Source organism: Festucalex cinctus, chromosome 3, assembly GCF_051991245.1.
Source record: "Festucalex cinctus isolate MCC-2025b chromosome 3, RoL_Fcin_1.0, whole genome shotgun sequence".
Lineage (NCBI taxonomy): Eukaryota > Metazoa > Chordata > Actinopteri > Syngnathiformes > Syngnathidae > Festucalex > Festucalex cinctus.
In genome coordinates, this window is record NC_135413.1 from 31,048,586 (window position 1) to 31,172,597 (window position 124,012).

The following is a 124,012-nucleotide window of genomic DNA, read 5'->3' on the forward strand; positions in this document are numbered from 1 at the left end:
ATAAAATAACTTTTTTTTTTTTGTTCCCTTAATGCTTACAACAAGATATATTTAATAAGTTTAATTCAAAAGATAAAAAAAAAAAAAACATATAATACAAATATTCTCCCATGTAAAAAGAAAAGGACCAGAAAGAAGACAATTAAGTCCTATTTTGTCTGCCCCGTTTTCCCACCAGAATTCAGTTACAAAACAATTCATAATTTAAAAACAACAATATAAGCAACAATAAAAATAAATAAATATTTTTTTATTTAACAGCTGGTCACACACAGTCACATGTACGGAGCCCCTAAAGTGACATGGGAGAAGAAAAAAAAAACATTTAAATGTTTCTCGTCCGGACGAGAAACTTTTCTCGTCCGGACGAGAAAAGTTTCTCGTCCGGACGAGAAACCAGCATACTCGCGTGGGAGACCTTATACTAACTACATTTCAGTTTGTGTTCATGTGTGAAAATGATAGCACAGGACCTCGTCAGGTTCTATTTTTACCTGGGACTTTGCTGCGTTACTTGCAAGTCGGCACCATTATGTTGTGTCTGAGAGACATTTAAAACGAATTGAAAGCAAGTTGAACAGTGGTCTACCGTCCGCCGCCACAAGCTAGCTCTCCTAGTTCCCGCTCGCAGGTGATGTTTCTCGTCCGGACAAGAAACTTTCTCGTCCGGACGAGAAACATTTTATTTATTTTTTTCTCCCATGTCACTTTAGGGGCTCCGTACTTTAGGGGCTCCGTACAATATAAATATTAACTGAGTGTATCTTTTGCAGGCATTTCCCCATACTGCAAATGAATTCTGATGATTTCCACTGGGAGTGTTCGAGGTATTGCACAAGATTGTTAAAATGTCCGACACGAATGAGGGGGGTGAAAAAAAACAAAAAACAGCTGTTGGTGTTTGTCTGAGCATGTGCTCACCTCCGTGCACGTGTTCAGTGTACTCGAACGTTGATTTTTTTTTTTTTTAAGGCGTGTCCAAGCTCCATTCACGGGCATCAATGCGGGCCCTTGTGTGCGCCGGCCGCCCTGATGACACGCACGCACGTAACCCGCAACGTTCAAAGCAAAACGGGTCAACAGACGTTTTCAAACGCTCGTTTGCAGACGACACACTTGGCGTTTGTGCACGACGTTTGGAAAAACGCAATTACGCCAGTTGGAATTTCTTGTTACGCTGAAAATTGTGATGGATTTTCCTGTCTTTAGAAGTACAAGTATTACTTCATTTGTCAGTTGCTCAACACGTAATTTCGTAACCAGGGCGGCAAACTTATTTTCAGCGTAGTTATGCGTTCACTCAGACGGTTGTTACGAGTTCAAAACATGTAAATGAAACCATCATAATCATAACTTGTACCCCGTGGCCCTTGCATTTCATTATCATCGTGGATATAAAAAGTCTACACACCCCTGTTTGCAACTCGTATCAGAGCAGCTGAACTTTAATTGTGGTTAATCAGAGGCACTTTTATGACGGCTGGTTGCAAAAGTAAAATACATTTGAGTTGAGTTGAGATCTTTTTTTTTTTCATTTTCAATTGAGTTAAACAGCTACAGGTCACTAATGATGAAGTTTTGGAATAATTTATCTTGATCTCATTTTTTTTATATCACAAAAAAAAATAAACATTTGGATGAGGGTGTGTAAACTTTATGTCCACTGTAAATGTATTTTGATTGTGTATTATGACAGTATGAATGTGATCGGCGAATTCTGCACATCCCCAGTTATGAGGGGGTGTGCACACTTGTGCAACCATATTGTTCTAGTTTAGTTGTTTATTTTTACTTCCACTCGCTGGTATTTGAACAGGATGTGTAGACTTATAAACTTAAAAAAAAATAATAATAATTAAATAAATAAAAAAATAAATAAATATTGATATCGTAGTTCAGTACCCGTGGGTTCATCTAATCGTGGATCTTTTTCTTCTTCAATTTAAAAAAATAACAGTTTAAATATATATTTTTGTGTTTTTTTTAGGGGGGGGGGGCACAGTAATTAATTAATTCATTCATTCATTCATTAATTTATTTTTTTATATCGATAGAGACAACCTGTGTTTTTTTTTTTCATTGAAAATGTTTATTCACAATTTTTGGGGTTAAAAATGTTTCTTCATTATGATTTCTTTTCAATGCATTTATAATGTCTGTCAATTATTAGCATATTTTTGCTATTCACTGCCAGCCTAATCAAAATTACTTTTTGATTTATGTAGCTGACATTGGCACCCAGTAAAAATGACTCTTTGACGTCTATAGCCGTCAATGGCAGTAAATGAGTTTTAATAAGGTCTTTAGATTTAAAAAAAAAAAAAAAAAAAGTATAGTATCGTATAGTATACATCAATTTGTTTTATTTCTAGCCCACTAGACTAGAGGATTTCTAGGGATACGGCCTGTAACGTGACTACATTTATGTTTGATGATCTGACTCACAAAATCAACCGTAGCTTCCAAATGAGTCGTTTTATCCATGACTCTTTTTTTTCTTACATGACTCTCTGCAAACAGACGTACTTGCATGAGTCACGTTTTCACGCCACTTTTTACAACCTGCAAACATGACCGGCAACTGGCAAGGTGACTCGGAACAGAGTTCGTCTCACAGCGGAGCGGGGCGCGCGCACGCACGCGTCCAAACGTGGCACGTGCCTCCAACCTGATGACCTCGTTCAGATGACACGCTTGATATTTTCATGCTAGCGACATGTTTCAGGTGATGGCTACCATCTTGCTGTTGAATCTCAACTTTTTCCAAACAATTTATTCCACCTCTTTTGGTTGATTCCCTCTCCCCGATTCTTTGAGTCATTCAGTTCATATGCAATATTGTTTTATTCAATGGGATTACGTCAGATATGACACATTTGTGGGTCCAGAAATAGAAAGACACACAATATATATTTGCACACACAAATATAGACTTGAATATTACTGCCTCGGCTGTGTGCGCCCGACCCATGCTTAGAATATATAGTCCAGTTTTGAAGAAGAAGAAAAAAACAAACAAAAAAAACTGTTTGCTTTGTAAATACTCTACACAACTTTTGTGCATTTGAGTTTTGAAATGGACAGGTAAGCCAGGTTGTAGATGAAGTACAATTTATTTAAATTAAAAAATATATATTAATTTGTAGTTTTCAAATTTTTATCATTAATTTAACTATAATTAAGTAACCAATTATTTTAAAAAACAAAACAAAACAAAACTGGTAAATGTGCAGGTATTTTTTTTTAAATTGGGTAATATTTTATTTAATTATTATTTACAATGAATAATGTAATACATTATGCGATACTGTGGTTATAAGTCTACACACCCCTTTTCAAATGTCTTTTTTTAGATGAAAAAAATAGACACAAAATTTTTTTAAAAAATGTCTTCACTATTATTGTCACCTACAAAATAAAAAAATAATTAATTTGTACTTTTCAAATGTTTATAATTTAATTTAACTATAATTAACTAACAAATGATTAAAAAAATAAACAAAACTGGTAAATGTGCAGGTATTTTTATAATTATATAATATTTAATTTAATTATTATATACAATGAATAATGTAATACAATATGAGATACTGTGGTTATAAGTCTACACACCCACCTACACACAAATGGCTTTTTTTTTTTTAGATGAAAAAAAAATAGACCAGCAAAAAAATTTCAAAAATGTCTCGACCATTATTGTGACCTACAACATGTACAACTCAATTGATTTAAAAATAATCATAATAATAATCATTTCAAGGGGCAAAGTAAAAAAAATCTAAGCAAGTAAAACAAGTGTCCCACTCTGCCCCACTCTCGTATGGCGTTCCACAGGGTTCACTTGTGGGGCCCCTGCAGTTTTCAATGTATTTGCTGCTCTTAGATTGCATCTTAAGAAAGCAGGGAAAGAAAATAGAAGTTGTTGTTGTTGTTTTTTTGTAAAATGTGCTGATATAATACACTAAAATATGCATTTCATTAGCATTATGAGTGGTAACCCTGAAGACCTTCTTTCACTCAGTGCTGGCCGTGCATCTCCTTCCTGACATCCGCGCGTGTGCGTGCGTGCGCGCGCCGGTGTGTGTGTGTATTGACACAGTCTCTCGCAGTCCGACGAGTGGGAGGGCCGCGGCCCTTCTTTTCAGCGGATGTGAATGGCGGCTTTTATGGCTGTGGGCTGATACCGCTCCGCTCACTAAATTTAAATGTGCGTACATGTGGATGTGTGAGACACGCTGACAGCTCCGGTGACCATGTCTGCCGAGGAATTTCAATGAAGGAGGGCCTCGCCTTACCCCCCCCCCCCCCCCCCCCCCCCCAAAAAAAAAATGTCTGGATCGGCCAACCAAATATATTCCAGTGCCTTTAAAAGGACTGTTTTATTCTCCATGAAATCGTTAATTTGGGGCAGCATGGTGCACTAGTGGTTGGTGGGTCTGCCTCGCAGTTCTGAGGTTCTGGGTTTGAATCTCAGCATTGCTGTTTGTGACTTTACATCAGGGGTGTCCAAACTTTTTCATTTGAGGGCCACTTACAGAAAATCAGAAGGACGCAAGGGCCACATAATGTTATGAAGAGAAATTGTGTTTAGTCCTAAAAATTGTACAAATAATTTATTTGTGCTTTTTGCGTATTTTCGAAAATACTACAGTATATTAAACAATTTATTGTAATATGGCAGTAGGGTTATTTTGTTTTGGAATTTTTCATTTTAGTTTTTATTTCGTTTTGATTTTTTTTAATTTTGTTAGTTTTAATTAGTTTTGAGGGTTGTTCTGTTAGTTTTTTTATTAGTTTTATTTAATAAATGCTTAGTTTTAGTTTAGTTTTAGTTGGTTTCAGTATTAGTTTTAGTTTAAAAAAAAAGTGTATTACTTGTGCGCAATATTTCAAAAACACCATGTGAGCGACGTCATCTGAAGGTGCTTTTCTATTGGCTGTTGCTAGATGACGTCATCTATTCTGTGTGACATACTTTCAAATGTCATTATTCCGGTTGATATCAAAATAAATCGACTAAAAATTACACCAAAGACTAAAAGGACATTTTTGCTATAATTATAGTTAGCATTAGTTAGTTTTGTAAATATAAAATGTAGTTTCAGTTAGTTTTCATTTTTTTTAAAAGCATTTTCGTTTTTATTTTGTGAATAAATTTTAGTTTTAGTAATTTTGTTAGTTTTAGTTAACTAAAATAATAACTGTGGTTTTTTTTCAACACCCTCCCTTCTTACTTTGACCATCTCCAAATATTTTTGTTTTTGTTAATTTATTTGAACTGAGTCAAATGCCATTATTGGCATATGGCCCGGCCACTGAAAAATGGACGGCGGGCCACAAATGGCCCCCGGGCCGTAGTTTGGACACCCCTGCTTTACACGTTCTCACTGTGCTTGAGAGTTTTTTTTTTTTTTTTTTTTTTTTTTTTTAAAGCTTTCTCCCACATTCCAAAAACATGTTTCATTGAAAAGCGTGAATTGTTCAAACTGGAGCTTGGAATGTGGCCTTGGTGGAGAACTGTTTATTGTACTAATATGAATTTATATGAATTAATTTAATTAATGAATTTATACATTAATTTATATTTGTAGTTAGTAGGGGTGTGAATTGCCTCGTACCTGACGATTCGATTCGTATCACGATTCACAGGTCACGATTCGATTCGATACCGATTAATCCCGATACGAATTTATAAGTCGATTGTTGCGATTTTTTTTCATTCAAATTTAGAAAATACTAATCAGTAAGCTTGTAGAGTGTAAGATTTATATGAAAATGTATTATTTATTTATCTGAAATTTCAGTCTTACAGAGGTTGTAATTTGTTTCATGTTTGAACAGCATTGAAATAAAATATTAAGGCTTAATGTTACATTCATATAACATTCTTCCATGCTTAAGGTGTGAATCCTAAAAAAAAAAAAAAAAAAAAAAAAAAATCGATTTTGCCTATTATTGAATCGATTCGAGAATCGCGCGATGTAGTATCGCGATATATCGCCGAATCGATTTTTTTTTTTAACACCCCTAGTAGTTAGTATTAATTTGACTCATATTTTCAAAAAGACCTGTCGACCTTTGGAAGACGACAAAGACTTGATTATCTGAAGGTGCGATGACCCCCAATGAATGCGATATTCATTCAGAATATTAAATTTTTTTTACATGTTACATAATATTTAGTAAAACACATTTGGATGCAGCATAGGCGGTGATAGAGTACGAAGACGGAAGGAAGGAGGGAGAATTTACGTTACCGGCTTGTTGAGAACACTCACTTCCTTATGTGGCGGCACAGACCGGCTCCTCATGCCCCATTGCATGATGGGATCGCTGGCCGTTCCGCACTTTCCTTGACGGCGTGCCAGGCTCGCATCGAGCATACCAGCTCGTCTGGCTGGCATGCGGCTATGTGTCACTCAGGGAGAAAGCGGAAAAGTGAAATTATGGGCAGCAAATTTGATGAGGCTTGTGATGGCCTTCTGAAAGGCTAAGCTAAGAGAACGTTAATCACGATGATATTCATAATAACAATTGGCGTGGATTCAGTTCCCACACGGTGATGGTATAAATGTGAGTGTTCTGACCAATCCAGTGTGCATGGACATTTTCGTTAATCGTCACTTCCTGATCCCGTCGATGACAGTGGCTAACTTTTGGCGAGTGCACAATGGCACGACGCCTCAAAAAAATAAATACATAAAATAAAAAATAAAATAAATAAATAAATACACTGACTGAAGCACCTTTTCGTTTGTCGATCGGAGTAAATCCCTTTCATTCGGTTTATTTTTGGGTTTATAATTTTAGGCTTTGTGTCATAATGTATGGAGGGCCAAAACTGCCAAAATTCAAATTAAATAAATGACTAATTAATAATTAAATGACTAAAAGTGGAAATAAAAATGGATATAAAAAAATATAATTAAAAAATTAAATATTAATGTATATATATATATATATATATATATATTGCTCTTTTTATTTCCATTTATATATATATATATATATTTTTATTTTTTTATCATTTTCTAATTCTATTTTTTATATCCATTTATATTTTCACTTTTAGTAAATTATTTATTTATTTATTTAGTCATTTATTTATTTTGAATTTTGGCAGTTTTGGTCCTCCATTAATAATGCCTTCGCCGAATGTGCGGAAGCACTCGGCGAAAAGTGGGCATTGTCATTGATGTGATTTGACGATTAATGGAAGAGTCCATCTCTGGTATCGAAAAAAAAAATAGATGACGATACAACAATAATGAAACGACAATAATGATTACAAAATAATAACTGAAACCCACAAAAGAAATATATTACATGTTTAACAATTAAAACATAATGTTAATGAACATATGTTAATAATAAAAATAATAATAATAATAATAATTTTATTTAAAAAAAACTTTTTGAATATCATGAATAGGTAGAGAGCGTCGGCCGTTTATTGCCCACGGCAGGTATTTTGCCCACCCCTCACTGATTGTCGCGTGTGCCGCGTGTGTTGCAGTGCACCGGCACGGGACGCTAGGTGGCAGCACCGTCGCGGGGACAGCCCAGCTCTCTCCCCCGTTAGCAGGGAGTGAGGACTGGGTCTGAGTAGAGAGTGGTTACCGAGCGGGAGGGGGCTGGAGGAGGTCGGCGGAGGTTAAGGATTGGGATTGGGAGGCGGAGGTTGAGGATGTCTCCGTCAGTTTAGGGTTGTGTTAGGGCAGTGCAGCGGTGCTTTGGCGGCGGTGCTTTGGCGGCGGTGCTTTGGCGGCGGTTTGCCGTTGACCGGACGTGAACTTCTCGCCAGCTTCCCCTCGCGTCCACTTGACTCGGGGAAGGGGCGGGGGGAGAAACAAGGAAGTGGACGCAGCGTAGCCGGGGACAATTTTTTTTTTTTTTTTTTTTTTTTTTTTTTTTTTTTTTTTTTAAACGACCAGTTCGCGGGTAAGTGGCGCTTATTTGAACTAAAAGTCCTGTTTGGCCAAATGTTGGAGACGAGTTTGATCTAATTGTGGTTGCATGGCCGCCGTGTGCGTGGGAAAGCTCCACAAAAGAACACGATGCCCGCTGAAGAGACCCACATACGTAAAGTTGGAGCCAGGAAGTTGTGCTGTGAACGCTCTCTTTTCCCACGCTCATTCATTTGCAACACTACACAGCAACACGAGCTACTACAATCGAGTTTGGCTCCGTTTAATGTGATTTGCCCAAAATGTCCGCCTTTACTAATGCCCACTTTAACCACAGCTGGGGTTACAATGTGCTTTACTACCACATTTATCCGTATTAAGATTGTGAAATGTTTATAACATGCATGACTACAAGTCCTTACGTTCGAGTATTCACAAGAACAGATAACACTTGTACGCAAAATTAAATAACTAAACAAAACAAAAGAGCTTCTACACCACCTGCCCGAAATCTATACAGTTGTATGTGATGTTTGTGTTGTGCACACATTGGCCTCCAGTGGGCAGTGTGTTGCACGCTTGAAGTTCTTAGATTTAAAGAAAAGACACAAAGAAGACTTATTGGTAGTAAAAAAAAAACAACAAAACAAAAAACAAACAGTAAATAAATAATACAAATACTAAATGGTACATTTAATTTTGTTGGACCGGGCTGATTACTCCAGTGGCAATTATTTTGTATAGTATAATTTAATTGGAAAATAATATTTTATATAAAATAAAGTAGATTTGAGACTAGGGGTGTGAATTGCAGAGTATCTGACGATTCAATCCGTATTGCGATTCATAAGTCACAATTCGATTTGATACCGATTAATCCCGATACAAATCTGTAAGTCGATTATTGCGATTTTTTTTTTTGAAACTCAAATTTAGAAAATACTAATCAGTTACACTTGTACATTTACACTGTAAGATTTGTATGATTATGTATTTAACTGAAACTTCAACACTGTATTTAAAAAACAGGTTTCATGTTTGAACAGCATTAAAATAAAACATGAATAGAACATTCTGCCATGCTTAAAGTGTGAACCCTAACCCTAAATACTTTTTGTTTAATATTCCCAATAAAAATTGACATTTAAGTAACTTCTATTTGAGACTAAATGTGCTTTTGTGCTTATAAAATGTGTGAAAGATTTTTGTATCTCTATAATATTTGCTTTGTGACCTTCAAGTTTATGGAATGCAGTAGTGAGCAATGTTGTTCGTAAATCAACCACCAAACATTTCTAAACTGATAGCATCTTTTCCGTTGTGCAGCATACTTTGCGTAGATAAGAAAATAGTTCCCTTTTGAGAGCAAAAGTGAGCCTGCGCAGGGTAACTGGCATCGCTAACGGGCGGACAAATCATTAGCATTCTTTCCTTCTTTAGTTGATGTCGATTAGAAGCGAGCTGCGTTGACATCTTTAAGAGTCAGTTGTCATGAGGCTTGTTGCTGTCATCTAATCAACAGTCCCATAAATTCAAGGCGGCCTTCCTTCGACTGACTGTCTCAAAGGTTAAAAAGACACACGTACGGGTTTTATTGCTCCCTTTTACACTGCTTGTAAAAAGCTGCCATTTTTCTGTGTTGGCGTCGTGTGAAGTTGAACACCTGACACTCACTTCTCCCGCTCTGTGGTGTCGAAAGCAATTGCCGCTGGCCAACAAGGTTTTTATACTTCGTGACAGACTCTGTGGCTGATGGCATCTCATTATCTTATTGTGAGATGCAGCGCTGATGGGTGACAGCACTTTGCTGGATTCTGTGTTAAAGGTAAAGGCCGATGGTGTGGTGGGCGGAGCTCTAAATGTGTTCTCTTGGTGGCATTTTAATTCTCAGATGTGAGTCGTTTTGTTTTTTGTTTTTTAAGGTTGCGTTTTATCTTCTTGTTTTATTGCATCTTTCTCACCTCTTTTTTTTTTTTTTTTAATTGGCTTTTATTCTGAGAATTCTATAATGATGCAAGTCCTTTTTTTTCTTTCAGACGTGAGGTCATCAGCATCAGACGGCTTACCTTTGCACTTTTTGTAAGTAAGTACTGTATATCATTCCTTTGCACATAGTTTGCTAATTGACTTTTGAACACTATTGCAAAATTGCCGCCAGGCATAAAAAAAAAAAAAAAAAAGTTTAATGGCCGTCACACTGACTGCTCCAACGTGTTGTACAATTTACGCTGCCCAAGGCAAATTTCCGGATCTGTTCGACTCAAAAGCTTTCGAGTGGAAGATGGTGACGCAGCCTTAAGTCGGGGTAGTAGGTATAGATTTATCGTTCTCCTAGGGCTGGGCAATAAATCAAATTAATTCGATACATCGTCATTTTAAAAAATCGAATCGTTGCAAATTTGCTAAATCGTGAAATCGAATTTTGTCTTCTGGATGATTAAAAGCTGTTTTTCTTATGTTCTGTTCCATCCAAATGCTTTTATGTGATGTAATTTTGTGTTAAAACTGATCTAGAATCAGTACATGTTACTGGTGTCTGAACATTTTGCACAGGAATTATTTGTGAATAAATGAAACCTTTAAGTAAACGTTTGTTGGATTGATTTATTAGGTTAAAATCGATTAAAATCGTAATCGTCCTTATTTTTTGTCCATATCGCCCAGCCCTACGTTCTCCAAAGCATCGCTGAATCGAGCTTTTCTCTGATGCTGAGTAAAGTTCAAGTGCAGTCCGCCAGCTAGACTTTACCTGGCTTTGCGCTAGCGAACTGCTCTTGGAGTTCGGCGTTTTCATCAGTGGTCCTAGGAAAAGGCTCTCCGCTGCGTGTTTTGGTGATTACGTAACAGCAGCATGGGGACCGAGTGGTTCACACGTCTGGCTTACGATTCTGAGGTTCGGGATTCAAACCTCAGCTTCAAGCAGCCTCCCAGCGTGCCGTTTGCATGTTGTTTACGTGAGGTTTGTCCGCTACTCAAATTCTAATAGAAAGCTAGCACTAGCTAGGACTAAGAAGCCTGTATACTCGGGTCAATTATTCGATCCCAGAGTTCAAAGTAAACACGGTGAAGGAGCTTTTCGCTGTTATGCTGCATGCACATAGAATACGCTGGCAATTGAGGTGAAATTAGCCAGATGTAAATGCTTGTAAATTCAGGTTCAAAACGATGCTCTTCAATGAAACCAATCGATCAATCCGATTTGATTTTTTTTTTTTTTTTTTTTTTACGGCAAATGCAGACCCGAAAAGACAGCGACGGTGACACTAAGGGAACATTTGTGGTCATCCAACTGGTTTAGTCATTGATTTTCGGGGAAGCGCGGCAGACAGGAAGTTCTCTTCTATTTGCGGCTCAGGACACAACAGGGAAAATATAACAACACTCCAAACTTTTTTTTGTTCGAACTCGTGATGGTTTGTAAAGGCCACAAACACGGTATCGTTAATGTGGCGCCTTCCTACAGGTATTTATGTGCACGTTTTATCTCTGCGAGGCGCAGCCAGGAGGGTCTCCTCTTAGTTTTAGTACCACTGGTCGTCACCTCCAAGCTAAATCTGGATGACTTATCTTGCGGTTAGCATAGCCCGCCTGTATACATTTCCCCCACCAACCCCCCGCGCCCGGGTCCCGTCTCACGGGTATTTATAGGCGCCAAGGTCAGCGGGAGATTATTTGAGATATGGCGCAACACGGGCAGACCTCCACCAAGGTTGAATTGTTCACAAAAGTGTGGGGGGTGGGGCATTTGGGTGAGGAATAGATTGCACAATCAGCACCGCAACCCCCCCCCCGGCTCTGTGATTGGCTGGAGGGGTGTAAACACTGTCTTTCTACAGAAACGTCCCGCTGTTTACAAAACAAACACAAAATGGCAAAATACAGGCTGAGTTTAGGACAAAATCACCCCCACACGTTAAGAAAAGCCCAGATCTGTAAATTGCGAAGTAGTTTGTTTGTTTAAATCCTGTATTTCAAAAGTGCATTTTCCTGACTGAAACCGGCAGACAGGGCCTTTAACAAAATAAAATGAAAATAAAGTCAAACAGTCGTTTAGGAACTTTATTACACAACACTTAGTAACCTTTTTTTAAAATTTTTATTTATTTATTTATTTTTTAAATCTTCCACTTGACAAAAACACCACATTAAAAAAAGCTAAAACTAATACAAACTAATCTAGAATGAAACCTTTTTGGAAAACAAATAAATAAATAGCTAAATAGATTTTTTGGGACTATTTTCCAGTGACCCATATCAACTTATCACTCTTAATTTAATGCACAGTGTTCCCTTGCTAGAACACAGTTCATCTTTCATCGGGATCGTGCAATTTTCTTTAGTGCAATTTTGCATGCTTTTTTTTTTTTTTTTTTTTTTTTTTTTTTTTTTTTTTTTTTAACTGTGGTGAGGAGTTTTACAGCCTTAAAAAAAATTAATAAATGTAAAAAAAATAAAAATGACGACTATGCAGATTTCACCTATTGCAGGTATTTTTTTATCCACGTCTAGCTGTAGGAGTTTTGTCGATACGCTTGTTTTCAGCAAATATTTGTACGTAGCAGAAATTCTTTCGCATTGTCACGTTGTCAGTGGCGCGTAACGTTTGCGCACTTGCTCCTTCTTGTTGCATTGTTGGATGTGGCAACGCTGCCACCTCGCACGTTAGGCTTGCTCAACTGTTTGCCATCACCCTTTTTTGCTCTTGTGTCACCACTAGGAAAGAAAATAAAACAATGGAGTGCAGCCGTGCAAAGTGACCCGGTGAGGAACTGCGACAGGCTCGGAAAGCACGGCCGATATCTTCCGCAGTGTCTGGAAATCCCAATTTAAACCCCCGACCGGCCCGGAACATGTCGCGCACGTGATGATGTCGGAATCCTGCGACGGACGGCGGCCGGACGCCGGGGACGCTCCGAGGCGGGGCAGCGCAGGCTTGGCCGCCGTCGACCACGAAGATGACGAGCCCGATTTGCAGCCAATGGAGGTGGACGTCAAGATCGACATGTTCCGAGAAGAGGACATGGAGGACGAAGACGACGAGTCGGTAAGTCAAAATCGAAGGTCTGTTAAGGGGACCCGAGACTAAATTGTGCACGTGTGGCTGTAATGTGATACTGGTGCTGCGGGCAAAATTATGGGATCATTTTCCATGCCTAGTCACCATTAGTTGTAGCCGTCAACCATTTTGTTGCCTCTAAGTTGTCTATGTCAAAGCCAGATATATAAAAATTGGCCAAATCTCATCAATGCACCAAAAATGAGATGTGCACTAATCATTTATCAAATTAATCAACAACTATCCATTTGAAGATCTTGTTTCACTTAAAATTTCAGCCTATCAACAGTAAATGCTGTCAGATTTCTGATCTTTGTGTGTTTTTTTAAATAAGGCATTTGCCGACATCTGATTTTACTTTGGAAAACAACGATCTAGAGCTGTCAAAATTCATCGATTATCAAATGAATCGACAAATATTTTAATAATCAAGTAATCGCTTGGAGCCATTTTTAAAATTTAAATTTAAAATTAAATTAATTTTATTTATTATTAAATAATTATTAATATATATTTTATTTATTTAATTAATTAATACATTAATTAATTAAAATTAAAAATTTTAAGTGCTCCAAATCCTCTGATTTCAGCATATCAACAGTAAATTGTTTTCTGATTTCAGTAGTCCTTAATGAAAGAAGACTGATTATCTTCTGTGTTTAATCAAAATAAGACATTTGCAAACTTCTATTTTTACTTTGGAAAACAATGACCGAACTGGTAACATAGTAAAACATCAACCCCCCCCCCCCCCCCCCCCCCCTTTTTTTTTTAAAATCATTATACAAATACAAAGTACGAAATAAACACCATGGGTTAATCAAAAGTAATCAGGGGAAAAAATGTTCTTGTAATACTCTTTAAAATTAAAATGAATCCGATTAATCAATTGAATCATCGATAGATTGAACAATTCTAAAAATATTCGATAGTGGCGCAACGACAGTGATTTATTTATTTATTTATGTCTTTATTTATTTATTTATTTATTTATTTATTGATGAACTGTGGAAATGTTGCAGACCAAACCAATAACTGAATCAATTTGTTTGTGCATTTTCTGCATTGTCACTTGTAAATAATGTTCTGCATTTTAATAATAAAATGGGGGGGGGGGGGGGGGGTTGTACTCATGAATTAATCGAAAAATAGACTATTTACACAAGCTTCTATGGCCACAAGCTGACGCCCAATCACTCGACCCAACACGCATACTGGCTAAAAGTTAGCAAGTTAATTAACAGCCTAGTTATGAATCTGAGCTAATTTGCTGCCTCCCACGTCACTCACCGACCAGGCCCTGCCTTTAAAAGCTAGCTACACACCCTGTAATGCCGATTACTGAATGGCCACCAGAAATGGAAAAAAATATCATTGTACCTCATGTGTGCATTGTTTATTTTGCTGTAATATGTGTTGATATTATTGTTGTCATTTTTAATAAAATAGCTTGATTAATTGATGGGGTTATTGTTGAAATGATTGATTTAAAAAGAGAATACATAGCCGCAGCTGGAATTATTACTGTTGATGCAAGATGGCCAAGTTGGCGAGGAGTCTAAATTGAAATTTACGACCAATAATCCGTCGTCATGTCAGCTTGCTGCTCCTCGCTCCGTTCCGCGCGAGTCGTCATTCACGAGTGGTCACGTTTCCTTCCCGGCCAGCCGCCCGAGCGACAGATTGTGGTCGGCATCTGCTGCATGATGAAGAAGTCCAAGTCCAAGCCCATGACGCACATCCTGGAGCGCCTCTGCAAGTTCGACTACATCGAGGTGGTCATCTTTCCCGAGGACGTCATCCTGGAGGAGCCCGTGGACAAATGGCCGCTGTGCGACTGCCTCATCTCCTTTCACTCCAAAGGTAGCATTTTGCAGGAATCAGGTACAGTTTTCAAGGGGATAGATACAAAGTATTTTCTACGTTTTTTAAGGTTACAACTAGGGGTGTGAATTGCCTAGTACCTGACGATTCGATTCGTATCACGATTCACAGGTCACGATTCGATTCGATACCGATTAATCCCGATACGGATTTATAAGTCGATTGTTGCGATTTTTTTTCATTCAAATTTAGAAAATACTAATCGGTAAGCTTGTAGAGTGTAAGATTTATATGAAAATGTATTTATTTATTTATCTGAAATTTCAGTCTTATAGAGGTTGTAATCTGTTTCATGTTTGAACAGCATTAAAATAAAATATTAAGGCTTAATGTTCCGTTCATATAACATTCTTCCATGCTCAAGGTGTGAATCCTAACCCGAAGTCAGACGTTTTGTTAAATATTTTTCCATTAAAAATGGAAGTTTAAAAATCGATTCACACACAAAAAAAAAAAAAAAAAAAAAAAGGCAATGATGATAAGACGTTGAATCGGTAAGACTACCGAATGAACAATTCTGAGCTCTTAAAAAAAAAAAAAAAAAAAAAAAAATCGATTTTTTTTTTTTTATTGAATCGATTCGAGAATCACGCGATGTAGTATCGCGATTAACACCCCTATTTACAACGGTAGTTAACGACAGCACGGATAACCATAAAGTAATGGATCGTTTAAACATTCAGACGATTGTATTAATTTGCACTTGCCACATAAATCATCATTCCGCGCGTTTTGAGTCATAATTCATCCTACGAGGGTGATGAGAAGTTTTCTATTCCTTGAATAAAAATGTATTTTTAATACACTTAGTCATTACACACGTACCAGTAACATGCTTTTAACTCTATCTTAATTTAAAATACTCGGACAACAAAATATTAAAGATGTCACTAGATAAAATGTTGATCATTTTCAATTTGTTGTTTATTTTTTTGTTTGTAACATTTGTGCAGGTTTCCCACTGGACAAAGCTGTGGAATATGCGAAACTCAGGAATCCGCTGCTCATCAATGACCTCAACATGCAGTATTTCATTCAGGACAGGTACACACGCATGCACACGCACACAAATGCAATTTGTGTGCTCGTCACGATGTCAGTTTCCTTTTTAGCGAGCATAGTTTTGTATTATAGGCCGTTTTTTTTCAATGTTTAAAGGTTATCAAGTGAACTGTCAGGTTTACCTGTTTAACATTTATTAAACACAACAAAAAGGAGAGAAGAAGCTCGAGAGGAGAGCAACAGACTGATACAATTCACTACCTCACCCTCTCTCTCTCTTTTTATTTGTTTTGCACGCCCCTAGTTCCACAGGTGTTCCAACCCTATTAATGCAAATTCAAAATATAGTTGGAACACAGTGTACTTGTTTGTTTATGTTTGTGTGCATGTGAGTGGAAGATTGCTGAGTACATGTGTGGTCAATTTTGAAGTCAGTTCTTAATAGAAAACAGGCGACCTCGGCAGACTGGCTCTAACCATTCTGCTGCGTTAGATGTTCTGGTTCTTGTGCTTCTTCTGATAAGATAACATATAGCTAGGCTACATGAAATGTGAGCGTGGAGCAGAGCAAAGCATCCTTCATTGCAGCACATGTATGATAACTTATATTTACAATTATTCCTACATCATAAGCCACCATCCAACTGCAGTGGTTCCGGTACCTTATTAAGGGCGGAGCTACACATATTGCGGTGGATTGGTGGGCAGGGAGTGGTGAGCTTCTCTCGACTCTGCTTCAAAACCTGCCTGGCATCCACGTTTCATCAGTCGAAAGCCTTGGGAGACCCCATCAGAGTTTGAGCAGCCACCCCGAGAAAACTTACAGTAGCTTGACTCGACTACGACGAAAAAAAACAAGTAAGACCTTGTTGGTGCCGCAGGAGGGAAGTGTACCGCATCCTTCAAGAAGAGGGCATCGACCTACCTCGATACGGCGTGCTCAACCGAGACCCGGACAATCCTGAGGGTAAACTTTTTTTGGGGAAAAATTCCACTCGTCTGTCAGAAGTTGTTAAAATGAAGGCTCGCACACCCAAACTGGTTTTCAGAGTGCAGCCTGGTGGAGGGCGAGGACCACGTGGAGGTGAACGGGGAGGCGTTCCCCAAACCTTTTGTGGAGAAGCCCGTGTGCGCCGAGGACCACAACGTCTACATCTACTACCCGACGTCGGCGGGCGGCGGCAGCCAAAGACTTTTTAGGAAGGTAAAGCAAAATCGGGCATGAGGCAGGTTCAGGTTGGCAAAAAAAAGATTTGGAAGAAGTACAGACGCTGCCGTAAATATTCACAATGAATCGGTGTGGTTTGTTGTTGCACTTGATTGGCTGGTGATCAGTCCAGCGTAGTCTTGCTAAGACTTTAGAAGCCTTCAATATCACAACAGCATTGACCAGTTGAATATTGAATTTTATAAAGGAAACATTCTGTCATCATATCAGAACCAGGGTTACAATAATTTTGAATTTTTTATTATAGTTTTTATTTTGTTTTGGATTTTTTTTTTATATTGATTTGGTTTTAATTCATTTATAGAGCAATTTTTTTTTTTTTTTTAGAAAAATGCATTGTTCAAGTTGAAACTTTCTTAGTTTTAGTATAGTTTTAGTATTAATTCTATTTTTTGAAAACAGTACATTTAACTAATTCAAACCCCAAAACATATAAATACGTTTTTTAATACTTTGTCCTTCACTCCCCAAAACGTATTTATACATTTTTATTTATTTTTTTATTATTATTTTTTTTATGCTAGAGCATACAGAAGGCTTTGATGCAGCTTCTGACCTGAAGAGGTCGCTTAAAGCAATGGTAGTTATTAGAAAAAACAGCCAGCAGGTGGCAGCAGAATATAAGCGATTAGCCAGGGCCATGTTGCAACAAGAGCTTTTTGCCAGTGTTTTCAAAAGGAATGTGAATAACTATGAAACTTGGCTCATGGGCTATATAGAATATAGCCCATGCTATATGCTAATTGCTGCAAAAGTTAAACAGATACAAATAATTTTTTTTTTCCTGATGAAAGATGGGACTCTAATCTTTCTTTTGGTAGGTTCCATGTTTTTGTAGCAATGGAACAGAATATTCTGTGGGCCTTCATTGGCTGGGAATGAATATTAAAGTAACTCCAAAAAGATTAAAAAAAAAAAGATAGAAATGAAATAATTATATAATTATAGTTTGTTTTAGTTAGTTTTAAAAATGCTAAAAGTACTTTCAGTTGATTCCGTTTTTTGTTGTTGTTGTTTTAATCCTGTCAGTTGAAAAGTTGTATGTAGGCTGAAAACGGAAAGTTGATTTGATTTTTTTATTTTGATTTTTTTATTTTGAGTGTAGGTCTAGAACATGATTAACACAAATCAGGATGACAGGAAGTAATTTAATTTAAAATTGTTTTTTTTGTGTCTCCGCATCCCCGCCGCTCGAAGATCGGCAGTCGCAGCAGCGTATACTCACCCGAGAGCAACATTCGCAAGACGGGCTCGTACATCTACGAGGAGTTCATGCCCACGGACGGGACAGACGTGAAGGTACCGTGGCCGATCATGTGCAATGTGTGGTTTTTTTTTTTGGTTTTCTTTGCAATTTCGCATCTCAAGTGAATTATGCTTGTCAGGTGTACACGGTGGGTCCGGACTACGCCCACGCAGAGGCCCGCAAGTCTCCTGCGCTGGACGGGAAGGTGGAGCGCGACAGCGAAGGGAAGGAGATCCGATACCCCGTCATGCTGACCGCCATGGAGAAGCTGGTCGCCCGGAAAGTCTGCCTGGCCTTCAAGGTAAGCAGCTGGATTCGTGTCGGGTTCCATTGTCATGATTTGGATCAAAGGATCTGATCCATGACGATTGGATGACTATTTATCGCCATCTCGGCACCTAAAACCGGCTACAAAACCAAACAAAATGAAATTGCTTGATTTCTGCCATTTTGTCAGGTTCTGTAACCTTGTTTTGTCGTGTGCTTGTGATGCCAGCAAACCGTGTGCGGCTTTGACCTGCTCCGAGCCAACGGCCACTCGTTCGTCTGCGACGTCAACGGCTTCAGCTTTGTCAAAAACTCCATGAAGTATTACGACGACTGTGCCAAGGTGCTCGGGTAAGTCTCTCCCTTCAGTGCTGTCAATGCCACACGTCGTTTTACAGTCAAATCTCCAGCTGGTTAACCAGCACAAATGCAATGTAAGATGCAATAAATAATCCACCAACATTCTCTCTCTTGATTTTCATTGATGTATGTCACAACATGGTGTGGAATTAACTTTATTGAACCTACTGTATTTTCTCAAAATTTCTTGAAATGTCCCTTATTGTAATGACATCAGTTGATAGCAGTGATAAATTCGTCGATGAAAGATTTCCGTCAAAACAATTAACTCATTTACTCCCAATAACGTATAAATATGTTTTTTAATGTTCTAAGTGTCCCAAAGACGTATTTATACGTTTTTTTTGTTATTTTTATGCTAGAGCATACAGAAGGCTTTGACGCAGCCTCTCAACTGCAAAGAACGGTTGCAGAAATGGTAGTTATTACACAAACGGCCAGCAGGTGGCAGCAGAGCAAAGGAGATCAACCAGGGCCATCTAGAAAAAAAGTTCAAAATCAGACGACTAAATTGTGACTAAAACTTTTAATTAATTTTAGTCAGAAGACTAAAACTAAATTAAAATTTCTTGTCAAAATTGACACTGGTCTATAGACACTTTTGATCACAAATGGACGTTGAAGAAGTTAACTGCTGAGCTCATTTGAAGTCTGTTGCTAACCAAAACAGCAGCACCAGGCGAAACATGTCAATGAGGGATTCACATCAATTTTAGTTTTATCAATTAAGTTGTTACTTTTTATTTTATTTTGAGCTCTGGTTTGAGTTTCCTGATTTTGAGATCAGAAATTTTCTAATTAATTTTATATTTTGTCTCACTCCCAACTTTTCTGCCTGGGCCTCCCGCACCTGATATCAAAGGTGCTGACCACCATTTTCTTTTTTTTTTTTTTTAGCCTTGCGGCAAGTGTGTCATAATTCATTGACGGACCCCCTGACAGCTTTGTGGCTTAATTGCCTTCTGATTTATTACGCCGCTCCCCCCCGAGCGCACTTGCAAACGTGCCGACAACATCCACGATCATGCAAACGGAAAACCGCCACGTGTTAATGGAAATCTCTTAGATGCTTCACAGCAAATGAAACAAGTTGTGTAGCAAATTCAATTAAAGCTCAATTGGCTCACAAACGCCATTCAGTAAGTTTACTTTTTTTTTTTTTCTTCTTCTTCTCCCTTTGCCTCGGCAGGAACATGGTGATGAGAGAGTTGGCCCCCCAGTTCCACATTCCCTGGTCCATCCCGATGGAGGCCGAAGACATCCCCATTGTGCCGACAACCTCGGGAACCATGTAAGGACAGTACATCCTGCGTAGTAACAATTTTACCTGAAATGTTGGCGCTTTCTCCAACTTTACTGAAATAGATTTAGTAGTTCAGATTTGAAAAGAAGTTAAAGGTGTGACATGAATACTTTTTTTTTTTTTTTTACAAGTAACATTTCTGTGGTTCTGACATATTAAAAACAGGCCAGACGATAATGGTGATGTGTTGTCTGTTTGTGCCGCTTCTCTCTTATTGCCTCATTTAACCTCATTTCCTCGTGACGCAGGATGGAGCTGCGCTGTGTTATCGCCATTATTCGCCATGGAGACCGCACACCAAAGCAGAAGATGAAGATGGAGGTTCGACATCCTCTGTACGTACTGAACAACACTGACACGCTTTTTTTTTGTTTTGTTTTTTTAAACCACATACATCGTATGCTTAATATTTATTATGTACAAATTTTTGTATGTCTCATCACAGATTCTTTGAATTGTTTGACAAGTGCGGTGGTTACAAGTCAGGAAAGCTAAAGCTGAAAAAACCAAAACAGCTTCAGGTGAGCTGGAACTTTGAAAACCTACTCAGTAGGTAGGTCCTTTTTTTTTTTAGGTTTTTGAGTTTTTACAGGTCGTCATTTGGCCGATTTGGTTTCTCTTTTTGGTCTTCAGTCTCTTCTTTCATCAGGAAAAAAAACACTTTTCTATCCGTTTCCGTTTTGCAGCAATTAGCATTAGAATATAGCTAAGTCATCAAAATTCACAAATCTATTTAGAATTGTGAGTAATTGAGCTTTCCCCCCCCCCCCAACATGGCCCTGGTTGATCGCCTCTGCTCTGCTACCACCTGCTGGCCGTTTGTGTTATAACTACCATTTGTTTCAACCCTTCTTTGCAGTTAAGAGGCTGCATCAAAGCCTTCTGTATGCTCTAGTATAAAAAAAAAAAAAAAAAAAAAAAAACGTCTTTGGGACACTTAAAATATTTAAAATAGAACGTATTTATACGTTTTTGGGAGCAAATGAGCTCATGGCAATTCCACTCATTTCAGTGGTGAAAATGATTTGAGATACAAGTGTTTTGATTTAGGAGCATACAAGAACAAATTGAACTCATAAATCAAGGCACCCTGTGTATGAACTCCCGCAGGCAATGTTTTTGAAGGAACATTTTCAAACCGTTTGCTTTTTCCAGGAGGTGCTGGACATCGCTCGCCTGCTGCTGCTTGAACTTGGCCAACATAACGACTGTGAGATTGAGGAGAAGAAGTCCAAACTGGAGCAACTCAAGACCGTCCTGGAGATGTGAGAACGCACAAACATACACACACACACCAGGGTTATAGTAGTTTCGGATTTTTCATTATCGGTAATTCATTTGGTTTTAATTCATTTTTAGGGGAGCTTTGTTAGTTTTTATTTACAGCAAGACTGAAATCAATATATTTAATATGAACCCCGAACGCTCATGTATGATATTGACAATAGGGACGTAACGATAACAGCAATATTGTGATATTAAAACTGCCACAATATCGTCGTCGTCATGTTCACGATATTTAGAAGCTACACAGATGTAAAAAAAAAAAAAAAAAAAAAAAAGTCAGGTTGATTTCCATTTGTGCAGTTCCAGCACCCTCTGGTGGCTAGTTTTTTAGTGCAGTTTAATTTTCATTCGGCATGTTTTGGCCCTTCTATGTTTAAAATCGACACTAATTGTCAGATGAAGGGGATTGTTAATATCTTGTGAAGCGAGTCAATATGTGGAGGAACTCAATGTGTGCGTGCATTAGCGAATAACTGACTCAATATTACGTGTTATTAGAGATTGGAGGTAGTTTATATGTATTGCTGTTATGTACAAAAGCACAATACTGTGTTTTTTTTATTTTTTTTTATTTTTTTAGTATGAGCTTTTTTTTTTTTTTTTTTTTTTTTTTTTTACAATATTGTGTTTTTTAAATATCGCCAACCTCCCCACAATATCCTGATAATTATCATATTGTGAGCTTCATATCGTGATATCGAATCGTGATATTTGTATATTGTTACATCCCTAATTGACAAAGATGAAAACGAAGGACAATTTTCCTATAATTTATCGTTAGTCTTAGTTTATAAAACACCGTTTCACTTAGTCTTTTCTTTTTTTACAGAATTTTTGTTATTTTAACAATTTTTTTCCCAATTTTTGTTTAATTATTTTGTAAGTTTTCATTCAAAACAGCTTTGACCGAGATAAATACGCAAGTCTCCGCCTCCCTTCTCTCTCACGTCATCATCCATTCATCTCCAAATCGTCGTCGCGCTCGAGTCTGTCCGTCATTCTCCAGCTTTCATCCTCACTTGACTCATTTTGTGTCTCATGTTCATCTTCTCTTCCCTCCTCTTGCCCATCCCTCCTTCTTTCTCCTTTCCAAAAGGGAATCCAGCTTGCTTGACACTCAGTACGCACTCTCTCTCTCTCTCTCCCCCTTTTCATTGTCCCCCACCCCAAACGGATGCAAATTTAATAATTCCCTCCTCTCGTCCACCGGATGTGCAAAACATTAGGAACGGCGTTGCCTTGATGCTGGGCCGCCTCCTCCTTGAACGCCATAAGCATCCTCATGACTGTTCCTAATATTTTGCACACCAATTTGTGCATCACCTCCCCAATTAATTCCATCTCAAGTTTTCGCCTTTTAACAGGACACACATTGAGACACCCGCAGTCAAAGGCGGATGTGTGCAAATCAACAACGTGTGCGGTGTTGCTGCGTGTGCATGCGGATCCTCATCACGCGTCACGCGGACTCCAAATCGGCCCATGTCCATCTTTTCATCTCCTTCTCGTCTACGACACCGTTATCTGCATCTGCGTTATCGACATGGCGGAGGGCAAAGGTCGAACACTGACTGCAGAATGGAAACAGATTTATTTATTTTTTTATGCCACCCAATGACTTAGTGTAAAGGTCGTACGAGTTAACTCATTTGCTCCCAATAACGTGTAAATAAGTTTGTTTTTATGTTTTAAGTGTCCCAAAGACGTATTTATACGTTTTTTTAATTTATTTTATTTTTTTTTAAATTTTTTATGCTAGAGCATACAGACGGCTTTGATTCAGCCTCTCAACTGCAAAGAACAGTTGCAGAAATGGTAGTTATTACACAAACGGCCAGCAGGTGGCAGCAGAGCAAAGGAGATCAACCAGAGCCATGTAGGAAAAAAAGCTAAATTACTTACAATTTTGAATAGATTTTTGAAAACTGATGAAACTTAACTCTCTTCTAATGCTAATTGCTGCAAAACGGAAACAGATAGAAACATACTTTTTATTTCCTGATGAAAGAAGAGACTTTAATCTTTCTTTTGATAGGTTCCATGCTTTTATAGCAATAGAACACAAGATTCTGTGGGCCTTGCAAAATCTGTCAAAATTCAGTAAAACAGCCGGGAGCGAACGGGATTGCGAAATGTGAAAATGGCTGGGAGTGAAAGAGTTAAACATGTGCGCCACCTTAGCCCAATTACAATGCAAAGCAAGACCTCAATACAGTTTTACGTTATGTCTGACTCAAAATTAGGAATGCAACAATACAACTTTTTACCAAACCGATTAGCAGTACAAGGTTTAGGTTTGACAACTTGCTAGATTTTATTTTCAATTTTTTTTTTTTTTTTAATGCATATTGAATGTGAATGTTCAGTTGATTTATTTTTTTAGGGGGATTTTTTTAGCCTTTATAGAATTTTTTTTTTTTCCTTTTTATCTTATCTGTTTTCATATCTTCACATAGCAGGCATGGCTCCTATTTACATCAGCCCAGAAAGTTTAAGTCAGGCTGGCAAATGACATCGGCGTCATAGTATGGGATCGTCTATTTTTGAATAAGAGTACAGATGTACTGTTTCCGCATATCTACCCAAGGACAAAACAAATATTTGGAAATGACCGTGCGCTTTGTTTTGACACAAGGCGTCACAAATGACATTGTAGCACTCACAACAGCCTCACATGTACCGCACTGGCCGGCTGCCAGAGGTTTTTGTTTTAAGCCCCCCGCGTCCGTCATCATGTGACCAGCAAGGCAGCTGCCTGCTCTTTCATCAAAGAGAACTCAGGACTCATTAGTCCGCAGCCGACTTTGATTGTTTAACACAACACAACAGCACTATTGAACGTCACTGGAATGCTTTTTTGTGTGTTTGTTTGCTCCAATCAGTTTAGCTTTGCGAGCTAATTTTATTTTTGTGTGTGTGTGAGATTACTTGCGTGTCTGCCATATGCGCGTATTACACCGTTTTGCCTGCTCTCCCTCTCTCTGTGTGTGTGTTTGTGCGTGTGTTTATTCCCACCAGGTACGGTCACTTCTCAGGTATCAACAGGAAAGTCCAGTTGACGTACTTGCGTAACGGACAACCGAAAGCCTCCAGCGAAGAGGAAGGTAAACGCGCTAATAATAGCAATAATAATTTGGGGTGTCAATGTTAATCGCTTTAATTTTGGGTTAATTTGAAGTTCCTTTAATACCACTTTCAGTCAGTCGCAACACAGCAGACGCGTCCACGTCAAAATTTAGCAGTAATAAAATTAATAATAATGCATGCATTTGTGGAGACTGGAGTCAAGTTGTGTTTTGCAATTTTAAAAATGTTCATTCATGTTAAAGATGAGATAGTTCTTAATATGAAGGTAAGGTATATAAAGGTTCTTTTAAAAAAAAAAAAAAAAAGAAAAAAAGATAAATAGAAATGGCCACATCTTTTACTCATTGATACAGTAATTTCATAATCACTCATAAATTGACTTAAAATTAAAAAGATGTAAAAAAAAAAAAACGAGTGTGATATTTATTTGTTATGAGGTCATTTTTCTGCCACTAGATGGCACGATTGCATTTGTAAGACGGTGACAGATCAGTGCATTGTTCTTTCATATTATGAGCTATATCTCATCTTGTGAAATTTTGCACATTTTAAAAATTGTAAAATACCCCAGTCTCCACAAATATATGCATTATTATTACAGTTATTACTGCTATTAAAGTCATGCGATTAATTATGATTAAAAAAAAATGTAATCACCTGACACCGCTGATAATAATACTGTGCAGCTTCTCATACAGAATCTAAATCTTCTCATGTCAGATTAATTAGTTTGTAGAAAGCGAAGGCACGGCGTGTTTATTGATATTGTCAGTCATGCGCCGTTCACATCAGTTTACAAGTCGAGTGAAATGTAAACGCAAACACGACATAAAAGGCAACCTTACAAGGTTCCTGTTGCTTCTCAAAAAGGGACTCCAGATAGACACTTACTACATCAACAGTGGCTCTTTTTATGAGGCTTTGCCGACTATTTTTGTCTTGCGCACCGACAGCTCAGCTTACTGTTATTTTGCAAATACACGAGGGCGAACACATCACACACTGTATGCCGGCAAATATTTGCACAAGCATAAATACGAATGTGCCAGAAATGGAATCTCCCAAATCCTTGAATGGCGTTTGTTGTTCAGACTCCAAGAGGGAGGGTCCGTCCCTGCTGCTGGTCCTCAAGTGGGGCGGCGAGCTGACGCCCGCTGGCCGGGTTCAGGCCGAGGAGCTGGGCCGGGCCTTTCGCTGCATGTACCCTGGAGGCCAAGGTACGTGCCAAACACGCACACTTTAAGCCCCTTCCACACCGACGGCAAAAAAAAGAAAGTGTTTTCCCAGCTTTCCCGACATGGACTGGACCAGGAGGGTGGGGGCGGGGGGGGATAAAGTTGACCTGGCAATTTTTTTTACGAATTCTCCACCCATTTTACTGGATCTCTTTGTGAACGAGGCTTTAAAATTTACTTCATGTCACGTTACATTCTCGTGAACGTTACAGAAATTACGTTTTGGCACACTTCAGCTAGGCAACCAACCCACTGAAAGCATTTGTCACTGTCTAACAAACCTAGTCTTTGGATATAAAAAGTCTACACACCCCTTTTCTAATATCAGGTTTTTGTGATATAAAAACATGAGAAAAAGATGAATCATTTTTATTTTTTTAACTCATTCACTCCCAGCCATTTTTACAGAAGCAATCCCGTTCGCTCCCGGCTGTTTTACTGAATTTTGGCTGATTTTGCAAGGCCCACAGAATATTGTTTTCAATTGCTATAAAACCATGGAACCTATCAAAAGAAAGATTAAAGTCTCTTCTTTCATCAGGAAAAAAAAAGTATGTTTCTGTTTTGCAGCAATTAGCATAAGAAGAGAGCAAATTTTCATCAGTTTTCACAAATCTATTCATATATAAGGCGCTACAGTAGAGGCTGGGGTTACGTTATGCATCCATTAGATGGTGCTGCGCTAAAAGGAATGTCAACAAAAGTCAGATAGGTCAGTCAAACTTTATTAAAATATTCCAAACTAGCTTTCTGACAGCTCCATTCACTCCCAAAATGAATAAACAGCTGTTTTATTATTTTCTCTGAGGTAAAATATTAGTATTAGCTAGCGATCCAAGATGGCGGGATCTCCTTCACCGATAGCGTCTTGACAGCGAGACCTGTTGCGGCTCAATATTGATCGCACTGGATTATTAGGCGCATGGTCAGCTTTTGAAAAAAATTAAGTCTTTTAGGTGCGCCGTATAGTCGTGAAAATACGGTACAAAAAAAAACAAAAACTGTAATTTGAACAGAGGTTTGCATGTACCAGTGTGTATTTTTGTTTTTATTAAAATTCCATTTCAACATTCGATGAAAACTAGTTTGGAAGAAAATCTTGGACCAAGAACAGAATACGAGCAAACCAATTGGCTTATTACAGCGTAGTTGGGAGATAACCAAATACTTGAAATAAGATGAACTAATGGCAACTTTGAGAACTTTCACCGAGGTGTGTCCATCCCATTCTTGTCATTATCCAAGTGATGTTAAAACAATAACTGGGAAAGGGCTTGCTGATTTTCCAAACACTTTCTACTCATCACCATCTGGTATGACAAGTTAACATTCACTTTTCACCTTCCACTACTTGAAAAACAATTCCTCCTTCTAATTTTGACCACGACTGCCTTTTTCTTGGGCGCCCTCTACTGTAAAGCTTTGTGGCATTAATGCGCGCGAACCTGGAAGCACACAACAAGCGCACACGATCTCACTAGCTCTTCTTTTCCCCTTTCTGCCGTCCCAAAGCGTTGCCTATTATTAACTCTGCTCTTCTTTTCTCACCCGTCTTTGCTCCGTGTAAACCACTAGCCGGTAGCCACCGGGCCCTTGGCTGCGAGTCCCCTATTGGTTTTGGTAAGCGACGGCGGGTGACCACCGGCCGCACCGCTCTTCTCCTCTCCTCGCCTCGTCTCGCTCCTCATCTGTCCACTAATCGATTTGCTGTCGTGATTTGAACGCACCTCACTAATCGACAGATTGCTGTGGATTGTTGTGATGCAAAAATTATTTAGTGCTGTTTTTTTTAGGTCACGAAAAAAGGACAAAACAATAATTCTGTACAGTATTGGGTGTTTTTTTTTTTTTTTTTAGACCACAAAAAGAAAGTGATTCAATTGAATCTGTTTAGTCCGTTCAGTGGAGGTTCCAGTGTACTCCATACTGCATACTGTACGTACACGACATCCCCCATTACAAGTCCAATGTATCTCTCCAGTAACCCGTACTTGCACTTGCGCCCACTCAACAGCAACTGCTGCCGTTCTTCACCCGAATGACATTGCACTTCCGCTGAACCTTGGAATGTGCAGTGACTGCACCCACACAGTTTCTGCGGCTATTGAATCTTTTTAGAATTGATTATTATTAGCGATGGGCGAGTACCGATACCAGGTATCGGTATTGGGCCGATACTAGCCTTTTTTCAAGTACTCGAGTACTCGTGACGCAGACGAGTACAAGCGAGCGATGGCAGAGGGGGAAGACGTTAAGTGAGTCCTCCTTGCCTGTAAGTGGCGCTAGCTTGCAGCAGTTTTTCACCAAAACTTCACCGGTTTGGAAATACTTCAAAATTGTGAATCTTAAACTAAAAGAGCATTTTTGTGTTTTATTTTGAGCGTTAAGACTATTGAAGAGTGACTGTGCTGTTTTTTTGTCAAAATTAAAGGAAATATATTTGTTTAAAAATATCTTTTAGTGATTTTTTTTTTTATTTGTCAAAATGTACTACTGGTATCGGCAGTTGGTATCGGCGAGTACTTGAGGGTCTGAGTATCGGTATCGGTCTGAAAAAAAGTGGTATCGAACATCCCTAATTATTATGCCATTGACTGATTGGATAAATAATGATTTTTGCTTGATTATCAAACAAAATCTGCATGTGAGGTTTTGGTGTTTTTAATTGTCCACTTGGGGTCACCATCTTCACGTTCAAGACTATGTATGTTTCTTATCTGTGACTTTTTAATTTTTGGCTTTAAAAAGTGCTGCCTGGGCCGGTGAGTGACGTGGGTGTCAGTTAGAGGGATACTTGACTCATTGAGCCATTCTCAGCAGCGAAAGGTTAATATTTTGTCCAGAATGAATTTGACAACCTAATTATTGTTCTAATCCTAACCCTACAATTAATACCTTTAAAATATTAATTTTTCCACCTGCTGTCGACTAAAGATGACATCACGTGTCCTGAGGAAGAAGTTAGCGACCAATCATGGCTCAGCTTACTGACCAAACCCAGAAGACAAGTGAGCCATGTTTGGTTGTTGCCTACTTCCGCGGCACACGTGACGTCATCTTCAGTGGACAGCAAGTGGAAAATTAGTTTTGAAAGTTATTAATTGTAAAAGAAAAATCATGACTTTCTCAATTTCATTCTGGAGAAAATGGCTGAAAATGGCTCAATGAATCAAGTATCCATTGTGTGAAACTAAAGTTGACGGTTGTGAGTTCTCGTTAGTCTGTTTAATTTTCTCACTGTTAGCATTGGCTCCATTCTTGGACCCCCCCATTTTTTATTTTTATTTTTTTTTAATTATTACAGTTTCATTAATTGTAGCAGCCCTACAATACACCTTAAAGGGAATTCAACCCCCCAAAAAATTTATTTACAATAATTTGTTCTACATAGCCCTAATAGTGTGAATATGGTATTCTGTTTAATATTGCGTTAGTTAAGGAGCAAAATCCAGTGTGCGGCCATTTTGCCACTTGCCGTCGACTGAAGATGACATCGATGTTGCTCTCTCGGGAAACAACCAATCGCAGCGCAGCTTCATAAAACAGGTGATCTGTGATTGGGTCGTTGCTTGCTTGCGCCTGAGCAACCGTGATGTCATCTTCAGTCGACGGCACGTGGCAAAATGGCCGCCCCTTAACGTGGATAAAAACGGCTGGATTTTGCTGCACAATTCATATTCCATAAATGTAATATTAATCAGAATGTCATTTTTAGACGAGTGAGGTCACATGCAACGTATTATTGTCAAGAAATGTGTAAGTTTGACTTCCACTTTAAACTAAAGTCCATGCAGCATACTATGCCCAACAATTGCTTGCTCTACTTGCACCCGTTCCCCTGCATGGCATATTACACCGAGTCCCCACTGCACCCACGTTGCAAGTCTGTTTGAGTCTGGAGCATTGAGCCGATTCCGGCGTAGCGTCAACAGTACATCATCATCAGGCTAAAAGAAAATGCATGACTCAGCAGTGTGATTTGATCTTTAGCATTAGGAGGCTTTCATCACCTCGAGCAGCATTAACGCAAACAATTTAGCACCTTGTATTGGCCGACTCTCACTGTCATTGATATAATCCAAGCGGTTGGCTGCCTTCTTTGATTTGAGAGTTTAATTGATTCGCTTTCATTTCATTGTGTTGATGCGTTAAATCACACAATTCAGCCACGATGGCAAATATTGTCAAATTCTAACGACAGATCGATCACAAGACATTTGAACTGAAAGTGATGTTGCCTCAGGCGCCCCCTTTTTTTTAAAATTTATTTATGGGTGCAATCACTTTTGTTATTTCCCTCTCAGCATGTTTGAAATGTCACCACGTTTAAACGCGAGGCTTCACGCTATGCACGCACCCCCCCAGGCGACTACGCCGGCTTCCCGGGATGCGGCCTCCTCCGCCTGCACAGCACTTACCGCCACGACCTGAAGATCTACGCCTCGGACGAAGGCCGGGTGCAGATGACGGCGGCGGCGTTCGCCAAGGTCGCCGCCGATCGATCGCGTCAAGAACGGCACACGTCAACGAACCGCCGCGCGACCACTCAATCCGCTTTCCCTCCCCCCTCCCGCAGGGCCTCCTGGCCCTGGAAGGCGAGCTGACGCCGATCCTGGTGCAGATGGTGAAGAGCGCCAACATGAACGGGCTGCTGGACAGCGACAGCGACTCGTTGACCGACTGCCAGCAGAAGGTGAAAGCCAGGCTGCACGAGATCATGCAGAAGGACCAGGAGTTCTCCCAAGACGACTATCAGAAGGTCACCGAGGTTTTCATTTGGCTGGCTTGTTGTTGTTGTTGTTGTTGTTGCACGTGAAGCTAATCTGTCCCCTTTTTTTTTCTTTTGGATCACAGCTCGCGCCGACCGGCAGCCCATCGTTGGTGAACTCCATGAAAGTCATACAGAACCCGGTCAAAACCTGCGACAAAGTGTACGCTCTCATCCAAAGCCTCACCTCGCAAATTAGAAAGCGACTGGAGGATCCCAAGTCATCAGGTCAGCTAACACTGCTATAGCAGCAGGTAGTTTCTCCTTTGAAATCAGTAGGAACTGTCACGTGAGGTGCCGAATTAGGACCCAAACGCAGAAAAGACATGATTATTACTACTTGTACTTTTAAAAAGTTTTTTTTTTTTTTTTAAGCCTGCCTATGGCATTTCTAATTATGTGTTAGCATTAAGCTAGCAGACTGTCTGCAAGGTTATGAACTTTGGTTGAGTACATATTATACATATAATTTGTGATTCTCCTTGTGTAATGTTTAATTTTACAGAAAACTTTAACTGGCATCTTTTTTGAAGAATTGTTCACTATCTGTTGTTTGATGTTGCCATCCAGTGCTCGTAGCAAACATTAGCTTAAAAGAAAAGTGGTTGTGACTCGTGTGCTCAATTGACCCAATTTTATACAGCACAATTATTTAGTAAGTTATCAAAGTTAAACATAATAATAAACATAACTACATCTCTGGTGTAATAACCTTATTTATTGATTGATTGAATTATTTTTTATTTTATTATCTGTTCTCATTGCTGCTGGACATGTAAATTTCCCAGAGGGAGCCATCCCAAAGGGATCAATAAAGTCAAGTCTAAGTCCCAAGTCTACATGCATTAAAGTAAAGCATTTAATAAATGTACGACATTCGGAATATTTGTTCATGTAAAACTACTGGGGTCATTTTTTTCCCCATTTTAAATTATGCAAGTCATGAACTGATTAGAAAAGGAGGAGGATGAGTGTACAGTGGATCAAAAAATGTTGAAGACGTCCTCATAACATTAAATGTCAATTTGGCGGAGAAAAAATATTGATGAAAAGCCTTTTTTTAATTAAATGATTGTGAATAATCAAAATTCTAAAATGCGATGAACTGATTAAATAAAAATAATCATTAAAAATAATTAAAAAAAAATCTTTTTAATTAGTGACTAATCGTGATTAATCAAAATTCTTGAATGTGATTAACTGATTTTAAAAAAATAATCATTAAAAATTGTTTAAAAATCCTTTTCAATTAAGTGATTAATCAAAATTCGCGAATGTGATTAATCTAGTTAAAAAATGTAACCATTTGACAGCTCTACCACAAATAGAAGATGATATAAAAATACACAAAATACTCGTTGATTAATCATGTGACTAGATTTTATTTTTTATTTTTCTCTCCTCCCAAGATCTGCAACTGTACCACAGCGAGACGTTGGAGCTGATGCTGCAGCGCTGGTCCAAACTGGAGCGCGATTTCCGCATGAAGAGCGGACGCTACGACATCAGCAAGATCCCGGACATCTACGACTGCATCAAGTACGACACGCAGCACAACTCCTCGCTGGACCTGGACGACACCCTGGAGCTCTTCCGGCTCTCGCGGGCGCTGGCCGACATCGTCATACCGCAGGTCGACAAATCAATTGAAAACACGTTGAAATGGAATTCAATTTTCCATGCTCGCATTTCTAAATCCATTTTCCCCTTCCTCCCACCTTTTAGGAATATGGCATCAGCAAAGCCGAGAAGCTGGACATCGCTCAGGCGTACTGCGTCCCGCTGATGAAGAAGATCCAGCTGGACCTGCAGAGGACGCACGAGGACGAGGCCGTCAACAAGCTGCACCCTCTGTGAGGATTTACGCTGGCGATCGGCTCAGTCGCAGTTTGAGGAAGGAATAGCGTCACGTGTCACGTGATTGTTGGTGTTGGTCAGGTACTCGCGGGGGGTGATGTCTCCCGGTCGCCACGTCCGCACGCGCCTCTACTTCACCAGCGAGAGCCACGTCCACTCCCTGCTCAGCGTCTTCCGCTACGGAAGACTCTTGGATGTAAGGCACGCTTTCCCATGCTCTTTTTAATGCAATTGGGAAAAAAAAAAAAAAAACTTACAATACGACAATGCAGATGTAGAGATGGAATTTGGCTCTATAATAATTCTTAATTTATACTTTATAATTTGCCTAAATAATACTGTATCTACCAAAGGTCAAATAATGGTAATTTAGATCATCAGATCGCCATTCGAGAAGATGAATTTAGTCCTTATGATTCATGCGATATTAAATATTAAGGAAAGTATTACATTTTTTTTTCTTATCAGATGCCTTTTTTTTTTTTTTATTTAGTCCTTATGATTCATGCAATATTAGATATTAAGGAAAGTATTTCATTTTTTTTAATTAAAGAAGCATTTTAAAAAGTTTTTTTTTTTTTAAATCTGTCTTTTTTTTGTCACTTAGACAAAAATAAGGGATGTTTGATACAAATTTTTTCCAGACAGATTGCATTATGAATACTCACTTCTTAGTTACTGATACCACATTTGATACATAAAATCACAAAAAAAAAAAAAAAAAATCACTAATAATTTTAAAGAAAGACCTATATATTTTATATCAGGCACCTTTTTGGGCAGCAACAGGTCCTTGGGGAAATGGCACTGAATTCATGGTATTTTTTTTTTTTTTAAATACATAGAAGCCTGTCTGCGTTTGTGATGATGATATCAGACAAAAACTATCGTAAAGTGGCCGAACGCAGTCAAAATGAGTCATTTCTGCATTTGTTTGTTTTTTAAATCAGGCACCTTGTTGGGCAGCAACAAGTCCTTGGGGAAGCGTTTGTATTTTACATCAGGCAGAAAAAAACAAAACAAAAAAAAAACTTTTTTTTTTTCTTTTCTTTTTTTGGGGGGGGGAATGAGTGCTTTTCTATCATTCCCAGGATGAAAAAGACCAGCAATGGAAGCAGGCCATGGACTACCTGAGTGCTGTGACTGAGCTCAACTACATGACCCAGATCGTCATCATGTTGTATGAAGACAACAACAAGGTGATTGGCAATATTATGATTATTTTTTCATATCACTTGCTACAATGCTGACGAGGTCCGGTTACTCTCCGATCGTCTGCGTGTCTGCCAGGACCCTTCTTCAGAGGAGCGTTTCCACGTGGAGCTGCACTTCAGCCCGGGGGTCAAAGGCTGCGAGGACGAGGAAAACGTTCCACTAGGCTTCGGCTTCCGGCCGGCCTCTTCAGAAGTGCGTTCATCTCACAATTATTATTTTTTGTTTAATAACGCAAAATACATTTTGACTTGGTTAACCAATGGGATAATAACTCCAATACTGAATTCTACAATTATTCTATAGCTGCAGCTCTAGTTACGGCCATTTTTTTTTTTTTTTAGATGGAGCAAAGTTTCACATAAAATTAATTGCTTTGACGCTAGAGCGGAATATGGGAAAAAGAAATTAAATTAATTAAAATTAATTGATTAAATTAATTTAAATAATTAATTTTAATTCAAGTTTTCCAGCTGCCTGTAATGTAATTCTTAGTGGTGTGTGATTAGCTCTGTTTTTGTTATAGAAATGTAATACAATTAAGTACTTTATGGTGATGGCAATAGATTTTATGTATCTTTTATGTAGTATTCTTTTACTTTTTCTTTTATTTTTTTAATTGCTTTTACTCGATCCTCTCCTCACTTTGGGCAGCTTCCTGCCAATGGGACAAGGGATGCAAATTAGTCAAACGGCTTTAATCCCATAAATATTTATATTTGTAAATGTTCATTAATATGTTCTGTCCCATTTTTAAAAATAAATACATAAATAGAATGAAATTAAGTAATAATCATGTTTATTTGGGCAATAATTGAAATCAAGAAAATGTTCAAGCATTTAAAATTATTAAGACTAGTTTAAAAAAATAATAATAATAGAAACACTATAATTATGTAAATTCCTTTTGGACCAAACAGAATGTATAATAATGTATATTTATAATATTAAACAAATTTATTAATTTATTTAATTATTTATGTTAGATTATTCCTTTTTTCTTTTGGTACAAAACAAGAAAATGTTTAAATGTTAAAAACAAATAAAAAAATATTAAGACAAATAAAATTCCTAGAAACACTATAATTATGTAAGTTCCTTTTGGACCAAACAGAATGTATAATAATATATATTTATAATATTAAACAAATGTATTTATATATTATTATGACACTATAATTATGCATGTTCCTTTTAGATTAAACAAAATGTATTAAATTCGATGTTTTAAAATTTAAAAATGTGCAAATGTATAAATGTAAACAACTCAAAAATTAGCATTAATAATCTTTTTTTCTATTCTTTTTTTCTTTTTTCTTTTTTTTTTTTTCTTTAAGCCCTACTTTGATGCATTTTGTTTTCTGCCAAAACAGAATCAGGACAAAAAGCCCAACCAGGGCAGCCTGGAGGATCTCTCTCAGGACCAAACGGACGAGGCTCTTCCTGTTTCCGAGCCCATCAGCATCCAGAGACGATCCCCCATGATTCGCAACCGCAAGACGGGCTCCATGGAGGTACCCTCATTTCTCCTTTTTTTTTGTTTTTGTTTTTGTTTTGTTTTTTTCCCCCCCTCCCTTCCATGTTACCCGCATGGCACTTTGTAGTACATGTCTGTCAAGAGGGTCCGTGGAGTCATGTGTGGGTATTAACGCCGCTCAGGTCCTCTCTGAGACCTCGCCCGCCCAGGCGTCCAAAAGCGGCACGTCGCACCGACTCTTCCCTTCGGGCTCGCGCCAGTCGCCCGAGATCAAACCAGCCAGCGGCCTAGGTGGGCGCCTCCTTCCTGTCGTGTGTGTGCGTGCGTGTGTTGCCTTTTGCACATGTGCGTGTGTGCTTTAACAGGGTGCAAAACATCATTTAACAACAACTTCCTCTTCAGCTGTCACCTGTCTGCCCCTTTTTCCCACCTTTCCTCTTTCTCGCCACTCTCATGTTTGGTTTTCGTGGCAAAAGTTCCAAAGTATGTAGGCCAGGGGTGTCAAACTCATGCAAGCTCAGGGACCACATGGAGGAAAATATATTATCAAGTGGGCCGTATCGGGAACATAACGGTATATAACTTAAAAACAATTGCCGTCATTTAAGCGCAGATTTTCGTGGACCGGCCCTAAATTACGGAGCTCAACTGCAATCATAATGTTCCGAAAAATAACAAAAATGCAAATGGAACGCGGCAACGCTTTGCCGGTATACCTTCTGGACAACCTGTTTTGCATATAAATTGTTCCCAGAATGCATTGCGCGGCGCAGTTAAAGGTTTATAAGGACGTTAGTCCTTGTCATATCAATTTGTGTTACCAGCAATTGAATTTGAGTCATATTTAATAGTGTTGTTCCGATACCGTTTTTTGGGCCCCGATACTGATTCCGATACCCAGCTTTGCAGTATCGGCCGATGCCGATACCATACCGATAACTAAGGTGCAGTGAACATGTCACATATCAGTGAATGTCGTGCACGAGCAAGACACAAGATGCTGCAGCCAAAGTCCTATATTACGTTAGAATGAATGGTATGACCGAAAATAATTGAGAAGCACTGCCTTAGGCTCACATGTGCGTGCGCGTCAGCGCGTACACGCCAGCCTGCAGGTTTGCATGTCCAGGAACAAACAAGCAGCTTATTTGTTTACACACTTTCATGCTTTCTTAATGCAGTTATTCATAGCAGCAGTCTGTTATGAATAACAGCAGCATTTGTGTGTGTGTGCGTGCGTGCGTGCGTGTGTGTATGATGAACTAATGCTCACCCTAACACCCCTTCCAACAACCCCCCTCCCCCCACCCGGCTTATATGTCACACAGGCCTCTTCAGCGCCTCCATGCTGGGGGTGTCGTGTAGCGCCCCCAACCTGCGGGACTACGTCCGCACGCACCACCATCACCACCGCAAACCCCCCCTGTCCCCCGGCAGCCTGCCCTGCCAGATTGGCATGTTCGGTACGTTGGCGCCGCTCAGTCCAAAAGTCCACTCATTTTTTTTTTTACAAATTTATTTCATTTATTGATTCCTCTCCGCAAAACTGTTTCCATTTTTTTATTTTTTTATTTACACAGTCCTGCAATCAAAGTCCTTTCCCCAAATGCAAATCCTGAGCGTTGCAATCTGTTGAGGAATTTGTTTGGCGGTCGTCATGGTGATGATGGTGCTGACCCGACGCCAGACGCGATTTGCATGAGCCCTTCTTGGCTTTCTCGACTTTTGTGTTGTGTGACCGAAATGCAAAAATAATCCTCACTAAGGCCTCAATTGTGGTGGTGGTTTTGTTGTTGTTGTTGTTGTTGTTGTTGTTTTTCCCCCATTCTGGGAGTTAACGTACGTAATTGTTACTTCAGGACGATGGGCCTATTCAATCACATTCTTCTCTTGTGCACTTCCAATTTCCACATCTCACTGTTGGTTGTCTTTGGCGGGCCAAGTTGTGGAGAGATGTTGTCATTTCTCAACTTCCTCCCTGATGTTTTCTCAGATTTATTTTTTATTTTTTTTCTGCAGCAAACGCATGCGCTGCATTTCGGGTGGTGTACTTTTCACTCTGTCCACTAGGGAGCACTCTTGCTACACCGCTCTGTCGCGTCTTGACAGGGCTGGCAGGTGAGCGTTGGGATGACGTCACTTTTTGGATCAGAAGTACAAATGGCGTGTGAAGAAGAAAAAACTAAATAAAAAATAGCTGGACGGAGCACATTTCAAATTATTTCTACCTTTCCGAGCATCACTCAGTCCTGTTTGCGGTTATTACTGGCATGTTGTGAGGTAACAAGCGCATCTTCTTTTGGGTAAAATCACCAAGTTTATATGAACAAAACTTAACAGTAATGTAAAAATGTGCTGATACACTTAAATGGAAATAGTCTGTCAAATGTCGCCGTCATCAAACGTAAGGTTTTGTCCTTATGGCCTTAAAATAAAAATTAAATAACAATTGTTTTGTTTTGTTTGGGTTTTTTATTTTTATTTTTTTTTACACAAAATTTTGATTTCCAATTTTAGTTTGGTTGATTTCTTTTCGCTTTTAGAAAGCATAAATCAGCAATAACATTATTCAAGACAAATTTTTGCAACTCTCCTAATGAACTTTGAAACTGTTTTCTTCCCAAGCATTAAATTGCATTAACTTAAAAAAAAAAAAAAAAGTAACAGAAATCATTTTTATTTACAGGTTATGTAAAAAAACAAAAACAAAAAAACGCTTGCTCTTGGCAAAATGTCTACTTTGTAATTCAAAAAACAAACAAACAAAACAAAAAACAAAAAAACTGTTGTACTATTTAACGTCATAAAGAGCATCCTTCTGACAGCCACCAAATCTGAGAAAAACTGAAATCCGCAACCAAAAATCTGTTAAAAACAGCTGTTAGACCTAACGCAACAAACATTGTTTTTCCCAGTGTTATAGTAAAAATATCTTTTGATTTCCTCTTCGCCAATTCTTAAAATAATCACCTAAGTCATTTTTTTTTTCTGATTTGACCTGAGGAAACAGAAAAAAATTAAACATTTGCATAGTGAGATGATTTAGACAGAAATAATAATTTTTGCAAAAAAAAAAAAAAAAAAAAAAAAAAGCTTTTAGGATTTTTGTATGTATTTATTTTGTATTTATTTTGGTATTGCTGTACATTTGTACAGAAGAAAGAGTTGCTTGAGAATAGCAGTTTATTTTATTACACAATTTAGTAACCTTTTTTTTTTTTTATCTTGCACTCACCAAATACTTCATATATTGAAAAAAAAAGCTCAAACTAATCCTAAAATTAATGAAAACGTAACTAAAATAATCAAAGTAACAAACCTGTTACAAAAAGTAATTAAAACTTTAAAAAAAAAAAATCTCAAACCAAAAAAAAAAAAAAGAAACCTATGATGAAAAATGGCATTTGATGCTCACTCTTTCACGCTGTGACTTGAGGGTGGTTTGGGCTTTTAAGCTACCTCTGGCGCACTTGAGAGCGCCCTCTACTGTCTCATTGTATGAAGTGGCGATTGACTGTCCTCTTGTTGCTCCTGGCGTTCTTCTTCCGATGTGTCCAACGTCCTCCTGGTTTGTGACAGATCACCGTGGTGAGGTGACGTCCTCTTGTGTCGCCCCTCTTTTGTCCAAAAAGGGGCGGAGCCAGGCCGTAACTCCACGTTACCTCTCTTATCTCCTCAGAGCTGTTGTCTATGCCGCCGGTAAAGAGATTTTCTGTGTCGTTTGCCAGACATCCGACTAACGGTATGTCTGCTTTTATTGCTTGTGTTCTTTTCCCACACTTTTTTTTTTTTTTTTTTTGGGCTGGTCTTGCATGTTTTTTTTGTTAGTTTTTTTTTGGTGTGGGTGTGAGACTAAGTGGTGTTATTTGAGACTTTTCTCACTCTCAGGATTGATTCACTTTTCCCGGCTAACGTCACCTCTTAATTAAAAAAAAAAAAAAAAAAAAAATTCATGTCAGCACATAAATCTTTTTCTTTCTTTCTTTTTTTTTTTCTTAAAGAAAAATTTGTTGATTTTCCTTTTCTGCTGCACACGAGCCACACTCTTGAAAATTGTGAAACTCCTTCGCAAAATCAAGCCGCTTTCCATCAAGGACTTCTGGAAGCTTCTTTTGTTTTTGTTTTTTGTTTTTTGGGGGGGGTTTTGTTAACATCAGGACAAGATGACGGCGATGTGGTGAGTGTCGGGGCATCGCTCTTGAAGAATCATCTCTTTATTTGCAATTTTGTGTCATCATGTCAAACGTAAGCCAAAAATAGTTTCAGGAAGGGAACTGGTGGTGATGGCAGCCATGTTTGTAGTCCAAAAAAAAAAGAATTATACACGTGTTTTCACTATTTGCAAGTATGCCCCGGAAAATAGTGGTGTTCAACTGTATAGTTTTAAGTTGTAATATCTCCATTCACCACTAGATGGCAGACATGAATTAGTTGCACTTGCACCGGGTTGTAATCGTGACCGATACTATGATGTGAGAAGGCTTAATATATATATATTTTTTGTGGATCTGGAATGACATGCAGGACAAACATAGAACTTAAATGTGTAAAAAATTTGTGAGAGTTGATTTGAATTTGAATTTGGTTTGTTGTTTACTAGTTTCACGTCGTCCTTGAATGGTCGATAATGTGCAGGCATATTTCAATCGATTTTCGATTTTAGAGGTCCGCTTGTATTTAGAAGCTGCTCTACTCTTATTTTTTTTTTGTATTATTATTATTTTTTTATCAACCTTTTAGGTTTCGAGGGCTGCTCGATGGTGCCCTCTATCTACCCGCTGGAGACGTTGCACAACTTGCTGTCGCTGAAGCAGGTGGACGAGTTCCTCAACGCCGTGTGCGAGAGCAGCAGCGAGGCCCACGCCAAAACCATGAAGGGTAACCGACACAACGCCAGAACCGTGCGCGGAAATCACGATTGGCTGGCCAGGAAGCTCATTTCTTAACTCACTGGCAGCCATTTTCACAGAAGCACTCCCGGCTGTTTTACTGAATTTTGACTCATTTTGCAAGGACCACAGAATATTGTGTTCTATTTACCAAAAGAAAGATTAAAGTCTCTTCTTTCATCAGGAAAAAAACAACAAAACATTTCTACCTGTTTCCGTTTTGCTGCATTTGGCGTTACAATACAATTTAGAATTGTGAGTAATTGAGCTTTTTTTTTCCCCAACATGACCCTGGTTGATCTCTTATACTCTGGTTGATCTCTTATACTCTGCTGCCACCTTCTGGCCGTTTTTGTAATAACTGCCATTTCTTCAACCGTTATTTGGAGTTGAGGGGCTGCATCAAAGCCTTCTGTATGCTCTAGCATTAAAAAAAAACAAAAAAAACGTATGAATACGTCTTTGGGACACTTAAAACTTTTAAACTAGAACGTATTTATACGTTTTTGGGAGCAAATGAGTTAAAGGTCCGTTATTGTCAGTCAAACACTCAAGTAATCATTATGTCACCCTCCATCAATCTTTTCTCTTCCTGTCCTGCTATTAGTCCCAAATTGAACTCAAGTAACCCCCGTCAGGTGGTTTCATGCTGACTGCTTTTGTCTGCCTCAGCGCTGTCCGGACTGTTCGACTCTCAGAGCCAGACGTCGCTCTACGGCATCCAGCAGCCGCTCTCCTCGTCGGACTCCGAGGCGTCGCTGCGACCGCCCGGCCGGCCTCTTTGGCGTGAGTTTTTTTCTTCTTTTTTTTTTTCAAACACACCAATATTATACCGCCTGATTGAGACTGGGCCGACCTATGAATATTAAAAATCTACATATAATTGACTCACATGAAAAAAAAAAAAACATTGGAAAAAAACAAAATGAAAGCCAAAAAATTGTTTCAGAACAATGCTGATTAATAATCCATATACTGGTGGGAAAATAATCAATTAAAAAATGAATTAATTAGAAAAAAAAATGCGGTGGCCCGCTGTACTCTGAATTACCAGCTTCAAATATCGGTTATTAACCTCCTTGACCACTAATAATCTATCAGCAAAATCAGTTTATCACGAATGAATCAATTGATCCGAATTTGGTGAGATGTCATTTTTTCCTCTTGTGCTAATTGAACACGTTTTCATCACGCACGCCTGATGATGTCATCTTTTAGATGCTCATCGGGACCTTCGTGAAGGTTCTGCTGAAGGTCATTATTGTGACCTTCAGGATCAACTGACAGTGGCAGGGGAGGAAAAAAATAAAAACCCTTCAAGAGTATCTATTTTTGTCTATTTAATAAAATGATTGATGAGCTCCCCACCCGGGAGAGGTCAGCTGATCCCTCTCCAAGACGATAAAAGACGGAAAAGTCTTATCAGGTCGCATATAAAAACCGTACAAGGACGACTGCTGCCCTCGACGACCTCAGCAGCTTTCGCAAGATTTCCCTTCGCGATTCTTTTTTTTTTTTTTTTTTTCCTGCGCTTTAATTGGATTTTCCTCCACTTGCGTTTTGACCTTTTCATCTCAACATCTCACATACGTTTGAAGGTGTGAAGTGTCAGTCAAAAACATGTTACCTGATGGGAATTGCTTGGGAGGAAGATCAAACGGCGGCCATAATTGACATATCTATAGAAGGGGAAAAAAAACAGTCAAAATAGTTTGCGGTGGAACACCAGAAATGCTTAATAGGATCCTTTTGACTCTGAGATGGAAAACGTCCTCATTATTTCAGCTTTATGTAACGTTTAGCTTTTTCTTTTCTTTTTTTCCAACATCCTGTTGTGCTGCAAGTTGTTCTATTAATCAGCCAATATTTTTGTATTAGCCCCCCAAACATGCAATACCTCAATCACGCTAGCTGAACTCATTTTGCATTTGCGCTAAACTAAATTTGTCTGATTTGGTTGTTCATCTTTGGGCCCTGGTGGTACCGCGGTGTGGACAACGGGTCGCTCCTGACGCTACTTAGCATCACATGATGCTCTGACGGCCACTTGTTCTTTGTTGCTGTGCGGATGTGTGGCTCCCTTTGTTCCGTTTGGGGGGAAAAAACAAGTACATAGTCGGAAGCATCAGGGATTCATCACGTTCTTTTTCCATTCTCTAAGTGTAGTTAACTCTCATCTCTGTTGTTTTTGTTGTCGAATGTCAAATTTTGCCTTAAATTAAGTAATATAGTAATAGCATGGTTATAACACAGTAATAACACAGTAATAGAGGCACGACATGGTAATTAGCCAGTTTTCACAGCAGAGGCTACTGGGACAGCAATTTTTCCTTGTGGATGAATAAATGATCAAATAATATTGTGATAACAGCCAATATGCTAATAAACTATCAGGCGGTAATACCATGGAACTAGGAAGAAAAAACAGGTAATACATATTATTTACATGTAGAAACACGCTATAACATGTAACAACATTGGAATAGCAATTCATATGGTAACCTGTTAACATGTTAATAACATGTTAATAACATGTCAACATGTTAATAACATGTTAATAACATGTCAACATGTTAATAACATGTTAATAACATGTCAACGTGTTATTAACATGTTAATAACATGAACATGTTAATAACATGTTAATAACATGTCAACACGTTAATAACATGCCAACATGTTTTAATAACATGTTACTGACATGTTAATAACATGTTTGAAGTTTGAAGTTTTGAACATGTTAATAACACTAACATGTTATTAACACAATGACATGTTTTTGGTAATAGGGTAGGTATTTAAAGTATTTTAATAATGCAGTCATAACATTGTAATAACAGATGATTTGTATTAATGCAGTAATAGTGGGCTATCACACATTACCATGTGCAATTGCATGTACTAATAATTGTGATAATACAACAGAGTAAAAGTGAGTATTAAGGTAATGCTATAGCATGTTAATAACGTAGTAAGTGTGATATTGTAATAACATAGTAATAATATGGTAATAACGCTTTCACTCTTTTGTGTTTCTGATCCAAAAGATGGTAGCGTCCCCTCCAGTGCTGTGTCCAGCGCTGGCCCTTCGTCCCCCATCACGGAGAACTCTGCCCTCAACTTCAACTTCAACGAGTAGACGCACACACACACACACACACACACACACACACACACACACACACGCCTTCTTGTGTAACGCACTTTATGGTCCCTCCCTACTCGTTTCTGTTGACTTGCCTGGACGAAACACTTTTGACTGAGAACAAAGCTGTAGTATTTGAACACCAGGTGTGCCTTTAGCCTCCAGACCGCTGTTTGATATTTTATGAATTAGTGGCAACATTTTAAAATGTTCATAATCTCACAAATGTTCATATTGGATGAAGCAGGGTCAAAGTTTATTTGAAATATCGCTACAGGGAATAATTTGCTGAAGAATGTCTAGTTGAGATCAATGTTTGGTTTTCCGTGAATTAAATGTGATTAGACTTTATTTTTTTTGTTAGCAATCTTGTGGTAAATCTTTTGATCAGCACTCGATGAATAGTTTGTACGCACTGATGATGTCACAAAAAAATTCCACATTTTCCATAATCTTTGCATCAAATGAGAGCAACCTTTGACAGAAGCGCTTTTCACACAACGATTTTGTCTGGCGGCGGATCACCTGTAACTCGTTTTGTCATCGTTTCCTGTTTTTATTTAATTGCATCCAAAGAAAAAGTCAGCCAAAAGTGTTATTTGAACCAAAACGAGGAAATAAAAAAAAAAACGTACTTCCAAGTTCCGTCATTTGTCGTCTTTTGTTCGAGTGAGTTACCAAAAAAAAAAAAAACATCGGACTTGAGGCGATCGTGGTGAGTTCTGCCTAGCAACAGATGACAAACTGTGACGTAAATCAACACTTCCTCGTCCTCTCACATCTCGTTTTCTCTCCTTCCTTCGTTGTCTTCATACCTCCTCACCTCTTTTTTTTTTTTTTTTAACAAATCTTCATCTTCCTCACTTCCTCGTCTTCTGCCTTAAAAAAAATAAATAAAATCCTTTTCATCTTTTCACCTTGTTCTCGTCCACCTCTCAGCCTTCCGCAAAATCTTTTAAGAAAAGTGATGAGTCATGCCTGGTCGTATTGCCGCTGTGCGTTGCCATGGTGACGCCCTCAGATGTAATTGACTCTCTGAGAGTGCCGCCGACTCACCGGAAGCCAAAAAAAAAAAAAAGTCTTGATCTCGATTTTATTTGCACACACATACGCAAACGCAATCAGTTTAGTTTTTAGTTTTGATGTCCTTTGAGATATTTAAATGCAATATTTCAATGCGCCCTCTGAAATGGTTCTTTTACAAATAGTTTGGGGAAATTATTTTTATTTTATATTTTCTTGTTTCTGTCAACATTTTGTTGTGCTATACTGTATTAACGTTTAAAAAATTTAGATTTTGAAATAAATTTCATCATTTGTACACAAGCTTAGAAAACATTTATTTTATTTTATTTTATTATTTTATTTTTTAAATTGTGCCTTAAAGAGATACTTGACTCATTGAGCCATTTTCAGCAGTAAAAAGTGAATATTTTGTCTATAATTGATGTGGTAACGTCATTATTTTTCATGTACAATTAATACCTTTAAAAAGTAGTTTTTCTACTTCCTGTTGACTGATGATGACATCACCTGTGCTGAGGTTAACGACCAATCATGGCTCAGGTTGCTGACCGAACCCAGAAAACAGGTGAGCCATGATTGGCTTTTACCTACTTCCTCAGCACAGGTGATGTCATCATCAGTCGACAGCAAGAGGAAAAATTACTTTTTAAAGGGATACTTGACTCATTGAAAAAGTTAATATTTTGTCTAGAATGATCATTGATCATTTGATTATTTTTCATGTACAATTAATACCTTTAAAAGGTTTTGCACTTGCTGTCAACTGATGATGACATCACCTGTGCTGAGGAAGTAGGTAACGGCCAATCATGACTCACCTGTTTTCTGGGTTTGGTCAGAAAACTGAGCCATGATTGGTCGTTACCTACTTCCTTGGACCACCGGTGATGTCATCATCAGTCGACAGCAAGTAGAAAAATCTTAGCCTTTATCGTCCCCTATTGTATTGTTGGTGATTTTGGTTCTACCTAGACTTAATAAAAAATAAATAAATAAATAAATAAAAGGTGGCATTATTTACATAGTAAACAACACGCAAGGAAAAAAACAAAACAAAACAAAACAGACACACATGTTGTCATTGAGTGTACTTTATTATTTGATGATGACCGGGCTGTTTCCCTTTTACGATGAATGCGTGTGCAGCACTTCTACTTGACCAGAGAGAGACAGCGATAGTTGAAAGAGTTGACACGTTTGCGCCAGAGAAGAAGAAGAAGACGAAGAAGAAGACGAAGAAGAAAGTTGCTATACGTTTCCGGAGAGAGGGCACGTCAAACGTAAGTTAGCGCTGTACAGCATTCTTGATAACGACAGAAACAAACAAGAAGCAACAGCTGAAGTCGTCGTTAGCGTTAGCGGCTACTTCCGGTTAAACAATTACATTCAGGATTAGAACCGAAGAAGTCACATGCAAGAGGATTAGATGATCATCTCTTGGTGGGTTGGAATCACTGTCGTCGCCAAATGTTACCGTTTATGTACAAAGAAGCGTGTCTGTGTGTGTTGGTGTTTGTTTGTGTGTGCGTGCGGTACATTCGTGTTGTGTTTGACCGTTTGGAGCTTTTTTTTTCTTTTTTCCTTTCTTTTTTTCAAGTCGTATTCAGGAAGAAGGTGGCAGCCGAGGCCGGTCGCCACTGGTTCTGTTCTGGCGTTTATTGGAGGAGTTTGTGTGTCTTGAGTTCCCGTGATAATCCACTTTTGAGTTTTTGTTTTGTCTTGTGCGTTTACATTCACAAAAATACTTTTGACATCTCACAGCGTTCTACCGTCGCCGAGGGAAAAAAAACATCCGGCGGACGCGTCGTTCGCAGCTTTGACCAATTGTCAAGAAAGTCGTTTTCATCTGTTGTGTAAGTGTAATACTTTATAAAACCGATTTTTCCCCAGCTCGCTCAAACGCGCCGCGAGCACGTGATGCTGATGCTGCATTCCAGAAAACCGGGAAATTGGAAATTTCTTACTGATGGTGAACGTGAACGCATGTGAAATTGTTGACGTCTTAAAAAAAAACACTTTTGCATTCATTCAAAGCCTTTTAAAAGCCAGTTATCAACATTTCAAACATTGCTAAATTGATGTCTCAATATTATTGAGTTGAGTTATTTAATGTGAAATAAAGTACGATGAAAGGCTGCCAAAATTGGAGAGGGAAAAAAATGTAATTGAGTTTAGTTGTAACATGATGAAAAACGATGTAATGACAAGAAAGTATTGCTAAGAGGATAAAGTTGTCATTTTTTTATGAGAAGACGCATCACGAGAAAATATTAAGTCGTATTGTTTGATTTAATGAATATGGCTCACTAAACATTACGGCATAAAAGTCAGAATGTTTTGAGAATATTGGGAGAAAGAAGTGAAAGAAGTAAAATGGTCACATTTATGCCAAAAAAAAAGTCATCGGAATATTGTTACAAATATTGTTTGCGAGAATATAATGTTACACGAGAAGAGTTGTATTGTTGCAAGGACGACAAAATGTTTCGAAGGGAAAAACAAAAACAGCAGACTAACTTATTGCGAGAAATTATTTTGCAAAAAATTAAATAAAAATTGCATGCTGCAACAATACAATTTTTATGCAAGGATCGGAGAAAAACAACTTAGTATTGAGAAAATGTTATATTGTTACATATGATGCAATTTTATGAGAAAAAAAAAGTCACAAGGTAGTTAGAATAAGGTCTTAACAATATTTGCAACATTTGACAGAAAAGTTAGAATTTTACAAGAATATCGTTTGGAATATCACAAGTTTAAAAAGTCACAAAATAATTATATTACCAGAACAAAATGGATATTAAGTGGAAATTTTACTAAAACAAGGTTGGGATGTTGCGAGAAAAATTTGTATGCTTGTGACCCAAAAAAAAAAATCTATATTGTTACAATGTAATTTACCGAAAAGAAAATGTAAACATAACATTATTCAAATTGACAGAATATAAAAATTTCCATTTTATCGTGTTCATTTCTTGCGTTGCGTTTTGAATTTAGCTTGTTAGCCTATTAGCATAATTGCCCAAATTATTTTGAATGTCATGTTAACAAATCAATATAAAGTACCCATGTGCTAGTTAAAAATTCACATTTTTTTTCTATGCCAAAAACATTCAAAAATGACTTGGGCAACTGCGCTAGTAGGCAAACAATTAGCCGTTTTTCTGGAATGCATCGTTATGTGTTGGTGGGCACAAAAAAAAAAAAAAAAAAAAAAAAAATGGCGTTAAATGAGCCCAAAACAACAAACAAAATTTTTGTTTAGAAGACTGCAAGCAGAATTATTTGCAATTTTAGCGCAGGGAAAAAGTTGGACGACATTCTCAGCTACCCGCCTCAAGCATGCAGTATTTAAAAAAAAATAAAATAAAATAAAATCCTAACACATTCCAGCAAGTGTCGCCCCCCCAACATTCATTCATGCTCATTTATAAATATTATTAGGATTACTATTTACATATTACAATGTATGTTTTCGGTCGTTGAGGTCATCTCTGTGCTTCAATACAAACAACTAAGCCCCTCCCACTTCCATCTGGGGGTAAAAAAAAAAAAAAAAGAAGTGCAATTCTGGTTTGGTGCAAAAAACGTTCCTGTTCTTTTGAGTCTGACGCGAGTCGTCACACTTTTCGAAGCTCCTGTTTGGTGTCGTCCATTTTGCTTTTTTGCTTGAAAACAAGCTTCCGTTTGCTACATTAGTGTCGTCATCTTTATATTGACGTCATAACCAGAAACATTCATCGATGTTATTCGTAGTCGGCGGAAACATCGTCACACAACTGTTAGCAATAATCCGCGGATTAGGAATGAAAAAAAAATCTCATAAATAAGAGGAAACTTTTATCAAGTAGCAGTGAGATAATTACGACTGAAATTATTTTTTTTAAAAATCTAAAAATAATCGAAAAAAATATTTGTAAACGAATATGCTATACTATTAAAATACAAATAAAATAGAAATAAATTATTTAAGCAGCATAGGGATAACAAGTACCGAAGGACAATAAAAAAATAAAATAAAAATTAATGAAATAAATGATTATAAAGCAGCAGCGAAACGGGCTGAAACGTCCCTCACAAGACACTTCATTAGGGACACCTGCAAAATTATTGCGGCCTACGTACACAGAAAAATGAAATCTGGGTTCGGAATTTATATTTCATAAGGGTTGACTGCATTTTACCGATTTATCCTATTTTTTATTTTTTACCAGTTTCCACCTTTTTAACTGCAGTGCACAAACGTAATGACTGTCCCGAGTTGCGTTTTGCTACGAGGCAAATAGTTGATGCAGAGGAACGTGCAGGGAAAGTTAGAACTCGATCTTGCAGGCGGGGAAGGACTCGTCCTGCATGACCACGGTGCTGCTGGAGGCCAGGACCATGATGTTGAGGTCCTGCTGCCTCTCGTGAGTGCGCTGGTACCACTCGCGGGTCACCTCCGTGTCGTGGGTCGGGATCAGGGTCACCTTCACGGTGACAAAACATCAGTACGGCATGTCAGGAATAATAAGCAATCAGCAGGCAGTTCGTTGACTTCATTCACTGGCAGCCCAGTAAAAATGGATCTTTGACGTCTATAGTCGTCAATGGCAGTGAATGATTTAATAATAACAACACTCAAAATTTCTCAATAAAGTACAAATACTGAGTTGGAACGGGGTTTCGTGAGTACCTGCAGGTTGGAGCCCCACTGAGATTTGCCCTCCAGCAGGGCGTCCAGGACCCCGCGGCTCGGCTCCCCGCCACTCGGGTCGTTCCCGCTCACCACGTAGTATGCCGCTCGCACGCGCTTGAAGAACTCCTGGTCCACGTTTTTGGCACTGCAGTGGTTGGGCACGTAGGCCAGGTCCACATAGACCGGCGGTCCGGGCGGGACGGCCGAAGGGGCTTTCTGAGTGTTGTTTCCTAAATACATGCAGGTGGTCAACTTAAAAACAACCATTCGTCCTCGTTACATTTTCAGATGAAGGCAGAAATCGTGGCTGCGCTGAAAAACTGAACAACCAGCATCGGATTGATGAAAAGATGAAACGCACCTGAACTGCTCTTCACTCCATTGACCAAGCCCTTAAGGATGTCACTCCGTGAACCTTGATTCTCTGACATCTTCACCAGCTTAGAGCTCCTCTCCGGGTCCTTCCTCCTGAGTAATGTTGATCGGGGTGAGCCCGAGTCCTTATGGGCCAACTTCACCGGCGTGGTGGACCTCTTCTTGACGTCCCCCTTCCGAGCAGGAGAAGCCGATTTGGGTTTGGCTTTCCTGAGGCCCTTGGTGGTTTTCTGGTCCTTCTTGAGAAGTTTTCCTGTGCCGCTGACGTCCTGAAGGACAGCCTCTGGATCCACCATGCACGCATCTGGATGGGGAGCTTTCGGAGGAGGGTCTTTGACCGAGGTAGGGAGGGGATCATGCGTCTGCTGAGCTGCCCTCGGTGACAAAGGACGTTGGCCAGCGGCAGCACCCGAGGCAGACAATTTGTCCGCAGGCAAATGTTCAGCGTCTTCATCTGAGTCCAGGTTGCCTTCCGCGGTAATGGATGGACACTCTTCAGTTCCTGGAGGCACATCAGAATCGGACTGCGAAGGCAATGACTCGCTCACCGATGTGGGAGGTGTTTCCTCTCCGGCTAAAGTCGCAGTCAGTCCAGCTGAGACGGCACCGGACAACTGATGACGGGTATCTCCATGGTGACGCCTTTGCTTGTGCGACTTTCTCTTCGCAGATTTTTGCTCGTGGCCGACATCGCCGCCCTCCTGGGAGTGGTCACTTCGGTCGTCCTCTTCACCCTCATCACCGGAGAACTGATGCGGGCTCGGGTTGAGGAAGGAAGGAGAGAGTTCTCCTTTACGCTGTTTGTATTCATAGGAGGAATCGGCTGGAGAGGAGGCTCCCGTGTTCAAGTCCGCCGGCCGATCAGTTTTTGCTTTGCTTGTTGCTGCTGTGAGTGAGGTTGCTTTCGAGGAGGCACCGTGGATGCTCGCCATCCATTCGAAGGCGTCCTCTTCTTGGTCACCGTAACCTGGAGGAGGGGCACTTGGGAAATCATCAGGCTTCTGCAACAGCTCCCAATCAGAGATACTACTCTTTCGCCTTGCCTCGAATCTTTCTGGTGGCTTGTCCAAAACACTTTCCTTTGCCTCTGGGAGGTCAGCTTCTCTTTCTGTCTTGACATCTACTTTATCACTCTGCTCAACTGCAGCTTTCATCTCTTCAGCGCCGTCTTTGCACATCTTCTCCTCCAGAGACTTTGCTTCCATTTGTCCTTTGGCAGTGTCTGTTTTTCTCGTTTCCCGCTCTACTTCAGTGTGGCGCATCGCCTCCTTTTCGTCTTCGTGTGGTGTCTTCACACTTGGCTGCTTTCCCTCCTCTGCTCTGGGAGGGTCTGCGACGGCACATGAGGTTTTCGTAGCACCACTTGCACTTGCTGAAGTGACTGAGGCAGCGTGATGAGCTGTTGGCGTCAACACTTCCGGTAATGACTCAACAGTCGTGGTAGTCTTTGTGTCTGTTGTATTTAAAGAACTGTCTGTCAAATGTGCCGCAGTTAGTAATGAAAAAGTGTCTTTCCCTTCAGACATTTTTTGCCATTCAAAGTCGCATACGAGATCTTCTGCTGTCCTTTGAGGACTCGTGTCAGTGGGTTCGGACCTTTGTGGTGAGATCTCCAAACTAGTTTCTGATGTGGAGAAAATGTCTGTTACTTTTGAGGGCTCAATATTTGGTACAACAGATGATGACAATTTACTCTCCTGAGCCTGGGAATACTCTTTTGTAGGTTTCGTCATCACCTCCATGTACTCGTCTCTCTGAAGGCCACCAGAGGCTGAGCTTACAGACCCGCTACTGAACAATGGCACTTGCTGGGCTAAATTGCTCGTTGCGCTTACAGACTTTTGAGCACTGTCTTCTAAATGCTGGCCAAAACTTGAGAAGGGTGATGCATAACTGGCTGATGAGGTGGTGAAGGTGCAAGGTAACGAGGAGAGCTGGTTCACCAGATCTGAGCTTTGCCTTTGAGTCACACTTTCCTCTTTGATATCTCCTTGGTAATACTGATCTTCACTTAAGGTTACTCGTCGGCCTACATCTGACTGACTTTCATGCTGCTGATCTTTCGGACCTCCTTGACTCACTTCAGAGTATCCTCCGGATCCACTCAGTCCGATATCAGCATAGCTTCCAGTGTGCGGAGCAAAGAGACCAAAGCCAGGCATAGATATGGAAGTTGGTTGGTCAGATGGTGCTGCTGCGGTTGAGCTGCTGAGGTCGCTTGTGGGTGATGACCGTTTTTCCGATTGTGCCGATAGAAATTCTTTGTCTCCATCCTTTTTCTCGGACTGCTGGACCTCAGATGAAGCAATATCCTCAACAATTGATAGCCTCCTTGGTGCTCTTGGCTCAGGGGATAAACACGTTTTGTCTTCCTTTGTTTCTCGAGGTTTTGGTTCATTTGTTGTAGCCAAGCAGACATTGTCTAGTTTGACAGCACTTGTGCCTGGTGATGTCGTAGCTTTACCTTCACTCTTGGTCTCTGGAGGTTTGATCGTACCAGCAGCTGTTGTGCCATAGACATCTTTCTCAAGAAGGTTTGTGTCGCCAGATTGTAATGTTTTACTTGGGATTTGCTTGGCTGTCACAAATGTATCATCAGGTGTCGCTTTAGAGGCCATCTCCTCTTTGTGGAAGCTCAATTCAGGAGAGGTTTTGTTCGAGTCTTCAGAGGGTGTTGTATTCTCATCAGGACTACGCCCATACGTTTCTTTTTCAGACTGCTCCCTAGCTCCTTTTTCCATGTCAACATCACTTGAGTCCTCCTCTTCTTCATCATCTTCATCATCATCATCATCATCATCAACATCGAAATCTTCACCTGCTACAAGTAAGCGTATGTCCACCAGGTGTTCTTTTTCTTTGGGGAAGTCCAGCATGGACTGACTGTTGTCTGATGCAAGAATGTTGTCATCTATTGTCTGTTCTAAACATGAGGAGCCGAAGCCTGATCTCAGTTTACTTGCTTGCTCTTCCCTTACAGAGGATGAAGCACCTTGGAGTGAAATATCTTTCTCTGCTGTTGAGTGCCGACCAGATGCAGAGCCTTCATCATCCGAGAACTCCGTGTTGTCTTTCAATGGTTTTCCCATCTCAATATTTGCAGTTTCTTTTTGTGTGAATGGAGTGCTGAGATCTGATTGATTCCTGGTTTCTTGACTTGATGGTTGCCCTGCAGAATGAAGAGCAGCAGCAGTCTTGGATGTCTGATCCTTTTCTCCTGTCTGAAACGTTCCTGAAGTTCCTTCCTCCATATCCTCCTTCTCCTTCTCTGATTTTTCTGGTTTGTCCTCTTTGGGACTGTAAGACTCCTGTGCAATTTTATTGTCCTGCATATTCAAGGCTGGAATACTGTTGTCAGCAGGAGGCATGCCTGTTCTTTCTTCTCGTTCCCTCTCTTCTACTTGCCCTTTCTCTCTGTTTTCACGTTCTGGTGAGGCACTTTGGTGACTGTCAATCTGTGGGCTGTAGTCAACTGCACTTGCGGACATTGGTTCTTCTTTAAGTTGATCGTCGTGTTGGAACATGGCTGACCCTGTTTGGCTGGTTCTCCTGTTATCGTCCATGCTAATGTCAAAAGTGGGACCTTCAAACACACCTGCCCCCTCTTGGGTAGTGGAATCTTTTGGGATAGGCTTCTCATACGGTTCATACTTGGATGCAGCAACAGTTTTGTTTTCATCTTGTAGTCCATTATCAGTGGTCTCCTTTGCACCATCTAATTTCAAATCATCTGTCGGACTGTGGTCATCAGAGTCTTTGTCTAATAGGAAGTATGAGCAAGGCTGTGAAAATCCTGGAGAAGCCACCTCGCGTTCTCCTTCCCTCTCTCGCTCTGCCTCCTTGCCAGGCATCCCCTTTTGCTCCGTCTTATCAGTGGACCCAGGACTTATTTGAGATTGGACTTTGGACTGGCTGTCACTGCTCGAGCTGGACTCTGGTTCTGTCTTATCTGAGTATGATACATCTGTGGATGTCTCTTGTTTTTGAATAGAAGTTGTCTGCCCCTTTCCCGTGTCAGTAGCTGAGGATGCCTGTGCGTCGGTGATGACCAGTGAAGGAGTGGTTCCAGGTTTTTCAGCATCACTAGAAAGACTGCATTCTTCTGTCACAAAGTCTTTGATGTCTTCATCCACTGAAGGCTCTTGCATTGTAAGAGTTGGTATTACTATTACGTTCTGTCTAGGTGTGGCCTCTTTAGTTTGAAAGCCTAATGGAGATGTTTGATCTGTAGAACTGGAATGAGGCTCTGTTTTTTTCAGCTCAACCGATAATGGTCTGGAGCCCATACATATATATTCTTCCTCTTCTTCATCTTCCTGGCCTTCATCAGAGGACTGAGCCAGGAAGGCAGGTTTCTGGTCCAACTTGGAGCCCGACACGGCTTCGCCGAATGTTGCCTCTGCAGATTGTTTCAAGGTTTTTTCAAGGTCTTTCTCTTGCAATTCCTCTCGCTCCCATTTTTCCTCTTTGACGTGTTCTGGGTCAGCGCGCTCTTTTCCTGTTATGTCTTCCACCTTCTTATCAGGCATGTTTTTTATCTCTTCTGATTTGGTCTTCTTCTCACTCAGATCTTTTGTCTCACAGGTTGCCTCTTTCTCCTGTTCCTTCTCCATCTTCTTTTCCTTGCTCAATTCGGCAACATGGGCATCATCCTTTTCTTTCTCCAGCTTCTCACCGGAACTAGTAAGGACTGTTGCAACTCCGTCATGTTCTTTTTCCTTATCTTTTGGAGCTGAAGTTAGTGTGTCAAAGGTTTCCTCTCCAGGTATCTTTTCCTTAGCCTTCTCTTCCATGCCCTGGGCTAGGCTGTGGTCCACCTCTTTTACATCACCTTTCGTACCATCGGCGTCAACAGTCTTTTGAACCTCTTGTGTGGTGTATGATTCAGTCTTTGTCTCTTGTTTGTCTCTATTTGGACCCATTGTGGGCTCTTCTTTGTTGTCCTTAATGGCTTCATCCTCACTAATAAGCTGGATAACTGCATCTTTGACGGATTCCTCACTGATACCTTCAGATTTGACTTCTTTCTGTTTTTGAGCCTCTGTGCACTTCACTAGAACATCTTTGAGATCTTTTATCATATCTTTAGCCTCCTCTACCACCGCAATTTCTTTCAGCTCTTCAGCTTGTTTGTCACTAACCGGGCTCTTTTCATCTTTCATAGTTTGAGTCAAGGCATCATTAGCATCTTCTATTTCCTCTTTCTTTGGAACATCATCAGAGCATTTATTCTTATCATAAGCTTCTTCCTTTTGTGTATCTTTTGTGTCCACCTCTTTGAGTTTTTCTTCTGAATCAACCTTATCCATTTCTTTTATTGGTTTTACTTCAATTGAATCTTTGTATTCCTCTTTAGTGGATTTGACAGGCACCTCATCGTTACTTGTTCCTCTACAGGTTTCTTCTTCCATAGATTTGATATCCACACTTTGATCCACAATTGTCACTTCCTTCTTGGACGGTTTGTCAGTGACGGTGTCCACTTTGTCATCAGCCTTTTCGTCTACTTTACCAGTATAAACGTCGTCTTGTTCAGCATGCTCAGCTTCTTTATTCTTGCTTGTCATCTCCACGTCGGTGGGTATGCCAGCAGCAAATGCATCTAGCACCTTTTCTGCTTCTTTGACAGATTTGTCTTCAAATGGTTGTACAGAATTTGCTGGTACGGCAGATTTCACCTCCTGATCCTTCTCTTCGACCAGAATCTGTGCAGCAGCCATACAAATGTCATCTTTGGTGATTTCAGTCAACATACCATTGGCCTTGTCTTTTTCCGTCTGCTCACCTGTGATGGCCGTGGTTTCTACTTTAACGCCTTTGATTATCTTATCCAATGTTTCATCCTCAACAACCGTCTCCATCTTCTCATCCTCACAGGGCTTTTGAATTGAAATATCCTTTACGTCTGTGCTGTGAACAATTTCAATCTCCTTTTCTTTAGGTTTTGTAGCAAGAATGTCAGAACTTCTCTCATCGTCTCTCTCCTCCCGTTTCATTTCTTTACTCTCAACCACAGCATCTGTCTTTTTGACTTCTTCCATGGTTTTGAGGTCATGGATCTCATCCTTATCCCCGAAAGCAACACTTTGTTTAGGAGATTCAGCTAAAGGACTGGTCTCTTTTTCAAACTCTGTAACACATGATTCTTTTTCTCGAGGTTTGTTGTTAATGTTGACATCTTTCACGACCTTCTCATCCTTAACGGTTGAAACATCACAAACAGCTTCCAGGAGATCAGATTTGAATTTCTGCTCATCCTTCAGTTCTTGTAATTTGGAAACACCGTCTTCTTGTTCTACAGTGCCAATTCTTTTCACTTCAGATTTATCATCATCTAATTTGCCTTCTTTGTTAATTTTTTCATCATCATCAAGGAAAGGGCTGCATCTGTCTGGAGATTTAGAATGTTCTTCATCGCTTTGTCCATGGGAGGTGGCAGAATCACGTCCTAACACAGGTGGTTGAACTTCCATTGAAGGTTCATCTTGAATAATTGTTTGCTTTTCTGTGTCTTGTTCTGGCTCCTTGAGAGGCACATCATCTGTCAAGTCCTTGTCAAGAGGTTTGTCCTCAGTTTTTTTGTCTTTTTGCTCCTCTTCCTTTTTCTTTCCTGTTTTGTCTTCAGTTGAGGGGGCAAGCTTGGGGAGCTCCAAATCAGGAAATGCTCCCACTGGCGAATGTCGAAGTGGTGAATGAGATGCGCTCGGTGGTCCTGATTGTGTCGGGGAGGCCAGTTTTACAGTGATGTCATCTGGACTGAAACACCGCTCCTCGCTCTCTGAAGTAACAGAGTCTGAGCCAAAAGGCCTTGTAGGCACAACTGATGAAACACCTTTGGAGGCCACTGCATCAATATTCTCCTCTTCAACCGGAAAGTGGACTGGTTTGTCCTCTTCTATGGACTTGGAAAAAAAAGATGCAGATCCAGACTGCCTTTCAACTTCCTTGTCTTTGCACTTTATTGTTTGGGATAAGGCATAACCCTCATGGAGTTTTTCTAGTGAGATTTCAACATTGGGAGTCTGATCTTCCTCTTCTTCCTCTTCATCATCGTCATGGGAATCAGGATGCTTAGCGGCCGTCTTTGCATCCTCAAGAGGAAGCTGTAAGTCAGCCGACGGAGACTTGTCTTCAAGAGATGATGGTGAAAGTGTTCCCGACGAGAGAAGTTGGTCATTTGTCACTCTGGTTCTTGCTGGCTCTTCAGGAGCTACAGTGGATGCAACAGACTGGTCTTCAGCAAGGGAAGTGGGGAGCGAGGACAGTTTGTCATACTCTGTGATGGACGTTGCAGAGGACACGTGTTCTTCCTCTGCCAGAGGAGCAGTGAAGATGTTAGTAAACAATGATATTTGCTCCTGCACGCCAGGCATAAAACCTTTTCCAGGGACGGCTGAAGCCTGCATTTCCTTCATTCCGTGAATGTTTACAAAGGATCCAGTCTGATCTGGAACCGAAACATCGTGGGAACCAACGTCATATTGAAGGTGTGGTATCCTCTCCTCGGCCTCCTCATGAATCTCCTCATCAGAGATGGTTTGCTCTGTCTCAGAATACCCTGGAATGGTCTCGTCTTGGATGTAAGAGATGGGTTCTACTACAGCAGTTCCAGGAGTTACTGCACTTATGGGCGCTGTAGTCCCTCCCACATGTGAAAGGTAGCCCTCTTCCTCTTCTTCCTCCTCAAATTCAGCTTGGGTCAAGGTGTCGGTTTTGCTCTCGCTGACTATCGGCTCTTCAGCCACATCTTCACTGGTGATCTCTTCATCTGCTATCACGTCTAAATCTTCCACCTCCTCCAGTTCAGCCTTCTCCAATGGCTCTTCGTCTTCCTCCTCTTCTTCCTCTTTTGTGTCAACTTTTGCTGAAGTGAGCGTTTCAGCTTTCTCCATTTCTTTAGTTTTGTGCTTTCCGTCCATCTCATCAGACTCCCTCAACTGGAATTCGTCTTCCTCTTCACCAATTCCCATATCCTCCTCCTCCTCTTCATCCTCTTCCTCTGTTCTTGCTTCAGCCGTTGGAGCGTCTTCTTCATCCTCCTCTTCATCCTGAGATGCAGCCCCCTCATCCTCATACATCTGGGTCTCTTCCAATTCTTTCTGGGTGTCATGTTTTGCCTCAGCAGCTGCTTTCACTGGCAGTGGTTCCTCCTGTCGAGGAGACTCTGCTGTTGGTAGGAGTACACTTTCTTGTGCTTCTGGCCTCTCTTGGCTTAAGCTTTGAGCTGTCAACTTGAGATCACCCTCATCATGGCATGCTGGTGCTGTTGCATCATCTACAGCTTCCTCTTTGACAACTTCAATATCCTTGGTGAAATCTTCAGTGAGAGAAACCATATTCTGTGTCGGCTCACCTTGAATGCTTTCTTTACGTTGATCTGTTTCTTCTCGGGTCTTTGGTTCTTCTGGCTTCGCTGTAGTCTTTGCCGGTTTTGTTTTTCCAGTCTTTGTTTTACTCGACACTTTAGCTTTGTGTAATGTCTTTCGGACTTCTGGCGTGAGAGGTTTGAGGTCAGGCTTTGCTATTTTTCTCAGCTCTGGTTTGGATGTGTCTTTCTTCTTGTCCTCTTTGGACTTAACATCTCTCTTCTCATCTTTTCTGGCCGACTCGTCTTTCTTGACCTTCTTGATCTCTTTCTTCTCTTTGTCCTTTTTCTCATCCAACTTTGACACCCTTTCCTTGGAGTGCTTTCTCAAGGATTTTTCCTTCAACAGTTTCTTCTTTTCTGGCATTTCAGGTTTAGATTTGATGGTTTTAGTTTGCTTTTTTGGTTCCTTTTTCACAGGCATGTTTTCCTTCACAGTGTCACTCTTTGTCTCTGTGCCGGCATCATCTTGCCCTTCTGTTTTTTCCTTGGTGACCTTTGCGGTTGTCTTCGGGGAAGACCTAAGGCTCTCTTTGCTCTCTGTTCTTTGTTTTAACTTGGTCTGCTTTACCACGGGAGGAGCTCCTGAAGCAATATCTTTTTGTGTTGCTACTGGATAACGCAAGTAGTCAAGGTGCTTTAACTTTTCCAGCCCTTCCAGGATCTTGTTTTGAGGTGCGTTTCCTGGGAAGAGAACTCTGACAATCTTTTCTGTCGGGTTTGCGGGAAGCCAGACGACTAAGGCAGTTACTGATGTCAGATAGGGTACGGATATTTCTCCTTCTTTCCCATTTGGCAAAACAATACCAGTTTTGGCTTTGCTGTTGCCAGCCCACCTTTGCATGAGGAACTGCATTTCTTTGCTTTCCTTGACAGGGTTCAGAACATACATATCCAACCGGCCCACTCCCATCTTGTGGAAAAGGGTAATAGGCTCAATAGTGTTGCTGACTACTCGATAGAGAGGTTCCGGCTTAATTCCCAGTTTGTTAAGGTACTGCAAAGTCAGTGAGGCTTCTTCTATGCTGCGTTTGACTTTAAGATTCGATTCTGGCATGCGTAACTTCTCTGGCACATTGAAAAACACCACACCGAGTTCTGGAGAGATCAGGTTCTTGAGCCAGTCGCTACCGTTGGTGGAGCCTTGGGATCCGTCCTCCTCCTGTTCGGCTATCTTCCTCTGTAGGATTCCATTGATGCCGGGGAGATTGTCGGCACCGATGTGAGTGAGCAGAATGGAGTCGATACGGTCCAGGTGGCGGACCAGCTTCCAGAAGCAGGACTTGCGTTCGGAGCCGCCATCTACTAAGATGTTGAAGCCATTCACAGCGAAGAGAGCGGAGTCTCCACGTCCGCCGGGAAAGATGTAGCAGCACGGCTTGGACAGTTTCAGGAAACCTCCGGAAGTCGGTGGCTCAAGGAGGTCGAAGGATGAGGGGACGTCAACTGTCGCACAGATGTACTCTGTGAACTCGGTGACCCCCTCCATCTTGACGATCACAGGCTCAGGGCTTAGTTTGTAGTGCAGGAACTCCCTCAGGGTCTGCTGCTGTCCCAGGGAGTTCCAGCCCACCTCCCCGCGGCAGGACACAGTAAGTGTAGCCTGCTGCTTGGGGATGGATGGGCCCAGTAGTTCAACAACCTGCACGAGGGGAACAAAGGCAGAACTGGAAGTTGATCGCCATAAACATTTTTAATGTTATTTTGATTTTCTGTTTGTTCCACATAGGGGCTTATTTTAAAATATAAACCAATCAAAATGGCTTGGACCAAAACGATGGTACGCCTAATTTAGTAGCAGGTCTCAGAACTGAGGGGGTCTCGTCTCTTTCCACAAATTCTCATTAGAAAATTATTTAAGGCCTTTTGGAACAGTCAGATGATTTGTTCTTAGCCACTTTTGGGTATTTTAGCGTGGTGTGAGGTCATTTTCAGTTGGTTGCTTTGATCACCAGAAACGGTTGTGAAGCAAAATACTTAATGATGATAGTTAATGATACCATCAGTTCAGTGTAGGCCATTTTCATTCGTTTGTTTTTAAATGACCAAAAATAAAGCTCATTAGCCATTTCCAATAAATGCATTATTTTAGTGACAATTATGGGTTTTCTTTCTCGAATGAACAATTAAGCCAACGTGTAGAATAGGAGAGTGCTGTGGGACTCACCCCAGGATCAGAAAATATACTCGCAAAGGTGTCGTAGGTGAAAACCCCCGTTTGAAGAAGGAGGCCGCCGTGATCCGAGCTGGGACCACTCAAGACCAGAAGCTTGTGTCCCGCCGAGTCTGCGATGAGAGACTGGATCTTGGACATGCAAGGACAGACGGCCGTTAAGACGTATGCTTTTACATTGAAAGGGTTGAAAAAGGTTCAGGGTGCAATCGACAGCAGAATGCACTCGTTTAAGACCCTGGAGAGGTCGGGATGGAGCTCACCTCCGCTACGACTGTGTCTTTTGAAGGGTTGACAAGCACCACTGTCTCTAGGACATCACTTCTGTGATGAAGAGTCCTTTGTCCTGCGCACACACATTCGAAGCGGTCAACACCGACAGACTGGCGGAGGGATCGCTTTGAAATCCGTCCGTCCATAGATTTTATGTAATGCTTAATTAGGGTCATGTCACCTGGAGAATATTCAAGATGAGACCGAATGAGAATGAGTACACACTGGATTGCTTGCCAGCCAATTGGCGGGTACGTACAGAAAAATGTTCAAATTCACATTCGCTGCTATGCACAATTTAGAGTCATTATGCATATTTCTGGAATTGTGCAGGAATCCGGAATACCAGGAGAAAACCTATACTAGACGAACAACCAAACTCTCTATAGGAAGACTGAGAGCTGCTATTCCAACAAACCAACAAACGACGAGTCTGCCATCCACACCCTTTTGAAATCGAGTTTTGGGGGGTCCTGCTTGGATATTACTTGCAACTGCAGCTGCTGCTTGAAAATGGAAACTGCCAAATCACGCTTGAAGAAACTCGAGGGTGGTGGCGGTCATTTTTAAATGCAAAATACCAATTAGCAAGATCTGAACAGCTGGCTTCAAGTCTCATTTTCTGACAAAAGATTTACTTGGTTGTGCAATTACACACTTGACGGGTGGGCGGGCACTCCAGAGACCCGACCATTTGTATACGCGCAATTAAAAAAAAAAAAAAAGTCACTCTTGAATATTATGTCCCCCTTTTTAATTGTGCCGCTTTCTATCTCTTATTCAGGCCAATCACTATTTAAGAGACGAGCAGCCCACTTGTGCATCAACACGAGAAAAACACAAGTTGGAAATAGGCCACTGGGAGTCTGCTGGGTATTGAAATTTGAATTTGTCATGCGCAATCGACTCCACATACTCACGAGCCGAAATGACTCGAGTCGTACAAACCCTTTCAGAGCGTAAACATACATTACTAATAACAAATGGGAATATTCAACACAAGTCCAGAACTCGTTTCGGCCCAGCGGTGATGTCAAGCTTCCAAATCCCCTTTTTGTGTCAGCACAGATGGGATCCTATAATTAGGGGAGTCTAAAATTATGAGCAGGATCATCAGCTAGTGGAGATAATCATCTTTTTTATTATTATTATTATCTACACTTCTCTCTATAGTCTGGACATTGTTTATATAGCATTTATTAATATGTACTTGGCATTCCATCCTTGAATGGCAGTTTTTATTTTTTATTTAAAAAAAAAAGTTATGCGGCTGGGATGAGGATCAGCACCTCCAAATCCGAGACCATGGTCCTCAGTCGGAAAAGGGTGGAGTGTCGTCTTCAGGTCGGGGATGAGATCCTGCCCCAAGTGGAGGAGTTCAAGTATCTTGGGGTCTTGTTCACGAGTGAGGGTGGGATGGAGCGGGAGATCGACAGGCGGATCGGTGCAGCGTCTGCAGTGATGCGGACTCTGTATCGGTCCGTCGTGGTGAAGAAAGAGCTGAGCCAAAAGGCAAAGCTCTCGATTTACCGGTCGATCTACGTTCCAACCCTCACCTATGGTCACGAGCTGTGGGTCGTGACCGAAAGAACGAGATCCCGGATACAAGCGGCCGAAATGAGCTTCCTCCGCAGGGTGTCCGGGCTCTCCCTTAGAGATAGGGTGAGAAGCTCGGTCATCCGGGAGGGACTCAGAGTCGAGCCGCTGCTCCTCCGCGTTGAGAGGAGCCAGCTGAGGTGGCTCGGGCATCTGGTTCGGATGCCTCCTGGACGCCTCCCTGGGGAGGTGTTCCGGGCATGTCCCACTGGCGGGAGGCCCCGGGGACGACCCAGGACACGCTGGAGAGACTATGTCTCTCGGCTGGCCTGGGAACGCCTCGGGATCCCGCCGGAGGAGCTGGTTGAAGTGGCTGGGGAGAGGGAAGTCTGGGTTTCCCTCCTGAAGCTGCTGCCCCCGCGACCCGACCCCGGATAAGCGGAAGAAGATGGATGGATGGATGGATGAAGTTATTTTTTTGGATTGTTCAAATCCTTCATTGTTGAAGGTCGAATCTTCTATACATGCACTGAGAAATGTATTTTTATAACCTATTTAAAATACTAAAATGACATGCACATATTTTGTCGGTATTCAAAATGTTTATGTCACACATCTGGTTAGGAAGGTCCAATGTGCCCCCCCCAGTCGCTGATGAAAGATTGTGGGTGCTTCTGCAACCCCCCCGCTGACCCGTTTGATAAAAATATCCACGTGAACTCCATAAATGAGAGCGCTCCGTTAAAAGGAGACTGCTCTAGATAATGTTCCACATGTCCAACGCTGTGACAGGTTGAAGTTATAACGATTTGAACGTACTACCTGTTGGCAAGGAAGAAATCTGGCTGTCCATTTTCCGCTTTCGGAGGTCGTACGTATCGGAGAGATAACAGAGGCGGGACCTTGACTGAATGTTTAAAAAGATGTGTTTGAAGTTGAAAAACTGACACTCACTTCTCCCACCTGGTTGTGTTGACAGCAAAGAGAGGGGGGGGGGACGGGTAATTTTACCACCCCCGTTTTCCGGCTTAAATCATTATCGCCCGCCCACACGCCGTCCAAGTGACGTCCATCCATCCAGCTTAAATCGACTCCATTGAAGTGAGCTAATTACGCTAATGAAGTTCATCAACACGTCAGCTTAACAAATGCTGATTGCTCGCTAGCTGCAAACGATATTTGAGCTCATTTCGTTGATGTGAGCTAATCGGTTAGCAGGATTCACAGAATAGGCTGAGCGCAGGGATAAAATGATGGCAAACAAGACAGGAAATGGAAATGTGAACATGTGCCGAAAATCCTAATTTGGGTCGCGGGGGAGCTGGAGCCTATCCCAGCTGACTTCAGACGGAAGGTCAAGGTAGGGTACAAACTAGACAGGTTGCCAGCCAATCCCGGCACACATACACAATCATTCACACGGACTCAAGGCTTTTTTTTTTTTTTTTTTTTTTTTTTAAGCAGCAATGTATAGTAAGGCTTTTTTTTTTTTTTTTTGAAAGACCATGTATAATAAGGCGGTTTTTTTTGTTTTGTTTGTTTTTTTAGACAATCTTGTATAAGGCTTTTTTTTTTCTTTGTTTTCTTTTTTTTTTTTAATCAACCATGTAAAGTAAGGCGTTTTTGCTTCCCTTTTTTTTTTTTTTTTTTTTTTTTTTTTTAAAGACAACCAAGCATTTTTTTTTTGAAAGACCAGGCATAATAAGGCTTTTTTTTTGTTTGTTTTAGACAATCATGTATAATAAGGCGTTTTTTAAACCAACCATGTAGAGTAAGGCGTATTTTTATTTATTTATTTTTTTTTTTTTAAAGACAACCATGTATAGTAAGGCATTTTTTTTTTAAACCATGTACAGTAAGGCATTTTTTAATGACCATGTCATGTATAGTTAGGCATTTAAAAAAACAAAAAACATGTATAGTAAGGTTTTTGTTTGTTTTTTTCATGGCCATGTATATGGTGTTTTACAGACTTTTATTCGACAAAATTTTATCTGCGTAAATACTGTAAACTCAGGCGGGAGTTCCAAATAATTTTTAAGCAAGCATGCTTCGTGCAAGTGAGTCTTCATTTGACATCATAAAAGTGATACGAGAGCCTGCCATGGTTGTAATAGCATAATTATAATATATAACTAATCTACAATTATTGTGACACTCGCCTGAAGGGTCCCGCTTTCCGTGTCACGTTGTCGTTTGACTGGCAGAGTGAAGCGAGGACCCAAACGCAAACCAATGTGGGCAAGCAGAGGGGCTCGCAGAGGGGGCCGACCACCCTGAGGAAGAGAAGGCCGCAAATTGTGGCCGCAGCCAGTTCGCAGGATGTCGGCCAAGTGGCATCGGCGTGCCAACGATGACATCACCCTCACAGTCCTGAAGGAGGAGCTGATAGCAACACACAACAGCAGGCTGCCAAAACATCCGCAGCACAATGTGTGTGTTTGTGTGTGCGTGTCTTTAGGGCCACCGCAAACATTTCCCCACGCCGCCTCCGAGCAGCGTAAATACCCACAATGCCTTTGGTGTGCCGGCCGTATCTGGAACGACATACGCAGACGTCTCCCCGGAGTCTGACACCACGTTGTGTTTTAACAGCACGGATCCATTTTCATTTCTGACATCTAGCGGAAGGAAATAACCACTACAAAAATGTAGTCACTTCAACTTGAGTGCATTTTACAGGCATCTGTCGACTTCACTTCACTATTTTTCTTGACGTTATGCTTTTATTGCCCACATCTGAACTCATGAAACTGTTTTGTAATTTCTAGTCCTTGTCAACATTGTTTACTTTCTTCAATCTCTGGATGACAACATGACATACGAGCTAGCTAGCGGCACTTCAGGCTGTTATGCTATCAAAGCGATTTATTCCGTTAGCATCTGTCGACTTCAGTATTAAATCACGCTTTGCTTTTTATTGCCCACGTCATTCTGAACTCATGAAAACATTCTGTAATTTCTATTCCGTGTCAAAATTGCTTACTTTTTTCAATCTTTGAATGACAACATGACATACAAGCTAGCTAGTTAGCTAGCTAGTGACACTTCAGGCTGTTATGCTATCAAAACGATTTATTCCTTTAGCATCTGTCGACTTCAATTCAGTATTAAATCACATTATACTTTTATTGCCCACATCTGAACTCATGAAGCCGTTGTGTCAATTCTACTCCTTGTCCAAATGTTTACTGTTTTCAGTCTTTGAATGACAACATGACATACCAGTTAGCTAGTTAGCTAGCTAGCGCCACTTCAGGCTGTTATGCTATCAAAACGATTTATTCCTTTAGCTTCTGTTGACTTCACTTCAATATTAAATCACACTTTGCTTTTATTGCCCACATCTGAATTCATGAAACCGTTTTGTAATTTCTACTCCTTGTCAAAATTGGTAACTTTTTTTCAAACTCTGAATGACAACATGACATACGAGCTAGCTAGCGGCACTTCAGGCTGTTATGCTATCAAAGCGATTTATTCCTTTAGCTTTGCTAGCTTTGTAAACAACATGCTAAATTAGCTAATGATAACAGAAAAAAAATGCAATTAACTTTTTAGATTAGCTGGTGAATTTGATTAATGACAGATGCTGTTTTTTTTAGGCTGGCACCAACGCACACAACTCATTTGCCATGAATCATTCGTCGAGCTGAAGCTTGTCGTTCTTTTTCCTAATTTGCTACCCATCCATCACAGTGACGCAAGCGTTGCTCGGACATGCGTTTATGTGAAAACCGTCTTCACGTGACCTTTCTGTGCACCGCAATTGGCCCTCCCATCTGACAAGGTTGGACGAATCGCGCAAGAAGGTCACATTCCGCCGTGTTGGGGGACGACGAACGGGAGAAAATGGGATCTTGGGGAGGGGGTTTAAAAAAACACAATCCATTCATTCACAAGTGACAGGCTGTTAAATTGGCCTCAGAACTATTAGTAGGACACTCTGTGAGGTGAGAGGCCCGCGGGGAATTACTCACAGCTTCTTGTCAAACAGCCGGTTTGGTAATAACAGAAACAGAAAAACAAGTTGCTAAAGGACGATCCAATCGCCTCATTGGTGATAGAAACATTTAAATTAAGACAGCAAAATGGGCTGAAAATAAGACATTCATCTTATTTTCAAGAAATTTGAAATCAGTCACGTGATGGCACAGAACAGCAACACGTCAAGTTGTTTTTTTTTTTAATTGACTGACCCCCGATTGGTTGAACATGAACAGGACCACGCGGCCTCTGACCTGACCGGCTGCAATTCAGCTGAGTTGCCTCACTTTTTGAAACGATAACGCGACTGCTGAACAGAAACCGCTCAAGACGGGAGAACAAGTTGGACACGGCAGCCGCGAAGACGCAGAACAAAAGTCGATCGAGTCAAAGTGAAGACAGGACAACAATTGATCCAGATTAGCTTAATCCCTTTATTTGGAGAAGATCATCTCTAATTGTGAAGGAGCAGGAGCACGACATTGTTGTCACTCTACCTGGTGGGGGGGGGGGGACACTTTTTCCTGATTTCCTGATTGATTGATTTTAGGCTACTGACGAAGAGAACTGTACAAATAAACCCAACTTCAAGATCATTTCATGATTATTTTGTTCCAGAAAGCGGTGGTCATAGTTCCATCGGTTGGTTCTAGCGAATCACTGCCCCACTTGGCCCTAATGCAAGCAGACTTTAACAACAAAGAAGGAAATCTGCACATGGATGTCCAAAAAATAATAATAATAATGTATTGGCTTCTTCCTGGGCCCAAACCACTCACTGCACATAGACATATAACGAACTAATTGACTGAATGACTCAATGCCAACTGACGAACCACCAACCACAAGCGGGTGTGTCGGGCGCATGGCGGAGTCAGCAAATTGGAGATGGAAGTGGGATCTCCTTTGGGGGCAGCTTGTTAAGAACCGAGCGCTGTTGACCCGCTGCTGCTCTTCACCAACACAAACATCGGCCAGCGCTCGATTTCCTCCAACAGACGTTTCCCGTCCGCAAATCGGCTATACGCATTAGCGCTCATTTCATCTCTTCCCATTTTGTTTTTGTTTTTGTTTTTTTTTGCTTCGTCACTCCCGGGAGACGATCCGAGTTTTCCGTGTGTTGCAACCAGCGCAAAATGTGGGCTGAGCAGCTTGTGCAGAAAATGTTGCAGAAAACCAGGAAGGCTCGATTCATTTATGCAAAAGGAGGACTGCAGAGGGGGAGAAAGAAGAAAACGTGTTCTGCTGCTTTTCATATCAAAAGACAGATTGTGGACCGTCTCGCATCTAACGCCTTCCTCGCCACTCCGGAGGGGGGGGGGAAAAACCCCACAAAAAAAAACAGTGAAACTCCTGAGGTGGAACTGAATCAATTCCAGCTTGTCAACTAGTTTCTTCAGATTCCCTCTATGAAGTCTCAATTGTTTGTAATTGTTTTGGTTGTGTGAATATAAATGATGACACCTATCATTAAAAAAATAAAAATAAATCGATTTACAATTTTGTTTTGGAGTGCTTTACTAGTACTACATGTTGAGTTTTTCTATTAACATGAGTGAAACATAACCACTGATCTATATATATGACTAGATAGCCAATAGGCCAAGACTTTTGAGGTCTCAAGGCCGCCATGTTGCTCCTCCCAAGAAACGTTTCTCGGCATACGATCCAATACATTTTACAGTATCAAAATTGGAGAACATTTGAGACAACACTTAGTAGAAACAACGTGATTTATGGTTTTAAATTTGTTAATCATAAATAAGACTTAAGGCACTTTACAATACATGTTTTAAATACATGTATAAATTATATGCTGAATGATGTTTAGCACAGTAGTCTGCTCGCAAGGTGGGAGGAACAAGATGGCCGCCCTGTGACTTCAACGGCTTGCACTGGCTTGTATGGGCTATCGGCTATCCAGTCATATATACAGGTCAGTGAACAGAACGGTTGGAAAAACAACTGCTTTTCACGTTTGTAGCTCATAGGGATTCTCAAAGTCTTGGCTCCCTCTAGTGGTTGGCAGAAGAATCACTAAATTTAATACTAATAAAAAAGGCAATGTAATACATTTTTACTTTTCATGTAGACTCATTCTGTCTTTTTTTTTTTTTTTTTTTTTTTTTTTTAACCGTTCTATATTAAATACAATAATAAAGTTGAAACTGCATAAATTCTTTTGTGAGGTCAAAGATGTCAGGGACAACTCGGGAGAATGTCAAACAAGTGAAAAACGTCAAATATGATCATGAATACGCTGCCAAAAACAACAACAACAACAACACAGCCATTCATTTGTGCATGTGTCCAAAACGTTCCCTTGGAGTCGGCTCGTGAGTAAAGGATGCCTCTTTCCTGTTATCGGGTTGTCAAAGTGCTACTAAAAAAAAAAAAAAGTGTTTCGAAATCAAATTTCAGCATGAAGTCTTATCTTAAGCGTGCAGGTAGCGGCTCAGTGACGCACAAGCGTCTCCCTCCACTGGAGACAGAAAAAAGGGGAGAAAAAAAAAAAAAAAAGCAGCTGATGGAAGCCCGCTTCAAAAAAAAAAGGAAACTTTGCTAGCAAAAGTCGTCCGGCGCCGCTTAAAAACTGCTGCACTGGACAGATAATGACGACACTGTGTGAACATGTTTGTTTATTCTTTAAAGTTTTATGCGAGCTTATTTGTTTTTATTTATTTGTTTAGGTTGACTTATTTTTACATGTCTACATTTAACTCGTTGACTCCATTTTCACTGAAGCTCTCGGCTGTTTTACTGGATTTTGACTGATTTTGCAAGGCCCACAGAATATTGTGTTAAAATAAGAATCCTACCAAAAGAAAGATTTGAGTGTCTTCTTTCATCAGGAGAAGAAAGAAAAAAGTATGTTTCCATCTGTTTCCGTTTTACAGCAATTAGCATTAGAATAAGTTTCATCTTTATTTACAAATCTGTTTTAAACAGTGGGGAAATCAGCTTGTTTGCAACTTTGTTGATCTCTTATACTCTGCTGCCACCTGCTGGCCGTTCATTGCTTCAAGCGTTCTCCTCAGTTCAGAGGTTGCATCAAAGACTTCTGTATGATCTAGCATAAAAAAAAATGTAAAATAAAAAAAACATGTATAAATACGTCTTTGGGAGGATGGTAATATTTAAAATAGAACGTATCTATACGTTTTTGGGAGCAAATGAGTTAAAAATGTTTTATTATTTTTAAAGTTGTTAATTTAACTCATTTGCTCCCAAAACTTATAAATACGTTCTGTTTTAAATGTCCCCAAAGACGTATTTATACGTTTTGTTTTGTTTTTTAATGCTAAAACATACAAAAAGCTTTGATGTGGCCTCTCTACTGCAGAAAACGGGTGAAGCAATGGTAGTAATTACATAAACAGCCAGCAGGTGGCAGCAGAGTATAAGAGATCAACCAGTGCCATATTGTAAAAAAAACGCGATTCCCCCCCCACAGTTCTAAACAGATTTGTGAATAATGATGAAGCTTAGCTATATTCTAATGCTAATTTCTGCAAAATAGAAAGTTAGAAATATATATTTTTTTCCTTGATGAAAGAAGAGACTTTAATTTTTGATAGCAATAGAACACAATATTTTGCGGGCCTTGCAAAATCAGTCACAATCCAGTAAAACAGCCGGGAGTGAAAGGGGGTTGCTTTTGTGAAAATGGCTGCCAGTGAATGAGTTCATTATATTTAAGACAGATGTGTTTATTTTATTTTATATTTAGGTTTGCTTATTGTCACACAAAACAAAAAAATAATTGATGTTAAGAATGTTTGCTCTTTTTACATTTACAACAATTAAGAATGTTTTTATTATGAAATGCTTATTATTCAATATGTGCATGCATGGACAGCGTTTTGTTTACACTTGGAACTGTTGATCTAGCTGCTATTTAAACACATAATCGTGATTAAAAATGTGCTGGTCCATGACAAACGATTTGGTCTCAAGTTGGCGAGCCGTCAAAACCGTACGAACGTTTAGCCGCGCAAAGAAAAGAGCTTTAATAAGACGACTTAATGAAGTACGTTAACGAGGCGGTCCTGGAAGAGTCGCGAGGGTCTCGCCGCTTAAGCTCCTTAGACATATTAGATGGGATGGAGTGTGTGCGTGCGTGTGCGTGTTTCCGTGAAGATGATCCCAATCAATGGACCTCATCTAAATGAGCCGTCGGCCGTGTCATGTGATTCCCGGCGTACGGCGAGCCGCCGCCGGCTAATCTCCGAGTCGGCACGCCTCAGTTGTCGCCACAGTAAGCTGCAAATTCCTTCGGGACGCACGGCTAATCTACCCGCTGGAAGTCAAAACAAAAACAACAGAAATGACTTTCACCACTTTCTGGGCAGACGTTGTGCTTATAAAAATGATGGGACCTAAAACGCCTCCTTGAGGAACACCGCTGAAAATTGTGGCAAAATTGCAGGGTTGTTATAGGTTTGGAATTTTCATTTTACTTAGTTTTGATTTTCCAGCCATCCATTTTCTTAACCGCTTGCTCCTCACAAGGGTCGCGGGGGGTGCTGGAGCCTATCCCAGCTGGCTTCGTTTTTATTTTAATTTAGTTAGTTTTAGTTAGTTTTCAGTACAGTTCTGTTCGTTTTTATTATACATCCATCCATCTATTTTCTTAACCAGTTTTCCTCACAAGGGTCACGGGAGGTGCTGGAGCCTATCCCAGCTGTCTAAGTTTTTATTTTGTTTTTATTTTAATTTAGTTAGTTTTAGTTAGTTTTCAGTACAGTTCTGTTCGTTTTTATTATACATCCATCCATCTATTTTCTTAACCGCTTTTCCTCACAAGGGTCGGGGGTGCTGGAGCCTATCCCAGATGGCTTCGGGCAGTAGGTGGGGTACACCCTGAACTGGTTGCCAGCCAATCCAGGGTAGTTTTGATTAGTTTTAGTTATTTAAAAAATAAAAATGTTTCGATTAGTTTTTATTAGTTTCTGTACAAGTTTTACTTAAAAAAAAAAAGGTGTATTACTTGTGACCAATATTTAAAAAACATCATAGTAAAAAGAGAAAAGTAACACATTTCTTACCTAATGTTGCATTTTGGCGCAGTTAAATGAAAAAGTATTTGATCTGAGCCACTGGAGCCAAAAGTCAAGCATGAAAATGGTCTCCTATAGAGTGACATCATCTGAAGGTGCTTTTTTATTGGCTACTGCTAGATGACATCACGTGCGAGTGACACATTTTCAAACATCAACAAAGGCTCATGTACTAAATTATTAACCAAAGACTAAATTGAAGGACATTTTTTGCGATAATTATAGTTAGTTTTAGTTAGCTTTGTAAACATAAAATGTAGTTTCAGTTGTTTTTTTTTACTTGACTCATTGAGCCATTTTCAACAGTCAAAAGTTCATAGTTTGTCTAGAATTAATGTGATAACTTCATTCTTTTTCATGTACAATTAGTACCTTTAAAAAGTAATTGTTCTACTTGCTCTCAACTGATGATGACATCATCTGTGCTGAAGTAGGTAACAACCACTCATGGCTCAGTTTACTGACCAAACCAGAAAACAGGTGAGTCATGATTGGCCTCAGCACTTCCTCAGCACAGGTGATGTCATCATCAGTCGACAGCAAGTAGAAAAAATGTACTAATTGCTAAAAAAAAAAAAATTTCAATGAGTCAAATATCCCTTTAAAGCATTTCTGTTTTTACTTTATTTCGTTAACGAAAATATTTCTTGAATTTTAGTTTTTTTTTGTCTCTTCGCATCTAGAACAGACTCCACGCTGCTGGCAAGACTTCTTCTATTATTTGAAGTGTGTCTGGGGAAATTTATTGTCAATTTGTGTGGTCAAGGCATGGACCTAAAAAGCTTCCCTGAGGAACTCCAGTTAAAATTGCAACTGAATGTTACTTGAAATGTTAGTGTTTCTACTACTGCATATTAAACTCTACTCTACTCTACTCTACTCTACTCTACTCTACTCTACTCTACTCTAAGCGATGTCTCGATCCCGATCACATGATTGGAAACATGGTCCCGATCACGTCATTTTCAACTGATCGGTATCAGGAGAAAATGATCGGCGTTTTCATTCTTGGCAATTTATTATTATTATTATTATTATTATTATTACTACTATTATTATTATTTTAGGGGCTACAAAGCAACAAAATCATCCAGTGGTAACCATATTGCCAAACGAAACGTTTTATTTATTTTTACTTATTATTTTGTGCACTTCTGATGGCACCCCCCCCCAAAAAAAATTGTTGGGATGGTATGGTATTGTAAAAAAAAAAAAAAAAAAAAAAAACGGTTAGCACCTCCTATCCTTAATACTTTACCGAGGAAAAATGTGATCGGTACATCCCTATATACGATACGATACGATACGATACGATACGCTACGCTACGCTACGCTACGCTACGATACGATACGATACGATACGATACGATACGATACGATACGATACGATACGATACGATACGATACGATACGATACGATACTAGACTAGACTAGACTAGACTAGACTAGACTATATGTGTACAAAAGTATTTGGACACGTGTAGTTCCAGTCTTCTGAGAAGACTTTACAAGAATTTGGAGTCTGAGTTCGAGTTCAGCCTAAAAGTGTTTGGTGGATTTCATTTTTCCTTTTATTATGTCATACTAGCCTTTCTTCTTATTATTATTTTTACAATACTGTGCTATTTTCTATTTGGTGCAGGGCTGGAATGGATTAATGGCATTTTAATGTATTCCATGGGGGGGTGGGGGGGATTTGATATACAAGTGAATTGAGTTATGAGTCAAGAAATTAAATTATACTGTAATTGCCGCTATACTGTAAATATGAAAACAACACAGGAGAAACAAACACGACACACACGAATGCACAAGTTTTGCTGAGTCACTACACCACCCATTGATGTTGCTCAGATTGATAACTAACTGATGTTTTTCCATATCTAGTGCACGCGCGCGTGCGCGCACGCACACACACAGAGTGAAGGTGGTTCCACTGCAGTGAGGCGCCATCAGCACCACCGGCATGAATGAATCATCAAAAAAAGAAGCATGCAGCACCCCATGCAGCCACACAACCTGCGTGGTCACCAAATGACGCCATCCCATCATAAAAGACAGCAGCAGCATGCATGCCAATTCGTAACCATGACAACGACCCTGCAGCCACCAGCTTGCTAGTGCTTTAAGAGACGACTTTTTTTTTTTTTTTTTTTGTCAGGGGGTCATTGGGTTCGTATTACAGAACCTGCGCCATCTCGCTTTTTTTTTTTTTTTTTGCGGTGGTGCTTCAAAGAAGGGGGGGGGGGAGTTGTGGGGGCGTGTCTATTTGTCCATCTAACCTTAAGCAAGGTGGACGAGTCAATCGGCTGCAGCATTTAATCCCGTTACTTTGGATCAAGCCGTTGGACTGTTGCCTCATCTCATGTCAAGTCACATTTTACTGACTCGAGCCTGCCCTCGATCTTCACCACCACACGCAAACAAAATACAAATTAAAAAAAAGGTTTCGATGCGACAAGCTGTCCGTGTGACAGGTTGGAAAAAAACAACATCATCACAATATGCAAAATGTGAACAACAACAACAACAACAACAACACGTACCTTTGCGGTGGACGTGACACTTGAACGGAGAGTTGCGCGACTACGAGGAAGAGATGAGCGGCGATCGTGCGCGTGCGCGTGCGCGTGCGCGTGCGTCGACGGAGGAGGAGGAGGAGACTTGGCATATGCAGCGTGGCGGCGCCGCGATGCGATGCGGTGCGCGCCAGGATGCGGCAACGGCCGTCTGCAGACAGACCGTGCACAGTGCACAGTGCAGCGCGATGGGGGGGGGGGGGGGGGGGGGGGGGGGGGGGGGGGAGGGGGGCGTTAACTCATGGTGCGGCGCGCGTGCGTACGTGCGCGTAGCGGCGCACCAGCAATCTCCTGTCCCGTCGTGCGGTCACTTGTGGTGACGTCACACGCAGGGGGCAGCCGCCGTTCATGGGCGAGGACGAAGGTGACGGTCAAGGTAGAATTAAAGGGTATTATAAAAAATGTTTTATAGGGGTAATCATATGTAAAATAATCATAATAATAGTAGTAAGAATACATATAAATACAAGGATACTATTTATTAAATTCAAAAAATAATAATAATAATTAATTATAAAATAAATAATAAAAAAAATAAATAAAAACAATTAAAAATAAATACAAAATGTACATTAAAAAAATTCAAAAATAAAATTAATTAAAAAATTAAATTATTTTAAAAAAAAAAGAAGAAATTGATTTTGGTGGGAAAAAAAATCTGTTGCTGTTTTTTTTTTTTTTAAAGTTAAATATATGAAGCAGTAAAGTTTAGTTGATAAATGAATAACAACGAATATATAGTACACTAAAAAGAGTGGCGTTTAAAAAAAATGTTTGTTTCGAGGGTTTAAAGTGCTTTTAGGACATTTTGAAAACCTCGACTTACACCAAGCTGCCGGCAGAGGGCGCAAAAGATCGGTGGATCTTCCCAACGTTAACTCATCATAACCACGTGTTGTTGTTGTTTTTCTTTAAATAATACCTAAACATTCATGACCTTATTAATGACAAATCAATTGGCTATATTATATAACATTTGATATGATTAGATTACATGTTGATTTTTGTGAAATGTGGGGTTGTGAAGCATTTGAAGACTTTATGTGATTATGAAGAGCTTTATAATATCCTTGACTTGTCTATTAAATATTGTCCCTATGTGGGTTTGAATTATCAACGTTGACAGTTGCGAACTACTTAACCTACTTCAAATAAAAAGTTGATGACACAAAATATTCAGCATACAATACTGCTCGTTTAAAATGGCATAATTACTGCAATTGGTCAGAATGAAAGTTTGTTTCAGCCGGGCGCAGCTTTTGATTGGTCGAACAGTCCCGAGAGTACTAAGTATAGTACGCCAAAGTATAGCCATAACGCTATCAACATTTAGAGCTAACCATCCCTTCATTCTTTTTTTTTCTTGGGCCAGTAAAAGCCACTTGAAACGAAAGTGGTTTGGCTTTACTTTCCAATTCAAGTTTTCTCTTCTGTGATTGGTTGATTGGGATGAAGAGTTGATACTTCACAGCCACCGTACTTGTATGACACTGATTGTTTTAAAGTATACTTTAAGTCAAAATGTCACTTTACAACCATAATAATGATAATAATAATGTTTGATTTCGCCTGAAAATATCAGGGATGGTTTTATTCAAGAATATTGTGCATTTGACTGTGTTATATATCAAGTGTTTGGATTCACAAACCACAAATGTAATCTTATTATTAATATGCTAATTGGTCTGTAAATGATTTATTTACTACAAATAATGCATGTTTGTCCAATTATGTATGCCAGTGAGGTATGACAGGCCGAATAAAAAAATGTGTTCTTCCACTAGGTGGCAATTAACCCGTGTATATCCACATAATGTGTTTGTTTGCTTGTTTAGAGGTAATAATCCGACAAAAACACACATTTCTCAGACAGCTTAGTTAATTGATCTGATTGGTTGTGGCTAGACATGTGGGTAACAGGACTGACATGGAATTATCTGATTGGCTGTTGACTAGATAAAGAGATTAAAGATTCCTGACATCACATAGCTTCTGACATCACATAGCGTCTTACCAGTCGAAACTAGATGCCGATTACATCAGTTCAAAACAGACACTTGACCTCACGGTCATGACCCAAACATAACGCTTGCATGACCCTAGTCATGACAGTAAGTATAACCCTTACATGACCCTAGTCATGACAGTAAACATAACCCTTGCATGACCCTAGTCATGACAGTAAGCATAACCCTTGCATGACCCTAGTCATGACAGTAAGCATAACCCTTGCATGACCCTAGTCATGACAGTAAGCATAACCCTTGCATGACCCTAGTCATGACAGTAAGCATAACCCTTGCATGACCCTAGTCATGACAGTAAGCATAACCCTTGCATGATCCGAGTCATGACAGTAAGCATAACCCTTGCATGACCCTAGTCATGACAGTAAGCATAACCCTTGCATGATCCTAGTCATGACAGTAAGCATAACCCTTGCATGACCCTAGTCATGACAGTAAACATAACCCTTGCATGACAGTAAGCATAACCCTTGCATGACCCTAGTCATGACAAATATGTGCCTTGGCTCATAAAGGTTGGGAAAAATCTTCATTATTTTTGCTAAATAAAGTAAAGCAAAGAATATGAACTCTCCTTATGATGCTGGCAATTGGAAGACTTGGGATCAATATTAACACTTTGCATAATTAAACACTCATCTCTCGTTAATAATACATGACCCATTGAAGCACTCCGGAAGAACGCACACGCCCACCTGACAGTTGACCAAATACAGTCCAGTTCCTTCCTGAGACATGTTTGACTATATTTCAACATGCAACGTATTCAACAATGAGTGCAAGAAAACAACTTTTGGGAATTGACGAGAAAAACAAAATTTGTCTTGTCTGACGTGGCCCTGCTGTTTTATTTTTTTGCAGTGTGAATGCAATTTATCCATTTGAATGAAGCGAGAATGAAAATGTGTTTGTGCAGCAGATGGCTTAAGACGACTACAACCCGCACAAGCCTCGGGCAAGCAGGCTATAAAAGGGAAAATACTGACACGGTTTGTTTCTTCAAACATGCGCAAAACACAACAAAAAGTGCTGAGACGCCTGTGGAACAATTAGATGATCAATCAGAGGTTGGACTTGAACAGTAATTTGCTCTTGGAAAATTACTTTTTTTATGTTTGCCGTGTCTCTATCACCATATAAAAAGTCTACACACCCCTGCCGGGTTTTTGTGATATAAAAGAACTGAGACTGAGATGAATTGGTTAAAAACTTGTCCTGGCATTTTAATGTGACCTTTGACTTGTAGGATACAATTAGAAAAAAAAAGAAAAAAAGATTGAGATGGGAAGTAAAAATAATAACTGAATGGTTGCAGAAGTCTACACACCCTCTTACAATTGGCTAGGGCTGCTACAAATGATTCTTTTGAAAACTGACTAGTCACAGACTATTTTTGTGATTAGTCGACTAATCAGCACAACAATACTTTTTTTTTTTTTTTTTTTTGTCATCGTCACCATTGTACCTGCAGTTTTTGCTTCTTTAGTGTTTTTGGTGAAATGCTCCAAAACCTTCACGCTCTTGCCGGCGGTTAGCCGTGATACCGTTTTTATGATTACATATCAACTACTACCATATTCAATACCACTTTTTTTTTTTTTTAAGACCAATACAAGTATGAGTACTCAACTCTTGAGTAGTCACTGATACCAAGTGTGGATACCACTAGTTGTTTTTATAAATCAAATTTCCACCCAAAAAACAACAGATAATTTTAAAGAAAGTCCTACAGTCATAGCATTTTCCTTAAAATTGTCTGAAACTGGTGGCACGGTAGTCGAGTGGTTAGCACGTCCGCTTCCCAGTTCTGAGGTCTCCGGTTCGAGTCCAGGCTCGGACCTTCCTGGGTGGAGTTTGCATGTTCTCCCCGTGCCCGCGTGGGTCTTCTCCGGGTACTCCGGGTACTCCGGTCTCCTCCCACATTCCAAAGACATGCATGGCAGGTTAATTGGGCGCTCCGAATTGTCCCGTCGGTGTGCTTGTGCGTGTGGATGGTTGTTCGTCTCTGTGTGCCCTGCGATTGGTTGGCAACCAGTCCAGGGTGTCCCCCGCCTACTGCCCAGAGCCAGCTGAGATAGGCGCCAGCAGCCCCCGCGACCCTTGTGAGGAATAAGCGGTGAAGAAAATGGATGGATGGATTGTCTGAAACTAATGGCATTTTTTCAATTGTTGACATTTCTATTTTCTAGTTCCTGTTCATAAAATAGCCACAAGAGGGCAGCTGATACCTTGAAATAGGGCCTGGTGTCGGGACTCGCCGGCCCGAAACTACTGCAAATGTTCGTCAAAGGCAGGTAGGAAAGTTCAGAGGCACTTTTGAGAGAAAATCAACAAAAATGAAACCACAAAGCCGATTATTAAATTGCCAATCATTTTGATTTTCGACATACAGTAATTGTAAAGTCGATTGATGTTGAAATTCATAGATGTGGCTGTGTTCAGAATAGACCAATCACCTTGGCCGGAATTTGAACGCCAAGGGAGTGGTTAAAGCTCGCCGGGCTTTCTTTTCATCTCAGACTCACGCACGCACGCGCGCGCCTCTTGGAATGTGCGCTGCGACAAAAGGTGAAGCAAACAAGCAGACCTGCTGTGTCACTTGGCAGCGGAGGGTCAGGACAGGAAACGTTACGCAGCAAAATTCAACCGGCGGGTTTTGCTTTACTGCCTGGTCAGCAGCGTCGATGACAAACAACTAGCTAGCATCACAACTACTAGCTAACTACTAATATTCAAATATTGAATTAGCAGAGATAGTAACAAAACTCACTTCAGCATATACTGCATAAAATGGACTTGTGAATTCTATCGGCGTCGACTGCATGTGTTAATATTCAACTTCCAGTCACACACAAACAATCGAACTGCAGTTGATGTCAAGCTGCTTATCGTTGATGTTGTGTTGCCCACAAAGTGGACGTCAATCTGAAACATTTCTTGACAATAATATGTTGATGTGACCTCACTCGTCTAAACATGACATTTTGGTGAATATTACATTTGTGGAAGATGAGTTATGAAGCAAAATCCAGCCGCTTTGAGTCATCTCAGGTCGCAGCCATTTTGCCAGTTTGTTGTCGACTGAAGATGACATCACAGTCGCTCAGGGTTCAGGAAACGACCAATCGCGTCTCACCTGTTATCTGAAACTGCGCAACATTGATGTCATCTTCAGTCAACAGCAAGTGACAAAATGGCCACCCCCTGAGAGGGATAAAAACGGCTGGATTTTGCTTCATAACTCCACAAATGTAATATTAAACAGAATAGCATATTTATACTAGTGGGGCTGCATATAATATATTGTCCAAAAAAAAATGGGGGTGGGGGGGTCGTTGACTTCCGCTTTTAATGAAGCCAGCTGGGACTACAAGAATGTCCCTGATGTCATTCAATTTACAACGTCTTTGAGTAGCGGCTGCGCAAGCCTTCATGGCGGGAAACGATATCGGTAAAAGGCTCAGCTGTCGAGCTGAGCAACGCGATCCCGACATCGGGGAAAAGAAAGCGTATCATGGAACCGGCGCAGCTTAAGAGTGATGACAACACGTTAGCGTAGCCGCTACTTGATATCATCCCTCCTAACAATCCTCACAAGCGTGTGCAAGTGTTGCAGTGGATGGCATACATTTGGTCTATGGTGGATATATTTGTTGACTTGTTGATGACATCACCGTATCTACCTACTTTTCTATCTTCCTACCCAACCTATCCGTATTACTATAACTTACCATTAGCAGTATCCACCTAGCCACTCGCCTACTTAATCTCATACAGCACCTACCTAACCTAAAAGTGATTTTCCTATTTTTACTAGATTTTCCTTATGTACTCTCATGCAGCTGTTGTCACCATGGGACCCACTTTTTTTTTTTTTTTTTTGCTGCATAATCACAACCATTTTTATAGACGCTAACTCATTCATTCTCAGTCCCAATGAGAAGCAACCATTTACGAAGGTGGCAAATTTGTTGATTACACGTCAGGGTTCTTCTCAACTATTCTTGACACGTTCTCTGTACATTCTCAAACAGTCTTAATGTTTTTTTTCTTGTCACAAGGAAATTTTGAATATGTTCTTGAAGCGTTCTTTCACGGTCAAGTTCTCAACTATTGTCAACTATTTTTGAAACGTTCTCTCAACATTCTCAAACAGTTAAGATTTTTTCTTGTGGCAAGAACATTTTGTACATGTTCTTGAAGCGTTCTTTCAAGGTCTCAACTATTCTCAACTATTCTTAAAATGTTCTCTGAACATTCTCAAACAGTCTTAATGTTTTTTTCTTGTTGCAAGGAAATTTTGAACGTGTTCTTGAAGCGTTCTTTCGAGGTCTCGAGTTCTCAACTATTCTTAACTATTTTTGAAAGGTTCTCTGAACAGTCAAACAGTCTTATTTTTTTTTTCTTGTGGCAAGAACATTTTGTACATGTTCTTGAAGGGTTCCTTCAAGGTCTCAACTAGTCTTAAAATGTTCTCTGAACATTCTCAAACAGTCTTAATGGTTTTTTTTTTTAACATGTTCTTGCGACAAGAAAAATGTCATTAAGACTGTTGGAGACTGTTCAGAGAACATTTAGAGAATAGTTGAGACCTTGAAAGAATCCTGGTGTGAAATCAACATTTGCTACCTTCGCAAATGTTGATATGTGTATATAATTTAGTGTTGTTCCGATACCGTTTTTTGGCTCCCGATACCAATACCAATACCCAGTTTTGGAGTATCGGCCGATACCGATACCATACCGATACTTAAGGTTTTATTTCCTCAACATGAAAAAGCTGTCCTGCTATTGGTTCAGAGCATTCAAGGGCCAATAGGATATCTTAGATCGGATGGAAAAACAAACAAACAAACAAACAAAAAACATCTCAGCGCCCAAAATCAGTCAAATTTCACACATCATTAACGACATACCATTCATTCTGGTCATCTAAAAATAGATTTTGCTACATGTATTTTTTTTATAATAATATTTCATTTTCATTTGAATGATTTAATTTTACCCAACTACCTACTGTACCTTCCCTCACACCTACCAACTCGTATTCCACAAATCCACTCATGTCGACAAAGAACGGGTGACGCCAAAGTATCGATTTTAGCGGCGGAACAGGAAGAAACGCGGCGGACATTAACGACTCGAACGTCGTCATCATCAGACTGTTTGTTCTGACCTTTCAAAAAATGTCTGCTATGCTCCAACAATTGTTTATGTGACGCATCATTCTTCGATTGTCATTACGGGGAAGACGTCAACAGCTGAAGACTCGCATTGCTTCGACTGCATGAGCAGAATGACTCATCAAACTTTTGCTGCCCAAACGCAGTGACAAAAAATTCACCCACTGTACATCAATGTTTGAAACAAACAGTTCTGAAAGAATTCAGATGTGACCGTACTGCGTGTACTTAAAAGTTAAATACAAGCGAACTGTGCGGAAACGATTACATCTCAAAGGTCGGAAGCAAAATCCCGAGGCTGAGCAAAAATGGTGCTAAACCGGCATTAGCTAAAACGTAAGATATGCGACGTGAGGTAAGAGGCTAAAAACCGCCCATTGTTTGGATTTTTGTGGTAAAAATACTCCTTTAAGACCACAGGTGATAAAAGTCTTAACGACGTGCAAGAAAAAGCAAAGAGAACAAACACGAGGGGACGGAAGCACATTTTCCTTCTCCTTCATGTCCTGATAAGGAAAAGTTGTGGGAGACGCGGTTGAACTCAAAAGTGCTGCTTGTTCATGTCAAAACTTCTAAAATCACTTCCATGATCCGTTAAAACTTTTACTGACAAAACTTTTTGGTGGATTGACTGGCGAGCCGATACTTTCACCCAAAATGACGGAAAAACTCGGAACCTTTTTGAGCCACGAATGCTGATGAGTCCCAAATCCAAAAGATTTCCGTTAGTGCTCATCTTTGCACAAAAGATGCTCAAAACAAATCTTGCCACCATTCCGCACGGACTGACCTTTGACATCCGAGGAAAAATGGGCAGAGTGCCGCGTTATGAACAGCTGCAGCTGCTGCTCAAGGTCGCATCGGTTGAGGTCCACATCCCAAGATCGGATTCCTGTGACGGGAAAGAGGGAGGAAGAAGCTTTTTACATCCCTGCAGCAGCATCCGTTATATAACCAACACAAAGTCAAAAAAAAAAGTCTTTTTCGCACTCTCATCTTATACGCTTTATGATTCCCTCGGCGAGCGCCGGAAGTGAGATTATGTTTCAATCCAGAGAGATAAAAACGAGCTGGAGCTTTTTTTTGTGTGTTTTGACCTTAAAATGTTTCTTGACAGCAGAACTGTGCAGTCTGTTCCGACAAATGCTGACTCACGCTTGCCTCGCGTTCGCCAAATTGCCCGATCACATGACCGGGATTTTGGTCCCTGTGGATCTTTAAAAAAATTTTTTTTTAAATAAATAAATAAATAAATAAATAAATAAATAAATAAATAGGATAAATTATTAATATATATTTTTCTTATTTTTAGATAAAATATTTTTCTAGTAAATTAATGATTTAATAATGATATATATCTATTTTTTTTTATTAATAATTAAATACTAAAAAAAAAAAAAAAAAAATGTCCAAATTTGAAAGTTGTCAAAAAAAGATAGACCAAATGTCCAAAAAGTGACCATAAAATGTCCAAAGGGGAAGTGGAAAAGCAGAAAATTACCATGAAATGCCCATGAAATTGCCATAAATGTCAGAAAATTTAATAAAAAAAGACAGAAAAGAAAATGTTCAAATAATAGCCATAAAATGTCCAAAACCCCAAGAAGAAATCTCGAAAATTACTGTAAAATATACACAAAATTGGCAAGGAAATTGAGTGCGAAAAAGGCAAAAAAAAAATCAAAATAGTCATAAAATGTCCAAAAAAATGACCATAAAATGTCCATGACATTGCCATAAATGGCAGAAAATTTTATAAAAAGGCGGAAAAGAAAATGTTCAAAAAGTAACCATAAAATGTCCAAAAAACAAAGAAGAAATCCTAAAAATAGCTATAAAATATCCAAAAAAGAGAAGAAGGCAAAAAAAACCTATAAAATTACCAAAAAAAAAAAAAAAAAAGTCACAAATTTGACAGGAAGGCAGAAAGTCTGAAAAACAAGGTATGGAAAATTACAAAAAAAAAAAAAATCAAAACATTTGAAGAAATTAATATACTTTTTTTAGATAAAATATTATTTTTAACTGAATTAATTATTTAGTTAATTTTGTAATTAATAATTAAATACGGTGCTTTATTAAAAAAAAAAAAAAAAAAGTCAGAGTCCAAGGTAGAAAAGTCTGAAAAACAAAGTATGAAAAATGAAAAAAAAATGAAAAAAAAATGAAAAAAACAAAACAAAAAATATAATATATAATATATATAATATAATAATATATCAAATAAATAAATAAATAAAAATGGAAGAGGAAGGGTACATATTGGATGGTGCTCTTCCATTTTTGTGTTTATGGTGCAGCCCTCATATACTCTTGGGCCCCCAGTACATTCGACTAACGAATGTTTCCTTCATCACAAATCAATCTTCAAATGTTTTGCGGCTCCACACACATTTTTGTTTATTTCTTGGTCCTAGAGTGGATCTTTTAACATGGGTTGCTGGCATCTGACCTAACCAAGGTTGGTTTACGAAGAGTATGCTTGAGCGTACGTACATGTGACATCTTGCTGAAGTGCCTAATCTGTGATGTCTCGCCTCGCTGTGGGCCAGCAGCGATAACGGCTGCTGACAGGCCAACAGGATGAAACCCCCCCCGCGGTAGGATGGAAACACGTTAACGAGCCCAGCGACTGCGCAATTGACGATGATGGCTGCAGTCGTCGTGGTGCCACGCTGACACCACCGAACAATGCGAGTGATGATTATTGCTATAAGCAGTCTCATGAAGGTTCGCAGCAATTGACCGGCGGCCAGTTCAGGGTTGTACCCTGACTCTCGTCCAAAATCAGCTGCCAGGTATATGCTCAAGCACAACCGTGAGCCGAATGAGGACCGCCTGTAATATTGCGGTCAACTTGTATTTTATGCCCAACATAAAATTTGGAATAATCCATGCAAGCATTAAAAGTGATTCCTTAATTCTTATTACTCTTAAGTAAAAATGCCTTTTATTCTATTTTCCCTTGCATTGTACTCTTTAATGACCATATTAATAGATGAAATAAGTTTTAATTTAATGAATTTTCTGATTTTGTTAATGTTTTTAACAGTTTGATTTATCACAGACATATACATATTTCAAATAGTATAGCCTAGTAACCTAATTATCCTCTGAAGGAGCAACCTTGCTATAAGTATGCTACCAAAACAATTGAGTTGCATGACTCAGCAGAAATTACACCAGCAAGCTAATTGAGTCCTCTCTATTTTTCTATTTCCCCCCACACTTTTAAGCTGTTAATGGGAGTGACAACACTGTCATTCACATAAACAAAAGACACTGTTGTTATTATTACAGTAAAGCAAGTTTGTTCTTGACAGTTAACACAACAGAGCTAACATAAATAGCTAGCTTGTTCTCAAGTTAAAAACTAACATTGCTTCGCAACCCAGGTACTATTATCGGATTCAAATAAAGTGTACATTTTTTGGTAATTGGAACAGATTTATTGAGCAGTATTTTTGAAATACAGTATGCTCAGCCAAAAATGTAATATGACAAATGAAATCTCTCACCAACCGTGTATAAGCGAAGTGCGCATCTCGAATTCGAGGTGCATTATGGGTAGCGGCGTGGTGGTGCATTGTGGGTAGGCGAAACTACCAAACGGTCATTGTTAATGAATTGGAATCGGCTCTGATAGAAACGTTTCAACCGCTGGAAAGTTGCTGTTTTTTTTATTAACATGCATAGCATGTGGTTTACTGATATCGGGGAAGTTGATTCGCAATCTTTAAAGTGTACAGTTAGGCAAAGATTGTCACCACTCTAATCTCCGCCATTCAAATTGTTCGGGTAGTTGGTAGCTGCGTTTTTTTTCTTTCCCTCGCGCATGCGCAAACTTCGCACTTCGCTTATAGAGCTAACATAAATAGCTAGCTTGTTCTCAAGTAAAAACTAACATTGCTTCGCAACCCAGGTACTATTACAGGATTCAAATAAAGTGTAACTTTTATTTTGTAATCGGAAAGGATTTATTGAGCAGTATTTTCGAAATACATGCTCAGCCAAAAATTTCATATGACAAATGAAATCTCCCACCAATCGTGTATTGTTGATGCCTTAGCTCAACAAAAATCTACTCCAATTGTGGAATGAGCCAATTATTTGTTGCAAATGTTCATTTGCTGTAATTTGGTAACTTTAATGAGCCTATAATAACGGGTCACTTGAGACTCATGGGCCTGATGACGCAATGCTGCGCCAATATTTACAGTACGTTTGTGATGACGTCCGAACATTTCCATAAGTTGAACACTTCTCTCCGGCGGGACGGCAGAGAGAGAGAGAGAGTTGTGCACTCACCGGCCTCGATGTGCGCTCGGGCGGCGTCCAGCTGCTGCTCGGTGCCGATGTCGCCGATCACGACCAGAACGTAGTGGCCGGCCCGGTTGAAGGGCGGCCCGCGTCGCCGCCTCCCTCCTCCTCCTCCACCACCAGCAGCAGCGCGGTACCGGAGGAGCTCCTCGAAGGCGGGCAGCCGCACGCACGACGACCCCCCTTCGTCCTCCTCCACCGCCGGGAGAGCACCCCGCACCGGCATCTCCATGGCAACACGCCTCGGGGATGACTCCGCCATCGCCATGACAACCGGCCGTGTGCGGGCGGGCTGATGGCGAACGCCGTGGAGGTGGTGGAGTGCGGGAAGTGAGAGGATGCTGAGTAAGCGATGAGGGGGGGGGGGGGGGGGCGAGAGAGAGAGAGAGGGGGGGGGGGGGTAAGAGTGGGAGCGAGCAAGAGGGAAGGAGTGAGTGTGTGGAGAAAGAATGCAAAGAGAGAGAATCGAGGGGGTGCAGAGGGGGAGAAAAGAAGAGAGAGCGAGAGAGGGGGGGGGCAGATTTTTTCTCATCAATTTTCTCATTAATTTTAAGGGAAACCGACAATTGTAAACCTACTTAATATTTAAGATCTCATTTCCTCAAGGAGGCGTTATAAACTTATCTTTTTTTTTGTTTTTTTTTTTAATATTTAATGATTTCTAAATGCGAGCCACCCCGCGCATAGATAAAACAATCAAATCAGTCACTTTTAACCGTTCTTACGTTTGTGGCGTACTGATCAACAGCACTCACACCACAAGCAACAATCGCCATAAGTCCGGTGTAATGTCAAGAGTGCCCTGCGGGAGGCAGCATAATGAATCGGACCTCCCTTCACAAGCCGCCTAGAGCACAACTAGCTGCGTCAGCAAAATGCGACGACCCTCGGGACAGTCTCAAAGTATGAGTCGGGCAAACAAAATTGACACCCAGTTTTCTCTGGTTTTTGAAAATCCCAGTTCAAGTTTCATTCACAGCTGAGAGTGTGGGGCATATTCACAGCAACGGATGGCGCCATCTGCTGGACAACCAATTTCGATTCGGGGATTGCTCGAGTTCCGTTTTTTACATCAAGCGCCACATTAAAAAAAAAAAAAAAAAAAAGTTGTGCGGTTAAACAACTACAACATGTAAATGTTCACTAAAACGAGGCAGGTTTTATTCCTGAAAAGCATATTTAATTCTATTGTAATCCACTATGACATTATACAGTACTGTACACAGTATGGAGGAAAATTACGAAAAAAACAAACAAAAAAAACAAAAAACCTGCTTAATTTAAAATGTATCATCCACACCCAAAAATAAAAGTACCTAATTTAATATTTAATTAAAAAGACAGTTCACAAGAATTTGTTGCAAATGTATTTTCCATAAAACTAAAAGTTTTAAAAATGTGTGCTAAAATATATATTTCTTAAAACATATCCAAAATCATGATGCACTGTATACTCACCTCCAAATCATTAAAGTACAATTTGTGAATTAGTGGGGAAAAAAATAAAATAAAATTAACATTTATGGATTTTCATTATACTGTGAATGAATCTTTGGAGTGATGTGCATAATTAGAACTTGTTGAAGCTGGTCTCTTCATTCTTATGTAAATGCAGAAGAGCAGAACATGTTAAGAGAAATGCAGTTCATAAATATAGAGATTGAAATCAAAGCATTTTATTATTATTATTATTATATGCTACATTAAATATTTTCATTCCAAAAGGCACCGACTTCTGCAAACAAGGTGTGCATTGAGATGGACAGAAAACAACAACAACAACAACATAAGCATCTGGATCAAATGCTAAATTCATGACAGTAATTCATCTGCTGCAAATACATAATTCATCTTTGATTACAGAGGTGATACTGTACATCCCATAATAGAAGTGACACTGGAAATATACATTCTACAAAAAAAAAATGATTTTTTTTAAGAGTGTTAAATGACAAAATCTTCACTTCCTGTTGAGCTGACATCAAGTTTGGATTCATTCAAAAGTGTTTTTTTTGTGTTTTTTTTAAATTAAAATTTATCAATGACCCTGTCCAATACCACTCGGAATGTTCGTCTCAGTCTCCTTAGCAACCAGTTCGGATAGTAGCAAGCATTTCTAAATTGACCTGGAGCAGCTTTTCAAATATACATATTAGTTAAACCCAAAAAGGTATCAAAGTGTAATCTGATAACAAAAACAAGATTCAGATATTAAATTCATTATTTATTCTAGCACTGAAATAAATAGGCTACATTAGGAAACATTTCAGGAATATTTTGATTGGCCGGTTATTTTGCATGCTGCTATGGTAATTAAAAAAATAAAAATAAAATCCTGATTTATCTTGAAATCATTAACTCAAATATGTGATGTTTTTGGTCACAGACAGAAAATATAATGAGACTAACTTATTTACAACACGCGGTAAGATTCCACACGTGTTTGCATGCTTTGGTAGTTAGGTGCTGCCGTTTTGGTTAGCAACAGAGTTCAAATGGGCTTGGGAGTTAACTCGTTAATGATGATGTCTTGCATGATGAGGTAAGTCCAAAAATGATGTGAACATTGATGTGGCTATATGAGGGAGGCGTTTATTTTTATTTTTTTCTTGGATGCTTCCACTGTCAATGCACAGCAACAATAAGCACATTTTTGTAAACTAGACGTTAGTTTGAAAAAAATAAATTAAAGCAGAAAGCTGGAATTTTGAGGAAAAAGTCCAAAACAAATGACTATTTTTTTTATTTAGAAGTCATATTTCAAGAATAATTTCAAAATATTACAGACCATTTATTTTCCTCTGCCAAGTTCCAGTCTTTGTGTAATATTTACATTTATTTGAGTTAAATGGGAGCATTCTAATAATTCTGCCTTTTCAGTTCTTCTTGATGGGAAAAGGGAGGCATTTATCACGGATATAAAAAGTCTATACACCCCTGTTCAAACGATAGTTTCTTTTTTGTGATAGAAAAATGTATATCAGAAAAAGTCCACGAGATGGTCTGAAATGTTTTAGAGGCACTTTAAACGGTCAAAGGTGCGTTTTGACCCTCATTTAAAGTTTAAAGGGATACTCGACTCATTGAACAATTTTCAGCAGTGAAAGGTTCATTTTTTTGTCCACATTTAATTTGATAACTTTACCGTTTTTTCCTCTTGCTGTCGACTGGTGATGACATCACCCGTGCTGAGGAAGTAGGTAACAACCAATCATGGTTCAGTTTACTGACCACACCAGGAAAACAGGTGAAAACCGTTACCTACTTCCTCAGCACGAATGATGTCATCATCAGTCGACAACAAGTAGAAAAATTACTGTTTACAGGTATTAATTGTACATGAAAAATAATGAAGTTAACACATTAATTATAGACAAAATATTAAAGGGATAGTTCACTTATTTAGCCCATTATAGCAATAAAAAGTGAACATTTTGTCTATAATTAATTTGATACTTTCATTATTTTTCACATACAATTAGTACCTCTAAAGACACATTTTGCAACTTGCTGTCGACTGAAAATGACATCACAAGGGCCTCAGGTAACCAATCACAGCTCACCTGTTTTCTAGGTTTGGTCATGTGACACTCACAAGCTGAGCTGTGATTGGTTACCTGAGGCCTTTGTGATGTCATTTTCAGTCGACAGCAAGTTTCAAAATGTGTTTTTAAAAGGTACTAATTGGACATGAAAAATAATGAAAATATCACATTTATTATAGGCAAAATATTCATATTTGACTGCCAAAATGGTTAAATAAGTAAAGTATCCCTTTAACGTTTTACTGCTGAAGATGGCTCAATGAGTCAAGTATCCCTTTAAATATCATTCTGAACACTACCATCCCATTTTTATAGGGTGTGAACAGTTTTGCAACCACAATATCTTGGTTGTTTATTTTATCTTGGTTGTTCTCACAAAAAAAATCTGCAATTTGAACAGAAGTGTATACACTTTTTCTATCCAGTATAATTGAGGGAGGCTTTTTTTTTGTGTGTTTGTTTTTTTTGTCTCAAGCAAACGACGCACAAGGCACAATGAATCGATTTGCTACTTTCTTCTTCACATGCAACTAAAAGAGCACGTCTGCTAGGATTCAACAGGAATTAAGTGTTAAATTGCCAAACAATGACACACGAAGAAGAAAATGGTTGTCAAGAATCTCATACATGCTGAAAAAAAAGAAAAAAAAAAAAGCCACGCTCGAATTTACACTGATGAGCGTTGCCAAAAAAAAAAAAAAAAAAAGTGCACACACAAAAAAAAATATACAAAGCCAAGACAAAGTGAAATGAAGACATCAGTCACCGTCTCTCACAATGCACCTGGTGTGGTTCTCGCCCCTCCGGATGATGTCATCATCCGACGTGACGGTGACGGTGGTGGTGGTGGTGGGTGTCTGTGCGAGTTGCAGCCTCACCTTGGCTCAAGGTCGACACATTATAAGGTTGGACACTCACCGGGCCCCCCCCACTTCACAACTCCCAACCAGATAACATGAAGACCCTGACCTGGAACAGTTAGCGTGGCGCTAAGCTAGTTGTTTGCCTGGAAGGCCCCCTGCGCCGCGGACGACGCCGCGCCGGCGGCGGCGCTTTGGAAGGTCTTGTTGGTGAAGATTCCTTGCGAGAACTCCTGCTGGGCCTTGTGGAAGCTGGCGCCAGTTCGGCGGTACATGCCGTGAACCTGCGCGAGGGGGACGCGACAGTCAGACCATCTCATTAGATGATGGTGACATCATTCACTAACTAACTAACTAACATCTCCACTTTCGTGTCATTCAAAGCAAATCTGGCTCTCTAAATTCAGATTCAAATTTGCTTCGACGGACAAACTTTAAGGAATAGCAATTTGATTTCAGGAAGACAGACAGATCTCCTCCTCGTCCAATCAGCACCTTTGTTTTTGAGTACCTGACAAAGTGCCTGTGTAAGTGCCTCAATATTGTTATTAGAGATTGTAAGTGGTTTATATGCATTGCTGTTATGTACAAAAGTACAATATTGTGCTTTTTTTTTTTTTTAGTATGAGCTCTTTTTTTTTTTTCAATATTGTGATCTTTTTTAAATATTGACAACCCCCCCCCCCCCCCACAATAACGTGACAATTATCGTATCGTGACCTTCATATCGTGATAATATATCGTGATGTTTGGATATCGTTACATCTAGGGGTGTTAAAAAAAAATCGATTCGGCAATATATCGCGATACTACAGCACGCAATTCTCGAATCGATTCAATAGGCAGCCGAATCGATTTTTTAACATAAATTTTTGATGAAAAAATATTCAACAAAACGTCTAACTTTCACACCTTAAGCATGGAAGAATGTTATATTAATGGAACATTAAGCCTTAATATTTTATTTCAATGCTGTTCAAACATGAAAAATGTTACAACCTGTTTGTTAAATATAGTGGATCATAGTTATAAGACTGAAGTTTCAGATCAATAAATGATACATTTTTATACAAATCTTACATGTATAAGTTTACTGAATGGTATTTCTAAATTTGAGTAAAAAAAATCGCAACAATCGACCTGCAAATTCATATCGGGATTAATCGGTATCGGATCGAATCGTGACCTATGAATCGTGATACGGATCGAATCGCCAGGTACTCGGCAATTCACACCCCTAGTAATGAAAGCGTCAAATTTTAGAGAGAAAAAAATAATTCATTGAAGTATAATTCACAAATAACAAATGACATATTGGAGAAAAGCGGTTACTGTTATTTTTAACAAAAAATGTATATATTGGATCTGAAGTTTTAACCAAAAAAAAAAAAAAAAAAAGGCTTCTTACCATCTTGAGCAGAACGACGGACATGACGGCGCAGATGGTGAAGAGGATGGCCACGATGATCATGATGGCGCCAACCGCTTTCGACGAGTTGATGACGGAAAAGGCGGCGATCCAACCGCTGCGCAAACACATCAGTTACGTTTTAGGCGGTAAAAGAACGGTTGGTACTTTGAGCAGTGAAACCTGTCAAAAGTGGAGCTACCCACAAAAAAAAAAATTATAAAGTGATCGCATATTAAATCACCATCGCATTACTGATGGCCAATTGCATATTTTGAGTCAGGTTAAAGGTCAGGGGGGGAAAAAATGACAAGCGGAGAGGAAGAAGTTAAATCATCTAATTGTTCGATTTGGTGTCATGCAGAACACCAACTACATAAAAAGACCCAAAACGTCCGATAAAAGCTTCGGTAAGTTGAGTTTACAAGTTAGCAGTAGCACATTGTTAATACTGTAAGCTCAAATGCATCTTGAAATCATAAGATGAGAGCACTGCACTCGGTTCAAAATGGCACTCAACTGTATGTAGTAGCATGATGGGAAATAAACTAGGGGTGTTAGGCGATTAAAATTTTTAATCATAATGAATCGCATGACTTCAATTGTTAACTCAGGATTCATCGCAAATTTTATATCTGTTCTAAATGTACAAGGAAATATTTTTTACGTTTTAATACCCGTTAAAAAAATGGGAAAAAATGTTTAACTAATAGAAATATGGCTACATCTTTAAATCATTCATACAGAAATTTCATAATAATTTGTAAAATTGAGTTAAAATGAAAAAGATGTACTGTACTGTAAAAGAACGAGCGTGATATCGATTTGCGTTGAGGTCATTTTTCTCCCACTAGATGGCATCGTTGCATTTGTAAGACATTGGTGACACTTCAGTGCATTTTTTCTTTTCATAATAAGAGCAATCGAATCTTTAACATGAAGTCACTTTGTCAAAATTGAAAAAATACAACTTCACCTCAGCCTCCACAAATATATGCATTATATTAATAAATGTATTACTGCTAAAATTTCACTGCCTTGCGAGTGGAATTGTTACTTTCCAAGTAAGGGGCGGTCATTAAAATAATTTGTGGCGTTAAAAGGAAATTTAAATTAACTCAAAATTAATGCACTAATTTTGACACCTCTAAAATAAACTTTTTAGATTGAATTTTGTTATTTATAGTCATAATCTCATATATTCATTTATCAATCTTTATTTCAAGTAAAACATTAGTTTATTGTGCCAAATGTCTTAATTGGATTAAAAAGTGATTAATAAAGCCTCTAATGAATTAAGATAAATGTTTCAATAGTCACACTGCTATTAAATAATCACAATTGCTTCTGCAATTTTAAGTAAATTGTGTGGGGTTAGCTATTTGTAATGTCAGTTGCTGGTTTTATGGTTTTTTTTTTTTTTTTGCATTCAAAAATGTCTCCATGTTTTTCAACACTTACAGCAAGAAAAGCAGCAAAGAGGCTGAAGGATGCCAAATCTCAGCAAATGGGAGAGGAAGACGACAAAGAGTGCAATTTAGCGTGCAACAATGTTGATAATACAATAATAATAATAATAATAACAAAAATAATAAAAACAGACCAGAAATAATGACGTCCTCTTATGGGATTTAACTACCCAGTTTAGAAGCCAAGTTTCTTGCTACTCTACATCTGAGTTTATCATATTTTTTATGTTGTTTAACTACTGCATGATTTTGACAATTTTGCAACGGCAACACAGAAAAAAGAAGAAAAAAAATCAATTTGTGCTAATGCATGACCATGTACGGTCAAAATATTAGGCTTTTGTAGCCCACCTGCTGTCTGGTAATGTTGTTCTGGTTTGAAAATGTAATAAAATATTACATAAAAAATAATAATAATGATATTTAATGCCAACCCACCTGTTGCCCCACTTGGGGATGCCCACCGACTGGATGATGAAGATGACCACTTGGCAGAAGAAGACAAAGAAGAAGAAGAAGAAGCTGAAGGAGCTGTCGGTCCTAAGGAAGTCAGAACAAATATTTCACACAGAAGGTTAAAACGATGCAGAACATATTCAGAGAAAATAAATAAATAAATAAATTCAAATAACGGTTTGCAAAAGCCTGGGAATGTTCACAGTTGAAACCTTTCCAGGAGAATTCGGGAACTTCAACTAAAAATATTTGAGCATAATTCTGAAACTTGAAAACACTCTACTAACAAATCTGTTGAAATGTCATGCTTCTTAATTGTAATATTTTGCATGGATGTCTTATTATTATTATCATTTCCCAAATTTTACATCTTAACTCTCCATGGAAATAAACCAGAAACTAGCGTTCATTTTATTAATGAAAACTAAATAATATTTTCGTCATCACACTTATCACCGCGCGAAAACAAAACTCCATTAATAAACAATGATTGGGACTAAATCAGTATGCATTTTTGTCGACTAATAAAGACGAGACGAAAATTTAGCTCACTTATTAAAAAGACTGGACAAAAATTGATGGACATTTTAGGTCACGAAAATTATGATTTTGTAAAATCCTGTCTCTGATAATCTATTACTATCACTCTTTCAATTCTGCAGCTAGCGAGTGCAACGTAACATCAACGCAACGTTCAAAGTAACAACGTTAATCTGACCACTAACTAATGCTAGCTAATAGGGGTGTGAATTGCCTAGTACCTGACGATTCGATTCGTATCACGATTCACAGGTCACGATTCGATTCGATACCGATTAATCCCGATACGAATTTATAAGTCGATTGTTGCGATTTTTTTTCATTCAAATTTAGAAAATACTAATCAGTAAGCTTGTAGAGTGTAAGATTTATATGAAAATGTATTATTTATTTATCTGAAATTTCAGTCTTATAGAGGTTGTAATCTGTTTCATGTTTGAACAGCATTAAAATAAAATATTAAGGCTTAATGTTCCGTTCATATAACATTCTTCCATGCTCAAGGTGTGAATCCTTAAAAAAAAAAAAAAAAAAAAAAAATCGATTCTGCCGATTATTGAATCGATTCGAGAATCGCGCGATGTAGTATCGCGATATATCGCCGAATCGATTTTTTTTTAACACCCCTACTAGCTAACTTACTAGCTTGTAGCTGTAATTGTGCGCGAAGCTGTTTTAAATCAAAAAGATGACAGGAAATTTTATGTGAAGTAGTTTTAGATTAGTTGGAAATGTTCAATATCTTCTGACAACAAAAATGAAAAAGGGTGAAAAAAAAAAAGAAAAAAGATTGTCCTGACTAAAACTAGACGACTAAAATGTTGACAGAGTCTGTTGACTAAAATTAGACAAGTAAAATGATGTTTTCTTGGACTAAAATGATCAAATACTAGTCGACTAAAAGGTGACTAAATAAGAATGGGATGCGGTTGACTAACTATGATAAAAACTAACAAGTGTTATTGAAATTGGACAAAAACTGAGGCTACATTTAAAAAAATGGCTGATTTAAAAAAATAAATAAAAAATAAAAATCAACACCACCGCAAACTTTCTGTGAATGTAGCGGACATTTTGCACTCACTTGAAGGCCTTGTAGACGGGCCGGTACCAGCAGAGGAATGAGCAGGGCGCGAAGAGGATGAGCCAGAGGATGGAGAGGCCAAAGTCGACGCCGTAGGCAGACGCCGTGGTGAAGTAGGCCAAACACGCCAGCATGTTGAGGAACAGCGTCACGCAGTTGACTGCGAGGAAGAGGGGGAGTGGCACAAGCTGCAGTCAAGTCACAGCGAGTCGTCCTTGAGACGCGTTTCCGGGTGTCACTTGCGAGAAAATTCAAGTTTTTTCCAATTCAATTCAATTATATTTCATTCCATGGAGAAAAAAAAAGAGAAATGAAAAGGGACAGAAAAGAAGTCAAACTTATGTTATCTGCCCCGATCAATAACAAGTATTTTTCCAGTAATTGAGCTTTTGTGAAGTTTTTAAAAATACAGATAGACTGAGATGATTTTGTTTTACAATCCAGATTGTTCCATAAGGTGACACCGTGAGTTGAAATACATCGTTCTTTTTGTTTCGGCCGATATTTTGTATTGGAGAAAATATCTGTTCATCTTAATTTGTACTCACTTTACCTTTTTATAAATTTAATGTGTATATTAACTGGTAGAATTTCATGATGGGCTTTAAACATTATTTTGAGACGGTTAAATTCCATCAATTCAATAAATTTGAAAGTTTTTAGTTGTAGAAATAATAGATTAGTGTGGTCTCTGTATCCGCAACCACAAATGATACAAATTGCATGTTTCTGTAAACGATAGATAGAATCAATGTAGGTTTTGGCAGCACAATCCCCAAACCTTCTTTCTTTCTTTTACAGAACCATGCAATATAAAATATTTGTAATAAAATGTAGATTTTTTTTAATTTTTTTTTACGATAAGGATGATTATACTAATCTATTGTAAGTCAGACAAGTTTTGTGAGGAATTCGCACACAAGAAACCCTCCACTGCAGTTAAAACCATAAACACTCCACAAACTATCAGCCCAAAATCAGTTACAGGTAATATTCATTTTTTCAAACTCATTTTCACGATGATTTGCAAAACCCACACTCTGTATCGTCCACTAACAAACCTGGCTAACCTTGGCTCCTCCCCCAACAAATTATTATTATTTTTTCCTCAGCTGAAAGGTATCACGTTAACACGTTTCCCTGACACTAATTACCATTAAAGGACTTTGGCCGCATCATTTAGCATCTCAGAACATTTTAAAAAGCACAAAATTGTCTGCAAATAGCTGATTAAAAAAAACAAACAAACAAATATGTGAAATCATCACAAGCAAATCACGAGCAGGTGCAGGTTAACTGTATAATGCGCTCCACTAAGAGAAATAAAATGTCACAAGATGTGTTGGATTTCGGCAATTGTGCTGTCAATTAACGACATATGTTGCATTGCATCACTTGAGAGCACTCACACATCCAAAGGTAGTACATCATCTTGCACACTCGCTGGTACTCGGTGGGGATCTCCTCTGAAAAGTCCTGATAGAAGCACGGCTTGATAGGGAAACTCTTGGGGAGCGGAGGCCAGTTGTTTTCTTTACCTGACAACAGGACAAAGAATTAAAAGCAGCTGTCAGATACACCAAAATTTCACAAGTAAAGTACACAATGTGCTGTTTTTCCTAATTCTGCACAATTGAAGATGTTCATGTCAGGACGACGCATAGTTGAAAACAATATCATACCAACTATTTACGGAGAAATGCGGAAAGATGTCAAGAATCGAGACAGAGTGAGTGCAACAAACACGCAGCCAGCAAAAACGGACGCAATCAATATCACGGAGTGTCCACAAGTAGGAGTTGACAGGAATTCTAAATGTTCACGTAACGCAGTGCTTCTCAACAACCGTCTGTCCACAGACACCACCCAGAAACGTCCCGTTGTTGACAAAACAAACACAAAATGGTAAAATATAGGCAGGAGGTTGGGGGTAAATAAAAAAAAAAAATCACAACCATACATTAACTTAAGCCTAGAGGAGTAAACTGAGAAGGAGTTAAAGTGTGTGCATCCTGTATTTAAAAAGTGCCTTTTCCAGAGTGAAACTGGCAGACAGCGCCTTTAAGCAGACAATATTGGGAAAATAAAGCAAATAGTGCTATAATGTTGTTTAACATACAGCGGCACCTTGACGTACGAGTACTCCAACTTGCTTTGTGTTGTGAGCAAAAATTTGAGTTATAAGCAAGCTTCAGATCTGCCACTGCTTCTAATGACCACGCCCCTTAAAGGTACACATCCATCAATAATTACACGTTGCAACTCCAATTTTATTCTTTTCTTATTTGATATTTTTAAACACAATATATATTTCTTTTCCAAGATTAAAGTCATTTCAAGGTACGGCAGTGCTATTTTGTTTTCTTCGCAGCGATGGATGCTACTATTAACCTGAGGGGCCTCGGCTCTGGAGCTCCTGCTCTCTGCGGTCCAGCTCGGCAGCTTTCCTCTCCAGCTCCTCCTGCTGCCTCAGCAGGTTGGCCTGTGCTGCAGTGGCGGTCGCCTGAAGAGGAGGAGGAAGATCATTTAGTCAACAGTCATTTCATTTGGCACATGAGGAAATAGACACATTTGCTGAGCTCAGGGGTGGGCCTCTAGGGCCGGAGTCCTGCAGGTTTTGGAGGTTTCCCTCTTCCAGCACAAGCCGATTCCAATCAACAGGATCATTATCAGGCTTATGCAGAGCTTGCTGATGATCTGACCATATAACAGCTGTGTTGGAGAAGGGAAACAAGCAAAACCTGCAGGACTCTGGCCCTCGAGGACAGAGTTTGTCCACCCCTGGCTTAGCTGTTAGCAGTAATATTTAAAGCAGGAAAGAACAAGCACTGAAGTTCAATGACTGCAACAGGTCAAATCCCGAGTGCCGTTTTTAAAATATTCTTGTAGTCATCAATTATTCCATATTTCTGGAATACGAGCATTTGTCGTATGATCTTTAACTTTTTTTTTTTTTTTTTTTTAAAGTTTTGTTTTGGGTCTGTCTTTTGACCTTTTCAATGAATTTAGCATTTTTCATAACTTAAATTTTTGTACACATTTAATGACCTCAGGAACCCAAAATGCAATTTTAATTAGTTGTACTCGGTGCTTATAAGCAATAAAAAAGCTGAGCATAATTTGTCCATAGTTGTTAGGGTGTAAAAGGGATTGCGAGTTGGTTCCTTTCAGAACAATTAAGGGATACTTTACTCTTTCAGCAAATTTCAGCAGTGAAAAGTTAATATTTTGTCTAGAATGAATTTGATAACTTCATTATTTTTCCTGTACAATTACTACCTTTTAAAAAGTAAGTTTTCTACTTGCTGTGATGGCTCACCTGTTTTCTGGGTTTGGTCAGTACAGCCATGATTGGTCGTTACCTACTTCCTCGGCACATGTGACGTCATCATCAGTCGAGAGCAAGTAGAAAAATTACTTTTTAAATGTAGTAATTGTACATGAAAAATAATGAAGTTACCACATTAATTATAGACAAAATATTCACTTTTTACTACTGAAAATGGCTCAATGAGTCAAGTATCCCGTTAATGTAATAAATAATAAGCCTTCAGACCATTGCTGGACACGTTTTGGAGGTCAACCAGACTGCTGCTTTTGAACGCAACTAAATTAATTTCAATTATATTTTTTTTGTAATTTGTACGCTGTATTTTGAACACTGTTGTGGACGATAGAAAAAAGAAGAAGAAGTCTGTTAATATTTAACCAATTCCCTGTAAAACAATGACTTGCATGATATTGTGTAAACTGAGACTCCGTGTTGCCACCGAGCATGCTCAGGTAACGCGACGCGACCTGAGAGAGGCAGTGCAAGGAAGCGGAGACGACTGCAGCAGGTCTCCAAAACGGGCAAACGGCTGCACTACACTCGAGAAAAAGGCCGAATGAGCGTGACGCGTGACTCACCTGTGGACTGGGCTCTGAGGATGGCTGCAGTACTGCAGGTTGGTAGGAGGAGGTGGAGGCTGGAGTGGTCTGACTAGCCAGATTCTCCAACAAAAAAAAAAAGAAAAAAAAAAAGACAATAATAATTCAATTACACAGGTGAACAAGAAGAGCGGGCAGGATAAAATCAAATGTGTCAGGAGGATGAGGAGATGAAGATGAAACCAAATGAAGCTTACTGTGGCAGGGAAAGGGTTGTACTGGTCAACAGGCTCGATGTTGGAGTTTGTCACCTGTGTGACCGCCGGGTCCTGGAACAAAAACAAAGCCCGTGTCGGTCTATTTATGCAGACAAAAGATGACAATTAATTACCCGAGCAAATATGTATGTTTGAAACAGTTTGAGGAAGACCTTCTCTGTGGACTAAATTAGGGATAGACTGATAATCGGCCCCGGCCGATTATCGGCGCCGATATTTGGCATTTTGACAAATATCGGCATTGGCCATGTTTTGAATCTGAAGGCCGATAAAGCTCACTGAGCAGGGGATACTTGCGAACGTAGCGAATTTGGGGTTTTCATCAGGATTTGTAAGATGTTCGCAGTCAGTTTTTATTTGTCGTAAACACATTTGGAACATATTCACACAATTTTTCACCGCAAAAATCTTTTTGAAACGTTTTTACGAACCCTAACAAAAACCCCAAATGAGCTACATTCACATGAATTTGTTACTCAGTGAGAAATGATATATAGTTTGAAAGAATTCCCCCCCCTCCCCATTTTACTGCAAATGAATATCGGCTTGAAATATCGGTTATCAGCCGACTTGACTACAAATAATCTGTATCGGTATCGGCCTTGAAAAAACCATATCGGTCTATCACTAGACTAAATGCACAAAAGTATGCTTGATGAAGCCTATCAAATACATTTGGGATGAACTCGAAAAGTGGTGGCGGGCAAGACCAAAAATTGGTGGCTAAAGGATAATTGCTAGGGACAAGTTGAAGAAAGCTCTCCCAAAAGAGTGGCCCTGTTTCTTGTGTTTTTCACTACATTGTACTGCAAGCTGTAAATGTGGAAAACAAAAAGCACCCGAAATCATGGCTGTCTGGTCCTTTGATCAAAGCATTATAAGCGGACTTGAAGCTTACTTATCAGCGCCGGACGCACCTGTGAACATTCCCAGCCAGATTCAACAATTGACTCCTTCCTGTCAAGGAATTTGCAGTCTGCGACGTGCGCTAGTGGCGTGGTTGTCTCTCTTTTTATGAAATGCTCGTGAGCTTGGTGAGAGCTAAGTGCAGTTTGTGACACACTCACAGTAGGTTAGGATGGGATTGACGTTAGGTTTAAGGGTTCAGGGCTGGAATTAATGTCAGGGAGATGGGGAGAGGTTGAAATAAAGGTCAGTGTTGAGGTCATGTTAAGTTTTATTTATCACAGCGCTCCAGACTATATTTTAGCACTAGTTGCACTGGTGCACTCAACTCCCCCCTCCGAAGGGGTTAAGAAAAAGGCAACCAGGATGTGTCAGGAGACCAACAGGACCAACATTCGTAGATGAAACATACAAATGTAAAGCCAGACTTTGACATTTTGATTAGCTGCAAATCGGAAGGGTTTGTTTTGCATGCTTGTAGCAAAAGCAAGACCAGGACAGAGATAATGGAAAACAAGATTATCTGGGAATGGCAAGAAACATGTTTAAGACACTCGAAAATGTTACTTAGAAAATTGTCTCCCAAGCAGACAGTTGAAACTGTGACTTTATTTCCATTATTTCCTAGCCTTGAAAGGCTTATGTTCAAACTCGAAGTTTTCCAATACAACGTGCAACAATGGTGCATGTCCATTAAAAAAAAAAAAAGCCATTTCTCATGGCAAAACTATTACTGAATTTAAAAAAATAAAAATACCAGATGGAGCTCAGATTGTGTCTTTTGATGACATTGCAAAACTGGAGAAGGAAGACTCGTGAAAACTGAACACAAAGTAACTTCTGCCAAACAGGAAGTGAGATAGGTCACCACAGAACACATCAACGGCAACGGACTACATTTTTATTTTTTATTTGTTTTCAAATCCACAGATGTTGATGTGTGTGTCAGTATCTTTACGTGGGCATAAATTACAGCTAAAATCAATTTATTCAAATAAATGAGATCGCAGTCTGCGCGAGAGGGAGCAAGGGGGCCAAGGCAGGCACCGTGTTACCAGCTGCTGACAGCTTATTTATTTAGCTTCATCTCCCCGCCTAGCAATCAAACAGTCGCGAACTGCACTGCTGCTGTTTGTTCACCCGTGTGAGACATTGCAGCGGGGGCGAAAACGGCGTGAAAGATTGTGATTTACATAAATCAATGATTCCCAACCACCGTGCGGTGAGAGATCTTTAGGCGCACCACAGGAAATTACTCAAATTCACTTGAGTGTTCCGAAAATGTATCTTGGTAATTGTTAGAATCGTTTATCTATGTCAGCGACGTATAGTGACAGCCAGAGTAATTAAAATTCTCATCCTCTTGGTGACAATTAACCTGTGGAAAACTCAATTTGTGGCATTTGGTTTGTTTTGCTTGTTTTATTTTTTGTTCAATGTAAAATGTGTGCTTAACAACAATTGGGAAAACACTGATATAAAATCATAACACTTATGCTATCCCCATAGTCGTGATGCACTGACATAATGACATCATGTGACACCGTAAACCTAGATTTTGTACACACCTACAATGTAAAAAAAAATGTCTGAGTAAGGTTCTTGTTGTGTGACTGAAGCGGAAAAGTAATAAGTTAAGAAGTTTATGGCTTAATTGGCTCATATCCTCGAGGAACAGCAGCACTGTGGTCAATGCTAAATAGGCCCTCCTGAGCTGGCCACCTGTGCCTGATTTCACATGGGAAAACAACAATAAGTGCTTTAAAACCAGGACAAACGGTCAGAAAAGTTCTCAATTCGGAATGGTAACGACTGTAAAAAAAAAAGTTTTGACACACATTCCTTGTCGGCTACACGTTAACTTCCTACAATTTGAGCCAAGTGATATCCCACCCCCGCCGTCCGATCACGGCGCGCTGATTGGTTAAAGGCCTGTCAATTCTAAATATTCGCCCAATGGCAAAAGAGAACGCAAGCTACGACACTAGCACCATCACCCACCCAACAAGTTTCCTGACGTGCTGGCTAGTGGCTACCCTCTCGCGAACGAATTGACAGTCACCGAGCTCGTCCGTTTAGCGCCACTTTAGCACAAATTAAAGTACTTACATTGAAAGGGTTGACGCCGGCCGACTCGGCGAAGGGGTTGTCATCAAACGCCGACATTTTTCTCAAACACTCGGTGGTTCGAACCTCTGCGAGCGGGGAATAAACAACGAACTCGTCACCGCCACCGCCACCGAAGTTGCCTCTTCAACCCACTTCCTCCACTCAAGTGTAGAGCGCATGCGCGCTCCGACAGTTGGGCGGTGACGTCACAGCGCCACGCACAAATCCAGATATGCTATAATAAAGTTTATTGGGGGTAAAAAAAAAAGACAAAAGTAAAGAAGGAAAAATGTAGTTATACTCAGAGGTAGAGTTGACAAATATGTTACTCAATGAAGAGCAATAGCACTTTAAAATAATATAACAAGTAAAACTTAAAAAAAAAATGCCGCAATGTCCACATTATAATGGAAAAAATATGTATAGACGAAAGAGGAGAACAGGTTTGTTATGGCAGCAATGATACAAATAACGTTTAAAAGAGATTGTAAAACGCTCAGAGGACTGGGATATTACAATAAAGTAAAATGGATGAAAATTAATGACACGGAAAGACAATATAAATGATAAACACATTCAAATTAAGTGTGGAATTAAAAATGCATGTGTAATATACACAGAAAAAAGTATACTAATTTACGTCTTTTGTCTATACTTGACGTACACACTTTGATTGGGAAAAAAAAGCCGAAGTTAGTCACCTTATTTTTTTCCCCACTGAATACTTTACTCTTACTCAAGTAATTATTTAGAGGGCAAAATCGGAAGCTTTTACACCGAAAGGCTGTCGAAACTGCGTGACGTCACCACCCGAGTGACAACACGGTCGCAGTCATGGAGGAAGTAAGAGGTGAGCTCAACATCTCCTACAACTCTGTTCAACCATTCAACGACAGAATGCTTTTGAAATCCTTCAAGCTAATTTGATTGTGTCAAGCGAAGTGGTATTTTTTTATTTATTTTTTAACCGAGCCTAACGTTGATACACTGGGTACCTAGTTGCTAGCTAACCATTCTATTTCCTCCTTATGAAGTAACCAGATACTTTTCTGTTGTTTTTAAAACAACCGCGAGGTCATTGAACGCGGACGGTGTGCTAGCTTTTAGCTTGTGTGCATTGTGCTCAAATCAGCTGAGTCGAGTTTCTTTTCCACTCCTGTTAACTACCGCAACCCCCGCCGTTCAATGTCTTTATTTTTATTATTTACGACGATATTGCAGCCAAGGCGACTGTCAATTGTCGATCCTGGCGTGCTGATAATTTGATAGGCATCTCACTCAGTTTACGACGCAGTTGCGTACCTACGACGGAGACTTACGTAGGAATTTGTACGTAAGTTGTAACGAGTCTATAACGAAAGCAGGAGGAAAAATCATAAGTGTATAATAAATAGCCTAAGTCGACACTATACAATTGAGGAATTAAATGAAAAATAATTGTGGCGTTAACTTGAGGTGCTTTATGTGCTGCATCACATCATTCCGGGATATATATATTTTTTCATTCTTCTGTTATCCGGTGCTGATAACGTGCTATTGTTATTCAAGGCAAACTATTGCGAGTAGCAGTAGCAATAAGTAATATATTACAGTGGCTAACAATGTGTACAATGAAAACAATTGTAACATCTGAATGGCGATGGAGGAAAAAAAAAATATATATATATATATATATATTCATCCAAAAACATGAAAAACAAACACATGTTGGTCACAATTACTCTTCAGCACACCACAAAATTTCAAGATTTCACTGGCTGTTTTGTTAAATTGTTACAGCCTAGAAAGACTGAATTTGTAGCATAAAGCAAAAGTTTAACACTGGCTTTTCCCCCTTGCCTCGCCATTTTAGTGTTTCCCCTGACCTGTGCAGTGCAGAACTACGCATGGGGCAAGGTGGGACTGGACAGCGAAGTGGCCAAACTGGTGCTTGGCGGCGACCCGTTGGCCGTCATCGAGGATGGCAAACCTTACGCAGAGGTACGTGGAATATAATATCGTCCACCGCGGAACCCGCGAGCAGCCAAGACAATATGGCGGCGGCTTATACTGTGCTCGCCGACGCTCTTTATTTAGCACCACGGCAGCCCCCGTAGGGGTTTGTTGTGAAGGTCATCGGTTCGTTGACCAGCGCACTGACATTTTCGCCGCCGCATGATGAAACGCTGAATTATGTTTCCCGAGGGTTGTGGTGTCACATTTTAACTTTAGCTCGTTGCGCATCTAAATGATTAACTCTTAAGTATGTTTTGCAAAGACAGTAGATAAATCCTTTCTGTGTGGCCCGCTACTTCTTTGACAATCACGCTATGTTTTTATGGTTCAATACAATATGTGGATCCTGCAAACCCAATACAGGTTTACTTTATTTACTGCACAAGGCGCTTCCAAAGTGCATAAGTCACCATAACCCGAGCGTGATCGCATACGTCGTCGTCGTTTCCGCCTCCTCCAGCTGTGGATGGGCGCCCACCCGAAGGGCGACGCCCAGATCAAAGACAACCGGATCGCGCAGACCACGCTGGGTCAGTGGATCGCCCACTTCCCGGCATGCCTGGGCTCCAAGGTCAAGGACACCTTCCAGGGCCAGCTGCCCTTCCTCTTCAAAGTCCTCTCGGTTAACACCGCCTTGTCCATACAGGCGCACCCCAACAGAGTAAGTATACACACACACACACACACATCTAAGGATGCACGATAATATCAGTGGCGATAATTATTGGCAATTATCGACCAATTTGACGTCAAACAGATAAACCAGATAATAAGAGAAATCTGCCGATTAATTAACGGCAATTTGATTTCATACAGATAAACCAGATAATAAAGAAATCCAGCAATAATTATAGACATGCCACATTGGTTCATATCAATAAAATTCAGATTCATGGTGCTTTACATACATTGAAACATTGTGCAAAGTTTATATAATGTTTCAATGTATGTTCGACTTATAGTAGGACTCAAAAGCATATTTGTATTCAAGTCAATTTTGCAAACAATTATCAATTATCTATGCTTATCGGTTGAAAATAGCATTATCGTGCATCCCTACACAAATCAACTGGCATTTATGTGCGGAAGTCCACATCGGAATTTTCCATTTTCTGAGATAGAAACAGAGGCTGAACACGTCCTTTGGTTGTGAATCGCAGAGTCCATAACAAACATTCAGTACAGTCACATGCACAAGTTAGAGCAGCAATTATATCTGTCCGCCAGATGATGATGATGAAGGAAAAAAAATGTAATAATTAGTAGGAGTGTGATGATATATCGATATCGCGATAATCGTGATACTTTGTCTCCCGATAGATTATCAATACGCCTACTACGCAAGTATCGTGATATATAATTAATATACAGCCACCATAACGGCTCCGTTGTTCATGAACTTATTGAGCAATTACTTGGCGGGCCGCTAGGGGGAGCATCTCATAAGAGTAGGCGAAAAAGACTTACTTGTATAAGACATTTATCATACATTTCTATGAAAAATGTGTATTATATGTTCAATTTTAACATTTTAAAACACATTTTATGTTTCGACTTTTTGAAGCACGCAATTTATTAATCTTGATTTAATATTTAAGTAATTGTATTTATTTACTTTTCCAATGTTACGCAAAAAAAATGTCAGTTTATTAAATGAAACAATTGACTGACATGTTGCATAACAATAGTGTTTAAGAAAGACACAAATTTGTTCACAGAAAGTTGCCTCTGTTAAGAAGACATTTGTATTTGTTTAAAAGAAATGCACTAAATTACTCACTGTGAAGAAGACACCAGTTTTAATATTGTAAAAAATATTAACAATATTAATAAAAATAAACTATTTTCTCACTGAAAAAAAATCAGGTTTATGTCTTGAGTAGATTTATCATAGATTATCGTGGATATCGCGGGCCAATCAGGTGCCTAAAACAAAACCTCCATTCATTTTTTGATTTAAAAAAAAAAAAATCAAGAGAACTAGTGTGAATTGAAACATAGCCTACATTAATTAAGCGCCCATCACCCCCTACTAGGGGTGTGAATTGCCTAGTACCTGACGATTCGATTCGTATCACGATTCACAGGTCACGATTCGATTTGATACCGATTAATCCCGATACAAATTTATAAGTCGATTGTTGCGATTTTTTTTCATTCAAATTTAGAAAATACTAATCAGTAAGCTTGTAGAGTGTAAGATTTATATGAAAATGTATTATTTATTTATCTGAAATTTCAGTCTTATAGAGGTTGTAATCTGTTTCATGTTTGAACAGCATTAAAATAAAATATTAAGGCTTAATGTTCCGTTCATATGACATTCTTCTATGCTCAAGGTGTGAATCCTAAAAAAAAAAATAAAAAAAAAAAAAATCGATTCTGCCCTTATTGAATCGATTCGAGAATCGCGCGATGTAGTATCGCGATATATCGCCGAATCGATTTTTTTTAACACCCCTACCCCCCATTTTTGAAAAAGCCGGCTGACTATTTCCCGTGTTCCCTTTAGGAGTTAGCCGCTCGTCTCCATGCTCAGTTCCCAGAGCACTACCCGGACAACAACCACAAGCCAGAGATGGCCATCGCTCTCACGCACTTCCAGGGCCTCTGCGGCTTCAGACCAGTGGAGGAGATCCTCGGATTCCTCAAGTGTACGTCTGGCCAGAATTTGACAACTTTTTTTTTTTTTTTTTTTTTTTTTTTTACAAACAGATAAAGCATCCAAACAAAACATATCTAATGCAATGTATTAGCTGTACCGGAGTTTCGCGCCCTGGTGGGCAACGAAGCGGCCGAGGAGCTGCGCTGCGGCGCCGGAGACGCGGGGCGGACCAGGCAGGCGCTGAAGAAGTGCTTCACCAGGATGATGAACTGCGAGAAGAAAGTGTTTGTGGATCAACTCAACATGCTGGTCAAGAGAGTCACGGAAGAAGGTGAGCCACAATATAAAAGTTTCACAAACCATTTTCAGGAGAAATGTTTTGTGACGATTATTATTATCAATAATTTTGTGTTTGCGTAGGCGCGGCAGGCAAGGACACAGCGAGTAGTAACGGCGAGCTGTTGCTCCGCCTCCATTCCCAGTACCCCGGCGACATCGGCTGCTTCTCCATCTACTTCCTCAACCATGTGCTCTTGGAGCCCAACCAGGCCATGTTCCTTGGAGCCAACGAACCTCACGCTTACCTGTACGGAGGTCAGTAGTAGGCAATAAGGTGGGAAGTTTTTATTTTTATTTTTTGGACAATATGTTTGTTCTATGCAGCCCACTGATCTGAATATATAACTGGATAGCCCATAGGCCCAAGACTTTTGAAGTCGCAAGGCCGCCATATTGCTCCTCCCGAGAAACGTTTACAAAATTGAAATTAGAGAACATTTGACACAGCATGATTTATGATGGTTTAAATTTGTTAAACATCAACAAGAGGACTTCAGACATTTTACGACGGCCCTATACTAACTGCCTATATATGTCTCATCTGTACGTATACCATATAGTTTACAGTAGTCTGCTCGCGAGATGGGAGGAGCAAGATGGCCGTCCTGTCGCTTCAACATCTTACACGGGCGTGTTGGGCAATCCAGTCCATATATTCAGATCAGTGATGCAGCCCCCACTAGTCTAAATATGGCATTCTGGTTGATATTGTCTTAGTGGAATATGAGTTAAGCAGCAAAATCCAGGGGGCGGCCATTTTGCCACTTGCTGTCGACTGAAGATGACATCACAGTTGCTCAAGCAACGACAGCTCACATGTTTTCTGACGCTAAGCTGTGATTGGCTGTCACCTGAGACCCGAGCAACATTGATGTCATCTTCAGTCGACAGCAAGTGGCAAAATGGCCGCCCCCCTGAGACGGAACAAAACAGCTAGATTTTTTTGCTTCATAACATGTTCCAAAAATGGAATATTAATCAGAATGTCATGTTTACACAAGTGAGGTCACATATAACATATTATTGTCAAGAAATGTTTCAGGTTGACTTCCACTTTTAAATCTTTTTGACACGAGTTTGTCACCGTTTTTGTTTGGTTATCAGATTGCATCGAGTGCATGGCGTGCTCCGACAACACGGTAAGAGCCGGCCTGACCCCGAAGTACATCGACGTCAACACGCTTTGCGAGATGCTCAACTACAGGCCGAGCCCTCCCGCCGCCAAGCTTTTCACGCCAGTTCAGGACCCCTTGGACCCTTGCGTCACCGTCTACGACCCGCCTGTGCCGGACTTCACCGTCATGAGGATACAGGTAAGAGAAGTCTCCCACGAAAGAGTCATTTTGAGCGATCGAACGATACCGCCCCCTTTCCGCAGGTGCCAGCCTCGGCGAAGCAGTACACGGTGGCGCCCGTCGACAGCGCCAGCATCCTGCTGGTCACCGAGGGCGCCGCCGCCGCCAGCTCGGCCGCCGCGCTGTCCGACGTCAGCCTGAGGCGCGGCGCCGTTTTGTTCGTGTCGGCCAACGAGAGCGTGCTGCTGCACGTCACCTCGCCGTCGGGCGTCACCATGTTTCGGGCCTGCTGCCTCCTGTAAGGCGTCGCGAGCGCGCGGGCGAGATGACGAGTGTTGTGATTTTAGACTCAGACGTTAACTACCTTCATGCAAATAGTGTACATCAACTTTTGACAGGTGCTTAGAAGACAAAAAAGAACATTTGCACTGGGGGTGTCCAAACTACAGTCCGAGGAATATTTGTGGCCTGCCATCTTTTTTTTTTTTTTTAAAAGCGGCCCGTAGTATATTGTACTAAAAATACGATAATTGTCACGATACGTTAATTATCACGATATTGCGGGGATACAAATGAGCTCAGACGACAAATTAAACCCATAATATTGTGTTTTTGTACATTAATAACATAACACTAAAAGGGATACTTGACTCATTGAACAATTTTCGGCAGTGAAAAAGTGAATATTTTGTCCAGAATGAATTATTTTTTATGTACAATTAATAGCTTTTAAAAAAAAATTTTTCCTCTTCCTGTCGACTGATGATGACATCACCTGTGCTGAGGAAGTAGGTAACGGCCACTCATGGCTCACCTGTTTTATGGGGTTGGTCAGCAATTTTGTATTAATTGTACATGAAAAATAATGAAGTTACCACATTCATTATAGACAAAATATGAACTTTTTACTGCTGAAAATGGCTCAATGAGGCAAGTATCCCTTTAATATTGAGGCACTTGCTTGCTAATGCAAGCCCACATTGAGTTCCTCCACATATTGACTCGGTTCACAAGCATATTACGTGCCCCTTTCATCTGAATATTAGCATGGATTTTAAACATAAAAGGGCCAAAACATGCCTTATGAAAATTAAACTGCACTAAAAAAAAAAAGAATAGCCACCAGAAGGTTCTGGAACTACACAAATGGAAATCAACCTGACGTGCTTTTAATATCGTGACATGACGACGACGATATATTGTGGCAGTTTATAAAAATGTGATATCACGATATTGCCGGTATCGTTACGTCACTACTAAAAAGTACATTTGACTTGCCCTGCAACAATCTTTAAAATTAATACGGTGGGTGTTCAGCATATACAGGAAATTGCTTGAATTCATTTTAGCGTGTTTATTGAAAACAAATTAAAGTCAAAATGGTTGTCGCATCCTTAATTAATTTTTTTTTTTAATTATCCCTCGCAAGAAAAATATTTGTGCACCCCTGGTTTTAGTGATTAAAATTTGGGGGGGAAATATTGCAATCTACTTTTTCAGACTCCGAGTTGATGAAGATCACCGCAGCTGACGGTGAGAAGACGTTCCACGAAGCGCACGGAACGTTTTCTCACCGTTCGGCCATCACGATACGGTTAAAAGCGCACGTCAATCAATGTCTTCTGGAACTCGAGACTTTTTACGTCACGTCAAACAGGGTTGATTTATTTATTAATTTCTTATTGACGTTTGCTACATGTTCACGCTGAAGGGACACTCGGGAACCGAAACCTTTTCGAACAAGGGAAACTGCTCACCCCGAGGCGTCAAATACTGAAACACAGACTGAAGCGTCGTGCCGACACGCGTTCACAACAGCATTGAACGGGTCAACGTTACTTACACCAGAGAGAAATGTGCAAAGTATTACGTTGGGGCGGAATGCGCAAAATCGGTTCTGAATGCCATATAAGACATTATGGTCACACTAGTGCAAAATTTTTTTTTTTTTTAAATGCTGAAACATGAAGATGACATCATCCTGAAAGACGTATCAACGTGAACAATGTGCAATCATTTGAACACGTTCAAAACGCAAAAAAAAAAAACATTTACATTTGTGCGGAATGCAGACGAATATTTCCACAAAAGTGTGAAGAGTATAGAATGCGAAACGTGTTTAAAAAAATGCGGCGTCGTGTTAAAATACGTCAATACTGACGCTGATGATGTGAATGCAGAATGATGTCATAATGCTGAAACGTGTGCATGCGGAATGTGAAAAATATTTACTGTATGTCAAAATGCGGAGTAATGCTGCCGAGTATGGAAATATGAACACTCGACTATTTTGCACATGCCGAGAACGGACAATTGTGCTGCGTACACGTTTGCGTTTGGATCATTTAAGCTCGAGATCAATCAATCAATCAAGGGTTGATGAGATGCTTGATGCATGTCTCATTAAAAGTGTACGTTTGGACGACTGTCCTGAGAAATTGACTACTGCTCGTTACCTAAAAATCATTTTCGAACCTCCAAAGTGGAACTCAAGCTGGTTGACAAAACCATTAGGAAACTTTAATGCATTCTAGGGCTGAAACGATTCATCGAATAATCAATAAAAAAAATAATATAAAATCTAAAAAAATAAAAACACTCTTTCACTGGCTCCCACATCACTCACCAGGTTCGGCCCAAGCCACACACAATCAAAGTCATATATAATAACGTGCAATGTGAGGATGCCAAACTCAAGCAGAACGCTATTATGCACATTCTGTTGTGTTAAATAATGCAAAAACATTTTTTTTTAAATCCGATAAATCAATGGGATAACCAGTAGAATAATCAATTCAAGATTTTTTTTTATTTTTTCTATATATATTTAATTAATTTAATAATTAATTTTAACATTAACTAATAAAAGTGCAAATATTCGGGATGTTCAATTCCACTTTTTTTTTTTTTTTTTTTTTTTGACAGACCGAAACCAGCATGAGTATCCACTCATTTGATTATTCACCAATACCACAAGTAGTTTTGATATCAAATGTCATTCAACACAATTGCAAAACAAAAATGTGAACCAAGACCCAGCTGCCACAGTATAGTTTTTATTTTTGGTTTATGTATTACTGTGGGTATATCTACAGTCTCCACAAGTACCCAATACATTAAAATTCAGCCTGATACAATAGCTGGTATCAGTACTCCCCCGTTCCTAAAAATAATCTTTGAATCAGTACGTTTAACTGTGGTACAATGTAAATAATACTTACTTACCTTTTTAAGCAGTAAAAATGGGCTGTATTTATGAAGCTTCGCTGGTCAATTTTCACTGTTCCAGTTCTATGGTTATCGTCACCATGCTTCCTCTTTGGAGGGTCCACTGTATTAATTTGTTTTTTTGTTTTGTTTTGTTTTTTAAAGAAAGAAAGAAAAGAAAAACAGTGAATCCAGGAAATGTGTACTACTGTCAAACAAATCCAACAAAGCATGACCAACAAGGACAAAAAAAAAAAAAAAGGAAGTACAAAATGCTGCGTCAAGTTTTGTCATAGTTTTTCAAATTTTGTATATTTTGTCCTCGTCAAGACATGCAAATATGAGATGGACTTGATGTATTCGTTACGTTTTTGCCATTCCGATCATTCTCTTCCATTTCCTTTTACCTATGACTAAGAAGTGCACTTTTGTTCCAAGCAGCTGGAAGTTCTTTCACTCGTTTTTTTTTTTTTTTTTTCAATTGGTGTAGTATCTGACGTGCTCCTTTCCTGTCAGTCCAAGTATTTCTCTGTATCGTTCGAATCACAAAATGTTTTGTCACCTAAAAGTTACTGCCATATTTTCTTTCACTGTAACTCAGCTTTTTTTTCAATCAGTCACGTGTTTGTTACCAATCTCATTTGCACTTCGCACACACAACAACAAAACGTAATTTTAGTTGTGTTTTTGTTTCCGAGTGTGTAGTTGAGTTGCTATTGTGCACTTTTCATCCCTCCGCCGTTGCGAGCATTTTGGAGCTGTAGCATGGGAACTGCAAAAAAAAAAAAAAAATGTTCAACGTCAAAGTGGTTCAATAAAAACTTTGTGCGGTCAATTTGCTGCCTGTTTAGCACCGTTTTGTCGTTTTGAAATTCATGACTCGTCTCCCGCAATATGGCTTAAAAAAAGCGATATAAAAAGACAATATTTTAGCTAATGTTAGTCAAACAATATTAATCTAAATGTGATTACAATGAATCGCTAAAACTCGTGGGGGAATGTTACGTAAAAACAATACGTATCGAAAATTATGGTTCTCTTACAAAAAGGTATGTCACGTCACTCATTGGAGATCGTATGGGGGAATTAGCGACCCCTTATGGCGATGAGATGCAACAACAATATAATCCTTGCATAAAATAAATAGTGCGTGCGAGGCCAAAAAGTCACAATTACTGCAAAACAGTCACTTAACTTAAAAATTATTTGTGTTATTTATCTACAACTCAATATATTGAATAAGGAAAAGTTATCGCAGTTTAATGTGGTTATTTGGCAGACGACTAGGAGATGATGCAATTTTCAGAATTTATATTCCAGCGTTTTTGAGAATTTATGGCCTTGTAAAAAAGAATGAAAAAGTGTGTCGTGATCCTGAAAAAAAAAAAAAAAAAAAAGATGACCAAGTTCATGCTGTGTCAGGGTTGCTCACAGTGCATTTCTTAGTTGTTGTATATTAGGGATGTAACAATATTAAGAGCAGCACATCTGTTAAAAAAAGTTTTGTTCAGTTCTAGTACCCGCTGGCCCGCGAGGTGCTGAAGGAAAAACTGTTTGTTTTTAGTGCAGTTTAGTTTTCACAAGGCATCTTATGGCCCTTCTATGTTTTAAAATTTAATTTAATGGTCAGATGAAGGGGAACATAATATGCTTGTGAACACATTTGTGCATTAGGAAGTAAGTGCCTCAATATATATTTAGATATTTTTATGTAATATTTTTATATTTTTCATTGCCGTAATGTACAAAAACACAATTTTTTTTTTTAATACAATATTGTGACCTTATTTGTATCGTCAACCTCCCCACAATATTGTGATAATTATCATATCCCAACCTTTGTATCGTGATGTTTTGATATTTTTACATCCGTATTGTATATATGGTTTGTATGTTTTATAATTTGAGGTGCCACTAAAGCAATAAATCTTAGCCTCAAACTCACGATTCCGCTCTAAATATCTTTTTATTAAAATTAAATTAAATTATTGTCATAAACCTGTGACCAGAAAAAGCCAGGAACAAACCGTTTTTCTCAAGAAACTTATAAGCATTTATTAAATTCATTTGGCAGTAGAAAAACAAATGTAGCATTCAACAAAACAAAAAAAGATGCTCGACAAATCGTGCTATGTGGCTTTCCCGTCCGTGTCCTCCACCGGCCGTTCCAGGTGCTGCCAAAGGAGGCGCTGTCCCGGCAGCAGACGCCGCTCGCCTTTGGGCTCTCCGGCCGCCTCCTCCTTGACGACGACCTCGCGCACGTCGCTCAGACTGAACGTGCAGCGAGCCACCACGTCCGGCTTGGGCTGCAGCACGCGGTAAAGCGCCTGCAACGAGCGCACGTCCTCCAAAGCGTCGTGCGCCTCGTAGTCCACGCCCATCAGCTCCTTCACCAGGTACTCCTGCTTGAAGCTGCGCATGCCGCAATCCTTCAGCACCTCGCGGGCCAGCGGCAGCGTGTCCACGAAGCCGGCCACCGACGCTTCCAACCGCGCCCGGAGGCCCGTCTCGTCCAAGGCCCGGGCCAGCGGCCGGCAGTCGAAGCGGCGGATGTTGTGGCCCGCCAGCAGGGGGCGCCCCAGCGCTCGCAGGAAGGCGATGAAGGAGAGCAGCGCGTCCCGCAGGGGGACGGTGGGGACGGGGCGGCGGTGGAGGTAGAGCCGGCGGCGGCGGACCCTGAGGCCCGTCACCCTGGCGGCGCCCGCTTCCATTCGGCGGCGAGGGAGCGTGTAGAGGTTGAGCGAGCGGCTTCCGCTCACGGCGGCCAGCTGAACCAGCTCGCACGTCGGACCTGATGACGACGACGACGACACGCGCATAACGTCCAATGCTGACCAACCAGAACCATGTAAACCTCGACTCCGCCTTTTATTTAAAGCCGCACACATTTAAAGTCACAGACGCAATAGTGTAGAGCGTGAGGATGGCGACCCCAAGAGGACAAAAATAATACCTGCACTTCGCAGGCACATTTTATTTTGGTTTTTGGGCTGTGACTAACAATTACTCATTTGCTCCCAAAGACGTATTTATACGTTTTTTTTTTTAATGCTAGAGCATACAGAAGGCTTTGAGGCAGCCTCTCAACTGCAAAGAATGGTTGCAGAAATGGTAGTTATGACACCACAAACGGCCAGCAGGTGGCAGCAGAGCAAAGGAGCTCAACCAGGGCCATCTAGAAAAAAAGCTAAATTACTTACAATTTTAAATAGATTTTTGAAAACTGATGAAACTTAGCTCTCTTCTAAGGCTAATTTCTGTAAAATGGAAACAGATAGAAACATACTTTTTTTTTTTCCTGATGAAAGAAGAGACTTTAATCTTTCTTTTGATAGGTTCCATGCTTTTAGCAATTGAACACAATATTCCGTGGGCCTTGCAAAATCAGTCAAAATCCAATAAAACAGCCGGGAGCGAACGGGATTGCGAAATGTGAAAATGGCGGCGAGTGAATGAGTTAATAACCAATTAACTCAATCAGTCGCAGCCATTTTCACTGGGTCAAACCCCTTCGCTCCCGGCTGTTTTCCTGGATTTTGACTGATTTTGCACGGCCCACGGAATATCATGTTCTATTGCTATTAAAACATGGAAACTACGAAAAGAAAGATTAGAGCCTCTTCTTTTATCAGGAAAAATAATATATGTTTTTATCCGTTTCCGTTTTGCAGCAATTAGCATTCGAGTATTTCCAAGTTTCATCATTATTCACAAATGTGCTTAGAATTGTGGGGAAACAGCTTGTTTTCATCATGGCCCTGATTGATCATACTCTTCACCTGCTGACCGTTTTTGTTATTACTGCCATTTTTTTCCACACGTTCTCTGCAGTTGAGAGACTGCATCAAAGACTTCTGTATGCTCTAGCTAGCATAAAAAAAAAAGATGTATAAATACATCTTTGGGACACTTAATACATTTAAAATATACCGTATTTATACGTTTTGGGAGAAAATGAGTTACCTGTAATCTGTGGATTATTTTGTTGATTTATCCATTATTCGGTTTGAAAAAAATGTTAAAAGAGGGTTTACTTTTATCCAAAAATGGGACATGACTTCAAATTTACTCGTGCAGAAAAGGCCCAAATAAATACGATTCTGTTATTGGTTTGGTCTCAAAAAATGTGAAAAAATACTGTTCATTGTTTTCAAAATTAACAACCCTAAAGGACTACTTTTTTAAATAAATAAATAAAAAAAAAACCTTCTTAGCATATAATACTGTCAATTAAAAACCAAATATCTCCAAATTTTGCGGCGATTGGGGTTGAGTCAAATATGTTCCAAGTTTCATTATAAACAACTCATTGACAGTGAATATTGTGAAAATTCCATACAGTCTAAATGTTTACAACTTTAGCTTTTGAGACAAAAAATTATTTAATGATTGATTTAATTCTAAGTTTTAAAAAAACAAACTTATTAAGGCAATACTTTTTTTTTTTTTTTTTTTTTTTAAGGGAAATAAAGGCCGTGGATATATTGCTGTAACTGGCAAATCGCGTTATTTTGCCGTGAACGTGGTCAATGCACCGGGTGCGGTTCCTGCCTACCACACTGGTACAGACTCTGAAGTTCTCGTGCGTTTCACGGCAAAATAGCGCTAGGTTGGCGAGTTGTCGGTCACAGTTAATTATACAAGTGGTGTAGAGAGTATACAAAAGTTTCTACTTGTACTTTCTACTCAGCTCACAAAATATCTTACCCAATCCAGTTGTCTCCAAGTCGAAGAAAACAATCGGCTGCTGAGAGGAGACATCCGCCCCCGACGTCTGCATCGTGTTTTTAAAAAGTTCCCTCAACACAAAAACACATGAAAGCTTAAACTTGAGTAGTCACAAAGAAATATTCAGTATGTGGCCTAAAACGTGACGACGGCAAACAGTAAAACTGAGAAAAGCCATCTTGATTTTTCAAAACGAGCTTCCCTCCTTCATTTTGAAACGAGGAAGAGTTCTTCTTCGTGTTTTCTCTGCTGTTGGCTGCAAAATGACGCTTGGTCGCCTCCAAGTGGCAAATGAGTGAAATTCAGTCTCCAGATTCGAATTCTGGCTCGTTACGTAAACTATTTTTGTCAAACTTTCCCAATAAATGCCATTAATCAGTTTAATTCCCCTAAAAACACTATTTTGTTTGTCATGTGTTTTTAGTGAAAACATTTTCCACTGTGTATAAAGAGAATGTACGGGACAAACTGACCAGAACCACAACAAACACAGACGCTCATAGTTTCAAAATCCTTTTTAATGATATAATAAAACAGATATATGCAAAGTCAATTTCAAACGAAAACACAAAGCATCTCATTTCATTAGCATAATGATTTCATAAAATGTGTTATGAATAGTGCAATATCAAATGATAGAAAAGTGACATGGACTCTGCACATTTATCCGCGGATGAACAAAAATTTAGTGGTTCTGTTGAAATCACAAAGTATAGTTTTGTTTTTGTTTTTTTTAGTGCAAACACACACTTACACCTACATCCTCGAATAAAAAACAAAAAAACAAACACAAATACAAAATGATTTCATGTTTGCTGAAAGTGCATATATAAGCAACACTTCTTTTTCAACTGAATCTTTTCACAATTTAGAGTATAAAAATCACTTTCACATATTGATTGTACTAAATCTTTGAAACAGCCTATATACTGTATATATTTTCTTCGTATTATCAAATATATGTTTTCAATCTTTCATATAAAGGTATAGTGTACAACACACTTTTTTTTTCTCTCAATCACTGGTGTCAAACTGGTGCGTCGTGCACGTCGTAGTCGTGGTTGGATGACGGAGTGCGATTATAACGGTGAAACCACACAAAATGTCTAACAGCTATGGAATGTAACGGTATATACCAAAACTCTTTACACAAGAAAAAAAAAAAAAAAAGTCTGCTTTTTTTTTTTTTTTTTTTTTGGTAGCGCCAGAATTTGCTCAATATTTCGTTGCTCAGTCAAATTGCTAAAAAATAAAAATAAAAACTAGCAAAATAGGAAATTTCTTCGACAACATCGGTAGTAAATGAGTTAAAAAAAACAACCTTTGACATTACAATTCATGGAAGATAGTGACAAGTAAAATAAGTACGAAAGTTCAACTGATGCTAAAAATGGATTTGGCGCGGCAAAAAAACAAAAACAAATGCTGTCTATCGATGTCCTAAAAAGTGAGGAAAAGTGCAATTTTGGTACAAATTTTCTGCCAAAGCGAAAAGCGCAAATCCACTCAAGAAACATTTCACACGATTTGCATTGGTGAGCGCCCAAAAATGATCTGACCTCCTTCGGTTTGACTCTTTAGGTTTGGGTGGAGATCAAGCACTTCATCACTGCATTCCTGCCCGGTTTCAACGCCTGAAAGAGCTCCTGCAGCATCCTGGCGTCCTCCAGCGCGTTGTGGGCGGCGTAGGTCTTGCCCAGGAAGCGCTCCACCATGTACGGCAGGGAGTAGCTGTAGAAATTGGTGAGCATCCGCTTCGTGAGGAGGAAGGTGTCCAGGTAGCTGGACACGGCGCCCTGAAACCTCCGCAGCAGGGAGAACTCCCGCAGCATCCTCTGAAGCACGGGGGCGTCGAAGCGGTTGGCGTTGTGGGCGGCCAGGTAGACGGGCCCGCAGAAGGAGCCCAGGAACTCCACGAAAGAGGCGAGCGCCTGGGGGAGCGAGACGGTGGGCACGGCCTCGCCGCGGCGCAACAGAAGGCCGCCCGCCACCGAGAAGCCCGTGAGTCTGCTGGCCTCGCCGGTGATTGCGCAGCGGGGGACGGTGAAGGCGTTGAAGACCCGCGTGCCGCAGACGGCGGCTATCTGGATGATGTCGCACCTTTCGGTGTCTGCGGGCAAGGGAGAGACCGCCGGCGTTAATTTCGCCAACGAAAACGCATTTACTCCCCCAAAAAAACGTATAAATACGTTCTATTTTAAATATGGCCATGCTCCCAAAGACGTATTTATACGTTTTGGCTTTGATGAAGCCTCTGAACTGAAGAGAATTCTTGAAGCAATGGTAGTTATTACAAAAATGCCCAGCAGATGGTAGCAGAGTATAAGAGATCAAAAAGCTCTTTTCCCCACTATTTTAAACAGATTTGTGAATAATGATGAAACCTAGCCATATTCTAATGCTAATTAATGCAAAATGGAAACAGACAGAAATATACGTTTTTTTTCCTGATGAAAGAAGAGAGACTAATCTTTCTTTTGGTAGGTTCCACGTTTTTTATAGCAATAGGACACAATATTCTATGGGCCTTGCAAAATCAGTCAAAATCCAGTAAAACAGCCAAAATGTCCTGGAAGTGAATGAGTTAATAAACAATAACTGGGACTAAATCAGTCTGCATTTTTGTCAACTAAAGACGGAACGAAAATGTACTTCACTTCCTAAAAACCGGACTAAACTCTACGGACATTTTAGTTCATGAGCAAAGACAAGATTAAAGTTATATAATTTTGTAAAATCTTGACACCGCTCATTTGTCACTGTGACACGCCCCCTTTCAAATCTGCAGCTAGCGAGTGCAACATGCACAAACACGTGGGACAGGCAGGAAGTAGATTCATGTGAAAAGTAAAAAAAAAAAAAAAAAAAAGTAAATTGTAGTTATAACGTAACATCAATCTAACGGCTAGAACGTTCCAACAATAATGTTAAACCCACCGCTAACTAATGCTTGCTAACTTACTAGCACATAGCATGGAAACGTTTCAATGAAGAACAAAACTTTTGGAAATGTTCCCAAAAACACTTTGTTTGCTTATTGAGGACTAAATTGCCTTCAATGTATTAAAAAATACATATTAAAAAAATTACATACATTAGACTCACTTAGCTTAAACTATCGCAACAAATTAGCTTCACCTAATATTAAACTGTCTTCACTGGGTTTAAAAAAAAAGAAAACATGTATGATAGCTTTATTGAGGACCAAAGATGTCTGTGACTAAACCATTTTCAACATTTACATAAACATGTACGTTCGACCAAACAGATCATTATTTCAGCATGTGACATTTTTTGTTTGGTGGTGTGCCATGATATATATATATTTTTTTTCTCTCATGTCAAATATGTGCCTTAGGTCAATCAAGGTTGGAAAACACTGACTTAAGAGATTCCAACGGAGGACACATGAAAAATTGTTTCGTCCAAATCACAAGTCTCAACAACAGATGGCGAGTCAGCCTTGAACGTGGCTACTTTTGTCGACGGTAATCATATCAGGCTGTTTTGCAAGACTCAAATTGTTTCCTTGCTTTTGTAAACTTAGTATAAAAGTCACACTTAAAGCAGTGTACAATACACGCCGAGTTTCTTGTAGTTGTAGACAAAATAATCAGGGTCAAGTTCAATACATTTCTTTTTCATTTTTAACCAAAATAAATTATTTTTCAAATATTTTTTTTTTTATTGTATTCGTTCACTGTAAAAATGTCATCAAAATTGGTTTAGCGTAAGCTATAATGTGATTGGCTCCTACGTTCAACTTGATTATTATTATTATCTTATACATTCATACATGATCGTATTTTGGACCATAATTGTGACAATGCTGCTCGTCCGTCTGTACTGTTTACCGGTTCACATCATCAAGTGTAACTTCACCGGCTAATCTTTGGGCAGTTTTTCCCTCATTGGCCCATACGCAAATGCAACGTGATTGGCTGAAATTTGAGCTGCGAGGCCATTGGCTGGCTCCCACTTGGGTGAGGGCCAGCATTGCTCAACAGACTTTTTGACTCCCGACAGGAAGTGGAAGAGGAACAAACACACGAGCGCGTCTTCCTAGTTGGAATGAACACGTTACATTCAAATAAGATAAAAAAAAAAAAAAAAAAAAAGTTTGGTCTCAACCTAGAACAGGACAAATTTGCCAAAACAGCAAATTTGCATGCCAGCGTATGAGCTTCAGTTTGAGGAACAGGTAAAAAAAAATAAACAAACAAATAAATAAATAAATAAATACATAAAAATGCCACTTTCCTTAACTTGAGCTTAACTTCGGCTGTAAAATAAAATAAAATAATAATAATTAAAAAAAAACAAAAAAAAACGTGAAATACGAATAATAAGTATCATTACCATTATTTTAGAGTAAGGAATTATAAGCCACAACATGAAAAAAAAACATCAGACACAATCCCAAACAAGAAAAAAAATTACTTACATTAAGCATGTAAAACATAAATATTAATAATATTATCTTGCGTGCTTTTTTTTTTTTTTTTTTTTTTTTTTTTTTTACCCAGTCCACAGTTGATTTTCATTTATTTTAGTACCCTGTCCCCCCCGCTTATTCATGTTTTTCATACTTCTTTTAATTAAATAGCAATTACCAGGGAGCTTTAACTCGCAGGATTTTGCTGAAATGTAATATTAATACCACTCGTGGTTATATGTGAGCACCCTCTAGTGGTACCTTAAAGAATGCCTGAAATAAATACAAGATAAAATAAAATTGACTACATAAATTAAATTTGCAACGTTTGAAAAACAAAATAAAAACTTTAGAATAAAGTTTATACTTTCTCTCTTTTTTGTTTTTAATCCGGTAAGCCTATAGCATTTTCTTTTGTTTTTAAGTACAGCATTTTTTTTTAAATTACAGTTTGTTTTATATAACGTTCAGGACAAGGCATTTCCATTCATTTATTTATTTATTATTTATTTTTTTAATATTGAAAGATTTTTTTCCCCACCTTTATTGCAATGCATTTTAATGTAATTCTTTAATATTTTCCCCTGTATTTATTTCATCACGTTGTGTATAATGTTATTACAATGATATGTAATGTATGTTATACAATGATATCAAATGTACTTTTTTAGGAATTAAACAACTCTCCCTTTTTCTTTTTTTTTTGTAATACTTACTACTATTACGTAACTACATTTTAATGTTAATATTTGGAGAGCTCGGTCGGACACCTTTTGAGGAATAAAAACAGCACTAAAATAAACGCGTTTAATGCTGATAGCAAATTTCAAAGTCACCAAATACAGTTTTGTGTTGCTATATTTGTCCCATACCCAGTCCGGTTGTCTCCAGATCAAAGAAAACCAACGTGTAAGACATCTGTAGAAGAAAAGAAAAAAAAAAAGCAATCACAAGCCCATTCTAAAACAATAACAGTCGTGTCATCATGTAAAACACAAGAACTTTAAAAACAACAACAACATGGCGTTTAATAAAAAAAATAAAAAATAAAAAAACAACGTAAGAAGCTAATCAACTCACCGTGAAGAAGAGTCTCGCGTCAACTATCCAGCATGTGTCAAAGTTGCGGCTTTTATAGCGCCCCCGCGTCAAACTCAGCTTTCATTTGTGAGGAAGAGGGATGTTTTGTTTGGTTTTGTTTTCCTTTCCTTTCCCTCCCTCGAGCTGGCCCGCACATCAGCGTTTCGCTCGCTCGCGCTGTTGTTTTCCTCTCAACGGGCGACTTTTCTGCTCTTTTCCTTTAGTTTCGCTTTCGTCGCGGTGCACGACGGGAAATGGAGTCCACGGCTCCCGTGACGCAGCTGCATTTTTTCGCAACGTGACATTGGACGAGGCGCACCTGCACGCGCATGCGCGGCGGCAGGATCTCTTCCTCTCCTGGGCTTAAAAGATACATATGGGGGACGATAACACATTTAAAAAAAAATAAAATAAATATATTTTAGAATATCACACCCTTCTGAGGAGTAAGCGGTCAAGAAAATGGATGGATGGGGTAGAATATAACATATAATTGATGGACTAGGGCGACACAGATTTCCGGTTCTAGCAGTTAGCATTAGCTCTAAGCTAAAGCTATAAAGCCCCTCCAAAACAAAATACGCAACCCTAGTAACTGCTTTTTTGTTTTTGTTTTTTGTTGTTATAGAACAGCAGTTCGGTTCTCAAACCTTTTACACCAAATACCACAAAAAAATGTATAAAAAATAACACCAACGAGGTTTCACTACCAGAAAGTGTTACAATACTGCAAGCCACTGTAACATTATGCAGTTTGCACATATAGGGAAATATTAAACCATATAAATAATGATTCAATTAGAATGTTCTGCACAAAAAAAAGAAAACATTCATCCATCCATCCATCCATCTTCTGAACCGCTTAATCTTCACAAGGGTCGGTGGAGTCTATCTCAAAAAAAAAAAAAAAAAAAAGTTTCACAACAAGCAGCTCTTAAAACTAAAATGCTTATAAGTTAAATACTGTACAACTGTACTGTACATGGGCAGTAATTATTTTTTTCTTTGCGTCATGCTCCAGGGAGCCTGCATGCAACTAGTGGTAGCCTAACACGTTTTGTATTTTTGACACGGAATTACGGATGGTAAATACAGTAACTAAATTCATAAATAAGTACATGAATAAAATGGAGATAACTGACGGAGAGATATGAAGAGAGAGAGAGAGGGAGGGAAAGTCAGGGGAAAGGAAAGAGAAAGAGAGAGGAGAAAAAGAGAGAGAAAAGGAAAGAGAAAGGGAGAGAGAGAGAAAGACAGGGAAAGGGCAAGAGAAACGAAAACATTGCAATCTTGTTGACTATATTCTTGTAACTGTGTAGGATAACGTGACAAAATGGCTGGCGACAGGACAACGTACATAAACATAACTTGCAGCAATTCACTCCCAGCAGCCATTTTCATTTAGCCCGTTCGCGGCTGTCTTTGGGAGCATGGTAATTAGTGTTGTTCCGATTCCGATACTGGTATCGGCAGAGGTGCCGATACTGCATAAAAACAGTGGTATCGGCATCGGTGACTACTCACAAGTAACATGCCGATACCATTAATTCCAACGCTAATTTCGAATTTTGGATGCAGCATCTTGTGACTTGCTCGTGCATAACATTCACTGATATATGACATGTTCACTGCATGCCGATCTAAGATATCCTATTGGCCCTTGAATGCTCTGAACCAATGGCAGGACAGCTTTTTCATGTTGAGGAAAAAAAATCTTAAGTATCGATATGGTATCGGTATCGGCCGATACTGCAAATCTGAGTATCGGTATCGGGAGCCAAAAAACGGTATCGGAACAACACTAATGGTAATATTTAAAATAGAACGTATTTATACGTATTCGTGAGCAAATGACTTATATGCAGATTGAGATGAACCCACCCAGTCGTTGAAAAATTGGTTAAATCTGTGCTGAGATGATTTTTTGCATTTTTACAGTACTGACTCGCAACAAATGATTGTGTTGAAAAAAACAAAATAAAACAAACAAATAAACACTCCCGAAAATGAACACTCATCGGACAGAATGACTCACGGCTACTTTTGGTGACTCACAGGAAGCGGCATGAGTTGCTTGGAATCAAGTCGAGATATTGTTCCTTTTTCTTACATCTTTTCAGTGCCATACTTGAAGACTGAGTTCTTTTTCCTCTCTTGAGGTTCTGAAGTGAATATCTTTGAGATAGAATCATCCTGACAATTCCACATGATATCAGGATAAATCCGCACTTCAACTTTTGTGAAATGATGAACCTCGCCATAACGATAACAGAATGAAGAATTTAGAAAACGGGGTACTTACTTACTTACTTACTTAGCTTGCTTTGTCCATAAAATGGCACTCGGCAAATAATTACACAACAATCGTGGTTCCCCCAAATAGCCTTTTATTTTTTTTCCTTACAACCATAAACATGTTCGTATCATTAAAATAATAATAAAAAAAAAATGTAACACAAATTGCACCTTGTAATTAACAATGTCCAGAGTGGTGCAGACAAAAACATTGTTTCATTTTTTTTTTTTCTTTCCTGGCCTTGTCGCACTTGATCGTACACAGGATAATATATCCTTCATAACAAATCCTTTGAAAGCAATAAACCGTGGACATAAATAAAACATACTTACATACATACAGTACATTACACCGTGTAGAAAAAGAGGAACAAAAAAAAAAAGGACCCGAGAAAGCACAACATGCCTTCCAGTCACACTTACATTCACTTTTTTTTTCCCCCTCCGCCGCACGTTATGCAATATGATATGAACAAATAATACAGGAAACACTTTTTGTCCTTTCAGCTCATATTTTTTTGTGTGTGTACGTGTATGAAGTCAACTGAGGAGGAGGAGGGGCAAAAGCTGCTTAACACTGACTGCGTCGTCCACAGAGACCAATATTGCAGTTGTAGTTGTGGCGGCGGTTATAATAATAATAATAATAATAATAATAATAATAATAATAATATATACAGCTACCGACGAGGCCTTTTCGAAAGCCTCGCTG

General features: G+C 39.5%; 6 protein-coding genes across 20 annotated transcripts; 2 read left to right on the plus strand and 4 right to left on the minus strand.

The window, feature by feature from the left end:
• The first annotated feature begins 12,742 nt into the window (after nucleotides 1–12,742).
• Nucleotides 12,743–44,348, plus strand: ppip5k1b (diphosphoinositol pentakisphosphate kinase 1b). 12 transcript variants are annotated; one of them, XM_077517580.1, is made up of 29 exons: nucleotides 12,767–12,951; nucleotides 14,631–14,826; nucleotides 15,801–15,891; nucleotides 16,731–16,816; nucleotides 16,899–17,053; nucleotides 18,275–18,376; nucleotides 18,463–18,624; nucleotides 18,820–18,941; nucleotides 20,140–20,241; nucleotides 20,502–20,588; nucleotides 20,699–20,774; nucleotides 21,409–21,518; nucleotides 24,559–24,644; nucleotides 25,719–25,844; nucleotides 30,228–30,349; nucleotides 30,439–30,621; nucleotides 30,717–30,858; nucleotides 32,040–32,263; nucleotides 32,356–32,483; nucleotides 32,569–32,683; nucleotides 33,579–33,686; nucleotides 33,778–33,894; nucleotides 35,073–35,213; nucleotides 35,359–35,467; nucleotides 36,505–36,639; nucleotides 38,856–38,918; nucleotides 39,917–40,054; nucleotides 40,738–40,851; nucleotides 43,113–44,348. In XM_077517580.1, the coding sequence occupies exons 1-29, from the start codon at nucleotides 12,772–12,774 to the stop codon at nucleotides 43,202–43,204; spliced, it is 3,612 nt and encodes a 1,203-aa protein (XP_077373706.1). In that variant the 5' UTR covers nucleotides 12,767–12,771; the 3' UTR covers nucleotides 43,205–44,348. The 12 variants fall into 12 exon arrangements, 7 of the variants coding, with proteins under 7 accessions (XP_077373699.1, XP_077373706.1, XP_077373700.1 ...); XM_077517573.1 differs by lacking the exon at nucleotides 38,856–38,918 and having other exon boundaries at nucleotides 12,743–12,951; nucleotides 43,113–44,346; XR_013282907.1 differs by lacking the exons at nucleotides 40,738–40,851; nucleotides 43,113–44,348 and adding an exon at nucleotides 36,757–36,845 and having other exon boundaries at nucleotides 39,917–39,990.
• A 3,250-nt stretch (nucleotides 44,349–47,598) lies between these two features.
• On the minus strand, nucleotides 47,599–85,104 carry map1ab (microtubule-associated protein 1Ab). The gene is made up of 7 exons (XM_077517586.1): nucleotides 84,785–85,104; nucleotides 81,267–81,368; nucleotides 60,094–60,176; nucleotides 59,825–59,962; nucleotides 49,279–59,299; nucleotides 48,915–49,147; nucleotides 47,599–48,708 (listed from the first exon to the last, which is right to left on the minus strand). Exons 1-7 carry the CDS (start codon nucleotides 85,062–85,064, stop codon nucleotides 48,553–48,555), a joined length of 11,013 nt encoding a protein of 3,670 aa, XP_077373712.1. The 5' UTR covers nucleotides 85,065–85,104; the 3' UTR covers nucleotides 47,599–48,552.
• Nucleotides 85,105–88,461: 3,357 nt separating this feature from the next.
• On the minus strand, nucleotides 88,462–101,538 carry scamp2 (secretory carrier membrane protein 2). Of its 2 annotated transcripts, XM_077517591.1 has the most exons (10): nucleotides 101,322–101,538; nucleotides 98,285–98,357; nucleotides 98,068–98,153; nucleotides 96,550–96,661; nucleotides 95,568–95,696; nucleotides 94,159–94,318; nucleotides 92,517–92,618; nucleotides 90,610–90,727; nucleotides 89,311–89,485; nucleotides 88,462–89,219 (listed from the first exon to the last, which is right to left on the minus strand). In XM_077517591.1, exons 1-9 carry the CDS (start codon nucleotides 101,376–101,378, stop codon nucleotides 89,336–89,338), a joined length of 987 nt encoding a protein of 328 aa, XP_077373717.1. In that variant the 5' UTR covers nucleotides 101,379–101,538; the 3' UTR covers nucleotides 88,462–89,219; nucleotides 89,311–89,335. The 2 variants fall into 2 exon arrangements, with proteins under 2 accessions (XP_077373717.1, XP_077373718.1); XM_077517592.1 differs by having other exon boundaries at nucleotides 88,462–89,485; nucleotides 98,068–98,151; nucleotides 98,286–98,357; nucleotides 101,322–101,531.
• A 569-nt stretch (nucleotides 101,539–102,107) lies between these two features.
• Nucleotides 102,108–112,707, plus strand: mpi (mannose phosphate isomerase). 3 transcript variants are annotated; one of them, XM_077517588.1, is made up of 8 exons: nucleotides 102,108–102,171; nucleotides 103,174–103,301; nucleotides 103,777–103,977; nucleotides 105,829–105,970; nucleotides 106,073–106,252; nucleotides 106,342–106,515; nucleotides 107,365–107,573; nucleotides 107,639–112,707. In XM_077517588.1, the coding sequence occupies exons 1-8, from the start codon at nucleotides 102,156–102,158 to the stop codon at nucleotides 107,855–107,857; spliced, it is 1,269 nt and encodes a 422-aa protein (XP_077373714.1). In that variant the 5' UTR covers nucleotides 102,108–102,155; the 3' UTR covers nucleotides 107,858–112,707. The 3 variants fall into 3 exon arrangements, with proteins under 3 accessions (XP_077373714.1, XP_077373715.1, XP_077373716.1); XM_077517589.1 differs by lacking the exon at nucleotides 102,108–102,171 and adding an exon at nucleotides 102,193–102,265; XM_077517590.1 differs by lacking the exon at nucleotides 102,108–102,171 and adding an exon at nucleotides 102,288–102,654.
• An 89-nt stretch (nucleotides 112,708–112,796) lies between these two features.
• Nucleotides 112,797–115,748, minus strand: plex9.2 (PML-like exon 9.2). The gene is made up of 2 exons (XM_077517593.1): nucleotides 115,470–115,748; nucleotides 112,797–113,553 (listed from the first exon to the last, which is right to left on the minus strand). Exons 1-2 carry the CDS (start codon nucleotides 115,540–115,542, stop codon nucleotides 112,892–112,894), a joined length of 735 nt encoding a protein of 244 aa, XP_077373719.1. The 5' UTR covers nucleotides 115,543–115,748; the 3' UTR covers nucleotides 112,797–112,891.
• A 242-nt stretch (nucleotides 115,749–115,990) lies between these two features.
• On the minus strand, nucleotides 115,991–121,236 carry LOC144016438 (DNA polymerase III subunit epsilon-like). Its single transcript, XM_077517594.1, has 3 exons — nucleotides 121,006–121,236; nucleotides 120,798–120,843; nucleotides 115,991–117,600 (listed from the first exon to the last, which is right to left on the minus strand). Exons 2-3 carry the CDS (start codon nucleotides 120,841–120,843, stop codon nucleotides 117,068–117,070), a joined length of 579 nt encoding a protein of 192 aa, XP_077373720.1. The 5' UTR covers nucleotides 121,006–121,236; the 3' UTR covers nucleotides 115,991–117,067.
• Nucleotides 121,237–124,012: the final 2,776 nt, after the last annotated feature.

What these genes read in the sequence shown, in the direction of transcription:
- ppip5k1b (XM_077517580.1), top strand. Translation starts at nt 12,772, where the DNA reads ATGATGTCGGAATCCTGCGACGGACGGCGGCCGGACGCCGGGGACGCT. An exon ending in CTCAAGACCGTCCTGGAGAT is followed by an intron (nt 21,519 to 24,558) that starts GTGAGAACGCAC and finishes TATTCCCACCAG; the next exon opens with GTACGGTCACTTCTCAGGTA. An exon ending in GCAAGACGGGCTCCATGGAG is followed by an intron (nt 35,214 to 35,358) that starts GTACCCTCATTT and finishes AACGCCGCTCAG; the next exon opens with GTCCTCTCTGAGACCTCGCC.
- map1ab (XM_077517586.1), bottom strand. Translation starts at nt 85,064, where the DNA reads ATGGCGATGGCGGAGTCATCCCCGAGGCGTGTTGCCATGGAGATGCCG. An exon ending in TTTTTCCTCGGATGTCAAAG is followed by an intron (nt 60,177 to 81,266) that starts GTCAGTCCGTGC and finishes GTGTGTGCGCAG; the next exon opens with GACAAAGGACTCTTCATCAC. An exon ending in AGTGGGGCTCCAACCTGCAG is followed by an intron (nt 48,709 to 48,914) that starts GTACTCACGAAA and finishes GTCACCGTGAAG; the next exon opens with GTGACCCTGATCCCGACCCA.
- scamp2 (XM_077517591.1), bottom strand. Translation starts at nt 101,378, where the DNA reads ATGTCGGCGTTTGATGACAACCCCTTCGCCGAGTCGGCCGGCGTCAAC. An exon ending in CCGGCGTCAACCCTTTCAAT is followed by an intron (nt 98,358 to 101,321) that starts GTAAGTACTTTA and finishes TTTTTGTTCCAG; the next exon opens with GACCCGGCGGTCACACAGGT. An exon ending in CCAGAGCCGAGGCCCCTCAG is followed by an intron (nt 95,697 to 96,549) that starts GTTAATAGTAGC and finishes TCCTGTTGTCAG; the next exon opens with GTAAAGAAAACAACTGGCCT.
- mpi (XM_077517588.1), top strand. An exon ending in GATCCTCGGATTCCTCAAGT is followed by an intron (nt 105,971 to 106,072) that starts GTACGTCTGGCC and finishes GCAATGTATTAG; the next exon opens with CTGTACCGGAGTTTCGCGCC. An exon ending in TCACGCTTACCTGTACGGAG is followed by an intron (nt 106,516 to 107,364) that starts GTCAGTAGTAGG and finishes TTTGGTTATCAG; the next exon opens with ATTGCATCGAGTGCATGGCG.
- plex9.2 (XM_077517593.1), bottom strand. Translation starts at nt 115,542, where the DNA reads ATGCAGACGTCGGGGGCGGATGTCTCCTCTCAGCAGCCGATTGTTTTC. An exon ending in CTTGGAGACAACTGGATTGG is followed by an intron (nt 113,554 to 115,469) that starts GTAAGATATTTT and finishes CGTCGTCATCAG; the next exon opens with GTCCGACGTGCGAGCTGGTT.
- LOC144016438 (XM_077517594.1), bottom strand. Translation starts at nt 120,843, where the DNA reads ATGTCTTACACGTTGGTTTTCTTTGATCTGGAGACAACCGGACTGG. An exon ending in TCTGGAGACAACCGGACTGG is followed by an intron (nt 117,601 to 120,797) that starts GTATGGGACAAA and finishes CCTTGCCCGCAG; the next exon opens with ACACCGAAAGGTGCGACATC.